This window comes from Corylus avellana, chromosome 4, assembly GCF_965113065.1.
Source record: "Corylus avellana chromosome 4, dhCorAvel1.hap1.2, whole genome shotgun sequence".
Lineage (NCBI taxonomy): Eukaryota > Viridiplantae > Streptophyta > Magnoliopsida > Fagales > Betulaceae > Corylus > Corylus avellana.
The window spans coordinates 23458394-23581508 of NC_142493.1; the positions used below are offsets into that span (position 1 = coordinate 23458394).

A 123115-nucleotide genomic window follows, 5' to 3' on the forward strand; every position below is an offset into this window, starting at 1 on the left:
CTTGTTCTACAGCTTATGCATGGGCTGCATGCATGCATGCAATATGCCTCATAGGTTTTGTAAACCTTGGGGGCCAATATATATATATATATATATATATATATATATATATATATATATATATATTGATGTTTTAGCCAGCCCTATAGCTTTCTAATTTTTCATAATTTTATAAGAAGATGATGATGATCTAGAGTTGAGCTCGTAATTAATATCCTTGATAATTAACATTGTGATTAAGTCGATCTCTAGTACATAATTATATTAATTTGAATACTGTAACTATCAATACAATATTATAATTATATCTATGGTTTACCAATATTAATAGTAATCATTTCATTAGAGATGATTCAAGCCACATTGTCATGCATATATGGTATATGTGATATTCATTATATGAATCGATATGATTATATATATTAAATTTCTAGTGCCAATATGAATAAGTATATCCTGATTTTCAAGAAATCATATTCATTTGAATCGATATATATGATTATGTATATTGAATTTCTAGTGCCAATATCACGAATAAGTACACCAATTTAGATCAAATTTAGTCTATAGATATATGGAATGATCCATATATATATAGTAAGTACTTACTGTTACTTAATTAGTATATATATATACTAATTAAGTAACAGTAAGTACTATATATAGTACTTACTATTACTTAATTAGTAATTAAATCCAAATTCCAAATACTTAATAAATAGAAGTGTGATACAGCCACAACTTAAACTCAACTTTGGCCCAACTTTTAGACCAAATTTTTCTCTCTAGTTTAAGGCCCTCTCTCCTCCACAAGCAGTTTTTTTTTTTTTTTTTTTTAATCATTTTCCTAATAAATAATATAGACTACCAAATTATTGTATAGTACTTTTTATTATGTATATACGTACATTAAACATATATGAGTCGCGCTAATATTTGCGAACGTTAAACAATCGAGCCCAGTTTTATACGGATATGTATATATCGATCGTTTAATAATTGAGTTAACTAGTTTCGTGTCCATGCATGAGCGGATCATTTATATAAGATAGTTGAGCACAAGCAAGCCGATCTAGTAGTTTGGAATTTCCTGTTAAGAAAACTTGTTCTATTGCATGCATGGCCAGCTCATAGGTTTTTGTAAACCTTAATTATCCGTCCCTACAGCTTTTTTAATTTTTCCAAATTTTATTTCTTTTCCTATTCAAACCTTAATTATTTTGTTTATAAGAAGACGATGATGATCTAGGGTTGAGCTCATAATTAATATCTTCGATTTAAATGCTATTCTACTTTTCTTAATTGTTTTTTTTAAAAAAAGAACTTCAATATATATAATAAAAATGTACGACTCACGCTAGTACTCACGCGAGCGTTAAACGAGTGAGCCGAGTTTTCTACGGGTATATATATGTATTGATTGTTCAATAATTAAGTTAATTAGTTTCGTGCCCACGAATTAAATATTTAATTATTTAAATATAGTGAAGTGTCAATGTGACACGTTAGCATTTGGGGACGTGTCAACATGACACGTCACTCCTTCAGCAACGTGTCAACAAAAGGTAACGTGCTAAAGTTACACGTTATCAAAGGGGTGACATGTCACTTTCGCACGTTACCAAATGGTCACGTGTCATTCTAACACGTCATCATTTGGTGACGTGGCGTTTTTGCACGTTACCAAATGGTAACATGCCAAAGTGACATGTCACCCAATGATGACGTGTTAGAATTTGACACATTACAAATAAACTTAATTTCACCTTTTTTTTTTTTTTTTAACGTGCTAATTGTTTTGGATACGTCACTAAATTGACATGTTACTAAAAACGTTAGTAACGTGTCATACACTGACACGTCACCATTTAGTGATGTGGTAAAACCTCGTGCACTGTAGACACATCACTGATTATGGATTTTTTTTGTAGCGATAGATCGTAAATGGGAATCTTTTTTCCGGCAGTCGGGTTTCACGAGAGTTTGAAAATGTGACCTTTATGTGTTTCACGTGGGTGGTTGCTGATTATGGCCAAAAAGATTTCAAAGCAGGGCAGGATGGAAGTATCCACTTGAATTCGGAGGAGGGCGCGTTGGTGATTTCCTTTTTCTTTGCCTTCTTTCCGTCTATATATAATCATAACTAGGGACGACGATGGTGATAGCCATATTCCCTTCTAGAGCCACTTCTAGATCTACTTGTTTCTAAAGATCTCATTGGTGACACAAAGTGCTTTTCGTATTTAATTAAGTAATTACTTGTATGTGGATACAACTTCCCCTAGATGCCATATCTTATTTACTTTTTTTTTCCCACTTTCATTGAATAGAGATGGCACGATCAAGTGCTTTTCATTGATAACACTTCTTTTTTTTCTTTTTCTTTTTTTTTTTTTTTTTTTTCAAAACAAAGATATTAATGAACAACTAAAAACATAAAACACTCAAAATTATTTTTACATGTGTTGATCGGTTGGTATTAACTTATGTTATTTATATTTTTCAAAAATTTTGTATCAGGAAAACCAAGTCCATGATCATGAAGCTGCAAGCCTGCAATGTGTGCAGCGAATTATGTTATAATTAGCATGAATGTGTTTATTGAATATTATTATTATTATTATTTATTTTTTAAAAGGGGAAAACGTATCAATCTCATTCATTAATAACATGAGCATAAAACTCTTATAAACACAGAGCAAAGCTTTGAAACAACCACAGCAAAAGCTACGAGGTTACAAGCGTCAAAGAAGACGTATTACAATCCAGACTCTAAACAAACTCCGCTAACCTATGACTAATCTTCAGATTTTAAATAACATATCTATGTCAGACATACTTAATCCAATGCATAAGTAGCTCTTATTCCTCGGCACTGAGGGGCCAAAACTCATCCTCCTTGACTCGGAAGCCATGATAATGTACACATCCACAACCCAAAGGTTTGGACCAAAGTAAATAACCCGAAGGGCATCAAGTGGTAGATTGAGAGAGGACAGAACCTTATTATAAGCAAAAAACAAAAAACAGATAGAGGGAAAAATATGAATGACAAAAAATACAGGAAAATAAAAACAGGAAATAACACACTAAGCGGATGACAGCAGCCGGAAGAAAAGCCGATCGCACATTCACCGGAAACTGAAAATGGAAGGGGGCATTGGAAGCTCATGGTGGTGGGGGTCGCGAGAAAAGGCCCAACAGTGGACGGTGAGCGGTGAAGCAGGCGCGGAGGAGATCAGCGGCACACTCAAAGGAACATGGAAAAGTTTGAGTGAAAACCTTAAGAGATAACTCTATTTAGGGCTTAGGGGACAATCATGTAGTGCCAACTTAAACCAATGTGTGCACCTTTCTAACCAATTATGATTAAGAATATTGAGAGACACTAAATACAATAACAGCAAGGATCATGAGTGATTCTGATGGTAATTAACATGTATAATAATAGTGACAATTAACAATATCGATGATAAACAACACACTAAGCGGATGACAGCAACTGGAAGAAAAGCCGATCGCGTGTTCGCCGGAAACCAAAAACGGAAGGGGGTGTTGGAAGCTCTCGTGGTGGGGGTTGCGAGAAAAGGCCCAACAGTGGATGGTGAGCGGCGAAGCAGGCACGGAGGAGATCAGCGGCACACTCAAAGGAACATGGAAAAGTTTGAGTGAAAACCTCAAGAGATAACTCTATTTAGGGCTTAGGGGACAATCATGTAGTGCCAACTTAAACCAATGTGTGCACCTTTCTAACCAATTATGATTAAGCATATTGAGAGACACTAAATACAATAACAGCAAGGATCATGAGTGATTCTGATGATAATTAACATGTATAATAATAGTGATAATTAACAATATCGATGATAAACAATGGAACAATAATAATTACAACAACAATAATTGTAGTACTAATAATAATGCTAATAAAAATAATAATAAGTGGTATTGTTTTTATCCTCAACTGCTTTGTGCCATATTAGATCCTCTATTTCAAGGAGAGTGAAATCACAACATAATCATGTGTACCAAACAGACATCGATCATCAATGCATACGCCAAACATTTTTTAAGTGGGATTGTTACATTTTTTAATTATTTAATTAATTATCTCATATTAGGTGCAACTTTTATAGTGAAAAAGATTGAAGTATATATAGTTAGTTACTAGGGAAAAGATTTGGGGATCCTAAACTGAGCTCACTCAAATTAAGATTGAATTCGATCCAGTCAACCCACGTTTATGTACGTCGAGAAAACTTTATATATATATATATAGATGATCGTTAATGGGAATCTTTTTTCGGGCGGTCAGGTTCCACGGAAGTTTGAAAAATGTGATCTTTATGTGTTTCATGTGGTCGCGGATGATCGCCAAAAAGATTTCAAGCAGGGCAAGATGGAAGTGTATATATATATATATATATATATATATATATATATATATATATATATAATATCCACTTGAATTCGAAGGAGGGTGGGTAATTTCCTTCTTTCTTTGCCTTCTTTCCGTCTATATATAATCATAACGAGAGACGACGATGGTTAACTATATATATATATATATATATATATATATATATATATATATATATAACTCTTTACATTGCTGACAGTTCATGCATTAATCCAAAAACTATACATAATCATGTGTACCAAGAAAATGGTACCTCAACTAGATGTGAAGTGAGCTGCATAATTCATGAGTTTTCTAAGATGATGACATATGGATGAAAGAAGTTCATCGACTTGATCTTATGTCATGGTTGATGATAGTTGCAACTACTAATAATTTTTTTTTTTATTTTTATTTTTTAAAAAGTCAGTGAACAGCAACATTATTGAAGACATGCTCATGACATGACATTTTACCTATAAATGTCCGCGTGGCAAGTATTTTAAAATGAAAAGAAATATCTTTTCTCTCTTCCCTGTCGGCATCTAACAAAAAATTTCAAATGGCTGGTTAACACAACCTGGTTAACCAGCCATTTTATTTTATTATTATTATTATTATTTTAAAAAAAGAAGCTTATATCCCACCCCTCTCTCTCTCTCACTCAATTTCTCCAACTCCCTCCCACCCACATCCAGCCGCCACCACCATCCACAACCATTGGCCACACCATCCAGTGGCTACGCTGCCGGCCACCACGAAGCGGAAGCAGCGCCAACCTAAACCAGTTTCTCTTTCTCTCTCTCTCCCAAACTGGCTGGCCACCACAATCCATCGCCCTAGCCATCTCAAAGCAGAATCAGCACGAAAATCTTGATGGGTTTTCTTGTTAGGACCGATTATATGAGATAAAATAGAATGGAAAAGAGATTTTGGAGTAGCTTTCTTGAACCTTTTTGTGGAAACATGGTTGAAATTGGTACATGATAGTGATTGTTAGGGATAAAATCCACTATGGGTCCCACTATCTCTCAACAACCCTCAATTATCTCATAAGATCCTATATTATCTCAACTACCTCTCATTATCTCTCCACTATTTCAAATGATCCCTCAATCATCTAAAGGGAGAAGATTGAGGAAGCAGTTACACAATAAAACCCTATAAAAAGGAGCTCAATGCATCGATACGGGTGATCGATAATTTATTTCTCAAAACATTGCTAGCTACGGCTACATTTAGACCCATATACGACTGCTAACTTAAGCATCGGAAGGTCTACGGGGCCTTTCCTGGAGACCCCTTTGACGCTCTTATTATTTTGTAGGAGCCTAAAGATCGATGATCAGAGGCGCCTCGAAGAATGTGAAGATCACACTAATCGGAGACTGTTAGACCAAAAAAGTGCATCAACAGTTTGGCGCCGTTTGTGGGAAATGACTACGTTCTTGTAAAATCAAAATCCGTTATGGTGGTGATCAAGCATTTGGGTGATACATCAACCAGCCGAAATCAAATTTGCACAGATCTTTAGTTATGGATCTCAGATCCACTTTGGTAGATCTACACTTATCCGGCAGGTCACAGTTCTACATGGATCTCAGTTCTACTCTGGCAGAACTACAATTATCCCAGGTTCACCTTGTTGCGACCTGCGTATGCCCAATCGGTGCTTACTTTCTTAAAATCTGCAAGGTCTTGGATCCATTGTTGTAACCTGCAATCTTGCTGGCAACGAACTAGTTGCCAATCTGCAAAACCCGCGCAACAAGCCTTTAGCTCCACAATGGACCAGTGGTCTCGCCAGAGCGACCCACGGCCCGCTTCAACCTTGCTGCAAGATTGCCCAACTGCGACTCAAGGTCGCCTTTCCCAAGGCTCGCCGGACCTCACTCAAGGTCGCCGGTCCACGCCTTCGGCCCACACGAGTTGCGTGCAGGGCCTCTACGAGTGAACTCTGCGATAAGCGAGCAGCACACCCCAGTTCAGGTTCGGCGAGCAACGAACCCAAGCTCATCGACAATCCACTCATAGTCGTCGACAACCTCAGGTTCTCCACCTCTCCTCTGGGCTTCCTAGCAGCACGCAAAATCGTAGATCGTCGAACCACCTAGATCTTCGGGTTCGTCGATTCTCCTCAAAGCCGACCCAGCGTCAGGCTCCCATGCCGAGCTCTCTTCAGAATCGACTTGGCCTTGGGTTCATTTGGACAACCCAATCTCAGTTGCATGTAGGGCCATCGTGCGTCAATCCTCTTCAACCTCAGGTTCACCGACCCCTCTTCTCGGATTTATAATTATTAATTATATTTTGCTTGGATGCATGCACTTGTTTTCATTTTGTGCAGAAATTCTGAGACACTTCGACAAAAAATTTTCCGGGGAAGAAAAATTTCGAGAGTCCGAGACCGAGAAAAAATTTTCGAAGAAAAATTCAGAGACACTTCGAGAAAATTTTTCTCTGAGGAAGAAAAATACAGAAAGTCCGAGAATGAATTTCCAAAAACACTAAGAAAATTTTTTTTCCAACGAAGAAAAATTCCGAGAGTCCAAGAATGAAATTCCAAGAAAAAAATTTCCGAGGAAGAAAATTTTCGAGAGTCCGAGAATGAAATTCCTAGACAAACTCCAAGAAAAAAATTTCCGAGGAAGAAAAATTCCAAGAGTCCGAGAATGAAATTCCTAGACAAACTACGAGAAATTTTTCAAAGAAAAATTCCAAGAGCCCAAGGATTAAAAGTCTGAGAGCCCGACGATAAAAAATTCGAGGAGCAAACCCAATGAGCAAAATCTGAGGAGCAAAATCCGAGAAGCAAAAAATCCGAGGAGCAAATCCGAGGAAGAAATCCACGTTCATATGCGGTCTCCCGATTGATTCCACATTCAGAGCAGGAAATAAAAGTTCATAAGATGAGGATTTCCCCGCCAGATAAGTCCCTGTGACCTTAATTGATTGAGATGTGAAATATTTGGAATTTATTTTTACATCAATTGTCATGAATATGTATATATATGATTGTTAAATGCTTTTGTCCTTTACTAAAACCAAAGCATAAAAGACTATTCTGAATATATGGCCGAGCCCTATATTCAGAAGGGCTCCGCCTCAGCACAGCGAGCATCTCTTCGCCTCAGCATGGTTGAGCACATCGCTCCGCCTCTTCATAGCCAAGCGCATCGCTCCGCCTTTCCATGGCCAAGAATCGCTCCACCTCTACATAGCCGAGCGCATTGTTCCGCCTCACCATGGCCAAGCATCACTCCGCCACTCCATGACTAGGCATCGCTCTGCCTCTACATAGCCAAGCGTATCGCTCCGCCTCTCCACGGCTAAGCATCACTCCACTTCATCATGGCCGAGTCTCGCTTCGCCTCACCTTGGCCGAGCCTCACTCAGCCTCTACATGGTGAGCATCGTTCCACCTCAGCATGGCCGAGCCTCACTTTGCCTCAGCACGGCGAGCATCACTCTGCCTCACCATGGCCGAGCATCGCTCTGCCTCTCCACGGCCGAGCATCGCTCCGCCTCATCATGGCCGAATCTCGCTCCACCTCACCATGGCCAAGCCTAGTCCGCTTTTGCATGGCAAGCCTCGTTCAGCCTCAGCATGGCCGAGCCTCACTCCTCCTTAGCAAGGCGAGCATCGCTCTCCCTCAGCACGGCGAGCATCACTCCGCCTCAGCATGGCCAAGCATTGCTCTGCCTCTCCACGACCGAGCATCGCTTCGCCTAAGAACGGCGAGCATCGTTCCACCTCAGCATGGCCGCGTCATCGCTCCGCCTTTCCATAGCCGAGCGCATCGCTCAGCCTTTCCATGGCCGAGCATCGCTCCGCCTCTCTATAGCCGAGCGTGTAGCGCCCTGACTTTACTTAATGAAAGGCAAAAGTGAAAATCTCCAATTGCCACTAAGCACTACTATCTACTTCAATATCATCAGAGATTATAAATCTCACTGCGGAATAACTTTATATATATATATATCTGAGCTGATAAAAATTCTTCTATATTAAACAGATTTATACATTGTACTTTACATGATAAGAAAACACACTAATCAAAAGTGCAACAGACGGCACATAGGTAAATGTACACCAAAAGTACCTAGAACATGTCTAACTATAGATACATTTCAAAAGATAGACATTTTATGATATTCTACAACAAACAAAGGAACCAGAAAGCCTTATCCATAATAACCTAGGCAGGCATATGGATCATCTTCACCATCTTCTACATCTGCATCAACATTTATGCAAATGTGGTGTTACCACATTTACATAGGCGGATTAATGAGTCCACGGTCTCAATAAGTATAAGAATTACTGATATTTTCAATATTAGCCATCTTTTTCGAAAATATCTCTAACATGGTGATTATAATAACATTTACGTTTGGTTTTCCAAATAGATTCATTCCGTGTATTCCATAGCTAATAAGATAAGCACTGTAGAGCTATTTTTTAATAAAATCTACTTATCTTCTTTAGACATTTTCTTTACTATGTACATCTTTATATTTATACATATGTGCATTTTACTTGCATCTCATAAAATGAATATGCATATAAATATAAAGAAGTAAAATAACTAAATCACAAAACATATAAATCACATTATTCAATGTATGCAATGCAATCTCTGGCCTTCCCGGCTTTCTAAAGGACTTGAACCTTTCGTTTATGGCTATCAGGAGACACCTTCGGCTCATCGGTTAGCACCTAGCTTTTTATTTTAACCTGGAAGGCTCCTTCGGCTTCCACCATTAACATAAGAACATCTTATAATTTTACATTCAACTCTAGGAAGACAAAATGCTTCTTATTTAACTTGAGAGGCTCCTTCGGCTCTCACCTTTAACATAGGAAAACCTTCTTGCTTCATATTTAATTAATCTCTTATTCTCAATGTTCAACAATATGCAATAACATGTCTCTTAAAATCATCCTTTTGTTCTCATAATCATCTCCTTTCATTTCGCAACTTATTTCAACATATGTAAAAATAATTGAAACATTATAATCATGTTATTCATAAAAATTCAGGCTCATGTAATAATCACACTTCAAAAGCTTTGTAAAAAAAAAAAAAGTTATTCCGCTGCGAGATTTATAATCTCTAATGATATTGAGGTAGATATAATAGTGCTTAGTGGCAATTGGAGGTTTCCACTTTTGCCTTTCATTAAGTAAAGTGCGCATCGCTACGCCTCTCCATGGCGAAGCATCGCTGCACCTCTACATAGCCGAGCGCATCGCTCCGCCTCACCATGGCCGAGCATCGCTCTGCCTCTCCACAGCCAAGCATTGCTCTGCCTCATCATGGTTGAGTCTCGCTCCGCCTCTGCATGGTGAGCCTCGTTCCACCTCAGCATGGCCGAGCCTCACTCTGCCTCTACATGGCAAGCATCACTCCACCTTAGCATGGCAAGCATCACTCCACCTCTCCATATCCGAGCGCATCGCTCCACCTTTCCATGGCCAAGCATCGCTTCGCCTCTACATAACTGAGCGCATCGCTCCAGCTCACCATGGCCAAGCCTCACTCCGTCTCAGCACGGTAAGCATCGCTCCACCTCAGCATAGCAAGCATAGCTCCGCGTCTGCATGGCCGAGCATCGCTCCACCTTTACATAGCCGAGCATTGCTCCACCTCACCATGGCCGAGCATCGCTCTGCCTCATCATGGCCGAGCCTGGCTCCGCCTCACCATGGTTGAGCCTCACTCTGCTTCTGTATGGCGAGCCTTGTTCTACCTCAGCATGGCTGAGCCTCACTCCGCCTTAGCACGACGAGCATCGCTCCGCCTCTCCATAGCCAAGCGCATCACTCTGCCTTTCTATGGTTGAGCATCGCTCCGCCTCTACATAGTTGAGCACATCGCTCCGCCTCACCATGCCCAAACATCGTTCCACCTCACTATGGCCAAGCATAGCTCCGCCTCTCCACGGCCAAGCATCACTCCGCCTCAGCACAGCGAGCATCGCTCCATCTCAGCATGGCCGAGCATCGCTCCGCCTCTATATAGCCGAGCGCAGCGCTTCGCCTCACTATGGCTAAGCATCGCTCCGCCTCTTCACAGCTGAGCATTGCTCCGCTTCAGCATGGTCGAGCCTCACTCTGCCTCAGCATGGCCGATCCTCACTCTGCCTTAGCATGGCAAGCATCGCTCCGCCTCATCATGGCTGAGTCTCTCTCCGCCTCACCATGGCCTAGTCTCACTCCACCTCTGCATGGCGAGCCTCGTTCTGCCTCAACATGGCCGAGCCTCACTCGCCTCAGCACGACGAGCATCTGATGTAGGGGAAGAAGGTGAAAATTAACCCCTACGAACTTCAATCATGAGGATACACATTCGAGGGCAAATTCTGTCCAACCTGGGGAGGATGATGTAGTTCGGAATGCTTGGGAGTATATGAGGGAGACTCAGGCAAATGGAAGCAAGAAGACTACCTGGAAGGAGTTTGGTAGTGCACTTGACGCTCCCTGTTACTGTGATTGAGTGCACCAAGCCCCTAGAAGTGCAATCGAGGACGAACAGTCGCACACGGAGTCATTATTTTATGTTTTCAAGTTTTAATTAGGTTAAGCCGTCTTTATTTCATTTTTTCCTAGGATTGGGGCTTTTGGAGTTACTATTCCGTGTTTTACTAGTAATTGGAGTCTTGGGGCTATAAATACATGCTTATAGCCTCTAGTTTATCAGTTGTTGTTTATTATTGATTTTGTTGAATAAGAATTACTCATAGGTGAGTTTTCTTCATATTTTTTCTTGAAATCATAGATAAACTCTATATTTTTAGAAAAATTGTTAGGTCATTGATAGACTCAAGATCTAGAATTAGTTATCTGTTGCTTTATTGATGTTCTTCGCTGCAGCCCACTAAGTCACGCAGCATCAGTTGGTATCAGAACTTAGTTACTTTCCATGAATGGAGAGGAGTGACCGTTGTGCAGACATGAACGAGGTGCACGTGTGCACCAAGACAGCACGTAAGGAGCAATCAGCAATTCGCTTCCGACACATGATTGGTGGGCCGAACGGTTGTCGTCACCAACCAAGACAACGATTCACGGATGCAGAAGGCAAATCTATCGTTGAACGTTGGCAACACACAGAGGATCAATTCAAGGCAATGAGAGATCAAATTGAAGACCTCACTACCCAATTATCTGACTGGTGTGGTCAACATAGGAACAGATCTAGAAACCCATTTGCGGGGCGTCGAATGGATGGATGTGAGCACCTTGAGCAAGCTCATGCCAATCGGTGGGTGAGAAGATTCAAACTCAATATTTCAGAATTCGACGGGGATTTAGAACCCGAAGAATTTCTGGATTGGGTGTTGGCTGTTGAAGAGGTTTTTGAATTCAAAAGGGTGCCTGATGAACGACAAGTCTCCTTGGTGGTACATACATTCCGGGAAAGAGTTGCTACGTAGTGGCAATAACTGAAGCAAACTAGGGTGCGGCAAGGCAAATTGAAGATCAATAGTTGAGAGAAACTATTGAAATATATGCGAGTCGCTTTCTTGCCCTATAGTTATACCGTGGGCCAAAAGTTACAAAATTAGAGACAAGGGTCTATAGATGCTAAAGCTGTGGCAAGATGATAAAGCTGATATCCATGATGAAACAAAGAACACGTACATCTTCATGTTGGGTAAAACCAGATTGGCGTTGCTACATAGCCCATGGGCGGAGCCAAAACCTTCACAAGGAGATGGTCAATCCTTTGTAGCCAAGCAAGAGTTGAAGGACAAGGAAAACGGCATCAAGGGAGTGGTAATAAGGCCGATAAAGGAGCTATTGGAAAAATTTGTCAACGTGGTCCGAGCAAAATTACCGAAAGCAGTGCCGTCATTGCGAGACATTCAACCTCAATTTAATTTGGTGCCGGGGTTTAATGTTCCTAATCATCCGCACGACATCAAAAGTCCTAAAAAGCTTGAAGAATTGGGGGAACAAGTGGAAAAGGTAAATCTTGCGGATAGTTTTGCACTTTTTAACGACAATTCTACATATCATGTGCCTGATAAGAGCACTGAAGATAAAGTCTTCGATTTTAGTGTTGAGCCAATTGACTATGTTGATTTCATTGGGATAGATGCTATTTATCAAATTATTCTAACCAAAATTGTGATGAGATCTATATGATGGAGAAGGCTTTTCTGTCATAGATTGAAAGGGTCTTTGTGAGTTCTTTGGGGATTCTCATAGCTTGTGGGAAGAGCAAAGCACGAGAGAAGCATGACAAGTCTACACAGAAAAGGGGTGTGTGGGGATTTCATGACAAACATTGAGGTATTCGATGATGAGAAGTGCCACGCTTATTGTGGGATGTTATCTTGTTTTGATCTTGAGGAAGAGCGAGTGGAACGAGTTGATAGGGCATCCGAAGGACCGTGGCAAGAACCGGTCGAATTCGAGGACGAATTCTCTCCAACAGGGGGAGAATGATGTAGGGGGAAGCGAATGGAAATTAATCCCTACAAAATTCAATAATGAGGATGCGAATTCGAGGGTGAATTCTGTCCAACCTGGGTAGGATGATGTAGACTGGAATGCTTAGGAGTATATGAGGAAGACCCGGGCAAATAAAAGCAAGAAGACTACTCGAGAGGAGTTTGGTAGTGCGCTCGACGCTCCATGTTACTGCGATCGAGTGCACCAAGCCCCTGGAAGTGTGATTGAGCGCCCGCGTGCCTGCGATCGAGCGCACGCGGGGACACTTATGCGCAACAAGTCTTTGGTTGTATGATTGATCGCCCTTATGCCTGTGATCGATCGCACACGGAGTCATTATGTTATGTTTCCACGTTTTAATTAGGTTAAGCCGTCTTTATTTTCTTGTTTTGCTAGGATTAGGGCTTTTGGAGTTATTATTCCGTGTTTTATTAGTAATAGGAGTCTTGGGGTTATAAATACATACTTATAGCCTCTAGTTTATCAGTTGTTGTTTATTATTGATTTTGTTGAATAAGTATTACTCATAGGTGAGTTTTTTTTTTTTTTTTTTTTTCTTCATATTTTTCATTGAAATCACAGATAGACTTTATATTTTGAGAAGAATTATTAGGTCATTGATAGACTCAAGATCTAGAATTAGTTATTCGCTACTTTATTGATGTTCTTTGCTGCAGCCCACTAAGTCATGCTGTATCAGCATCTCTCCGCCTCAGCATGGTCGAGCCTCGCTTCGCCTCACCATGGCCGAGCATCACTCCGCCGCACCAAGTCCAAGCTTTGTTGAGCTTCACCGCGCCCCATTGAATCCATGATCACCCTGCCCTTGCTCATCATTGTTGGACCTCCTCGAAAGTTCACATGATCCCGAGATTTCCTAGGAATCTGAATAAAATGATCTCGAGAGTCATGTATCCAGGAATGGGGGGTATCCAATTTGAAGATCATCTTCAAAATTTTGAAGAAACAACTTGGTGAACACGAGGGAAGCAGTCATCCCAACCAGGGTTGGATCGAGAAGCTTTCGAGTAAAGACATTTCGGCCCAAGTGCAATGATGAAGGCCCCAAGCTACACCTTGACTTGTTGCAAAACAAGCAGGACCAGCCCTAAGTAGTCATGGTAGCATACCAGGAGAGAGCAGCTTGGTACTTCAAACAAAAGGTCAAGCATTGAAGTCACCATCGCTACCAAGGACCTAGCCTAGGGAAAACTAGTTCCAAATTCAAAAGGACCGTACAAGGTAGTCGGATGCCGAGGAATTGGAGCACACTATCCCGAGGACACTTTCTCTAGACTCAGCTTAACTTAGAATTAGAAATCCTCCACAAAGGATAAGTCTAAGACTAAACCCTTAGTGAAAGGCACCCGAGGCGATCTCCTGAGAATAACTCGATGAGTCTTAACTAAGGCATTTTACTAAGGAAACGTTCGGGACACAACGTCAAAGTGCTTTCCAAACTTAATCCATTACGAACATAAAATCCTCCACGAGGGAATGTTCAAGGGTTAAAGCCATCTCGAATATAGAATCCTTCATGTAGGAATTTTCAATGGTCAGACCAAATTATAGAACTTAGAACGAAAACTCCTGCAGGAGGTTCTTAGGAATTCTATGAGGTTAAGCAGTTGGCTAAAAAGCACTCTGCCATTCAATCACAAGTAACTTGTATGTTATTTTTAAGATTGTTAAAGGGCAAGCCTCAGGAGGTCTAGAGATCCCTGAGTATCTATACTTGCCCGACGAAGTTAGGTTCTTGGTACAGGTAATCAAAACTGACTATTGTTTTCCACAAATATTAAACTTATGCTATTTTCTAAAGTTGCAAGTGAAAAATAGATTTTAAAAACAATCTTTCATGGCAAGGAAATTAAATAACTAATAGTTTGGTAAAGATTCTTTTCATTAAGAGTTCAAGAACTATTTACAAATAGTCAACGTATAAAGATTTTTCACAAATCTTTAGCTTCGAAAGGGCCAGCTTCAGGAGATCCAGGGCTTCAGTCGCAAGTACATATAAGATTCTCAATGCCTGACTAGCTAGATAAGTCAACCATGGGAATCGGGGGGTAACTGTTGGGGATAAAATCCACTATGGGTCCCACTATCTCTCAACAACCCTCAATTATCTCATAAGATCTTATATTATTTCAACTACCTAACATTATCTCTCCACTATTTCAAATGATCCATCAATCATCTGAAGGGAGAAGATCGATGAAGCAGTTACACAAATAAAACTCTATAAAAGGGAGCTCAAAGCATCGGTACGGGAGATCGATAATTTATTTCTCAATACATTCCTAGCTACGGCTACATTTAGACCCATATACGACTGCTAACTTAAGCATTGGAGGGTCTACGGGGCTTTCCCCGGAAACCCCTTTGACGCTCTTATTATTTTGTAGGAGTGTGAAGATTGATGATCAGAGACGCCTAGAAGAATGCAAAAATCACACCAATCAAAGATTGTTAGACCAAAAAAGTGCATCAATGTTGTGCCATATACTACCTAAATTAATAGATAATATTTAGTATTCGCAAGTGCACAAGATCAAATCAATAGTATAGTACAGCAAGTACGAGATCGATCCCATGGATATTGTGATTTTATTTAGAATTAATTAAAATATCAAAGTTGTCACAAAATTGATATTGATATGTTGAAAAGAAATAAAGATAAATAAAAGGTAGGGCTTTGATATCCACCACTAATCATGCTCAAATAATATAACAATATGCCAATGCTCTAATCATATTATGAATACCTAATGTTTGCCAACTTAAGGGCATGAGTGTATACTTCTTAAGCTATAGATTTTCCTAAGCAACGAGTTAAGCATGTATGTATACTCTAACTTTTCTTTCTTTCTTAAAGGATTTAGCATGGGTGTATACTAAGTTGTTCTTTAAGAAAGCATAAATCTATGGAAATCGATAAACACACGAAACCTAGGGGATCGGTATATACTCTCGGTTTTCCATGTTGATTAACCTAAGAACCCGGTGTGGAATTCTTTTGTTATTCTTATTAAACTCAGGACTCGATCATCCAAATTGATTTAATCAACAAATTCATACCACATGTATATGTTGATCAAGCAAACACATATGAGGAATTCAATAAAATAGGAATTAATCAAGTTAAGCATCATAATATGATTATCACAAAGGCGTCAATATTGAAATATTAAATAAACATAATTAGGGCTTCAATCTAGTTCTACTGAAGAGTTTAGTTACACATAATTAAAATAAAGGGAAAAGAAAGAACTGAAAACCGCTCCTAGAAGTAGCCTCCAAATTTCTCTCTCCAAAATTGTGTCTAATGATGTCATTTCTAAGAGGCTTAGAGGTCTATTTATAGACTTAGGAATACTCTAGAAAATCTAGAAATTCAAGTAAAATCGTAGGGTTTAGTCCTAGTGCAACTAGGACTAGAAAAACCCTAATATGGAAAGCAATATAAGTCTAACCTCAGCTTCTGGAATTCTCCAGCGCACGAGTGTGCTCGATCACAACCCGTGTGCACTCGATCGCACTGCTGTGATCGATCGTGTATCTTCTGCGCTCGATCACAGGTGCGATCGAGTCTTCTCTTGTGCGTACGAGCACAAGCCTTGCTCTTCACAGCTAGACCTCTCTGGAAGTGCGCTCAATCGCACTACCAGAATGTTTTTTCTTGTTTCAAATCTTCTAGTTTTTTTTCAATTTTGTCCTTTAAGCCCGATACTTCCAAGAATGCTTTCTTTTCTTCCAAAAACCTATAAAACAAAGAAAATACGAAAATGAAATAAAATAGCATAAACTAACAAAACTAAGGAATTAACAAATATAAGCTAATGGCTAAAATATGAATATTTTGTCACTTATCAATCAACAATGATAAAGTTATTTGAAAGCAATATGGTTTCCTGCAGAGTCCTAAAAGACAGCCCAAGTTAGCAACCTCCCCCAAATATAACCTCCTCCTACATTTCAACACTCTTATTACACTACTACTATCTGCATTTGCTAGTTGAAGGAAACCTAAACTTGATTGTTTGTTCTGAATATTCCTGAGGAGGAAGCAAAGTTCAGAGTTTGCGGTTAACTAAGATGACGTGATCGTGAAAATCAGAAATAAAAAAATGTTATTTAGTAGATTGTCATACAATTAAGATGACGTGGTAGTGAAAATTAACCCATAATTTTATTTATTTTTTACAAGCCCTTAGCTTGTTGTTCAAATGCTGATTTTTGCTACCATGTTAGTATAGCAGCCGCATAACAGTTTAAAAAATAAATAAAACAAAAATAGTAAGATTTTAATAATTCCTTTGTGTTGAGCATGAATGATCATAAAGCATTTTAAGTCCAACCTAGTTGGGCTTAAAGTCCATTATATTACTTGGTTAATGTTAATTCAATGATTCTAGCTAGACTTCTAGTCATTTAACTCTTGCAAACTAATAAAACCAAGCCATGGCATGATTCGTTGACGTCGTGTTGAACTTTAGGAAACAATATTTGAGAGATACATAGGAGCTAGAGTTGTTCTTGACATTAGACGTATACGTGCTTATATGTGTGCACAATTAATCTGGACAGACTGGACATTAAATTAACTTGGATTATGTATTGTGGGGGCTTGAAAAGCATTTGAAGTTTTGGCAGGTGTTAATTGGAGTATATATATATAAACCGTGCAATTAATGCACAATGCATATATATTGGCATGCTAGCTAGAAGAAACAAATGGTCAAAAGCACGCCGTTATTTACTTTAGCAACATTGGACAAGAAAGAGAATCAAGGGTTGTCTCCAAAGTGCAAAAGGACTTGAAAGTCCGGATCATTTGTTATTGCACTAATATTGCTTTAACGGTAGTTTCATTTAGAACACATGTACCTGTGTGCATGCATGTGAATGTGTATTTATTCGTGAGCAATCTTCACTTTTACAATGTTCCATTGTTGGCCAGCAACCGTGCTGCTGCATTTCAACAGTTGGTTAAGCTTAACAAAGCTCTTGCTGATGCTGAAATAACAATTTCACTGAAATCTCAGTGGGAAAAGGTACATGTAAATGTATATTTATGATCAGTTGTACTTGATGTCCTAATTTCTTCATGAAACAGTAATATTTTGATGCATCTCTAGGGATATTTCGGGAAAGGATGCATATTAGAGGCCATGGAACAATACGATGATGTATGTCTTAAAGTTATTTTTTTCTTTATTACAATGACGCTTCTAGGGAAGAGCACATGATTTTGGTATTTTGCTGCTGATGTTTCCTATTCACATATTGCAGGCATTAGCTGCCTTCCAAACAGCTTTGCAATACAATCCACAAAGTTCTGAAGTATCAAGAAAGATCAAGAGGGTTTCCCAGTTGGCGAGAGACAAAAAGAGAGCTCAAGAAGTGGAGAACAAGAGATTGAAGGTTGATGTGGGAAAGAACTTGGATACATTGAAATCAGAAATGGTGAGTGTAGTTTGCAAATATATATTCCACATCTTCATGTATTTTCACTTGTTTTCTGTCATTCCGCAATTAGTCATGTGATACAGTACATGACTTGCTCTCTTTCTCTACAATAAAATTTTTATTACTAATATAAAAATGGTGATATATTCTAATTTTTTTTGTTTGCTTTGATCTTCATGTTCTGCTTTACCATCTTTCCTTCAATTCCCTCTTTTAAAGCAGTTATATTTATTCTCTAAGCTGTATGACGCAGGTAAGAATTTACTACTCACGTGGGGTTTTATTATCAGCTACTTATGTGGAGATTGTCAGAGGACCACCTAGGGTAGGATTTGTGTTCGGTATTCCCAAATAAGGAGGATTAAATTGGTCTTTCTCTTTGCAGTCTGAAAAGTACGGATCTGAAGAATGCTGGAAAGACATTTTTTCTTTTCTTGTTGAGACAATGGAGACAGCTGTAAAATCATGGCATGAAAGTTCGAAAGTGGATCCAAGAGTCCACTTCCTTCTTGATAGGGAAAAGACCCAGACGACTGATAAATACGCCCCAAATGTGAATATTGATAAGGTAGTAGACGTATGTGAATGCTTGTTTTGCATGTATAATTTTGCTTGTTGAGTATGATTTTCTCCTCATTTATTTGGTTTTTGTGATCCCCTTAAATGTTCGTGGGGTCTAATGCGTACACTCAACTAAATTGAAACCAAAAAGACTATTTCACATGATGCATTTCAGTTTACACTATATATAATATGGCCGACAGTTCTAAGTAAAATGACTGTTGAAAGATCAGGCAGGTAGTTTTGAACTTGCCGGAAAGCCCAAATTACAAAGTTGCTGTCGTGAGCTAGCTCTTTTTTATTTACCATTATCTGAATTTAATAAAGACTAATACCTTACTCAGTTGCCTAGGGGAAACAAAGGAAAACAAAAAAAAGAGAAGGCATATTCAAGCTAGAAGTTGAAAGTGCAGTTGACAACCGGTATCAAAACACTTCTTTACATGTCTGGAAAGGTCAAGGATCAAGAAAGTGGAAACATGGGCAACATGATGGTTTCTTTGTTCAATTTGAGTCACCATCGCTGCGAAAGCTATGGTTTATTCCTAGCTCCAATGAAATGGGACAAACATTGTGCAGGTTTCTCTCTCTCTGTTTCTCGAGCATTCAATGTAATCCATTAAAAGTGTTGTTGATAATTGGATATAGGTTAAAGCAACGTACTTTAGTTTGCTAAATTCAGTTTAAGCGATTGGAAAATATTTCAATGGTAGTTCCCTTGAATGTGTCATGGCCAACACTTGTTCTAGACAAGCACTATTTCTTCAGTTTTTTTTTTTTTTTTTTTTTTTTTTTTTTAAAGTAATCGACATATATCATTAAAATTATACTACCAGTTATCAATTTGAGGAACGTGTATTACTGTTTGGTGTTAATGATTTGATTGAACAGTCCGGACCTGCTGGTCCTTCACATGGAATGCTCTTACCTCTACCTTGGTGAAATTTGATAGTTTTTTAACCCACTTGTGGAGCTCTTTTCACTGATCCCTATCATCCCCTCAACTTCAATGGACTAATGACTCCTTTTGCTTTTAGGAACGGAAAATTAAGAAAGTGAAAAAGAGTTTTTATAATGGTGGTCGTGCTCCCAAAAGATTGCTACTTTCTGATTTCAAGTTTAATGATTCTTCATAGTGATGGAGATCGGCTTCTTTTTGAGTCTCAGGATATCAGCTGCTGCTTACAAGGAAACAGGGCACTGTGCTTGTCCTGTTCTTCTTTTGTTTTCATAATCATTCAATGATATTTCATATAGAACTTTGTGGTCAAATTATTCAATGTCTAATTAAGTAACATTGACACACTCCTTTTTGGACATTTTTCTCTTGTTGAAACATATGAATGCTTAATTTCAGTTCCTTTTTCAATTTGCAGGGATCCAGAGGTTCTCGACATCAGTGCCCATGAAGTGCTTCCACGCCTGTTCAAGGAAACGCTTTCCAATTCTTAGTAGTCTTTGTTATCTTGGCTGGAGTTTCCATTATAGAAATTTGGGTCATCTGCCAAAGTTGGAGGGCTATGAGTTTAAAAGAAATACACAACTTTGAGGTGGTAAATGCTTGCCAGCGCTCGCTTTTCTTTGTCATACCATGTGTGTATTCCAGTTTTAAACCCTCTCTGAAAATTCTGCAAGATTTTTTGAGTGCTTTGGTTTTGCAGATACTTTTTGTTATATGAATGCTTTTCCTATACTTTGGTGACAAGGAGGGCTTTGGCTCTTGAACTAAGTGGGTCATTTCTGATGCTGATACCATATTACTAACAGTGCTTGCAAGCTTTTGGTCTTCATTCTTTCATTTATTCCTTCACAACTCGATATTATAAACCAGGTGTTTGAGCTTTAGTTGATAAAATTGAATTTGGAATCACTAAGAATATGTTCGGGATTACATTAAGGAGTTGAAAAAGTGCTTATAGTACATAAAAAATTGCACTGGACAAAAACGATCCATTCCCTCAATAGGCATGAGGGTTGTTCGGCCATCTTCAGATATGCTCAAAAGAGGTGGCCGAATCACCCATAAAGTTACAGGAGTGGTTTGACCACCCCCATTTAATTAGGACATTAATAGATTGTTAATTTTTCTAATTTTTTTGGTTATACTAGAGAGTGAATCATTTTTTTAAATTCAAAAAACCATTTGTTGAAACTCCAAACCACATAACCTAAAATGCATTTATCCCTTATCAAAATCAAAATGCCTGAGAGAACACTTACAAGGATGGTTTTGAGGTTGTGTTAAATGATACAAGGCCTATGAGTTTCAAAGGCAAACCATGATAAATAGTCAACATATACGGACAAAAGCAAATACTTCAAAGAAAAACAGAAACAAAAGCAAACCATCTCGACAATTTGCAAGGTTGCGGGGACATAAATTTGCTACAAATTGATTTGTAACTAATTTATACAAACACACCTAATAAAATAATATGTGTCCCTTAACATGTGAGAAATACATGTTTTTTTTTAAAACATGTGCTTCTCACATGTTTTGTTAATAATTTTAGGACACATGTCACGTTATTAAATGTGTTTGTATAAATTAACTATGAACTAATTTGTAGTAAATTTCTGTTCCTTTGCGTGTATGCTATATGAATATCTCATGCTTCATGGTTGTGCTACTTGAACTCCGGTGGGTGAAGGTTGCCTTTGTAGTCTTGGTTTGTTCTCTAAGTTTTCCTATTGGCCGGGTGATGGTTGCCTTTGTAGTCGTGGTTTGTTCTCTAAGTTTTCCTATTGGGGAAGCTTCACAAAATTTCTTCTGAACTTTGACGTGTTTTAAAATGACCTATTTAATGTTCAAGAACTCTAAATTTTGGGTATTGAATTTTCAATTTTTTACAATATCCTCCATCCGTTATAATATTCCATTAAATCTTGTCAAAATTTTCAAAATACCCTAATCTTATTTATAACCAAAAAAAAAAAAAAATGGCACAAATTCAGGTGTAGGTATTTTTGCAAATTCAATTAAATCTTGACCAACGCCTGAATCTTTGCAATTTTTTAACAATGAAAAAACATTGATATTTTGAAAATTTTGACAAGAATATTTAATGAAAAATCCTAATGGAAGAGAAACATTGCAAAAAATTAAAAATTCTATATCCTAAATTAAGAGTTTTCGAACATTAAGTAGAAGTTGTGTGAAGTTTCGCTTTCCTATTTCCATTTTGCTAAACCTGTAGGTACTTGTAAAATAGTTTTGTAGATTTATATTCATATAGGCCCTTTATAGTTTATATATCTCTATCCAATAAAAAAGAAAAATGTGCATGCCTGTTAACAGGTCAACCATGGAGAGAAGATTTAAGTAGCAAGTTAATTCCAGGAACACTTCCTTTTCAAATTGGCTTTTATTTTTTTATTTTTTTCAGTTCTTTTCTTTCTATTAAAAGCCGAAATTCTAATGCATTACTGTTGTTTGATGCCTCTGCTCGTGAGCCCCACACGTGTGAAAAAGTAGCTAGTAAAACTTCATTATAGATGGATGGAGACATTACATAGAGAAGGCTCCATCCCCTCCCCCATCACCATCAAACCACTATATAATTGCTAATTGCCACAGCAATTCTATGAGGATTACAATATTCATATTTCAGTTTCATGTACATTAATAATACATCAAAATTTATAATTAAGCACCCCAAAAATATACTTACCCTCTCTTAATTAATCCCACTCTGCCTAGCTCAGCCAAATTAGGTAAATTTTGCTTCTTCATTGGCGGATAATCTACTAATTAATTAACTATCAACATTTTGATTAATTGCTCGGTTGATATGATTATAGCAGCTTAGACAATATTGTTATCCTGTGGCTGTAATTCAATAGCAGCCGGATTCTGCTTATGTGTGTGTAGCATGAAGTTGCATGCTGCCACAGCCTCTCCTACCGTCAGATAAATCCATTCTTGACCAATCTTTTCGATGAATTTGGAGTTGTCTAGCTTCTTTATCACCTCACTTCTTGGGTTGGCCAGCACGAGCTATATATATATATATACATGTACATCAATTAATGATCAACTATATAAATTAAGGTAATTTTTATGAAATAAATAAAATAAACTTTATGGGAGGATCGAATTGAAATTAAAGTGTCGACTATATACCTTGAGACCCTTTCGATCGGCATTCTTCTTAACCTCTTCAAGCATGCTGATCCCACTGGTATCAATGCTTCCAACAGCTGTGACATGATCAATTAATGAGATCGATATATTTTAGTTTGCCTTTAATTATTAATTAGTTTAAGTGTGATTGATTAATGCTTACCACTCATATCTATTATAACATAATGTAAGCTGGCTTCTCCTGTAGATTTTAATTTGTCTTCCTCCTCGTAGATCCATCTTGAGACTCTGAGATTAACACGTTGATCAATTAATCAAGGTTAATATTTTTTTTTCATGCCAACACTTAAACATTTAAACTGTGCGTTTATATTATATATATGGATGTAATTAATTTACGTACCTTTCCCTCAAGTAATTTGCATTGGCAAAGTAGATGGGGGCGTCAATTTGGAGAATGAGAACCCCAGGAACATTGTTAGCAATTGGGTATTGATCAATGCTTCGGTAAACCATGGAGTTGGGAATATTGCCTAAGAGAAATGTCCGTGGCCTTGCCACAAATAGTAGAACCCTTAGCAAAGATAATGTAACCTGCATTTGCACATAAAAATTAAACCCTATAAACAACCCAAAAAAAAATAATAATAATTAATTAATTTAATCAATTATTTACCGCGATGATTAAGCCAATCTCAACACTGCCGAAGACGACACCAACGTAAGCAGCCATGCAAACCATGCAATCAAACTTGTCGACCTTCCAGAGGTGGATGGCAGCTTCATAGTCAATAAGGCCGAGCATGGCAGCGATGATTATGGCGGAGAGCACCACAAGGGGTGTGTAGTGGAACAACGGTGTGAGGAATAACAATGTGATCATCACCGCCGTTGCCATCACTATGTTCGACACTGCTGACTTGCACCCCGCATTGAAATTCACCGCAGTTCGCGAAAATGGTCCTGCAGTCATCACATGTATTAATTATTAATTAACGAGTCAAATCTATCAACCCTAAACTGTTAATTTTATGTTGGATTCGCAGATCGTGTAAGAAATTGTTAACCTTAAGTTAATGTCAAGTGTTGAGTTTAAGTCATGTCAATGCATGAATATAAGACTATACATAACAACTTTAACCCAAATCATTTAATTCAACCGGTTAAATTTCTTAATCCTAACCTACTAATTTCGTATCGAGTTTATAGAAACTAGCCCAATGCGAACGAACCCAAGGTTAGATTTGGGTTAGATAACGTTGTTATCATGTACAACAATGATGAATAATATAGAATTGAAAAAAGAGAAATTACGAGAGAGTCGAGACAGAGATTTACGTGGTTCAGCAATGTGCCTACGTCCACAGACAATGTGACTGTATTTTACTATTTATGATTTAGGGCTACACATTATAACACATATATATAGAAAAATCCTAAACCCTAATGGTATGGACGTATTTTAGAAATTTTCAAAATCCCCGTACCGTACCACGGAGCGTTGCCCCGCACCCCCACAACCTAATCATTACCCCCGCAAACTTATAATATGAGCAATTAATTCCAACAGATAAGATAGGGTTTGACCTGTCCCATGCCCTAGTATAGCCCTAGGAATTATTATGGAGTTGGAAAGACGTATACCTGCTGTCAAGTAGCATGAAGTGCAAGAGCCAGCAATATTCATCATCCCAAAAGCGATCATCTCTTTGTTGCCATCAATGTGATAGTTTTTAAAAATGGCGAAACTTCTCCCCACTGCTACTCCTTCCTGTTTCACACCCACCAAGGCGTTTTAGAAGACCGTCCAATACTCTTATCTCTCTTTAATTAGTTGGAAATGCACTAACACTTTCACTTTATTGTCAAAAAGTAAAGATCAATTGCCTTATTAATCCCACATGATGGATATATATACCAATAGTCACACGGCAAGATTAAGTTTTTGGTCATGTTAATATTAATTAATTAATTAATTAATTAACAATAAAAGTCAATTAAAGTATGATTATTTTACAGAAAGTGGATGTGCATGCAAGGAATTAATGAGGTAGGCAGGAGGACTTACAGCGAGGCCTATGACACCAGTTATGATCCCCGTTTTAATGGCTGCCATCAGAAACGGTGACCCAAAAGCCAACTCAGATACGGAAAGTGGATTTAAGCCTTTCTTCAGGTGCCCAATCTGGAGGAACAAACAAGAAGAAGTACTGATTATTGTTTATGCTACACCCTGTGATCAATAATTCTTCTCAACATGTACACCTTTAATAATATGTATATATGATATTATATGCCAAGGAGATTTGTATGTCGTAGTCCGATCGATCGAGCTACTTTACATATGGTACGTACAAGTTACAACCACATTAACATATAGAAAATTATATTTGGTCATAGTGGGGGTTTTACTTGCTGGATGGCACACGCTAGCTAGCTAGTGGGTGGGGTGTACCATGGCTGATCATCAAAGTAGTGAGAAAGAAGAGAGAGAGACGGAGAAAGCTCACCACTTGAACGCCATGTTTTTCAGCGTGGGTTAGAAAAATGAGGAGGCTTCCCAAAATAACAGAAGTCAGTGGCGCCATCGCATTTATCCAAAAGAAGGCCGTCTTTTTCTTGCCCTGGTAGTCATCACCGCGATAATCACACAAAATTAGTAACTAAACAAACAAGAAAGAAGAAGCAAACATGAATTAATTTGATCTCAGGAGAAAGAGAGACAGAGAGATAACGTTATAATTAAAAGAAATTAAAATATGTAGTGTGTAATATTTTTCTTTTGGATTATTAAGTTGAATACAAATATGTCGCAAGTAGTACTTAATATGTAGATTAATATTGTACTATTCGTGGACTCCCAAAGTGATTTTTTCCCTAACAAATTAGTATAAGAGTGCTAATTAAATGAGGGTCTTGGTGTGGATGACTCTTGGAGTAAACTTGCTTTTGGTGGGTTGCAACTCTTGTACGTGTTGCATTCTTAGATTTGTAAAGATGTCACACATAAGGGGGAGATTTGTAAATGCACTTATAAGTGTTGAGTCCCTCATTGAGAAAAAAATAAGTGAATAGTTGATAAACATAAGTAGAACAAAAATTACTAGCTTAAACTTTTGAGTTGAATTGAAGTAATCTCCAAACATGTATATAAGTGACCTATTAGTGCACTCCCTGAACCTTTCTCTCCCAGTCTCCCTATAGACTCATATATATATATATATATATATATATATATATATATATATATATATATATATATATATATATGAGTCTATTGAATAGGATTTCGGAGGTTTCTTACAATTTATGCTTCCTAAAAGCAAGATACAATTAAGTGCCTTTACTTAGAAGTGAAATAATTCCTAAACTTCAGTGCGGTAATTAAGTTTGATTGGCTCATTGTTACATACATTTAAAGAGAGCAATGGGACCTTTAATGGTATTCTCTAAATCAAGTATTTCTCCTAGCAACCCAAGATGTGCCTGCTTGAGCTGCAACACACTTTTCAAATGCCCCTTTACTCTCACTATGAAGGACACTTGGAGACTAATGGTTGCCTTGTCTTTGTTAACAACGTACGTCATTGGTCTTTTACCATTTTTCCTTTTTTCCCACGATTAGTTTTACCATTTGAATTTATCTTGTAATTATCTAGCTAGTTTTGATGTGGCAAATCTAACTAAATATTCTTAAATCAACTTTTGTTAAATAAAAGCAATTTAAAAGTTAATTGAGACTACTATGTCACTATATAATAGCCTTTGTATCAAAGAAAAACCCTTTTCACCAGTAATGTGATTATTGTTGTTGGTGCGGTTGTGGTGTTATAGATGTTGTAATATTATTTTTGACAGCAACTGGCGGTGGGTAAATGACGTGAAAGTTTTGCTACTAATATGTTTAATTATTTCAAACATTTTTGACCGTACCAAAATCAGATGGAGGACTAAATTCAAAAAAGAATGTAAATGCATGCGACAACTACTAGCTAGATATTATTAATTACTTACAAAGTATCTTGTGATGAGGAGGAAGAAAAGGAAACAACACCCTAATACTCCACTTTCCCATCTCCACTGCAATAACCATCATTACATTCATCAAACTTTCAACAAAGAAAAAGGTAAGAAAAATAGTATTAAAAAATGATCCATACGGAAAAAACGAAAAACAAAAAGTTAATTAATTATATATTACCTGGTGCATTTGGGTAAATATAGAGCGCATGACCGACACAAGATCAGTCTCGTGAGTGAAATGAACAAGCCCAAGGATCCCCTTAAGCTGCTGAAGACAGACAACGGTGGCTGCTCCACCCATGAAACCCACTATCGTCGCATGTGAAAGAAAGTCCACGACAAATCCAAGTCTGCAATTTAAAATAAATATCAACAATATTATCTAAACATTTTTAGATATATATGCCCTAAAATTAAGCAGCGTGCAGACCGACCTTAACAAACCGAGAGAAGCTTGAAAGACTCCGGCGAAGAAGGTGGACGTGAGAGCCAACTGAAGATAAAGTGTAGGGTTCTGATTAGGGTTAACTTCCTTCCCAAGCATAGAAGATATGAGAAGCGACGCAACAGCCACAGTGCCCACTGCCAAATCTTTTGAGCTCCCCAGCATGGCATACACCAACGGTGGCACAAAGCTGGAATCTACATTTTTCACCACCAAAAAAAAAAAAAAAAACATTCATAATAATTAATAATTAACCATTATATATATTTATTTAAGGTTGAGTTGAGACATATATATATATATATATATATATATATATATATGCATGCATGCACTTACATAATCCGATAATGGGGGGCAAGTTGGCAAGATTTGCGTAACTGATCCCTTGAGGGACTGCCAGACTGGCAATAGTGATTCCGGCAATAACGTCGGATTTGAAGAAGTCAAAAGTGTAGCGAGGCGCCCATTCGAGGATTGGCACGAAGTATTGCAGGGCTAGCACAAACTTCCTCGACAGAGGCTGGTTCTTGAACTGCCGGAAAGGGTCGTCGGGAAAGAAAGTCTCTTTCAGAGACGTCTCTAAGGACTTTGCCAGCGGTTTTGATGGAGGAATGGCTACGCGGTGCGGGCATTCATACTCCATGTTACCCATTTGAAGAAAGTCTGCAAATGCAGAGAGAGAGAGAGAGAGAGAAGGTTGGGGAATGGCAGACACTGGTATGAAGGTCGGGGTATTTAAGGCGGTGATGAGGGACCGGGGGGGATGGGGTTATCTTTGAAGTGCTTTGGTGGACCCACACGTGGGACTAATTAACACGTGGAATAATTCGACAACACATTGACCTCCGACCAGCGCCAGCGCGTATCGTTTTGCATGTTGTAGGCAATTACTAGTAGCCGAGTAATACCCATTAGTACCCACCCACCTTGACCAATACCATATTTGACGTGGTGGATTTCTATTGGATGGAGGAATGGATGATCCGAGCCAATGAAGGTTGGCCGGTATATGTGCCGGCCTAGCTAGGTAGTTTAGGGAAAATATCCTAATAGGCTAGGCCATACTTTTTGGTGGTTAATTAGTGTTTAAATTAAAATCAGGATCTAATTAATTAAGGGTCATATTATAAGGGTGGGAAATGAGAATCTCATTTTCTCGAATCTCAGCCCTTAGATGAATCTAAGGATTTAAAATATTTCAATCTCAAAATTCAAACACAAACACAACCATACAGGATTTTATACCAAATTTAAATTTAAAAAAAAATGAAAAAAAAAAACAAGGGACGGCTCCGCCTAGAGCCGCCCATCTAGGGGTGGCGCGCGCCCACCCCATGGCTTAGGGATGGGCGCGTGGCCACTCCCATGGCCAAGGGGTGGCCTCGCGCCAACCCAGAAGGCCATGGCAACCCCCAAATCTGCTGGGGATGGCTGCACGGCCACCCCATGGGCTTCTAGGGGTGGCATGAGGCCACCCCTTGGCCATGGGGTGGCCGCGCGCCACCCCCAGATCTGCTAGGGGTGGTTGCACGGCCCCCCCCCCCCTGGGCTTCTAGGGGTGGCGCGAGGCCACCCCTTGGCCATGGGGTGGCCGCACGCCACCCCCAGATCTGCTGGGGATGGCCGCATGGCCACCCCATGGCCTTTTTGGGGTGGCGCAAGGCCACCCCTTGGCCATGGGGTGGCCGCACAGCCACTCCCATGGCCTAGGGGTGGCCTCATGCCACCCCCAGCCACCCATGGGATGGCCGCCGGCGGCGGCGAGCTACCCTATGGGGTAGCTTCTCCTCCAATTATTTTAAAAAAAAAAAAAAACAAATAAATAAATGTTTTTATTATTTATAATCAGGTGTGTTTGGTTTATTTTTGAGTTTTGTACTCCTAGATGTTTTAGACCCTTAGATGCTTTAGATGGCTAAGATCTCAAAAAATGAGATTCTCCAATTACTCACAATTGGAGGGGATCCTAATCCTTAGTACCCACCCACCTTGACCAATACCATATTTGACGTGGTGGATTTCTATTGGATGGAGGAATGGATGATCCGAGCCAATGAAGGCTGGCCGGTATATATGCCGGCCTAGCTAGGTAGGGTAGGGAAAATATCCTAATAGGCTAGGCCATACTTTTTGGTGGTTAGTTAGTGTTTAAATTAAAATCAGGATCTAATTAATTAAGGGTCATATTATATGGCTCCCAACTTCTAATAAAAAGTGGGATGATTTTTCACAAAATTATATATGTAGAGTTTGTACCAAACAATACCTACCCATGTAGCTAGGTTGACATTTCATGGAATGATTGAGATATATAGTGGAAATAGCTAGCCTAATCGATCTCCCATCTCTTGCAAAACAAGAAAAAAAAAAATTAGATTATATTGCTGTTAAAATATAATAAAATGGGTGTTTCAAATAATTATGAAATATGTTTCATATCTATGTGATTAAAGATTTACATCTTTCATGTCAATCCTAAATTTTGAAGAGTAGAGAGAAAAGTTTGCCCTACATTTTTAGATACAAAGAAATCAATTAATTTATAAGGAATCATCTTCACCTTAATAATAAATTGGGTGATGCAGAAGGAAGCTAGCCGTTTCAAATGCAAACATTAGCGAAAATATGACTGTTTTCTAACCGTTGGAAGGAATTAATTAAGATGCTATTTAATTGGACTATTAGATGTGTCCAATCACCATAAATAATTAAATATATATGACCCCTTTTGTCTTATTCATAGACAGCACAATAGGTTATCTCTATTCTCCTACAATTTTTCTTTTGTTCTATTCTCTCCACAGAAGTGTTTTATTGGGATTAGGATTCAGCAATTGGGTGCATATATATATATATATGCCCAAATTGCTTTAGGCAGCTTTCGTTCTACTCTCTTTGTCCACGTACAGTATCATATGATTGTTATTGTTCAATGACTTAAATATAAAATAAATAAATAAAATAAAACTGAGGGTATATATTGTGGATGGATTAGAGTAGCAGAGATCATTGGATTTGGAGAGGTGATGACTTTTTAACTGTCATGTGGCCGTTTGACCAATAAGTTGACATGTGGTCCAAATCACTGTTGTTCCATCGCTCTCTTTCACGCTTTTCTTGGATTGCCCTTTATGTTTTGTTTTTTTTTAAAAAAAAAAAATGTAGAAGTGATCTATATATATATATGATATCGGTCTTATACACTGTATTTTCATATTCAGTGTTTCTATCTTGATAAAGATTTGGTGTGATTTCGATCGCCTTGCAATCTTAATGGTGAGAAGGACCCATGCAAACCACTTATTTGACTGTTTGTCAAAGTTTCTTTGCAGAAATAGATTAATATATATATATATATATATCAAAGTTTGACGATCTTTTTTGAAATGTGGTGCATGATTTATTTATACCAATAATTTTTGTAGTTTCTAGCAAAGTATATATATATGACTTTTTAAAGGAAATTCCAATTTTTTTTTTTTAATGGAAAATATTTCATACTCATTTATTATTAAAAAGTCGCAAGTAAGAGCTCTTACAAACAGAGCAAAAAACTCTGAAGCAAATTATAGCCGAAACTAAAGTTATAGTCATCAACCAATCAGGTCAAACAAAGGCAATAACATCCGCTAACCCATGACTATTCATCAGGTTTAAGATGCACCAAACAGACACCATTTAATACATAAGCCAAACATGTTTTAAGTGGGATTGTTACATTTTTTTTAATTATTTAATTAATTATCTCATATTAGGTGCAACTTTTATAGTGAAAAAGATTGAAGTATATAGTTACTAGGGAAAAGATTTGGGGATCCTAAACTGATCAGCTCACTCAAATTAAGATTGAATTCGATCCAGTCAACCCCTATGCTCACTGATCCCCTAAAATAAAAAATGTGTGAGAGAAGAAAAAAAAAAGAAAAAACCAAAAAAAAAAGACACTTTACACGTTTATGTCGAGAAAACTATATATATATAGATGATCGTTAATGGGAATCTTTTTTCGGGCAGTCAGGTTCTACGGAAGTTTGAAAAATGTGACCTTTATGTGTTTCATGTGGTTGCGGATGATCGCCAAAAAGATTTCAAGCAGGGCAAGATGGAAGTGTGTGTATATATATCCACTTGAATTCGAAGGAGGGTGGGTAATTTCCTTCTTTCTTTGCCTTCTTTCCGTCTATATATAATCATAACGAGAGACGACGATGGTGATAGCCATATTCCCTTCCTCTAGAGCCACTTCTTCCAAATCCAAAGTGCCTTTTCTTATTTAATTAAGTAATTAATTAATTATATGTGGATACAACTTCCCCTAGATAGCAGATCTTAAATACTTTTTTCCCACTTTCATTGAATAGAGATGGCACGAAGTGCTTTTCATTGATAACACTTTTTCTTTTTCCCTTTTTTTTCTTTTTTTTTTTTTTTCAAAACAAAGATATTAATGAACAACCAAAAACACAAAACACTACTTACAAAAAAAAAAAAAAAACACTCACACAACGCTTAAATAAATAAGAAAAATAATCAAAGATGCCATATATATGTTGACCATGCAATATTCTCTTACAATATAATAGAGCTTCTATCACCTCAACAGTCGACTCAACTCAACGACAAGAAATTAAACGTCATGTATGATGTCTAATATTGGACTTTAAGGTGTTTTTTTTTTCTTTCTTTCTAGTTGTGGGCTAACTTGGTATTAACTTATGTTCTTTGAATCTTTTAGAAGTTTTGTATCGATCAGGAAAACCAAGTCCATGATCATGAAGCTAATTAATTAAGCCGTATCCTTTACTCTTGAAAAAGTAGCTGCAAGCCTGCAATGTGTGGAGAGAATTATATTATAAGCATGAATGTTTTTATTGAAATTAATTAGGAGATAATCCTATTTAGGGCTTAGGGGAGAATCATGTGGTGTCAACTTAAACCAATGTTATTCTTGTGCACCTTTCTGGCCAATTATGATTAAGCATATTAAGAGACACTAAATACAATAACAGCAAGGATCATGAGTGATTCTGAAGATAATTAACATGTATAATAATAGTGATAATTAACAATAATGATGATAAACAATGGAACAATAATAACTTCAACAACAATAATTGTAGTACTAATAATAATACTAATAAAAGTAATAATAAGTGGTATTGTTTTTATCCTCAACTGCATGTGCCATATTAGATCCTCTATTTCAAGGAAAGTGAAATCACAACATGATATATATATATATATATATATATATATATATATATATATATATATATATATAAACTCTTTACATTGCTGACAGTTCATGCATTAATCCAAAAACTATACATAATCATGTGTACCAAGAAAATGGTACCCCAACTAAATGTGAAGTGGCTGCATAATTCATGAGTTTTCTAAGATGATGACATATGGATGACAGAAGTTCATCGACTTGATCGTATGTCATGGTTGATGATAGTTGTAACTATTAATAATTTTTTTTTAAAAAAAAAAAAAAAAAAGTCAGAGAACAGCAACATTATTGAAGACATGCTCATGACATGATTGAATATATGAGATAAAATAGAATGGAAAAGAGAATTTGGAGCAGCTTTCTTGAACCTTTTTGTTGAAACATTGTTGAAATTTGTACATGATAGTGATAAAGTTATTTTAAAAGCAATATGGTTTCGTGCAGAGTCCTAAAAGACAGCCCGAGTTAGCAACCTCCCCCAAATATAACCTCCTCCTACATTTCAACACTCTGATTACACTACTGCAATCTTTCTAGGATGGAGAATCTTCGCGATTGTGTTACCTGCATTTGCTAGTTGAAGGAAACCTAAACTTTATTGTCTGTCGTGAATATTCATGAGGCAAAAGCAAAGTTCAGAGTTTGCAGCTATCTAGGATGACCTGAAAAAAAAAAAAAAAAAAAAAAAAAAAAAAAAGTTATTTAGTAGATTGTCATATAATTAGAATGGTGTGGTAGTAAAACTCAGTCTATAATTTCTCTTTTTTACAAGCCCTTAACTTGTTGTTTAAAAGCTAATTTTCACTGTCACGTTATCTCAGTTGTATAGTAGCCGCATAACAGTTTAAAATAGAAATAAAACAAAAATAGTAAGATTTTTATAATTCATTTGAGTTGAGCATGAATGATGATAAAGCATTTTATGTCCAACCTACTTGGGCTTAAAGTCAATTATATTACTTGCTTAATGTTAATTCAATGATTCTAGACGATTCTAGTCATTTAACTTTTGCAAACTAATAAAACCAAGCCATGGTATGATTCGTTGACATCATATTGAACTTTAGGAAACAATATTTGAGAGATACATATATAGGAGCTAGAGTTGTCCTTGACATCACATGTTGATGCTAGAGAAATTTGAGAAAATTATTATTTTAATTATGCATGTGTGTTTTAGTTTTTCTTCTTCAATAAGGATTAGGGTTTTCTTTTCCTATTAGAATTTATTTTCCCTTTCCTATTATGATTTGTTTTCCTTTTCCAATTTGGTTTACCTTTCATTTTCCTTGTTAATTTAGGAGGTACTAAGCTTATATAAAGGTATCTAGTCTTTGTTTATTTTCAACTTCAGTTTATACTATCAATTAAATTTAAGTTTTTCTGAATTATTTCTCTGTTTGCTTATTTGGGGCACTTATGAATTTTTTTTCCCTATTTATTATTTTCTCTCTTCCTGAATTTCCTTTTCTATCTTCAAATCTTAGTTTCTGCTACTTTTATATGCTATTAGAACAATAGTTTTGCCCTGCGTCAGTTCGTAACAGAGCTTAATGTCTTCTTGGGAAGAATTTTTTCATTAGTTTTTCATGACTAGTGGTCATGGTCAACGTGGACAGGTTTCGAAGGAGGAAGTCCCTTACAATGAATGCAGTATACAAGACGTGATAATTGAAGATTTGCAGAGGCAGGTTGCTGAGTTAACCCAGCGTCTAGCGGCGCAAAACTTGGAAATGTATTGCGATATTGACGGTCGCAATTCAAACTTCAATTTCGAGAACCCGTTTCACAAGTTTGTTCTGGTTCGAGAACAGTGTATTCGGGATGAGTGGCATGAAGACTTAGGCTTTAGAGTTGAGTTTCCAAAAATTTATGGTACTCTCACATCCTTAACTATTGTTAACAAGTTTCAAGCACATCTACCAAATCCATCTCATGTGAAGGAGGAAGATAAATTTATTAAGGAAGATTTTTCTGTAGATTGGGTCTCTCCACCAATCTATAACATCTATCCTGACAAATAGGATTTATTGAAGGAGATAAGTTTTGTGGTTAATATTGAAAATTTTATTAAAGAAAATAATAACTATGACGTGTTTGATGAAAGCCTTAAATTTGAAGGGTTTAATTTGGAGGTTGAAGAAATCGGTTTAGTGAATTTTCTTGGGGTAGACAATATTTTATCAAATTCTCTTGATGATGGTGGTTTTGATCAGTTTTACTTAGTAGATGAGAATATTATGTTTAAAACAGAAGAGATCGTCGATCCCTTTTGGGAGATCTTCATGGCACGTGAAAGAGAGAAAATAAGTAAAGTGCGTGTAAAGATTGCATTATCTCAACTTGTTAGAAAGAATTTTCAAGATGATACTCACATTCTTGTGGTAATTAAGGAAGTGTTATTTATATCGGGATATTACATTATTTTACTTTTAAAGAGAAAGGGATGGAAGGGATTGATTAGTCATCCGAATGATCAAGGCAAGAACCATCATACGGATTATCTCCAACCCGGCAAAGATGACTTGAATTCGAGGACGAATTCTTTTCAAACCCAGGGAGACTGAAGTAGGAGAAATTTGAAAAAATTGTTATTTTAATTATGCATGTGTGTTTTAGTTTTCCTTTTTCAATAAGGATTGAGGTTGTCTTTTCCTATTAGGATTTGTTTTCCTTTTTCAATTTGGTTTGCCTTTCATTTTCCTTGTTAATTTAGGAGGTACCAGCCTATATAAAGGTATCTATTTCTGCCTGGCGTCACATGTACGTGCTTATATGTGTGCAGAATCGATCTGGACATTAATTAATTTAAGTTGGATTATATCTTGTGGGGGCTTGAAAAACATTTGAAGTTTTGGCAGGTGTACGTTAATTGGAGTGTATATATATATAAACCGTGCCATTAATGCCAAATGCATATATATTGGCCGGACACAGCTGCTAGCTGGATGACAAAAGCACGCCGTTATTTACTTAATTTAGCATTGGACACAAAAGAGAATCAAGGGTTGTCTCCAAAGTGTAAAAGGAGTTGAAAGCTGGTTCATTTGATCAGTAGCTTTTGTGTTTTGTCTACCCAGCATGCAATTTGCTTTCACAGCCTAATGCTTTACTTTTTGTGATTGGACATTGAAGATTTGGTAAGTGTTCTTCAGGCTGCACCCCCACTGGAACAATAATTGTAGTATTTAGCCATACAGTGATAATTAGTGTCGATTATTAAGTTGACAGATCATGTGGAAGAAAATCTCTAATAAATTGTGGGAAGCACTGTTTTTCGACGATAAAATGGTAACCAAGGGGCCTATGGAATTATGAGCCCTTTGAATAACTTTATATTTGAAGGAACTTATCAATCCATGCGCAGGAATCCTGGCCTTTTGATGTGGAACCCTGAATTAAAGAGAGCCATGAGAATGAATGATTCAGGTGCATGCACATTGCACCCGCCAGTAGTGGCATGGGAAATCATCACAGTAGTTTTTCTTCGACCCTTTGAGAATCCTTCAAAGGGGCTCACAGATTGAATTGTACCATGAATGAAATTTTGCGGCCTCCTGAGGGTCGTATGTAGAACAATGCAAGGTGTTATATATATTTTTCATGGGTATTACAAGGCCCCATTTGTAACCCATGCGTATGACATGCAGGCAAGCTGGCCAATGCACTAGGAGAAGTCTTCAACTTTAACACCCTAAAATATACATCAAGTACAACAAGCCTCCACAACATGATCATCTTCAGCTCTAGTCTTATAAGCTTGCCTATTTTGTTCGATTCGATTTCTGAATGATGTGTCACAATTCTATCGCCTTATGCCTCGATCTATTTACTAAGACAATAGATCACATGAGATTGCGACACATGATCATTTGAGAATTCTTAGCACTTTTTAATATTTTTTTTAACTCAATCTCCAAATGTGGACTTTGGAGTATGGGGTGCGTGTGAATAATGACAAGATGTCAAATAATTGTAAATAATAGATGTAGATCAGTTCTGCCAAGCTAGCTAGCTTACACAAGAACATAATAATATATATATATTGTAATATATATGTTGGAAAAGCAAGGCAAAGAGGAATAAAGTGGCAAAAAGAAGAGGTATGTGGAGCAAACTACAAGATGGTAAAGGGAAAAGAAGTGAAGGACACCAATAGGCAAAGGGCATGCGAAAACTCACATGCTGCTGCAATCCCTTTCTCTGATCACTGTCAACTGCCGGCCATCCACTCAACTCTTCACTTGCTTCACCCTTGGAAAATCAGATATTGCTCATAGTTGCTGTTGCAAGTCAGCCCTCTCATGTGCAAGATTCGCTTCAATCCAAAATCGATTAGCATTAAGTACAAGTGATGCTCCAAAAGCTGCTGCACTTTAAAATGTGGTTTAGAGATCTCATAATCCTTGGCCACATGTTCTGCAGTCGTCACAAAATTAAAAAAGATTACTATTATTTTTCCCATTATAGTGACTGCACAACTTGATGGGATCTAATCAATGATCAAAGAGATCATTTTCTTGTATATATATATTTTTTATTTTTTATTATTGCGAAAACACTGGCCTCAAGGATTGGATCACTGTCTTTTCATTTTTCACTAATTAATAATTACAGAGAACATCAAGAAAATCTTATCCACCGCATATATATATGCTTGCAAGCTCTTTCTAAATCCAACCACTGACACAAATTAGGTCAAAACAAGCCATCAATAGAAGTCTAAAAATTCGGTTCAGGAAGTTAATTATTTTAGGCCTTTCAATCGACCTTGCAACTGATGCCATAGGGGAAAGAACCAAGAGTTCAATTGACCCTCGATCAATTGAACTTGTGATCTTTTAATAAAGGGCAATTTTGTAATTGTCTTTCTAGTTGTGACCCTACTTCTATTTAAGCTCAATAAGGACAGCTTGGTCGACCATTAGATTTTTTTTTTTTTTTTTTTTCATTTTATCAATAAGAAACACTCAAAGCTAGAAAGAGTTCTCTTCAGTTTTTCTACAAATTAATTTCTTGAGTTTTTTAAGATTTGCGGAAGGGTTTTGAGTTATTGTGTTTGCAGATTCTGCTTCCCACTAGGTCGTCACACTACATCATATAGTTAGTGCTAGCCACATTAATACCAGTCTCATATGAGTTTAAATCTTCAATATTAAAGTGAAAATGAATGCTTCAACTGCATTCTCTTATTTCATAAAATATAAGGGCTTCAACATTGAAAAGAGGTCGAGCAATAATAAGGAAGGAAAAGGAGATGAAAAAGGAAAGTTGGCAATGCAGGGTGACCATACATATATATGGTGGAGCCTTTCTAATTATTGAAGGAGAAGTGGACTTTCAACGAGAAGGAATCTCATATCACTATATCTCAAGGGAGGTCTTCTTTCTCTTCCTTTTGATTGGTTTCCACAAAAGAAGAGAATGAAAAAGGGCCACCTTCAATATGTTTCAGAAGATTGGAATCTCTCACTCTTGGACTCATGAATAGCTCTTGATATATATCAAGAATGTGTGTGTGTCTCTCTCTTTCTCTCTCTCTCTCTCTCTCTATCTCTAAGGAAAATCGCTAAATTCCTCACTAAGTTAACGTTTTATTTCTTTTTAAATGCTAATATATATTTATATCAAAAACCCAATCTAAACAACTAATTGGTCAGTAGCAAAAAGTATGTATTTAGCTAGAGCAACTATTATTATAATATATAATAAGGATAGAAATCCTTTATCATAAATGAAGCTTGGATTAATTCATTACCCTAAATGAACGGATTGGATTACATTTGAATAAATTGAAATCATTAAAGAAATAAGAGCAATATGTAGGTTTTAAAGTTTTTCTCTAATAGTACTGGACTTAGGTGTTTAAAATCGAATCACTTGTATATCAATTTTTTATTTATGTTTCGCTTTTTCTTTTCTTTTTCTTTTTTGCATATTTATATTTCATTATGAGTTTTTCCGGCTATGACATGGTAATCATTGAAATATGACATTTTAAATTGGAGAATTGAAAAAGAAATTCATTCTATAGATATATAGTAGTCGATGTTTTCAAGCTGATCTAGATTTCAAATTAAGGGAAAAGTAATCTTGATTAAAAAAAAAAAAAAAAAAAGGAGAAGAAGTAGAAGAAGGAGGAGGGAAAAGTAAAGGAAGGAAGATTTTATCCCATATATATACCACCGACCAATATCGTTGATTTAATCCAACCAAATACTAAAAATAAAAAAATAAAAAATAAAAAGGGGGGGGGAAGCATGAAATGGACACATGTCACAAGCAAGGGAACGATGAGAGTCCAATCAAAGCGATCTTCATCAGGCTAAAGCTGCCAGTTACTCCCACGCCCACCGCCACTGGGGATCTGGGGTTGACTTTTTTAATCATGGGCCGGCTGCTGGGCAGGCAGGCATCCACGATGACCACGTGGAAATGGAATGCCACCCAACTTCGCCTTTTTATACGTATTACATTTCTATTTTATAATTATTTCATAGTGTCAATGTAGCAATTTTTTTTTTTTTTTTTTTAAGGGAAGGCATTCCATACTTATTTATTAATGAAAATATCGCAAGTAAAAGCTCTTATAAATAGAGCAAAAAATTTTGAAATAAATTATAGCCGAAGTTACGAAGTTATAAACATCAAAGATATATACATTATAAATCTAACATTCAAGATCTATCAATGACATCAACATCCGCTAACTCATGATTAGTCTCCCATTTTAACAACAAATCTGTTCCAAACAGACTTAATCCAATGCATAGGTAACTCTTATTCCTCGGTCCTGAGAGCAGAAAACCCTCATGCCGAAACTTATCCTCCGCAACCCGATAGCTAGGATACCGTTCACATCCACAACCCAAGAATCTGGACCAAAAACGAATAGCCCACAGATCATCAAGCGGGCAGATCAAGAGAGGGGACAGACCTTATTACAAGCAACAGAAACATGAACAAAAAACCACAAGAAAATAGAAAAAACAAGTAGAAAACGAACAGGAAAAAACTGAAAAAGAAATACAAGGAAATAAGAGATAAAAGCCAAAAAACCACAAAAACATAAAGCGACGCTGGAAGAAAATAGGCCTTAGCGCGAGGCTGCCGAAAAGCGACGCAAGGAGGCGATGGACACAAACGGAGCTGAAGAGCCAGTGGGAAGAGCGCGAGTCGATGTGGGTCTGACGGGGGACGGTAGATCGGGCTTAGACCAATCTGATCTAAGAGCCAAGGTAGAACCGAAAAATGACTCGAAGGATCTGAACTCAGGGGCCGTAGGAGAGGGGCTAAAACAAAAAACGGGACGAAGGAGGGGAAAAAGGCGGAAAGAAAGGGGAAAAAAACATTGCACAAGGAGTTATGGAGCATCAGGTAAATAGTCTAACTCATAAGGTGAAAAGGGGGAGACGAGAAAGCAAAAGATGAGGGGATCGAGGAGAGGGAGATCAAAGGTTCTCCTCCTCCTCCTCCTGTGTGGCGCTCTCTGCTGTAGCAATTTTAATTAACTTATGACTTTGTTTTATACAAGATCTAATTTAATGATTAATTGTATCTATAACGTCAGCATTGTGAATTAAATAATCATATTATAAAAATGTGTAATGTAAATTACTATTCTTGTTGTTACTAATTTAGAACTTCATCCAACTAAGAAAATCCAACTATCAACAAGAAATAGCTAAGTTGAAGTTTGATCAAGTACTAGCAGTTTTGTCCACATTTTCTTTTATTTCCGGATCAAGAATGGTCTTCCCTTGTAACATTTTTCTCCAATCAATTAGAAAAAAAAAAAAAAAAAAGTATAATTGTTTTGTTTCATAACTTTTTTCATTCTCTCTTTTGTTTTATGTTTTAAAAATAAAAAGGTAAAGTCCACATACTCCCTTCAAACTATTACCCAATTGACAATGTCCCCCCCAAAACTATCACTTGTGATAATGTCCACCCCCCCGCCCCCCCCCCCCAAACTACTAAAATATTATCAATGTTCCCACCCCCCCAATAACAAAACTACCCTTAGAAAAATAAATACTAAAACTTAAAAAGAAAATATAAAATCCAAGGGGGGCCAAATTTTTAAAAAATAATAATAATTTTTATAAGAAAAAAATTAAAAAAATTCAATTTTTTTTTTTAATATAAAAATTGAAAATTTTCTTTTCTATTTTTTTTTAATTTTTGTTTTATAATTTTTTTTAAATAGAAATTTACGTTTTAAAAACAAAATAAAATAAAAAAATCGTTTAAAAAATAAAAAATTTCGTTTTTTAAAACATAATTTAAAAAACAATCGTTTTTTAAATAAAAATATTTCCGTTTTAAAAAAAAAAAAAAAAAAAAATTTAAAAATCTTTTTTTTTTTAAATTGTTTTTTTTTTTAATTAAAATTTTCGTTTAATTTTTTTACTATTTTATTTTCAAATTTATAAGGGTATTTTGGTCTTATTGAGAAATCTATAGACGCATTTTTGTCTTTTTGTTAGCCTTAAGGAGACATTGACAATATTTTGATAGTTTCGAATGGGGAAAATGCTAGGTATTCTTCTAGTATTCTCCTGGTATCCTCCCAACTCTGATGTGGCTTTTAAAATTATCGTTGAATTTGAGATTATCATTATTGACTTTTAATCTATTAGTGATTTTAATAGCCACATCAAAGTTAGGAAGACACCATGAGAACATTAAAAGAATACCTAGCATTTCTCTTTGGAAGGGAGGACATTGTGACAATTAAAAGTTTGAGGGATACATTGTCAATTGTGTGGTAGTTTGAGGGGGATATGTGGACTTTTTCCAAAATAAAAATACTATCAAACAATCCAAAAAATAAACCATTTACAAAATACTCAAAAATATTTTTAGTTTATGTCACATTAAATTTTTTTTAAAACAAAATAAAAAATGCCCTTCAAAAAAAATTAACAAATTAGCCAATTTCAGTTGTTTTTCTTTTTCAAATTTAAAGAGCTACTTTTAAAAGGAACCAAATAGAAAACTCTTTATATATTTATTTACTTTATATATATATATATATATATATATATATATATATATATTTTAATTAGTTTTAGAATATGTTGTAGCAAGATCTAGATTGGAAGAAAAAGAAGTGTTGCATTAAAGTGGGGAGAGAGTGAGAGATTAAATAGAATAATGCTATTTAGTAAATTCTCTACTATCTCTACACAACTATTATGATGATGTATGTGCAGTAAAAACTAGCATTTGAATCAATGAGGGCTTATAAATTTAACTGAAAGTGGTGTCTAGATAACCTATTTAGAGTTTGTTTGAGATTGCATTTGAGAAATAGAGTTTTTAAGTCAAAAAAAAGTTTTTCGGCAAAAGTTTCATTTTTAAACTTTTGTCAAAAGTGTTTTTTTGACCCTTAAAAGGACTTTTAATTTTTTTACCGGGTACTTTTTTCTTCAAATTGGCTTTTTGAGTATTAAAAACACTTTTAGGCTCCTCAAACTCAATTCCAAATAGGCCCTTAGAGAGCCAATTGTGAATGGATCCCTCGCAATCCCTTTTTTTCTTTTTTCTTTTTTCTGTTTGTTTATTTGACTAGAAAAATAAATAAATAACAAATTAGCGTTATGGTGAGTACATAATCAAATTAGTCACTGGCCCACGTGTTAAGTTGCATGCTGATCCAAATATGTGGTTTGGATTTTGGTAAAGACGAGCTGGGCCCTTAAAGCCCATTGACAGAAAGCCCAGTACCTGTTTGGCCCTTTCAAATGGGCCTTTGAAAAATGGGCTGTCTTGTTAGATCGTGTTTTTAGGAAATGGGAAGGGCCCAATAAGTAGGTTAGTAACAAAGGTTCCATATCCGTTGTGTCCTTGTATCTTAGAATCCAAATGTGGGCAATCTCAACGGTGAGATTCCAATGGAAATCAATTAGGCCCGTAAATCAACCGAACTGTCTTTAAGTAACTCAAACTCTATAAATTTGACTCGAGTTGGATTTATTTATTAAATGAATTGAGTTTAAACAAAAATTTATGTTCATTTATTAAATAAACCAAACTGGTATAAACTCGGTTCGACTCGTAAAATTTTATTTTATTTTATTGTTTTCTATAGTATTGTTTTTATCTTTGTAGTTAGAGCATCTTAAATGTTTAAATAGATAGAAGAAAAAATGCCTTTCTAAAGTGATGGAAATAGCTTGAATTCTAGTTATGATTGTAAATCTTGATGTAGATATAGGTGTATATATAGTTGTGTGTGTATATATGGATTGTTTAAATATACATATAATGCTATATATGACTTATTACAAATATAAAGCTAGTGAAGTTAATTGTTATGATTTTATTAATAAAATTTATTTATTTTATACTTTGTTATTGATATCAGGTGACAATAGAGACAATATAGGTAAATGTTTCCCTTTCGTTGAAGAATCAAATGCTGTTTATGCAATTTGACCACAGAATGGCGGTGGGCAGGTCACACTAAGGACTTGTTTAGGTGTGCGTTTGAGAAGCTTAAAAGTATGTTTAATATTCAAAAAGTCTGTTTGAAAAAAAAAAAAAAAAAAAAAAAGTACTCGTTTAGTAAAAAAAATTGAAAGCCCTTTTAAAAGTCCAAAAAGCCTAAAAATTACAAAAACACACTTTTGGCAAAAGTTAAATAATGAAGCTTTTGCCAAAAAACACTTTTTGACTTAAAAGCTTTATTTCTCAAATGCAATCTCAAACAGACTTTAAGGGCCTGTTTGGGTGTGCGTTTGAGGGGCCTAAAAGTGAGTATAACACTCAAAAAGTCCATTTAAAGAAGAAAAAAAAAAAAAAAAAAAAAAAGAGTACCCATTTGGTAAAAAAAATTGAAAGTGCTTTTAAGGGTCCAAAAAGCCTAAAAGCCCTAAAAAAAACGTTTTTTTTTACTTAAAAGTACTATTTCTCTAACACAACCTCGAACATGCTTTAAACCATGTGAAGCTCTTGAATCTTTGCAGTAAAGAACAACATCTCTGGTTGAATATCTTGTTGAAAGAGAAAAACAATGTTACAGAAAATCACACTTTTCATAAATTTCTATAGACAGATCAAATTGTGTTCCTCATGAAGTTATCTTCACACTTTTCCGGCAGGAATACATTCAGCCAAAATATGCAGAAACACCGAGAGCAAAAGGAAAAAAGATTCTACAAAAAGATGACTTAGAATACGGCACTTCATTTGAAATTTGAATAACACCTGAATTCAGAAACTACGAAAAAAATTGTCATAAATCTTAGCAGCTTCTATGTCAAACACTTTACCATCTTTAGTAATTCCCTCTTGAAGCTTCCGATGTCTGTTTAGCATCTGCATGTTCCTTCTGGTGGAGCCATATACAAGTTTCAGTCATTATAGTGGTGAGAGATGCAATGCTAATACCTATTTCCATGAGGCTGCAGTCACAACAAAGTATGAAACAACTTGATCAGATGTTGACTAAGATTGGCTTCTATCTCTTTCTACAAGTTTAAGCGTTTGGGATATGTGACGATTTAACCAAACAAATATTAATTTTATTTTGGTGAATTATATGTTTACTTCATCCTAAGCGTTATTTTACTTTTATTTTTGGGTGGTTCATGGACAATCTTTATGAGTTCTGGTTGGTTAATTAATACTCACATCATATGAAACAAGGGATCTGCAGTAGTTTGCATTTGTGAGCACTGTACTGGTGGATCCACACTCACTGTCTTTAAGGGAAACTGTAGATTTGTCAAGCTTGATTGACCATGGATAGTGGTAGTTTTGAGCAGTTGAACCCACATGGGAAGATGACCTCTGCATCCGCACAGCCCTTGGGACATTCCTTCCTTCCATTGATGCCCTGCGCCGGCTTGGTTGCCTCTCAAATGAGTCTGGCCTTTGCTTTGGTGCACTCTGTGACCGGACCTTGGCTTTTGAAGATTCTGTATTGGCCATGTAATTTGGGAATAATGGGTAGTCATAGGACAAAGGTTCTGCATAATTTGGCCTCGGAAAAGCGAAAGGAACTCTTGAAGGATCGGGTTTCGACACGGCAGAGAAGTACTGCGGGCTGCTTTGCGCTGTGTCAAAGGAATAGTCCTCAAAATGTCCACTGCAGGCTCTTGGGCTCATGTCTGTTAGAGCTGATGGAGCTGGTGAGGCCTGGTGGTTGTCTGGCTTTGAGTATGCATAATGGGTGGAGAATCTATGCTCTGCTCCTTCATATTGGGAGTGGCTGGAGTAGCTATTTCTGCTCATTAAACTTCCCTTTGATTCACCAAGATCCATCTCCACAATCTTAATGTCCTCCTCCATGCCTTTATCCATTTCCTAGATGCACAAAAACCAGATTGCAGATCAGTGTTGTAGAGAGTGCATAGTTTTCATCAGGTGTGACTGACTTCTTTGCCCCACCTGGCAATTCAAAAAGTTTATATATTTTCCCATCTTTTATTATGTTGTCAAAGAAGTGAAGAATAAAAGAGAAAGGAACATTTTTCTTATCTTTACCAAAAAAAAAAAAAACATACAAGAATGTTTTCATTTCTGCCAAATAAATGAAATTTCATACATTTGTGGAAATTTTTTAATAATATTTGTTGGTGAACAAGTAGAATGTTCCCTTTCTAAATTACTTTGGCTGGATGCAAGGAATTTCCCTTGATAGTAAATAAGATCTTGAAATAGGAAAATACTGCTAGAAAAAAAAAAATGAAACTAACATGATAGTTGTGCCTGAACCGATTGTCTTGTGTCGATTTTCTGTGGGTAGAATTCCTATGATTAGTAGGCTTTGCATCTTCAGCAATCCGGATCCTCTGTGCCAGAGCTCTTGCCTGCACTGTCACCAGTGCCTGCATGCACCGAAGTGTAGCCGTGGCCTGTTTCCTCACCAGGTGACCTCTCACCAACGCCTGCAACTTCACTAGTCCTTTCAATGCTGATAGTGCTTTCCTTGCCTGCAACAACACCAATGAATCCTCTGAGTTTTCAATAGATAAAATGGCTACCCAAGTAAAGATAGGGAATCCCAGAATTCCTTACCAAATAAGCGCGGAACACAGATTGAATTTTTGTGGCAGCAGCCTCTTCAATGGCGCTGGCTCTGCCATTGGCAGCTGCCGTGAGTCGGATCACTGCAGCTGCAGCCTGTGCAGCAGCCACGGCTGCATCAGTTGCTGCAGCCGTCGCTGCAGCCATTGCCATGGCATGCCTTTTCTGCTCATTCTCTGTGTCCAACATGGTCTGTACTGCCGGCGACGAAGTGGCAATTGGTTCTGCAGAATTCAAGTCCTTCGAAGCTGGTGATGTGGCTGAAGATCTTCGAAAACTCCATCTCCTTTTCTCTTTTGGGGTTGTCTGTAGGATTGAAATTGGAGTGCTTGGATTAGTCTCAATGGAAATGGAAGAATTCTGATTACTTTGCAACTTTTCCTTGTCTTTCTTCCCTGTCAGGAAGCTTCTAAGCCACTTTCCAGTCTTCCCCATCTCCTTCAAACCTTTCTAAGCTGCCACTATCTTACAGCTGCAACATATATAGAACTATCGAAGAAAGCAACAAATGATACTGTTAGATCTCCCCTGCCTATAATTGATTAGTAGCTTTCAACAATACAATGGTCCTCCTTATCAATACTGAACATAATTGCTCTTTGTTTGACAACCTAATTGTTACTGTTCTATTGGCCCATCTCAGTTAAACTATCATATAATGTGTCTTTATGTGTTTTAACTGCCTATTACAGTGGATGATTTGGTCTTTGTGGCCTGTTTATTAAGTGAGGCCTGTTTGAGGGGGCAAGAAAGAGGAAGCTCCCAGATGAGCCACTTGCACCCTCCTGGAAGTTAATGGTACTGATCCCTTTTTGTCCTTGCAGGAGCTCATCCTTGTGATATAGTCAGCTAGGGTACTTTGGTCACAATGTGATGTTGGCTAATCTGGGATGGAGAGGATCAGAAGCCATGTGAAAATGGTTCATGAACATGCAGAATCCGTGTAAAATACTCATATCTGGGTGGGGAAGCCGTCCACTTGGGTCCATTTCAGGGACATGGATTTTAGAAATTGGGAGACCTTGTGGGTTTGTGTGGTCCACACACAATTGTGTAGCAGAAGATAAAGATTTATGTTGGGGTTCCTGGGTGTTTGCACGTGCTCCTATCCTATCCTACTAGTTCTTGGAGTCAAGTCCAAGCCTTCCATGATCCAAGCAAGAAGTCATTCTACCCCTCTTTTCATCATTTCCTCTGTCAAAAAGGCTGCACTTTTCTAAAAGCTATTAGATTACTAGATAATTTAGCTACCAAAAACACACATTTTTCAATTTTAATTACTATATTTTCAATACAAACTCCAACAAATTATTTATTTTACCATCTACTTTCTTTAAATATTATTTTTCACGTTGAGAGAGCAGAAAATAGAAAATAAGAAAAAATGTATTCACTGTGCTACAATGAACTTGTATATTTGAAAGTTTACGATAACAAAAACTTTACTGATGGGTCCCAATCAAAGTCACACGATAAAATAGAATTATATTAAGGATAAAACTCCAATTCATGGGGGAGTTGGAACCACATACACAAGACAATAGAAATTCACCATGCTCATAACATAACATAACATAAAGACCCTTAAATACTCTACTACTAGCGGTTACCTAAACCACTACCACTTCTTTCACACTATAACATATCTCACACCACAACATGTAATAGCCCATACTAAATAACCTCCCACTAGTTAAGTAAACTTCTATTAACCCCTATTATAGGACATGTTTGGGATTATGTTTGAGAAATAGAGCTTTTAAGTAAAAAACATTTTTTTAGTAAAAGTTTCATTTTTAAGTTTTTGTCAAATGTGCGTTTTGACATTTTTTAGGTTTTTTGACCTTCAAAAGCACTTTTAAATTTTTTTACCAAACTAGTGTTTTTTTTTTTTTTTCAAACGAACTGTTAAGGTGTTAAACGCACTTTTAAAGTCCCCAAATGCAATCTCAAGTAGGCCGTAACTCCATTAATCAAGCTACGTTCTCTCATTTGCCCACCATGGGTAATTAACTTACGTGGTCTATCATTTACTTTGAAACATGTTGGATGAGTAAAATGGTTCATAATAGCTAAATTTAGCTATATTATAAACTATTTGAAGCATCTGTTGGAGATGCTCTAAAGAGAATGTGAGTAGTTATTCTTTGAGACAAGTAATTTAATGTGATTGACGTTGTTACAGTAAAACGACCCCTCTCAGAAGAAGTGATCGTTTTACTATTGAAATGACCCCTAGTGTTAAAACGACCCCATTACAGAAAATCTCTAAATCATAGTTTTTTTGTAGTGCTTATAGGCAAGGACCATCCATCATACTACCATTATATGTGTTAGGTACATTATTACTTGTAGATCTTATGAGTAGTAGAATTGTTATATATAGGCAAAAGTGGTAGTAGGTCTGGGCTTTCAAAGCATCTTACATGGTATTAGATCCTTTGAGTCTTTATGGCTTAAACAGTGAAAAAAAAAAAAACTATATATATACCAGAATCCATTAAAGCTGTGATTGAAAACAGAACTTCAGAATACAACTGTTGAGCTCAATCTAAGCATTGCTGGTTGAGGAAGAGACTAATATTCCCTTCAGTGATATCTATACCATGTAATATCCCAGAAAATTCCAAGCAGTACTATATTATAATCCCAACAAAGGAAGAGACTAATATTGAATTAAAATGATTTCATTTGATCATATACCTTTCTCTTATTTGCATTACACGAATAAAGACAAATGCTTGCTAAAGTGTATTTTAAATAATATATTCAACTGGAATCATAAAGGAGACTTGAACCTCTTGGATTGGTGGTGGTTAGAATATAAACATTGATCATTGATGGGGTTTGGCTCCATCTATTAGACTACAAGATTGTCAACAGTAGATTCGTGGAAACAATATTTGTGAGTAAAGAATATTACTTAATTAAAAAGAACTAAGCCAATGCAGAATCCATCTTGAACCCAACTAATGACGACTACTACTTACACTTAGGGCTTGTTTGGGTATGCGTTTGAGAGGCCTAAAAGTGCGTTTAACATTCAAAAAGTTACTTTGAAAAAAAAAATACTTATTTGGTAAAAAAAAAATTAAAAGTGCTTTTAAGGGTTTAAAAAGCTAAAAAGTTGCCAAAACGCACTTGTGGCAAAAGCTTAAAAATGAAGCTTTTACCAAAAAGCGTTTTTTTTTTAATTATTAATTATTTAAAAGCTTTATTTATCAAACACAATCCCAAACGTGCTCTTAATGACGAATAATCATTTGAAGTTTCCATTCTAAAATAACATAATGATCATATCCAGGCAACAAATACATCATTCATTTCAAAAACTGCAAATGCATCTGCACACCAGGATTATAAATTGCCCATGTGGGATCGGAGTCAGTTTGGCCTTGTGACTTTGTATTATTTGGAGTAATGATACAACTTACGCCTGGCATCATCACGCTAGGCAAAAAAAAAAAATTTATTTTTTTTTCAAAAAAATTAAAATAATAAAATAAGAGTCATGATTCAGAGCACGCCTGGCGTGCTTCAACAGTGAAGCATGCCAGGCTAAATTTTTATTTTTTTTTTTTCAAAAAAATTAAAATAATAAAATAATAATAAAAAAAAAAAATCACGGTCGGCGTGCTTCACTGTTGAAGCACGCCGGGCGTGCTCTATATCTTTACCCATAAAATAATAATAAAAAAAAATTTTTTGCCTGGCGTGCATCACTGTTAATGCACGTCAGGCGTAAGTTGTATCATTACTCGTTTGGGAGTAGGAATGAATAGGACTCTCTCCTACCTGGCCTAAGTTGAGTTAGTTAGTTAAGTTATTCGAAGTGTTAAAGATTTCAGTTGTCTATCACCATCATTGATCTGTAAAAGTATAATAATGAACTAATATTTCTTGTAATGAAACAATTAGTTGGCAGTCACATGGTATGTTTAAATGCTCCCCCTTTGACCGGATTTAAGGTGTTTGGTTCTGGGAAGCAGTGTTTTGGGATTTGCCCATTTCTTTATTCCACCACTCTAATCAATCATTAATCACCATTTAATGGACATTATCAACATGCAATTCTCAATTCACTTCAATCAATCTGTAAATTACTAAGCAGATTGACTGGGAGTTTTAGGTTGTAGATGTTTATTATTGTTAAAGATTTCTTTTGAGGACAATGGGTGTTAATGGTTCATGGGGGCAACATAAGTTTCCTACTTTCCATGAGAGTTGTTCTACCAGAAGGGGAAAGCATCATGGATGTGATTATCAAGAAGATGACTTGGGTGGGGAAAGCATAGATACCAGTGTTTTCCTCCCCAATTTGATTGTCAATCATGTGCAAAACAGTACTTATCCCTTCAAAGACATTCTGTGGGTGAGAAGCAATAATACAATTATGGCAGATGAATAAGAGTAATTTATTCATGACATTATTGGTTCAAAATATGAGGGGAAAAGGGAGGGGGAAGGGGGTGTAGTACCTAAAAGAAACACTAATTTAATTAATATATGATTAAAAAGTGTATTTAAAGAATATAGATGCATGTGAAAGATTTCTTGATTGGAGGTATAGAATCTGTAGATGCTCCATATATAGTCCTTTCTTTTTGTTTGCACTTGCATCTCTTTCTTCCATGTGCAATGTGGCTAATTAATTCATCAGAATTTGGTTTTCTTGTCTCTAAACAAGGTTTTTACGTGCCAATATCACTTTTTTGTCAGCTTTTGTCGGCAAGGGCTGAGCCTCATACCCATCCCACAAATCTCAAAGTAAAAATAATGGGTGGACAATCCAAACAAGAGCCTTAAAACAACGGGAAATCAGCACTTTCAATAATGAGTGTCAACGGGAAATCAGCTTTAAAGTGCGTTTTGATTATTTTTTTGGCTTTTTGGACCCTTAAAAGTACTTTCAATTTTTTTACCAAACGGATACTTTTTTCTTCAAACGGACTTTTTGAGTATTAAACGCATTTTTAAGCCCATCAAACGCACACTCAAACAGATCCTAAGATGCCTGAAGGGCTTAGACGGTAGAAACCGCATACACTTTCTCAAGTCCAACTGAGTTATAGCTTGATCTAATTTCATCAAAACATCAATAAAAATAAGATGTTTTACACTAATTACCTGAAGACAGTGGTAAAATAGGTGGACAATGTCAACATCTTCCACCCTTTGCAAATTTGCACCACCGGTGCTGTTGGATCATGTCGGATTTGCTCTCCAATTGTTTCAACCTGCAAGTTCCCAAGGGCAACAACCATCATTAATTACTCGGAAGTTGAAACATCTTTGTAGTCATTTGAATCAACCGACAACTAATGTCCTTAAATTGGCATTTGAAATATGGGTTGAAGCTTTCATTTTCATTTACTGAATGCCATAAACAATCCAACCATATACCAAGAATATTCTATTTACATCATCAGCCCAATTATAAATCGTTGACCAATTTGCCAGTGAATTCCAGTAAATCCCTTTAAAAACCTTTGACAAAATCATCGTGTACAAAGCCGTGCCATAATTTAAGTCGGTAGCTACGATTGGTCCAATTGTAACTCCTAGCCCAATCAACCTGTCATCAAAGTAGTTGGGCTAGGAGTTTCCAAAAAAGCCCATTTGAAGGTATCAATTGAATGGGCCGTAGTTCTCTAATTGCCAAGCCCAATCCTTGTCACAGTACTCGGTTGAGTGGGCTATGGTTCTCTCTTCATCAAGGAAAGGGCTCTCGTTAAACAAATGTCCAAGCCCTCATGTCCTCCCTTATGAATTGTAGTTTTAGGGTTCGTTTGGATTCGAAGTTTTAATTAAAATGTAGGATTTAAAATATAAATTTTTTTAAAAATGTAAATAAGCGTTTAAAAAAATTGCAGTTTGACTTTTAAAATCGCAGTTTAATCTTTAAAATTATGTGTTTTCAACAAAAGCACTACATTGCATATATTAAGTTTTCATATCCCAATTTTTTTAAAACGAAATTCTAAATGATCTATTTTTTTCGATTTAATTTAAAATTACACACTTATCTATAAAATTGCAATATCAAACGCTACGTGTTAGTCCATATCATGTGCGGCACCAAAATGAACTCAAATTACGCCAACTTTTACTCCAATGCATCATGCATGCCCTATTTAAAGCCTAAGGGTATGGGCTTTCTGTTCGTGAGACAGCGATTGGGAGACTTACTTGCTTTCAAATCTGACTTTGCTGCCTAAGCATTTTATGCCCATTTATTAGCTGCTCTAGCTATCACTTGTCTATTTATTTGACTTATTTATATCCTTCAAATATATATATAATTTCAAAAGAAGAAATCACATTTCCAAATGATTTTTCTTTAGCTAGAAATAGGATTCTTTTATAAATAATATTTTAAAAAAAAAAAAAACTATCAAAATATTGACCATGAAGTGGAGTTAAGAACCTATTTTGAAGTCTCCAATGAGTAGTTCAATTAGCTGTGAATTATGTCTAGTGAAGCGGTGGTCATTAGTTCAGATTCTCCTTTCTCATTCTCTTGTGTGGACATGTCAAAAAAATAAATAAATAAATAAAAACTTTTTTGATTTGTTTTCTCTAAATATGTCTAAGTGAATAGTAGAATTATTATTTAATAATACTGTCAAAAAAATAAAATAAGCGATATAATATATTAAATTCAGCTTAGTAAAAGGGAGCCAAATCCTAACTTCCAACAACCCACTTCACCATGTAGCTCAGCCACGTTAGCTTCCCACACGGCCACCCCCAACTGTAGAAGCTTCCGACTTAAATATCCCCTTTCTTTTCAAACTCTTTACGCGTAGATCATTAAATACAATACAAAGGCGTAATTTTTATTGTGTTTTTTTAACTGGGTGTTCTTTCTCTGTCCGAGTCTCTGGCTGTGAGTGATTGTGTATTTGCCTCTGTGGCTGTGTCCGTTTGAGAGATGGCTTGGAATAGTAGTGTCATTGCCTTTCTTGCACTTCTGCTTGTTCTGCAACCTCGGATTGCTCTAAGCGACCTTTTGTCCCCTCTGCTCTCTCCTGTCTTTGGTTTGTTGCCGACCTTGTACTCTTTCTTTCTCCTCAATTTCTTTACCATTTCTCTTTGGCCTCTGGGTCATAATTAGGCTCAGTATTTTGTGTGTTTGAGATATCTACTCTGTGGGATTTTAACAACTGGGTTTTCGTAGATTTTCATATTTGTATTACTTTGGGTTAGGAATTTGATCATCCTGATGATTTTCATATAACTATGCTCTCTTTTTTTTCTTTTTTTCTTTTTGTGCTTTTCTGATGACCAAAGATAATATATGCAAAGAAGTGGAATGTGGAAAAGGAACTTGCAAGGGGTCAAGTAATGGCACTTTCGGGTTTGAATGTGAATGTGAGACTGGGTGGAAGCAGACTCGCTCTGATGATGACGATCACTTAAAGTTTCTCCCTTGCGTGGTTCCCAATTGTAAGGGCTTTTCACTCTCTCCTCTCTTTCTCATGCAAATCCGAGTGGATTATGTGTATTTGAAAGTTTTGCTACAGTATCTTCTTTCAATAACTTGAGCACTATTTCCACTGCGAAGGAATTTGTTTATGAATTGCTTTGTCCTTGTGTTACAATCTAAAGACATAATTTTGTAGCAATGGCTTGTATCTTAGTAGTTTTGGTGGTGTTTGTTGATGGCATCAGAATACTTTTTATGGTTCAATATGATTTAGGATAGTTGAAGAGGTCGTAAAAGTTGGATGAAATTGATTGTATTGGTAGATTTCTCCCACTAAATATTAGTGGACAAGATTTCTTGCGAAGAGTTTATATAAGATGGTAATCCATGTCAATCACACCCTAATCTTCTCATAGATTCGTGTCATGCTGAGATGTCTCGAACTTACTTGGAAGGGAAGAATTCGTAAAGATGTGATGTTGATGTTGGACCCAAGCCGAAGATTAATGTTAATTTTACATGGTTGTGTAATAGGCCAAGATTCTAATATGAATATTTTGATATAGTTTAAGCATAGTTAAATGATTCCATTGATGATGCTGATAGTTTTTGGGTTTTTTTAGGTACCCTTGATACCTCCTGCACAAGTGCCCCCTCACCTGTCCAAGAGAAAGAAAGAAGAGCTAATGCATCAATCTTTGATGGTAATAACTTTATGCCTTTAACCTTGCGTGTTGTCATATTTTCTTTAAACTATTGTCATTACTTGATGCATTTTGTTGTTTTTCTTATAGCCTGCTACTGGGCCAACTGTGGAGGCGGCTTATGCAACAAGACATCAGTTTTCACATACAGTTGTGATTGCACCGAGGGTTATTATAATCTTCTAAATGTTACTGCCTTCCCATGTTTCAAGCAATGTAAGAGCAGAGACCTATAAGTGGCTAAAGAAAATAGCAGTTATTATGGCAAAGGGATATGTTTGAGTGTTCATGGGATAAAATTAAGATTGCTAATAAATTATAAATAGTATGAACATGAGGGAATTCCTGGCTGAGTTTTCCTGTTTGTATTTTAGGTGCGATTGGACTGGATTGTAAGAACCTTGGGATTACACTGTCAAACAAAACTACTGCTGTGACTCCAGCATTAGCTGACGATGGTAAGAACCAAGGTGAGGCTGGAAATTCAGACTCGCATATAAACTGTCTTTTTTTTTTCTTTTTCTTTTTTCTGCTTTTCTCAAGACAAAGAGAAGTAAAATATATGGTAATGTCTTATCTGGAGATTTTTCTGCAATAAACCCCATCCAGCAAGTAACTGCAACCAATGTCTTTATCTAGCCTTAAGCCAAGTAGTCTGTAGCCATTGTTCCTTAGTGCAACAAGTTGCTGAGTATCCACATGTTGCGGGGTTGAGACGCATTAGTAGTGCATCTTATCTTTCCGCTCTATGAGTTTAAACTCTTGATCGTATGCTTTTTGTTCAAACAATCCATGAAGAACGCAGTTTCTTCTTCTTTTTCCACGTCCTTGCAACTAAGAGTACAATTAAGGTAAAAAGTGATGTAGAAGAAACTTATATTAATGAATGCCTGATTATAAAAGCAACCAATAGGGCTGTTCTCCTATTAGGATTTAAGCCCCTTGACCATTAATGCCTAAATGACTTATTTGCTGATCTGAGTCTGTTTTTCTGGTTATAGAGCTTCAATATCTTTTCACTACATCACCATTTAATAACTGGCATACAAATTGAGCTATTTGAGTTCTTGAGATTGATCTTCCTCAGCTTGAACAATTGTTTGGCCTGTTTTCTCTTTTGCAGCAACTTCAATTCTACAGGGCAATTCTCTTTGGTTGATAATCCTGATGATGTCCATGGCTATGGTTTTGTGGAAATAGGATGAATTTTAAGTATATGCACAAGGCTCTGGCCCTGTATTATACTATTGTTTTTGATTTTCCATACGAGGCCTGATGCCTGCTCCAATTAGCCACTGCATTTCTCTGTATACTTTCATGTCTTATAAATAAATTCCCACATGAACTCAGGGAGATTAGTCCATTGAATAGCTATTACTAGGCTCAGGATTTGAGAGAGAAGATTTTTTATGGACCACATTTCATGCTCTTGTCAGCCATTTTCCTTGTTTGTTTAGTAGAACATTATTTGGTGATTTTCTTTAGCTTTATTATTTATGTATGTATATTAGAAAGTGACACTGATAGTGATTTGTTATTTTAGATGTGTCTGGTGTCATTTTCTTACATATTTCTTGTCCATTTTTTTTTCTAAATTTACAATTGAATCTATGAGACCCACATATATTTACATATCTCATGTACCGAGATGGATAAGAAATTGGCAAAAGATAGAAATTAAACATTTATTTTGTTTTTAACTTGTTTCATGATCGACAATATGATATTGAAATAAGATGAAAAACGGTTTATATTTGTAAACGCATACCAAGAAGTAGGGGTGAAAAGTTGGTTGCAGTTAGCACAATTGAATAACCGCTTTCGCTAACCACCTTAGCGGTTATTTAATAACTGTTGGTACCACTAACCACTTTTATATATAGAGGCAGTCAATACCAAAAAGGGGTGAATAAGTGTTTGAAGACAAATTTTGTCAATTAAAAATAAAAGAAAGCAATCTAAACAGTATTAGTCAACATAAATCTAAACTACGTGCAATAAATAAACATATAATATGCAGAGATTTTTGGCATTGGGATTTGTCAAAACAAATGAAAAACCTAACATTTTAGAGAATTGGAATTCATTGGATCTCAAAATGATTTATCTTATAACTTTGTTCATCAAGTTGCCTCATTTCTGGATTCAGCCCAAATATGTTGCTGCGTTTATATTTTTCTGGGCCGATTTTGGCACCTTCATTCATATTTCTGGCCTGTTGGGAAGGTGAGCTGGAATTCACTGTGGGCCATATAACAAAAGCTTTGAAGGGTCTTTTCATAATTTAGGGCTAGCAAAACGGGTCTGCGGGTTGACCCGTTTACGACCCGTTATGACCAATGACCCGTTTAGCTAACGGGTTGACCCCATCAAACCTGACACGACACGATAAGTTCACGGGTCACTCGACACGACCTACTTAACCTGTTTAGCTTTTTTAAAAAAAAATAAAAGTGATGAGTCGGGTTATAAACGGGCCAATTAACCCCGTTTATCAAAATAAACGGGTCATAGTCAGGTCAATTGACCCGTTTATCAAAATAAACTGGTCAATTTACCCGTTTATGACCCAAACCCGCTAAGGGTTTAAAAAAAAAAAAATTTTAATCATGTCTGGGTGACTTGCGACACGACCCGTCAAGAGTAAAATAAACGGGTCGACTCGTTTATGACCCAAACGTTTAGGGTAAACCCAAACTCAATAATTTTGTATCGTATTCGTATCAGGTTATCGGGTCGTACCAAAATTGACAGTCCTACTTTTAATGGCCGAAAATGCTATTTACTGTATTTTGTTTCAAAAATATTACTTGGACACAACTAATTTCTTTATATTTTTGTAATTTGAATCTTTGAGACAAAAGGAATATATATCACTTATATTACTTGTGGCATTTATACTGAGGTTCCATTCATCTATCTTTCGTCCTTATTGAAGATCCAATTTAATGTTTCCGACTGTAAATGTCAGATCGTGTTCTTGTAAGAAAATTTTGTTTTGTTTTGTTTTGGTTGTTTTTTACTAGAAGAAAGAATAATTTGCATACAAATGAGCAAACCAAAATTAACTATCCGGTAAAAGAATACACTCTTTTCTTTCTTTTTTGTACACTCTTTCAAAGTAACAATCAATTTACAATTTCTTTCCAAATTAAAAATTACCTTAAAATTTCTCCAAACTACCAAAAATATATAATATCTCAAACAACAACCCTACCCTTAATAAAAAGAAGGGTATGTTTATATAAATTGGATTTGAGAAATTTTTTTCAATTTAATTTATAAAAATGATACGTCTTTTAACATAATTTTTAAAATAATATAAGAGATGTACATGTTTTTTTACTTCTTTTTTTTTTTTGAGTTTATCATTTTTATTAATAAAAAAAACACATGATTTTATCCGCAAAATGACATAATATTTTTATAAACTGACTAAAAAGGCTATCCTAAAAAAAAAAAAAAAAAAGTGGTGATAAATCGAGGGTCACAAGATCCATTTTTTTTTTATATTAAATTTAAAGGTTTTTTTTTTTCTTATTAAAAGATTTCTAAAGATATTTTTAATATTTTTGCAAGAAAAAATGAACACATTAAAATTATTTGATAGCTTGAGAGAACATAAATGTTATTTTTAATTAAAAATAAAATAAATGGGGTGTTAGTATGAAAAGATATGTGTATATTTTTTTTTTATATATAACATTTATATGTGAAAATCCTTTTCATTCTTAGTTGGTAAAGTTAATTTAATTACTAAAGTTATTTTCGATTTGGCGTCACGTGATGTACAATAAATGACCCAACAAGAAATTCTCTCAATTACTCTACACTCCACACACCCACCGTGCACTCGATCACTCTCTTATCAAAACCCCCCTCTTGAAAAGTCGTACATATTGCTAAGCCTAGCTGTCCCATCTAATTAAAAAAAAAAAATCCCACTCAAATGACGCGCAGCCCCTCTACCCCCCTCAACTCAAGTACGGCGCCTCTCTATCGGCGGCGTACGGCCACCAGAATAGGCCGGAGCCCATCACACAAAAATTCTTCGATTCCCGCGTCTGAATTATTGCAGCCCTTTACCTTCTTCTTGCCTCCTGCTTTCCCATTTCTCGAACTTCGTTTCCCTCAAAAGCTTTCCTTTCTTGTTTCATGTCTTGTCCCAAAATACCCTTCTTTACGCACTACCCTCTCTTCTTTTTCCTTTTTCTTTTTCTTTCACTTTTTTTTATTATTATTATTATTTTTTGAAGTGTCACTTTTAGTATTTAATGTCGCAGTAAATCTTGGAACACAGATCCATGGTCTTTGGAAATTGAAGCTACACAATGGTTGATGGTGTGTCTCACCAAACACCAAGTTAATCATGCTGTACTCTTGCTTGTAATTTATAAAATTGGGTTTTGTTTTTAATTATTCTAAGCAAAACAATTGTAAATTAGTTGGTGAGAGTTCTCAGGTGAGGCCCACGGTGCAGCTCTTATGTGTTAGTTAACATGATTAGCTTATTAATAGTGTTTGATGGGATTAGGTTATTAATAGTGTTTAACATCATTGGCATCATTGAATACCCCCACTCCTATCTTTTTTGCATGCTAATTCCTAAATTGCATGGTGGGAGTGGGAGTGGGAGTGGGAGTGTCACCCACTAAGTATTATTAAGGAACCTCGATCGTTTTACAAATTAATAAGGATAATCATGAGAGGGAAATACTTAATGCTTTATTCCTTATCTTTTTCCCCATTTCACTCCTTTGCCTTACATTCACAGGACACAAACCTAGAAGAGATAATGTCCCGTACTAGATTGTTTGAGAGTAAAAATCAAACAATCAATTTAATTAAAGACAAGGTAGATGAAGGTATGAGACAGAGAGAGAGAGAAAAAAGGATGGAATTATTTTGGCAGTTGATTTGTCATCTCAGTCATTTTACATGAATAATATGAAGGCTAGGTGTTGACTAAATATCAGATGGTGGTGGCTCCATATATGAATTAATGGTGATACTCAAAGATTCCAATGAAATTGAAGTTGAAATTAAGGATTGGGAAATGGTGTGATAGTGGATCAAGTAGGTGTTTGTTTCACCCTCTCTTCAAATAGGAAGACACCGTCTCATCCACATGTACAAAAATATCCTACAAACATATTGTATTTTTCTGTGAAGCAATTTCAGTGCCGGCCCATGCATTTTCATCCTATTTGGATTTATCTCCTTTCTTTTCACCAACCTATTTAATCCTCTACTTGCTTGCTCAGAGATTTACTTCTGTCCCATTAATTCATCATGCCCACTTTGATTCTTTACCTATTCTCATAACTTTAATTAGCTTGTGTTAAACCATGCATAATTAAAACAAGTTGTAACATGTTTGTGTAGGGCAGAACTAGAATTTTAGAAGGAAATAAAACTTTTAGGGGTAAAAATTCATTTTGGGAGTTCCTTTTCCTAAAATACCTAAAGTTTAAAAGAATTTTTTTCAAATTTTGTGTCATTTTTTAATTTTTAGAGGGACCCAAAACCCCTCTCCTTCCAAGGCTAGGGGTGATTCCGCCCCTATTTTTACTTTTGATCACGTGTGGAGATTTCAAGTAAGAAAATTTGCAAAAATTAAAGATAGACATGGGTGACTTGTTGGAGGTATTGACGGCGAACACTCCGATACCTAAGTTAGTAGGATGTTTGAGAAAGAAACTAAAGAACAAAAGAATGAGAGAGAAAAGTATGCATACCTCAAAAATAAGATTTGTCACCGGTGTTACTTATAGGATTGTTGTTTTTATTGCAAGTGGGTTTGATACACTAAGGATCAAAAATTAAGGGTTCGATACGAAATGTTATATATCTACATAAATAAATTTCCTTCATGGAATGCTGCAACAAATCCTTAATTTTTAGAGATAATCCTCCTTTATAGGCCAAGTCTAAATAGGCAATGCCATTAATGATAGGATACTTCTTATTATGAGTTCTTTCCAATATTTTCATTAGTTGGGACCATCGGTCAATGAATTCATGGAGGCTGATCGACGGTCAATTAATCTTCTAGGGATTGATTGACACATAGAAGACATCAGTCGATGAATCCCTTAGGGGGCTAACTAATCATCAAAGGATCAATAGAGGTCTAATCTGTAAGTGGCACCATTTGGCAAGAGGCCATTACTATTCATCCAAAAAAAAATTTAACTCAAAACATTCTTCCTTTTAAAATCACATTAATTATTTTTTATTATTATTTAAATAAAAAAAATCAATAAAAAAAAAATAACTTTTTCATAACAAACATTTTTACTTTTTTTTAATAGCAATCAATTTCTGCTATGGTTCTTATCCAATAAACAATAACGGTCCAACCCTTGGTCCATCCCAACGCCCCCCGGCGCCGGGGGGGGGGGGGGGGGGGGGGGGGGGTGTGTGTGTGTGGAAGGGGGCTACTCTAGTGGATAACTGGTTTCAATGAATATGAGCAAGTCCTTAAGACCTCTAATTAATATATGGTATCAGCATCAAATATGCACCACTAGCTAGGCTAGGGTGTGTGACAAAAAGAGAATATTTAGGCTAGTTTTGTGGGTGTGGGACATAAATAAGGATAGGTTCCAAGTGCTAATAAGCCGAGGCCTGAGTGGTCAGTAGACAGCAGATGAGGAGGATGTGACTTGTTTTTGTGAGGAGTGAAAATAGGTTGATAGGTTCTCCAGAGGTACACGTAGTACTGTCTATCTGAGTCTTAATGATGAAAATGAGATCCTCCTGTCCTACCAAACCATGCACCCACCCTTTAATCCCTTCTTTATCACTCTCAATCTCTCTGTCTCCTCTTATTCATTACTATAATAAGAATAGTTTAGACTGTTTAGTGCACCATTTGTGTGGCTTTAGCCTTTGGTTGATGCCTCCCAAATCCCAATCATGGAAACCATCATCTTGCTATAAAAAGAGGTGACCCAAATACATGAATGAAACCTAGCATTTTTTGTGGAGGTGTACTCATCCAAGTGCCACGTAAGAGCAACAGGCCACCTCAGCCTAATTCAGTCTACATGGCTATTGAAGGAGAGTAAATGTGCTTACCAAAGTACATCACAAATTAATGGGATGGATTGGAATCATATCTGAGGAAGGAGGGATTAAATAGCTTACCCATAGAAAAGGAGAGGATTGAATAGGGGATTAAACCTCCCACCAACCCTCCATGGTCTTGGCTCTTGAGGTGATACATGAGCCACTTATAGTTGTTTCTGAGAATGCTATTTTTTTACTAACTATCTGTATGGAGGAGAATGACATTGTATTAATGTCCCTACTATTTTTTAAGATGATGAAACCAACATGACAATATGCACACGTCCGCATCCTTGCTTTCAATTAATCAACTTAACCCGTTTGTTACTTTCGGCTAAAACAAATGCCCATAAGATTTAGTTTTGCATGTCGTATGAGAAATTTGATCATCTTCAATTTATTTGAACTAGAAATGAGCCTGTTTCGATAATTTTGTCCTTATTTTTTAAGGAACTGGCTCTTCTCCAATCCTACCACCAAATACTATTGCCACTATCTCGATCCTAATTCCCTAAGCTCCGCTGATGGAGGCTTTACCACATAAATGATCAATTGTTGTAATATTTGAGATCATCTTGAAATACAAACCTTAATTAGGCCAAGGTTAGCCATGTTAATGCTTGAGCTTGGTTCACGAGTAATGCAAACACCACCACAATTAAGCGAGTTTCCGTCTCCATTCTTAAATCCGATCGCCGTCGCCGGTTTGATGGCAAAGTAAGGCACGCAACTCTAGCATACAAATGGATCTCTTAGGGAGGAGCTTTTCTGTCCGAGCGTAAATATTTTCATTGCAAAGTGACACACCTTATAATATTTGAGTTTAAAGAAGAGATATTTTAAAAGAAATTATGTAAAAATGGGGTAAAGAAAGTCTGAATATATAGATCATTGCGCTCCTTGGCTTCACATTATTTAAACATGTACTCTCCATATACGCATATGCTGATTTAGCTTACACGAAGCTCCATGAACTTCTTTTGAATCTGGACAGTTTTTTGTATTTTTATATACTTTAAATTGTTTGAAAACAGTACAACTGTTGGCATTTTGATGAACAAAAGTACAGACATTCTCCACTGATTCAAGCAGTCCCACTATCCACAAAGCCTCATGTATTTGACCACTGCATCTTCTCCACTTGAAAGACCAACGTACTATATATATATATATATATATATATATATATTATTGACTCAAGCTGAAGTTAATTATATCTAGAAAATAATAAAGCTTGTAGGGATAATATGTGAAATTGAAATAGCAAATTATTGGCGAAATGATCGTCTAAGACATTTCTATATATTTGTTAAATTATCAATTATCTTATAGGAAAAGAAGGATTTTAGGTTGCTTTTATTGATGTAGAGGATATATTTTATGTATTATTTGAAACTTGTTGTGGTGCGACAAAAACGTGAAAGTAATTTTGAGTATTTTGTGAGAATCTTGTGTTCTAGGTTGTTACATTCTCCGAGCATTCACATTCTCAAGAATATAATGCTTATGAATCTCGATTCCCAAGAATGTGATTATCCGCACGTTTGAAAAATTATTAGGAATTTGATAGGATTTTCGGGAATATGAGATTTTTATGTTTGGTTTACTACTTTTAGGCTTCTTATAGGAAATATTTATTGATTCCAAAAAATCTTTATTTCTTTATCAAACAGATCCATTTTTGCTTGTCATAACTTTTTAAGCTTATTAACGCAATTCTAAACAGATTCAGCTCGAACTCAAAATCTTAGTCACTGGCCATTTCAAAAACGTAAATCAATAAAAAAATAATATATTTTATCATTTAATTAATATTTTTATAATATTAAAACATCGCAATTCACAACTTAAAGTCCGACCGTATTTGATCAATCCTTTAAATTTATTATTTCTTTTTGAATTATAATTCCACATCACTTGTAAATTTCCAATAAAAATACATCTCAATTTCATATAACTTTTAGTGGCATTTATTCGAGAAAAATCATCCATCCTTCCCTTTTCTTTTTTTCTTTTTCAAAAATCATTAATGTAAAAGAAAGAGAAGATTAAAATTAAAAAAAAAAGAAAAAAGCCTGGTGTCTTAAAGCTTTTGGTCTGAGAAAAAGAGAGAGTTAATAAGAAACCGAAAGAGGGGGATGATGACGTAGCCAGGCACGCCTCCACGCGCACATGAGCAGAGAACCAGAGGTCCTTGCCCTTGGGTTCCGAGACCGAGCAGCAAAAACCGATTCTATCCACTGAGAGATCTTTCTCTGGCTGGAGCTTTGTCAGGACACCCCTATCTTTGTCGGCCTAAAACATGGCCAACATCTGAAGCCTTTGAGGTAGAATCAGTTTAACACGCTCTGTATACTTGCTGCATCCGAGTCACTGCCATCTTTTGTCTTACCTGGCGGCCATGTGGAGGCTGCTTCGTGGGCCACCCCACCTGACGTGGACATTTTCATGTTTGATTGGGAGATATGCTCCTGCTCCTTCTCTTATCCTCCAGTCCTACTCCTACATTTTTGTTTGGTCCAAGTGATTGAGATTAAATAATATTTAAATATTATTGCTATTTTTTTTTAAGCAAATAATTCAAAAGTTCAAAGTATAAACAAATACTCAATAGTCCATTCTTTTTCTTTTATATATATATATATTAAAAAAAAAAAATCTCTCTCAAAAAAACTATAAAAAGTATCCTACAACAAGCTCTCTACTACTTCCCTAAGCATTGAAATTGCTACCGTGCTTCTTAATGCACTGGAAAGAGCTTTCGTATAACTTTTTTATTCATATTTTAACAAAAATATTTATCTCTCATCTTTTTACCTTTCATTGTGAATTATGTTAGAATTTTGTAAAAAATGTGAGTATGGATAAGGAACTTGTTAAAGGCATGTTTGGTATGAAAAATTATTATTTTATTGCAAGGTTAGGACTTTCGGTGTGGAATATGCTTAATCTTAGAGTATGATTTGTAGTGACGTTAAGTTAAGATGTCCGAAATTGAAGATGAGCATTCAAGGTAAGTAAATCCTTTTGTAATTATTGAACGTTTTTATTATAGCATATGTTTATCAAACTAATTATTCCTTAAACACATTTTTTTAACGAATGATTATGTTATGCGCTTAATGTTTCCAATAAATGTTTATGGCATTGAGACATATTTTATTATTAAAGGAATTATGATAATTGAATATATATTATGGATCCTCATGTACGAATAGCGGGCATACGAGTATACATGCTTGGCCATATGGTCCAGAGATTTTTGTTTATTATTACTTGGCTTTTGATCCAATTGTTTTATAGGTGACCAGTACAACCATGCATGATTAAGTGATGGTCACATAGACGACATTCTTTGTGGTGTGGATCACCTTAGGTTAAATCTAGTAAGGTGACTAGGGATGACGGTATGTTTGCTTCATCGAGGCACCAATGTAGTACTACAGGTCCCTTAGGACAAAGCAAACCTTATCGAAAAAGGGCTAAGGGCTCGAATATGTCATATGCAAGAAAGTTATGGATTATGTAATAATTGTATATAAGATTCATACTAGCATGATTTTTGCATCAAAATAATATGTGAATTGTCCCTGAGAGGAGATCTATCTATAAAACAGGAAGGAGTAGTCAAAAGGTCGTCGGTCCGAAGTCTAGAGGCACTTCAATGCTCAAGTTAGTAAACCCTAGCTGAGAAAGAATAAAGCTAGTTAAGGAGGGATAAGATAGTCTCCCTAGGCATGGTAGTGATGGATATATGGTTAATTTGTGGGTTCTTTATTTATTTTATTTTTTAAGTAGTTTCGTTTTTTGGATACTTGAGGATATATACAAGCAGACATGTGAAGGAATATAACAGTTGGTTCAAATGTCGCCCTTATGTCTCCATCAATTTCACACATGCATCAGGACAATAATTTCAAAGGGATATAGCATAGAGAAGATGGATTAGGCCCAAAATTAAGTAGAATGATTAAGTCAACAATTCAAGATTTTGAATGAACTATAATCCTGACCCTATAATTTTACATTGGATTAATGTCAGATTTACGGGTCATATTAAAATTTATCAGCTTTTATGTTACATATTAGATTTGGATAGTGTTGAAACAATTGTACGTACAATACTATAGTATCAAAAATTGTGAATACTTGTCAAACATAGTTAACATATTGATATAATAATATCAATAATATCAGTGACTTCTTCATCAGTCAAGTGTCAAGCTCACTTAGAGAATTCTGAGCCAAAGTCTTCGGGGAAGGGTCGCCAGAGGTGTGACATGCAATTGACATGATGATGGGCTGCAGGTGTACCTTGTGATAAATCTCGTTGGACCACAACCCCAAAGATAAACATATATATATATATATATATAATATGGCGTGGCTTAATTAAGTTGGCACTGCTATGGTTAATGTCTCCATTAATTAAGGGGCTAGATTTGCATGGCTTGCACTCGATCCATGGCGGGGACCTTTTCTTGTTGTATCTGATCTCCCTTTTATTATATGAAAGCTATGTTTCAATCATGTTGAACATGGCTGCCTCATTTCAATCTTGTTTACATATCCTTTTCTCCAAATCATATAATAACTCATATCTAACTTCATCAACAACTTCTTTTTTTCTCTCTATTCAAATCAGAAAAAACCGAGAATAGAAAATTACAAAGAACAGTCTTTGCTATTCATTTGTACATAGGGGTCGTAATTTGTGTTTGTGTGTCGAGTTCGAATCGTGTTGAGACATGTATATAAACTATAATCCTCTAATTTTATATTCACTACAAAAAAATATATTTTTTGTCATGGACCGTTAGTCATGTGTTAAGGGTGTTAACACGTTACTAAATGTTAGTGACGTGTCAATGGTAACGTGTTTAACGAGTTAAAAAATTGATCGTAACTACTATAAATATAATAACGTGTCATATTTTGACACTTTACCATTTAGTAACATGTTAGTTTTCACACGTTATCAAAATAGTGGTAACGTGTTAAGTTTAACATGTTACAAAAAATTTGTAACGTGTCATCATTGACATATTACAAAATTTTTATAACGTATTAAACTTAACACGTCACCTTAAAGTGACGTGTGAAATTCACGTCACTAAATAGTGACGTGTCACAGTCAACCCGTCACCATTTGTGATAGATTTATTTATTTTTCCTCTCATTTTCTCTGGTCGTTATACTAGAAGAAAAGAGCTAGAGTGTACTACGCACAGGAGAAGAAAAGAGAAAGAGGGGGGGGGGAAAGAGAAAGGAGGAAGAAGAAGGGGGGAAGGGCTACACGCGTATGCGCATGCCCGAGGCCATTTAGTAATATGCCACATGTGGCACGTTACTAATTTTGTAACGAGCACATATGGCACGTTACTAATTTGGTAATGTACGACAATGGCACGACTATATCGTTGAATAGTAAGTCGAGTTATTGGTATTGCGATTGAGCGCATGCTAAGTCCCTGTTATTGTGATCGAGCGCAAGCGGTGGGGATAAAACTTTTGGTAACATGTTAAATTAACACGTTACAAAATTGTAATATGTCAAGTTAACATGTTACAATTTAGTAACATGTCAACTTGACACGTTATCAAAATTTTAACGTGTCAACTTGACACGTTAACAAATTATATGTGTCAAAATGACATGTTACTTTTTAATAACGTGTCAGTTGCACACGTTACAAAAAGATGACGTGTTAAATTGACATGTCATCTTTTGGTAACGTGGCAGTTTTAACACGTCACCAAACAGTAACGTGTGGGAATTGACACGTTATTAAGGATTTTAGTAACGTGTTAGAAACTAACACGTCACAATATGGTGACGTGGCAATAAGTAGTGAACAGTTGTCACGCCATTAAACGCCCATATTTTTATAAATTGACATGTCATCTTTTGGTAACATGGCAGTTTTAACACGTCACCAAACAGTTACATGTGGGAACTGACATGTTATTAAGGATTTTAATTTAGTAACGTGTTGGAAACTAACATGTCACAATATGGTGACGTGGCAATAAGTATTGAACAGTTGCCACGTCACTAAACGCCTATATTTTTATATTGATTAGATTCGCGTCTGATTCGTGGATCATGTCAAAAATTATTTATCAGATACATTGAATATGCAGACGTCCGTCCACGGCCATACATGTGGAAATTGTGGCTTCAAATAATTTGTCTCATCATTCACTCACTCATTCATTCATGGCTTACCTCCATCGCAGGTTCTTTCATGGCCATACCTTGAGATGGCCCGTCCTATTTAATGTTCCAAGTGGATGGATCCAGTTCGGACCCCTGCTTCGGCTCCGTGTAGGGTCCAACCCCTCCAAATGCCAGCTTTCTGGGTATTCCTTCCCCTTCAAGTTTTTGTCTTCATTTCTTTCTCCAAAGGAATAATAGACCTTCCACCTGTCTTTCTCCCTCTCAGATCTCTCTTATTTATTTTTTATTTTTTTTCAACTCTTGTGGTAGGCTTTGAATCAGTGTTCTAAATTTTGTTATATATATATATATATATATATATATATATATATATATATATTGAGTAATACTATATACTTCACTCTCATTTCGCCATCATTCTAGTGAATTTAGTTCATCAGCTCTTGAAAATTTAAGACTAATGGGTATTGTCACGTAGTCAAATGAGATAGGAGTAGGATGAAGATGTATGACCTATTTGGGTGTGCGTTGAGAGGTTTAAAAATGTATTTAATACTCAAAAAGTCCATTTAAAGAAAAAAAGTAATTATTTGGTAAAAAAAATTAAAAGCGTTTTTAGAAGTTCAAAAAGTCTAAAATTACCAAAAACACACCAAAAAGCGTCTTTTTAACTTAAATACTATATTTTCCAAACACAATATCAAACATATTCGTAATATGTAGCACATTCACATGAAGCTAGCCAACTTTGTAACAAAAATTAGCCAAAAAAATAGCCCCATTCGACTAGCTACTTTGACCTACCGTGCTAAGCAAATTTGCTTATTATTATAGCTTAACAATACATGAAAAAAAATTTTTTGATTCTCGCTCCTCTAAATAAAATAATGAAAGTGAATAATTACAATGTAAAGCTTAAGTGCTTTAAAAAAGTGAGTAGCAAGAATTAAAAAAAAAAAAATGCAATTAATTCTTCAGTTAAACATTATTGAGTCGAATGTAAATGCTCCGAATTATCCAAATATTCTTTACCCGCTACCAAACTCGTGCGTCTAAATCTTTCTATTTAACCTATTTTAGACTATATTTACATTTTAACATACGAATTCTTACATTGTTTTCAAAACTTTTCCAAGTTTGGTAAAAGAAAAACCATTGATTTGATTTGATTTTTTTTTTTTTTTTGGTTATATAATGAGATTTATAAACCTTTTTCGTTAATGTATCTCATTTCTTTGTTGATTATTATGTATAAGAATCTTTAATATTTAGTTTTCAAATATATAAGATGGTATGAATCTATTCTTGACCTTATATATATATATAAGCTAGAAAGGAATTATGAACTTATTCATCCCTTCCTTGACACGGAGTGAAGATCTTCAGAATCGTACGGAGTTTCTGAAAATAAAATCAAATTCTAACCGACGGATTTTATTTGTAGTACGTGGAAGGAAGTATTGAGTGGTATCAACTACCAACTATATATCAATGCACCCTCCATAAGGAATTACTTATTCCCTTTTATTTATGAGGGTCAACAACCCACTTGTAATTTTATAGTTTGTAAAATTCCAAATAAAGGGCTAGATGCAAATCTTTTAATTGGAAAACAAATGTTAATAATGGTTTCCCATATTTTAAATAATTTTTTTTATGTCAATTATTTTAAAAAATTAAAATAATAATTACAACACGTAAAATATTAAATAAGTATGAAAAGTAATATTAATTTTGCTCAAAAGTTTTGATGATTATGCACTCCAACTCTCCATTTGGTAATTCAAATCATCATTATATTCCCAATACAAAACCTTATCTGCATTATGTAATGGTGGCTCGGGCTTTAATTCCAGAAAGAACAAAGCGAAAGGAAACTGATAATTCTTTATAATTTAAAAGTCACATTACAATTGAAAAGATACTAAAAAAATACTAGAAGAACACTTAACATTTATATATATATATATATATATATGAATGAGTGTTTCCTAATACAGCTATTTTTTCACATAAAATTATATGAAAATTGCTTTATTTATTATTTTTTGGAGTGTTTTTTCCTCTTTAGTGAAAAAAAGGGTTATCTTAGTCCTAACAAAAATGAAATTTGCAGCGCAATTCTTAAGTCGTGGACCACACCAACCACTCACACCACGAAAAGTGTCACTCACGGACCACCCCCCCCACCCCCCACCCCCCACACACACAACAACATTTAAATTATCAAAAGGCACTAAGAATCTCATCCCGAAGCGCGTGTATGGAACTCTACAGCGCTTGTAATTTTTGTACGAGGAGTCAATAAAACACACAAACACGAGACCTAATATTGACCCATTTTTACTTTTAATTATTTTGATTTTCAATTATTTGTTTTTAATAATTAAATCCTAAAAGCCCTTAAATAGACTGACATTTCGGCCGCTTTTGTCTCACTCGCTTCTATAAAGCGCCAATCCTTACCTTCACCTCAAGAAATTCTCTTAACCTACGCACCCTTGTACACACACCACAGGCTCTCTCATGGACAAGGCTGTACCCGAGCCGTGGAGACCGGACCCGGTCCAGTCATCGATGTTCCGGCCGCCCGAGACCCCGCGGGAGCCCATGGAGTTTCTGTCCCGGTCATGGAGCGTGTCGGCTCTGGAGGTCTCGAAGGCTCTGGCCCCTCCACATATGGTGGCCTTGTCAAAGACCTCCAGTGGTGTTGTTAATGGCGGAGCTATAATGGAGGACTTGGCGGCGGAGTTGGAGGAGAATGCTACGGTTTCTGGGAACCCTTTTTCGTTTGCTTCTTCCGAGACCTCGCAGATGGTCATGGACAGGATCATGTCACAGTCGGTGAGTAGTGCTGTTGGTGTGTGGAAACGGAGAGGAGATGACCAGGGTCCAGGACCAACCTAGGGCGTGTGTGGACAAATATTGGGATTTTTGGGGTTTGTTGGGGTTGATCGAAACTTTGGTTTTAGCTGGCTTTTCTCTTTTTGTTTTTTGTTCTCTTTCACTTAAAGAGTTTATCTTACTCTGGCTTTTCCTTAAAAAAATTTGACTAGTTTTTCTTGTTTTGTTTTCTATTTGTTGTTTTTTCTGGTGTTTTGTTTCTGGGTTTTGATTCTTGTCTCCAACTCGGTAAAATTCATGAAAACTAGTTCCAAAAATTTTGGGTGGCTTTCTATTTCGCATATGTATCTCAAAATTTTGCTTCTCCCTGTGTGTGTGCAAACAAGAAATCTACACATGCTTTCCTTTTATTTGCCACCTTCGCCTATGCTGTTCTTGAATTTGTGTTGCTTCATCTTGTCAATTAAAATTTGGTAGACAAAAGCCAACATAGCTCTGATACATTTATGTTTTATTTCTTACTTCAATTGTCCATTTTTGGGTCCAACTCTCTCTCAAGCACAAAACCACAAGGATCCTTTTTTAATCACTTTCTTTAATTTATTTAGTCAAATACTAACACGCCACGGTCTCTGTCTTTGCAGCAGGAGGTATCCCCACGCACCTCAGGCAGGCTCTCACACAGCAGTGGCCCTCTCAACGGCTCCTTAACCGACAGCCCACCTGTTTCCCCCTCTGAAATGGACGACAACAAGGTTTCCCTCTCTCTCTCTCTCTCTTTCTCTCTCCGGCGACCACCCACACGGTCACCGGAATCTCTCTCTCTCTCACACGCACACCCACACATGGAGACACAAACATACATACAAATACAAGTCGTACTCGTACATGTTATGCTCTTTCTGTTGCTAAAAAGCACGAACAGTGGGGTTTCCTTTACAAAGCTGAGCAGTCGCAGAGGCAGAGCAAACATATCCCAGGCTTTCTCTGTAACCAACGTCCTTTAATCGCACCCAGAGAGAGACTCGACTTCTGGTTTCTCTCTCTTTAATGCAAAAGTTAATAATAGCACCGCACCCATGGAATTTCAATTCACGTACTGTTATTGCAAATTCAACAACCATAACTATGACCAAATTACCCATTAGTCCAAACACTTAAATCAATTTTGCCTTGGAAGAAGGAAAAGCTCCCCCCAAAGTGCATAAACTTGCAGAGAACAGGGTGGGTTTGTACTTGTGACTCCAATTTGTTCACATATTGCCCCCTTATTTACCTTGTAATTTACCTCAACTGCCACTGAATAATTGTTCCCCTCTGCTTCTTTGTACCCATTGAATGAATTTGTTTGGAGAGATATTAAATTAAATAGTAAGTACAGCGTGCATGTCACACCCAAATCTGTCCTCTTTACCCTTTTGTAACAAACACGCCTGGATGCCCCGGCCTTATATCTCGTCCCACTCCGGTGCATTGATGTCTCCTGGACCCCAAAAACGTATGAAGATTCTCTTATATTCCTTGAGAGTGATTAGAAGGTTAAATGTTGAGTTATTAAATTAAATATGATAATTAATTTTTTTAGAATTTGATTTATATGTATCTCAAAAAATTTAATTGAAATGCAATTTCTGTGTAACAAACAATATCTCATCTTCTAATGCAGTTTTGCCGCTCAAACAACCCACAAAACACCCAGTTTCGTACTTCAGCCACACCGGGCGGCGGCTTTGGCAGTACCGCCCAAACGGGCGGCGGGGGCAAGACCGTGGGGAGGTGGCTGAAGGACCGGAGGGAAAAGAAGAAAGAGGAGACGAGGGCCCTTAACGCCCAGCTCCATGCCGCTGTTTCCGTGGCCGGGGTGGCTTCTGCTGTGGCCGCGATTGCTGCTGCCACGGCCGCCTCTTCTGGGTCTCGCAAGGACGAGCAAATGGCCAAGACTGACATGGCGGTGGCATCCGCCGCGACATTGGTGGCCGCCCAATGCGTGGAGGCGGCAGAGGCGATGGGGGCCGAGCGCGAGCACCTAGCGGCGGTGGTGAGCTCCGCCGTCAATGTCAGGTCGGCTGGGGATATAATGACATTAACAGCCGCGGCGGCGACAGGTGATAATACTAAGTAAATTTCTGTTAATTCTATTGCAGGGGCAGTTTTGGAATAGAGTAGTAATTTTTAATTTGTTATTGACGAAATTGTCCCTCAGCTCTACGTGGGGCGGCCACGTTGAAGGCAAGGACATTGAAGGAAGTGTGGAACATAGCGGCCGTTATACCGGTGGAGAAAGGGATGGGGGTTAGTGGTAACGGCAGTAACGGTAGTTCCAACAGTAGTTACAGTGGTGAGCTTGTTCCTGAAGAGAATTTCCTGGGCATCTGTAGTAGGGAATTGCTTTCTAGAGGCTGTGAGCTCCTCAAGCGCACCCGCAAAGGTAATAATTTCTATTCACTTTCATATATATTATTTCAAATTATAAGCAGGCAGGTAATTTCTTTGTTTATCTGGGAAAATTATTGCTTTTTTACTGGAAGCAGAGTACTGTTACATATATCTTTACTAATAATCTAAGTTAAGTGTTGGAGATTATATATTTCTTTTTAGCTGTACAAATTTGGATATGCTCACAAATTTAGCTGTACAAATTGTTTATGCAGGTGATCTTCATTGGAAAATTGTCTCTGTTTACATAAACAGAACGAACCAGGTAGTCTTTCTATGCTAAAATATCCAATCACTTAATAATTTTTGAATCAATTAGACTTTTGGTTATGAGTGTGAAACGATGGGTAAAAAGGTTTCAGGGTGAAAGTTATGAAAGACTGAGCATGATGAAATAAATGGCTCTTTCTCTCTTTATTGTCTTGCTTCTTTGGAATCTTTTAATCTTTGAAACTTCTTTTTGTGCAGGTTATGTTGAAGATGAAGAGCAGGCATGTCGCTGGGACCATCACGAAAAAGAAAAAGAGTAAGGAATTGCTTTGTCTTTCTCTAATAATTTGAACAGAATTGGAGGTGGGTCTTCTTCTATTTGGGGATTTGTGAAAGCAATTGGGCACTAAAGGGAGAAAAAGATCAAAAGGATTCAACTTTAATTGCATCTCTTTTGAATTTACAGATGTGGTGTTGGAGGTGATTAAAGATATGCCAGCATGGCCCGGCCGCCACTTGCTGGAAGGGGGTGAGCACCGCCGATACTTTGGGTTGAAGACGGTGCTGCGCGGAGTGGTAGAATTCGAGTGCAGGAACCAGAGAGAATATGATATATGGACTCAAGGTGTCTCAAGGCTCATCTCCATTGCTGCTGAAAAGAATACCAAGCATAGAGTTTGAAATTGTGGCTCTTCACATGCTTGCTTGGAGGAAATTTTGGCCAATGGCAATGTTGGGACTAGGATTTATGGCCCTATGAACATAATAGGTATCATCTTAAAGCTTGGTGGGGGCTGGTGTTTTTTGGGTTCCTAATGTAAAAAGGAGAAATGAAAAAGATTAGTTATTATCCAGATGGGTCACTTTAGTGTTGGGGGGAATATTTATGGAGCTTTTCTTTTTGTTTCTGAATGGAAAAAGTAAAGTTGAATTAAAATCAAAGTAACACCATGTGATCCTAGTCTTTGTTGTTTGATTGTTGATATATAAAAGAAAAGAAAAGAAAAAGAAAAGCAGTATCTTGGACTGGGACAGTCAAAAAGAGAAGGAAGGAAGGGATCCAAGCTGATTTTTAGAAGAAGATAAGGACATGTGGGGGATTCTATGTGTTGTAGGTTTTTGGCTTGTTCCTTGATTGTTTTTGGCACTTTGTTTATAAGAGACTTTTAAGGATTCTGCTGTGCTGGAACCATGATTGTCTTCTTCTGTAATCTTCCACTTTATATAATAATTCTGATTGGATTAAGTGAATCAAGGTTTGTGACAATAATATTCTATTAGAATGACACCTGCACTGTCGGAGAATGTTTGATATTAAAAATATGTTTATGTTAAAGATCAGCACTTCCAAACCCAAACCTAGAGAATAGTATGTAATTAGATTCATTAATGGTGTCCCAAAAACGGACCATTAACGAGCCAAGCTTTTTTAAGGGTCGTACAAGACGGTAATAATAAATGGCAAAGGGGCACGGTGAGGGGGAATGAATGCAGACCACCAAAATCTCAAATCTCGACAACAATTCAATTCATTTAGATAAAGTATTTGGGGATAAAAATTGATTTCATTTTGATATTATTTTTTCAAACATACATAACAAAAAGCTTATTTCTCTCTAAATTTGCCTAAGAATTGGTTGTATTTAACTTTTAAGCTTCAGTATGAATGAATGTAGAAAGGGGCAGCAGCGGTGGAATAATTGGATGTGTAGGCCAATCAAACTGAGGGTAGGCCCACCAGCAAATGTGTGGTTTATTGAGGCCTCTTTGGTGCAACTAGGGCTTTCTCCTAACGGAGTTTAGGCCATCTTCTACAATAGTCAATAGCCTCACGTTTAATATTAAACCTTCAATATATTATATCATTAATATCTTCTTTTTTATTTATTTATTTGTAAGTATGAAGGAAATATATGATTAAGAATTAATCATGTATTTGAGTTGTTGCTCATGATAGATTTGGGTATAAAATTATTTTTATTATAATAGGGCCAGGACAAAGTTTTTTTTTTTTTTTTTTTATATATATATATATATATATATATATATATATATATATATATATTGGGGCCAAGCTTAATCATTTTTTTTTTCCAAATATATGGATTTTTCTATTTATATATTATTTTTAATTATTTTAGAAAATATGTCACCAACTTATGGGATGATAATACATCATTTGAGAACCAACTTTTTAAAAAACAATTTAAAAAGTATAACATTTCTCATTTTCAAGGCATAACGAATACCGACCCTCCCCTCCCCCGATAGGATGAATGTCCTCAATGCCTCTTGTTTTGGGTGAAGAGTAAAAGAATTCTTTAGAATGACGTATTGCATTTGCTTCCATGAAAATTCACAGGGGCATTTGTCTTCTATTTATAATAAAATAAAGAATACAACCTTTCACACTCTTAATATTACTACAACTCTATTTACTTATTTAGAGGTAGTTTTTAGATGGGGTGATTAGTTAAATTCCATTTTATAGTAATCGATATAATATCACTGTCTCTCTTCATTGTAGATTTGAGTTTTGAGAAGTAGGAGGATCTGCCTTTGCAGCTCAATGGGATTTGTTCCAATTTGGTGCACACCTTTAAGCCCAAACTCATCTTGCACTCTATATTTTGGGCCAAAACTGAACCCTCAAGAAGAATTGGGCCATTTTCCACTTCCCTACACTTCCAAGTTCAAAGATCTAACCCTCATAGGCTGGCTGAGGCTATAAATACCACACAATCAACTTATCCAGAAAGTAGACTTTGAAGCTTCATACATTTTACAGGGTGATTAAGCTTTGAAGCTTCAAAAAGGGCCATGACTTCTGCTTCTGCAACTGATACCACAAGAAATGTTTTTGATGTTGGCAAGTATGAAACACTGCTTCGAACAGTTGAAACTGGGACTTGCGCCACAAAGTCTAAACTTCCTTTCCCACCTCCAAAGCCGCTTCTGATTGCCATGCCATCTGATGCAGGTGAATTCCCAATTCTTGTCTTCCTCCATGGTTACTTTCTCTACAACTCTTTTTATTCTCAGCTTATCCAACACATCGCTTCTCATGGATTCATTGTCATCGCCCCTCAGGCAAGTCTCCCTCTCTCCCTCTCTCTCTCAGATATGCACAATTTATCTTATCCAAATGCTTTATATATATATATATATATATATATATATATATATATATATGTTGACACACTTGTTCAATCCAATGGAAAAGAATTGGATCTAAGAAGGCAAAACATGTGAATTATTGTGCTTTCATTTTCACTAGACAAATAATTAATGGAAGCTCAATTGTTTCTACCATGTGGCATGTTTTGAGTGTAAATAGTGGAACTCAAAATACCAGAGAGGCTCTCACTCAATCTATTCGAGCTACCTATGCTGGCATCAAATTGCCGTTTTTGTCTTCATTCTTAATTTGAAATCCATGCTGCGGATAATTCTCCTTTCTTTACTTGCTAGAAACGTTTGCCTTGAGTTACTTCCTCCAGTTGCTCACATGATACACCCTTGTTTGCTTTCTCTCTTGGTTTTTTTTTTTTTTTTTTTTTTTTTTTTTTAACTGAAAACCTTATTGGCAATGTTTGCCAATCATTCTTCTTCCGTTTTGATTCTTTACCAGGACTTTCCAATCCATTTGAATCACATTCACATGTCATGTCTCACATACTACAATTGTATATAAGTTCTTGGACACCATTTCAATTCCTTACAAGCCGGTTTTTAAAGATGAGTTATACCTAAGATTTGTATCTCGTCAAATATAGGATTTAATGCAGTTCGTCGAGTATGGGAATCGAGCAGGTTAACGGAGTGAACGACTTATAGATTTGCCATTTATTCCTGAGATTCTTCTAGCCACTCATGTTACTTAACCAGTGCCCTTATGCCTTGATGTAATCCTCATTGTGCTGTGTCTATTTCAAATGAGAATGAGCTGATCAACTATTTGAGCAGATTGCAGTTTGACTAAATCCGAAAAAAAGAAACCCAAAAATATAGTGGAAATTATTGTTAATGACACATTTCTGCTTTGCATTGAACAGTTATACACCGTGGCTGGACCAGATGCAACTGATGACATTAAGTCCACTGTGGCCACAACAAATTGGTTATCAGAAGGACTCCATTACTTGCTTCCACCACATGTGCAGCCAAATATAACAAAGCTAGGACTCGCCGGCCATAGCCGTGGCGGCAAGGCTGCCTTTGCGGTTGCTCTTGGAAAAGCAGCAACTTCTCTAAAGTTCTCTGCTTTAATAGGCATTGACCCAGTTGATGGAATGGACAAAGGGAAACAAACCCCTCCTCCAGTACTCACCTATGTTCCTCATTCATTTGAGCTTGATATGGCTGCAATGGTGATTGGTACGGAATTGGGTGAAATGAAAAAGAATCCTCTGTTTCCTGCTCCTGCTCCAAAGGGAGTTAACCATGAGGATTTCTTTAATGAATGTCAAAAACCAGCTTGTCATTTTCTTGTGAAGGATTTTGGTCATGTTGATATGTTAGATGATGATACCAAGGGGATTAGAGGGAAAGCTACATACTGTTTGTGTAAGAATGGGAAGTCTAGGGAACCCATGAGGAGGTTTGTTGGAGGAATTGTTGTTGCATTCATGAAAGCTTATCTGCTTGGTGATAACACTGACTTGTTGGCTATAAGAGATGGGCCTGAGACTGCACCAGTGGAGCTCAAAACTATTGAATTTCTAGTTTGAACTTTAATTGAAGAAGGCTGCTACAAGAAGAATAGCTATATAGTTGCTGGCAGAAATTCATACTTACAATAAAACTACTATTTACTTTTACAAATTCTATGATGAATTTACCACTCTTTGAAGATGATGAATTTGACCCTCTTAAATTGTTATTATTTTTGTAATGTCCTTTCTAAAGTTCAATTTCTCTCAATTTAATGTATTGAACTTTGAATTTTTTTTTTTTTTTTTTTTTTTTTTTTTTTTTTTTTTCCAATTTTTAAGTACCCAGAAGCAAGAGCTAGCTAGTCTTTTACTTGAGCAAGCCCATAGATGAGGGACAGGATCCCCTTTTAATTTGGGATCCACCTCTTATCCCCTTGAAAGGGATTTGAGCAGGGGGGGTTCTTCAGTTTGGAACAAAAAATCCTTTTCTTATGATCTCTCAATTATTATCCACTAGCCTTTTTTTTTTTTTTTTTTTTTCAAGAAATCTTCTTAAGAAATAGTAATAAAAAAGCGACCAAAGAAGAAGAGAGAAAGTGAAAGAGAAAATAATAAACTATTTTTTGTTGTGTGAACAAAACTTATTTACTGTTCACACTAGAAGAAAAAATTTAGGAAAATTTTCATTTATTTTTCTTGAATTCTCACCATTTTTACAATTTATCTTATAAAGTTTAAAACCTCTCAATTTAATGTATCGAACTTTGAATTTTTTTTTCAATGTTCCAAATTTTCCGTTAAATTCCAACAAAATTTTCAAAATATCCTCATTTGTTTTAAGAAAAAAGAAAGAAAAAAATTGTAAAGGTTAAGGTGTTGGTCCCAAGTTAATGGTATTTGCAAAAATACTCATACTTCAATCTTTGAAAAAAAAATTAGAGTATTTTGAAAATTTTGTTGGGATTTAACGAAAAATTCTAACGGATACGAGACATTAAAAAAAATTAAAAGTTCAATACACTAAATTGAGAGGTTTTTGAACTTTATAAGAGAAATTATTACAAAAATGGTGACCGTTCAAGAAAAGTTAGAGAAGTTTTCCTTAAATTTTTTCTTCTAGTGTGAACTACAAAAAAATAGTTTATTATTTTCTCTTTCACTTTTTCTCTTCTCGTTTGGTCTCTTTTTTATTACTATTTTTTAAGAAGATTTCTTGAAAGAAAAAAATAATTAAATTAAAAAAAAAAAATTAAAAAAGGCTAGTGGATAATAATTGAGAGATTATAAGGAAAGGATTTTTTGTTCCAAACTGTAGAACCCTCTGTTCCAAAAAAAAAAAAAAAAAAAAAAAAAAAGAAAAGAAAAAGAAAAAACTGCTCAAATCCCTCTCAAGGGATAAGAGGGGAGGATCCCAAATGAAAAGGGATCCTGTCCCTCATCTGTAGGCTTGCTCAAGTAAAAGACTAGCTAGCTCTTGCTTTTGGGTACGTAAAGCTGTTGGATCAGAATTAGTGGTTTACAAAAGCTTTTTTTAAAAAAAAAAGAAAAGAAAAGAAAAGAAAAAGAAAACAGAAATTATTTGTAGATTGCTTAATTAATATCTTTAAGAGTGATTTTACTTTTTCGGAATTTTATGAAGCTTTGACGGATTTTGAGTTAAATATTACAAATAAAGTTCACAAGTTCCTATATGAGAAAATGGTGTCTAATGATATGTTAATTAGTAGATGCTAATTAGTAGGTATATTTCTGCCTGGGGAAATATGAGTTATTAGTTCTAACAATAGGTTTGAGAAAATTTCCTCCAACTCAGTCCTAGCACAAAATGTATTTTAGTTAGTCTAACAAATCTGTTAGTTTTTAAGTTGGCTAATTCGGTGTTTAAAAGTGTAATTTCTTTTTGGTTGAAGCTTCATTTGCAAGAACGTTCGCTAGCATCTAAACGGTTGCATTACATAATAAAACCCTAGAGCTTTGTTCGCTGGACCATCTGAATGTGATGTGTTACATAGTAAGACCCAAGAGATTTGTTCGTTGCATGTTCGCAAGTCCGTCTGAACAAGTGATGCCACATCTGAACGAAAGTCAATTCTGTTCGAACATAAGTATGTTGTTGCCGCTTTATGTTTTCCATCTTCAGCTTGAACTTCTATAAAACTTTAATTCTGTTCGAACGAGATTGTCAACTGTCCAAACACTACCGCAAATTTTCCATAATAAGATTTTCATTTCAGTAAAGAAACCTAAGTCTCAATTACCTATATATAGGACTCTATGTAGCCTGATTTTGCTAAGCAATTGAGAGGTCAAATTTTATATTGTGCCAAAAGAGGATTATCAATATTCAAAGTTTCAAAACTATTTTTTCTTAGAGTGTTGATGTGTTTGAGAAGCCGTTTTGTTAATCAACGATAAGAAGTCTATCGGAAGATCTGATAAAGGATAATCACTTTAAGAAGATTGTCAAGCTAGAAGACAAGCGGAAAGCTTGTTGATCTTACAGAGTCTAGGAGTTGCAAGGAGTTGTAAGTGTTCTTGTGTCTGTAATCTGAATTTTCTATTAGCAATTTACTGGATTTGACTGTCTCGATGAGGCTTTACTTTTAAAGAGTTTTCTAAAATGTTTCATTCGTCACCAAAATATATTTGTCTACGTGATTTATTGTTTTACAAATTTTGATGATTGATTGTTGCTTGCTTCTTAATTTTAATTCCGCATTATTTTTTTAAAACACAAATTCATCCCCTTTAGGTGTATTTGGAGTTTAGTTTATATTTTCAAAATCTAACAAAAGTGAAAAAAGAGATAATATTAATTGAATAATTTGAATTTAACTAAACAAACATTTTAACAAAATTTTAAAAGAGCTGGAATTTATCAATGTACTTGTCTACACAAAAATAGAAAATAAATAAATAAAAACAAAAAGGTAAAAAAGATGAAAAGATCACACATTTCTATTCTTTCTTTTCAATTCTTTTTGGCCCTAGTTTGGAGAGTTATTGTATGTAGGTTATAATTGCATATCAAAGGTTCGAAGAATATAGGTCGTGGAGAAGTGAAAGATTGACAAGAGCACTCCCCGAGCAGTCTAAATAACATGAGTCATGACTCATGAGAGCTCGTGGGAAGTGAAAGATTGACAAGAGCACTCTCCCTCCCTCCCTCACTGGCAGCACCAACAACACTGTCAAATCAAATATCACTTCATAATTAAAATCATCTCTTTTTTTCTTTTTCTTTCTCTGATTATCATAAGTGATGAAGAGTGTCAACTGTCATGTGTGGGGGAATGGGCAAACTGACTCTACCTTCAGGTTTAAAATATACACACATTTCTGGACCATCGGCCCATCCTTCTCATCTCTTGGTTCAACTTGCCCCCACCTAATTCAGAATTTCACACTTTTTTAATTATTATATAAATTATTATTACTAATATAGAAATTATTATAAATAAAAATGTCAGGCCTCGTGAAGGAGCAGCTTATCAGACTATCAGTTACTACAACATCTATGGCATTTTTCGTGGGTGTCGGGGGAATTGGAATTTTGAGATAATTCTCTCTTTGATTTTCTTTTTACCCTCATTTAATACCAAAAAAACACACTGCTACGGCTAAGTTTTCAGCCTCAAAGTCTGCAGCAGGAGCTCATACCCCTTATGGGGGCATATAGGGTGTGAACTACTATATATACTCATAGTTTGGCCAATTTTCAATAATTTTTAGGTTTATTCACAGTGTTTAATTGTATTGAAGAAGTGTTTGTTGGCCAATCCCACTCATATTTTTTTGTTTTTCTTTTGGCTTGACCTGACCACACTAAAATTATCAAGATTGATTTGTCGCTTCATACGTCATTTTTCAGCCATGCATTTTATATTTACAATAAGTCTCCTTCGAAGAACAGCTAACTAACATCTTTACGAAATCTCATTCATTGGGACAGTTCAGTAATCGTATTTTCAAACTTAAGTTGATTTCATCATCTAAAGTTTAAAGGGGGTGTCACTATGTATAGTATGTTATCATTAGTTACCTTATTACCATATTTGTAATACAATATTTTCATACTATTCTCAACATACTATGGTAATTAATATTTACTATCATGTTAGTTGTTGGCCTCATTCAACTATAAATAAATATAGATGTTGACACATAAAAATACAAGCTTTCTTTTCTACAATTCTATTTTATTTATGTTGTACTTTTTCTTCAATAATTTTTCCCCTCCCATTGCAAGTATATATATGATCACCAAAAGAAAATGTGAGGCTAGTAATAACTACTAAGTGCATTATTGGTTTACACAAGTTACCACAACAAGCCACTTGTTGACAAACGTAGGAACTATTCTTTCTCAAACTAGGAAAATAGAGCTCGCTTGGGTTAGCTTGAAAGTAATGCTATAAGTCTTTCTATAATCTTTTTAGAGTTATTTTAAATGTGATGTGGCTTTTAAAATTACACATAGATCAAAATTTAATACATCACATCTCAAATTTAACGGTAATTTTAAAAGCCACATTATATTTGAGAGGATCATAAGATGACTCTAAAAAGACTTATAACATTACTCTTAGCTAAAGGCTTTGGAACGAACCTGCTTGCACTGATTACAGGTGTCTTCTTCTAGACTTTCCTTGGCTTAGCCCTAAGGCAAAGGAAAAGGATTGTCTCCAGTATCCTAAGGCAAACACAGTTTCTGGAAAAAAATCTTAAAAATATCTTGTTATATGCATATATACGGGTGAAGTAAAACAGCACACGACGTGCCACGCGCGCCTGTGCAATTTTTTTTTTTTAATTATAAAAAAAAAAAAAAAAAAAAAAAAAAAAAAATTTGCACAGGCGTGCGTTGCACGCTGTGTGCTGTGTATCACGTCTCGCATATATACACACACGAGTTTATTGTGTTTATCTCGATAGGAATCTAAATTCTGACTAGCATGAATGCAATAAGGTAATAATTGAATGTAATTGTAACGAAATGTGCATATGATGATTAATTTAGCCGGTTGCTATCTTTTTTCACTTTGGTTAACTCATCTACAAAATTATCTAATTAAGTTGAGAAGAAGATAAACGGAAGAGATTAATTGTGTCTATTAATCTATCGAGGCATGACTATAGTAATATCTATTTGCTAGAAGCCGCACAAGAATGACCTAGAGTTTATACGGTGAAAACTACAAACGCTTTTTAAAATTTGACTGATTCATAATCTGACTCAGTTTCACTCGAACATAAATGAAAACTAAAATAATTTACACTAAATAGACATAAAAAAATTTCATTATCATAGTGTGTACCTAACCATTTTAAAAACTAATATCTCTCACTGCTCATCTCTCTCTCTCTCTCTATATATATATATATATATATATATAAAGATTAAGATAATGTTACGCATGAATGGCGTAAGCTAAGAGTACCATCCTCGTCAGAACGAACAAAGTAATTACGGGCAAGCGAGGAGGGCATATTTGGAAACAAACAATAACGAGAGACTTTTGAGGTACGCTACGTAGGAGAAAAAAATGGATTTCCGTAGAGAAATGAATGCTGTCGACTGTCGTATCTCTCATCAGCAGCGAGAGCGATCGAGGGATCGGAGAGATCGTATAGAAAGAAAGAAAAAAAGAAAAAAAGAAAAAAAAAAAAGAAAAGGAAAAGACAGGTGGGGGCATAGGGAAAACCAGCCAACAGATTGCAGAACAACAACAACGAAACAAACAAATGTCATGTCCTTTGTTTTTCTCCTTTGATGCTCTTTCTCAATAGTTGTCAATGGGGCATAATATTTACATATTACATATTACAAATAAATAATAGAAATGGATAGATCGCGGTAATTGTCTTTTAACATATATATCTATCCTCTGGATTCACACCATTTCCCCCATTCCTCCCTTCTCTGCGTGCATTGCCCCCAGCAAAGATTATCCATCATTTATCACTTTGCACTATTTAGAATGCAGTAGGATATCGTGCAATAATGTTGCAGTACATGGACCATACTAAGAAATACTGAGGATTATTTCCTCACCCACTTAAAATAGCATACAAATAAGATTGAAACATTGTACTTTTGCACTCTCTTCATTAATTACTTTCTCCTCTAACAACATATATCTTAACTAATTACACGTTTAACTTCCATTTTTGAACTATCATATATAATTAAAGTAACACATGAGAAAGGAGAGGGAGGAGGGAGGAGGGAGGAGAGAGATCGATCCCTCTCCTCTCGATAATATCACCTAAATTCTTACATTCCCAACGTTCTCAGCAACAATAATTATAATTATAATATAAAAGCCTAGAAAAGAAGCACGCATGAGAGGAGAGCAATCTAGCTAGTTAAATTATTACTTGAAGAAGAAGAAGAAAAAAGAAAGAAAGAAAAAAAAAAAAACTGATATATCTACTTGTTTCTTTCTCTTCATCTGTGTTTGTTTTGTTTCTTTCAAGGCATAAAGAGCTTCTTCCCGCACTGGCACCGCCAAGCTTCAGGGTAGTACTCAAGGGGGGTGGTGAGGCCAGGGTGGATCGGCACGTGCACAGGATTACAAGGCGAGCATCTACCGCACTTGGATCGGCACGAGGGTGGCGACGACCCGAGACCAAGCGGCGTCCTCCGGGTCAACCCGAATATTGCTCTTGATTCTGCTTCTTCACTCTTCTCTCTCAACTCTCGCTGCTGCTGACTACTAGTACTACCTGGGAAACAAACAATAATAATGAGAAAGAGTACTGGATATTGATGAAAAGGGTTTGGTGGGTTTTGTGTGCTTACCGAGGTGGGAGAGAGAGATGGCTGTGGCAGTGGCGAATAAGAGAAATATTGTTAGGGCGGTGAGAGTTTGTATAAGAGTGTGACGGCGGCGGCGGTGGCGCAGTACGCCCATCGCCGAGCAGTTAGCGACAAAAGCCTGATGAGTGATATTGAGCACCAATAAATATGGCTCAGGAGTGAAAAAGATATTGCATTTGAAGGAGAGCGACGCTGCTATTATTATTATTATTGCACTTCTTGCGTGTGAGCGTGTGACTGTGTGTTTGTGTGGGTGTGGGTGCTTAAGTCCAAGTCAAAGACACCTACCAAAAGAGAAGAGAAAGAAAGAGAGAGAGAGTTTTGTTTTATTGCTTGGCGAAAGGGTGGGGTGGGAGTGGACCTACTATGCCCTGAATGATTTGATGGCCATGGCTATGGGGATGGAATGCAGCAGGCCATGCAAGCTGGCTAGTTACCAAAATGCCATTTAGTTTCGAGATGTGAGAACTTTATGCTATTTGAATGATAATGAGAATTTGGTGGTAGAAGGAGAACGAGGGGGAAAAAAAGAGAGAAGAAAAACACATTTGTAGTAGGCTCCATAGGATATGTGTTTGAATATCTGTCGTTCCAACATTGTCCTGTGACTCTTATGGTTAATTTTCTTCTTCATATGATATGGTACACTTGGTTTGCACCCGCTAGGCCCGGACCAACATATACCCGTTTTGTGGGATGATTAGCCCTTGACCCACCAATCCATTTGGGCAATTGCATAGAGAATACAGTAGGAGTGTGCAACACCCAATCCGCTCTCTTACCTAAAAAATGGGAGCCCACGATGCAGTCGGCAAACTTTTTAGAAAGCCCACGACGGAAAGGTACGAGAACACAACTCTTCTCCGTTTGATGGAGCAGTTTGGCTTTAAATGTTGCTTGTCCTGCAACATATCGAGATAGGTTATGAAAACACCTCTTGCTATAACCGATGAACCATCCTTACCAATTTTCATATTTTAACTACCCACTTTTCTAAAACACTTACATTCAGCTCCTCAAATTAGGAATCAACTTTCACTATTTCATATTCCTTCTCCTACATTCATATGTTTAAAAATTTGTGTCATATTTTTTACAATTTGTTTTTCTTCCTATCCAAGCAATTTGGAGATTTTGTTTGCGAAATCGAACAACCGTTGTTGTGGCTTGTAGGCAATGGGGAAAATTGGTAACTAAGTTGGGGATAACTGGATTTAAAAGGTTTGCTGCTTCAACTTTAATATGTGATCCGGCGATTTTTTCATGTAATCAACTTCTAGTCCTAGTAATTTTTTTGATCTTTCTTATCTTTTTTTGTTTTTAAATTAGGTACTGTTTATATTTGTTTGCTTGCCGAGAAAATGCATTGAATTGAAGTGGTAGTATTAAGGTGAGCTAGCTTACTACTTCGAGTTTGTGTCTTATTAGAGTTTCAAATGTCAAGTCCTGTTGACCCAATGGTACTATCATTGTCACATTGTAAAAGGTTAAAAAAAATAATATTGTTAAAGATTATCAGGAGGATAGTTTACAAAAATAAAAAATAAAAAATAAAAAAGAAGAAAAAGAACTAGTAGGCTGTAGGCCGTTGGTGCTAGGAAATAGAGAAATGATGGAAAGGGAAAGCGGGACAAAAGTGTAATAGTACCAAAAGTAGGGGGGTTTTCAGGTAGATGGTATCAACACTCGTGCGGGTTTGGTTCGTGTGGGAGAAATAGAGGGAGCTGTCTTGTACGGGACCAACATCTGAGTCAAGCTCAAACCCAATCCCACCATTATTGCTGCTCTCTAACGTGGGTGTGTACGATTCCCTTATGTTGAATACCACCATGTCCCACACCCACAGCTTCACATTGTTATTTGGATCCTCTTCTTGTTTTTTTTTTATTCCAGGGTATATATATATATATATTAGGAGTAATTATTTTTTACCCTCATTAATTACAGTGTTTTTACATTTTTCTTCTATAAATTATTAATTATAACATTTAACCTCATTAAATTACTATCTTATAATAAAAAGTTCAATTCCGTCCGTCAAAGAGATTAAAATTGACGATCAACGATTATGTGCAAGTTATATGTCAAATTGACGAACAACGATCATGTATAAATTATGTATTTTTTCTTTTCTTAAATTTTTTTTTTTTTTTTAAAAAAAAGGACTATTTTATCTTTTTATATATATTGTGCTAATCATTTCCTTTGAAAGTTGAAACGGAGGAAATCCATTCAGTAAAATTAAAGTATAGGAGGGTTCCATTAAATGAGGCCCGTACGATCTTTCCTGTAAGTGAGGGCCTGGATTGATGGGTTTTGGGTTTGGTAGCATTTAAGGCAGTCACTGTTTTTTTCTTCTTTTTTTGGGTAATTTCTTTGAAATTTGAGGCAAACACACGTACCTACTCCGAAGAGATAATGGTTGTCTGGCTCACTACTGTGGATTCCAACAGTCTGGAGGGAGGTTTCATGTTTGGTTCACGCCAAACCTCCTTTTGGTGTCCAACCAGCCACAAGGACACCAAAATTCAACAGTATACTACTATATCCAAACACTAATTTTAAAGACTACTATATCGGTTTGTTTTTTTTTTTAATTAAATAAGAAAAATAATTACAGATTCATTACTCTTGATTAGAAAGGAAAAGAGACTCAGAGAACAAAAAACCAAAAGAGGGTCGACTCTCCAATAATATTATAATAGACCCAAAATAAAATAAAACAGTACAAAAATATATACAAAGATTAAAAAATAAGTCAAATAAATGACCAAATATTCTTAAAAAGCCACACGAAGCGGTTACATAAGCAAAATGGATACATAAGCTAAATCTATTGTTTTTAGATCAAGCATGTAAGAATCATGCAAACCATTATATTTTATTTTCTGTATAATAATAATAAATTAATTAAAAAAAAAAATAGAGAGAAAGAAATAAAGTCGAAAGCGTGGGTTTCAGACTTCAAAGAATGTAAAGAATTAAAACGTAGGAAGAGAAAAATAACTTTTTTTGGGGGCTTTAATGAGCCGAACAGAGATATAAAAATATAGGAAGAGACAACAAGTTAGGCCCAAGACGGCCGGGCCTGGCCTCAAAGAGACAAGAGCTCCTTCCAAAACCCATTTTTCATGCAAATTTAATTTCCTTTTTTAAAAAAAAGACTGTAAAACTTAATAAAACATACAATCTAAATGTGAACATATTTAAAATTAAAAAGGGTCATAGTCATTAAATATGCATATACTATTCATGTCATGCAAGGGCGAATCTACCTTAAATAGTCAATTATGAGTGTTTCACCCTCCTAAACGGTTAGATTATTTGGCTTTCTACAGTTGTACATGTCTATAATAAACTAAAAAACTTTTGTATTAGAAAGGGAAGTTATTTTTAAAAATTTTATAGACATCTAACTTTTATATATAATCATGACATATAACTTAGATGACATTAATTTTAAGACTTGTCTCCTTTTTATTTTACATAAGCGCGTGTGCACACACATAGATTGACTATATGTATTTATATAATTATTTAGGAAAATTTTCACATACCTCTTCAAACTATTACTCATTGTGTTAATTTTGATTAGCTTCTACAAAAATGTGAATTTGCATTTTTGTAATGTGTTGCCTCCACATGGTTAGGTTATTATTATTGTCGATGGTCTTTATAAGTTTTCACATATTAAGAGATTGAAAATAAATTATCTACAATAACAATAAACAATGGAAAAGCTAATGATGTTGCCATTAGGATTTTACTTTGGAAAAAAAAAAAAAAAATTGTTTGTTGGGGGAGAAATGTTACTTTTTTTTTTTTTTTTTTTTACATTTCCGCACAAGAGGGAAGAAGGGGATTCAAATTAGTGACTTCCACTTCATTAGGCGTGGTCCTAGCTGATTGAGCTATGTCTTTGAGACGGGAGAAATGTTTCATGTGTGCTGTTATGTGCATATAACAAATTGTTGGTACAAAATGAAATTTGTGAGATTGGGCATATTATTGATATGTAGTGTTGAGGAAAACAATTGTGCAATTGTCTTTAAAGAAACATAAATATTGAATTGTGGACATGTCAAAAAAAATATTGAATTTGTGTAATTTTATCAAGAGCCAGAAGCTACTATAAATATTGAATTTGTTCTTAAAGTTTTGCATGAATTGTATGATAAGTATGTGGAAGGATCATAATCCAACAATTATGGAAAATAGTGAATAAGAAAATGCTCGGGAAGGTTCTTCTAGTCGTTGTTACCAATGCTAATGGGAGAAGTGTTAAGGAATAATTCCACATTACATGTGGACAAGATTTTGGGCATACTTATAAGGAATGAGCAATCCTAACTATCTTATTGAACAGGTTTTATGAGATGAGTTAGGTCTATAAATTTTTTTATGGTATCAAAGCCTACCACAGGACGAATGGAACCCACACTATTTACTCCGTGACAAGAAATAATCTCACATTACTTGAAAACATTACCACAGGACGAATGGGGCCCATAAATTTCTTCAAGAAGTGTTAGAAGAACTGGTAGTAGGTTAATGTTTCGGTCTTTCGCAGGAAGTGTTGATAACATTTAGCCTAGTTGAACTGATTTGGATATATATTTGGAGGATGACGTTTTTAAAGTTTTGCATGAGTTGTATGATAAATATGATAATAATAATATTTTTTTTTTTCTCAATCTTCTCTCTCACTCTACTTCAACAAAGCGTTCTCGATTTTCTTGACTAAGCCATGGAATCAAAGTCCTTTCACATTATATGTAATCGAAGCATATGAGGATTTGACTTAGTCGAAGACTCTAAACCAAGCTGCTTTTCATGACAAACCTAAATCCAAATCTTTTCACTTTTTATCTCTACAATTTTTGTTTCACTCTATATACAATTTTTGTTTCACTCTAAGAGAGAGGTGCAGATGAGAGAGAGGGAGGTGCAAAGATCGAAGAGATAGAGAGAGAGGCGCGAATGAGAGAGGGAGGCAAAGAGGAGAGAGAGAGAGCCGCAGCCGCGCAGAGGAAGATGAAAGAAGAAAGCATAAAATGAAAGAAGGAAGAAGAAGCTGCGCATAGGAGAGAGAGAAAAAGAGGAAAGAAGAAAGAAAAAAAATGAAGAAAAAAGAAGAGGCAGCTTGAACAAAGATGGGTTATTGTTTGTGGGTAGTAGGATTTTAAGTTTAGGGTTATTGCGGGGTGGGACCGGGCGAGAAAGGATAGGTACCTAGAATTTTAAAAAAAATGCTATTTACAACCTGTTCCGCTCTGAGCGAGTATCCTAAAATTTGACTTGTATTCACTTTTTTAGCGAGGAAAATAGAGCGAAGTGGGGCGGGTGGGTCGGATATTGCGGATGTGTCGGGTATTTGACCACTCCTAAATGTTAGTGTTGAAAATAGTGGAAATGAGAAGATTTGGAAAGATGCGAAGGTAAACGCTAGAAGCTAAAGGAGGTCTGATGGGTCATTGACTGTCCGTAATGACCGACCCGCGTGCATGAATTGATGCACATCACATACAAGTCCCCACTTTTCACACACAATTTGCATCAACAACAAGAAGTGCCCCACAAGTGGGGATTTGAAGAAATCCCAACGATTTAATTAATTATATTTATATATAAATTATATTCTAATGGTGGGTGGGGGGGGGAAGGAAGCCTCGTTGACAAAGGTAAGATATTTTTCACCACTTTTCCCCAAAACAAAATACCAAGCATTCACTTCAACTGGATTAAGGTTTTGTGAAATAAATAATTAAAGACCCTCACTGCTTAGTCCATAATAATTGAGACAGCTACACTACGTGGCAGCCTAGGGTGCATCCTAGCTTCTAAAAAGCCCCTAGCAAAGAGGAGAGACGCCGCGCCCTCTCTCTCTCTCTGTCTCTCTCTCTCTCAAACCCCCCTTCCGCCCCCCCCCCCCCACCCCCCAACACACACTCACTTACTCTCTCTCTCTCACTCGCCCTTTCTTTCTTTCGCTCTCTCACAACACAATTACACACTATCTCCCACTTTTCCCAACACATTAACCCCCACACCGAGCCGAAAATTACAGGGGCTGTGCGCCCGGCGAGATCCTCGCCGCAATCCGAGGCCATGAACGCCGCCACGACGTCGTTCCGGTCCATTCTCGACAAACCCCTCAGCCAGCTCACCGAGGAAGACATTTCCCAGCTCACCCGCGAAGACTGCCGCAAATACCTCAAAGATAAAGGTTCTTCTTTTCCACCTTTGCCCCTCCTCTCCCTCTCTATTTTCTGCTACCCCCTCCCTCTCTCTCATTCTCTCTCTCTTTCTCTCTATATATGTGTGCGCATATATATTTTATATGTATGATTTAAGTAATATTTTTTCTTTTTTAAAGAAAGGGAATGACACGTGTCCGTACAGGAATGCGAAGGCCTTCCTGGAACAAATCGCAGGCGATCCAGCAAGTGATTTCCCTCAAGGCTCTGCTGGAGCCGAGCGACGACGATTCCGGCGCCGGAGCTCTGCGCAGGGCCGTCGTTTCGCAGCCGCGCGTGAGTCTCACTCGCTCTTACCCTCCCCCCCCTCCCCTGTTTGGTTCCCGAGAAAAATCTTTGGAAAAAAGTTTCTTACTTTGACCGAAATCCTCCCTCGCTTTTTATAATAGTAGCTAAGATTTTCTCAACTACCAAGTAGAGCTTTTTGTTGTATAGTTTAACAATGTGAGTAAATGCTGATAACACGTTTTGTGAATCATTAATTATATGTGTAGATGACTTCGAATTCGGTAGATTCCGTTAAGGAACCGAGTCCTGATGTCCAGGTTTCGGTTTCGGTATCGGCGGAGGAAAAAAGGGACACGCCGATATCGGCTCCTTCGGGGGATCGACCGGCCGAGATAGAGAACAATGCGATCAGTCCGAGGTCTGGTCTTCAACGCTATGTATTTGGTTTACGGTTAATGTGCTCTGATTAGCTCATTGGAGCTTTTACTAGGAAGTTGTTGAATGGTGTTAATTTAGGATCTAAGTTTGATTGTTCAATGTGGTTGTGAGTTTATGTTTTTTTTTTTCGTTGTTTCACGTTTTTTTTGGTGTAACCGGAAAATGCATGTCGACAGAATGGTAACCGAACTTTGAATGATACTTTGAGGTGTGTTTTTTTTTTTTTTTTTTTTTTTTGAATAAAAACGTTTGAGGTGTTTTGACTTAACAAGATGTGCATGATAAAGTTTCAACAACAGCCACTCCGGTGGTTGTTGGTTGAGTTTCTCGATAAAGAAGACCAAGTCAAGGGTTGTGGACTTGGTGTCGAGTGTATCCTAACCTACATTGATAACAAATAGAATATATTTGAACTTTTTTCAAACGCTGTTTAGAGGGAAATATAACTTGGAAGGTGATCTGAAGCGATGGTAGATATAGAAAGCAACTCTATATTGGTTAAATCTGTTTTTGTGCTCAATAAGAAGGGAAGAAAGTGGAGGAGATTTAGAAGCACGAGCTTGTAAGCATGCTTAGCTGCTGAATGGGTGTGACAGGATCATTGAATGAGCCAAATTCCTAATAATAGAACCAGTTTCAGCAGACTCTTTTCTTTTTTTCTTTTTCTTTTTTCAAATTGTATTCATTAGTTATTATACACTTGATACTCTTCTATTCCCTTAGCAGCATGCATCCCTAGTTTGCAATGAAATGGACATTTTTGTGTGTATCCCTCCCTATGTAGACCATAGTGATATAAAACTGTCATCTGTTGATTAGTCGTTGATTGTATCGAGCAAGCCATAGCATGAAGAGGGACTTAACCAACAGTCAAACTGTGTGGATTTTTTTTTTTTTCCGTAACCTTTTTCAGTTAGTTGACAAAAAACCTTTGCAACATGGAAGCTGCTTTAAATTTGAATTCAACTCTTCCAGGTTTAATTTTAGTGAACCATCCATATTAGTGCAATATCTCACCCCATTGTCAATTCCTTATCTGAAAACCACATTTTGGCCTTAGTTGTTTATATTTCTGCTAGAAAATGGTTTATAATCAGCAAAAACTAGTTTTGAATTGCTTATAATGACTGAATTCCTTTATTCATATTCTCTTTTATGGTCAAGAATGGGGTTGGGTTTCACAGTATGATAAGGGCTTTTCCACACCCTGGAGCTTGAATACTTAACTTTGTCATATATTTCTTTCTTTTCTTTCTCTGCTTCCATGTTCTCCTCTTCTGTTGCAAATTGCGAAGATCTCTATTCGCCAAATAGTATTTTAGCAGGTGAAATTGTAGGAAAGAATGGATGCTTTTTTCTTCTAGTGCTTTCAAGACAAGTAAAAGCAATAGTTTTTTTTTTTTTTTTTTTTTTAATTTAAAATTTTGAGTTAATGGCAGTTTAAAGTCATCTAATGATTAGCTGGGAGGATGTGAAAGCACAAAACCAGAAATCACCTTGTTTTGCACTTGATGAATGACATCTAATTGTGAATGCTGCTTTTCACTTTGAGAGTGTGTATTTTTCTTGATTACATAACTATGATGTTATAAGCATATATAAAGTTTTAGGAAAATTGCAAAATTAGTTCCTATGGTTTACTTGATTTGCAATTAGCTCTCTGTAGTATCAAAATGAACTTAGAGGTTCTTGAGGTATGCCAAAAAATTAATTTAATCCCTACAGTCAAAGTATGTCCACTAATTTAACAAATTCCATTAATATGACATTAACTTAAATATGACATGTATTATAATTTTATTGACTTTGACATGTCACACTATTGTAATCCATTAAGTCAATGGACGGAATTTGTTTGTAGAGAGTTTGGCATAACTCAAGGACCTTGGAGTTCATTTTAATACCACATGGAGCTAATTGGAAATCAGGTAAACCACGTGGACTGATTTTGCTTTTTCCCAAAGTTTTATATAACAAGCACAAATTCTATGACTGCTTTCTGTAAAAGAGTGGCATAACCTGTGTATAGTTTTCATTACTTATCAAAAAAAAAAAAAAAAAAAACCTGTGTATAGTTTAGAGAAATAGGCACTAATTTACATATACTATGGGTGGCGGAATTCGGGCTACATTTCATCCTAGTTAAATAGCCAATTTTTCTGCTGGTGATTTTTAGTAAGTATTAGAAAAGAACTATTTGAAAATGTGGCCACAGGAGCCCGTGTGCAACAAATGGGTCAGTGGGACAAATGACGATTTTCTACTGTGGCAAGGTGAATGTGTACGATGGAGTGCCACCTGAGAAGGTAATAGACCTTCCTCTTTGCTTGGATACCTGGAGGTAACTCCAGTCATCTGTTGGTCTTCCATTACAACCATATCTGGATTTGCAGGCACGGGCAATCATGCACCTTGCAGCAAGTCCAGTTCAGTTGCCTCAGGATGATACTCTAGGTAGAGCTGCATCTCTTTGGTCCGTTCCATGCCATTTACAGGCAGCGTGTGAAAAAGATCGCGTTATTCCTACTAGTCCCGCAATCGCACATATCATGCAAGCAGGTAACTTTTGGGAACAGTATGCTAGTTGACTGTTTGAATGCTATAATGTTGGAAGGCTATGGATTATCTTATCTCAGTATTGCTTCAGCTGTACTTGAAACCATGCTAAGCTGTATTTGGTGAATGGAGAAGTAGATCCTGCAAACGGTCTAGGCATCTCCCTCTCTCATATTTGGAAATGGAGGACATAACTAACTTCTTTTTTCCCTTGCTTTTGCATAATTTGTATACTCCAAAGTGAAAATGACTCAATTGTCTGAAGTTATTTTCAATGATATAGGCTAGCTGTGCTTGTCTTGTTCATTGATTAGTTTCATACTATGCATTGCTCCAATGCAAATTGAACCTAAAATGGGTCAATTTAGAGTTTGTAGATCAATTTCCTGGATCTTCTTTTCAAAAGTTCCGAACAATGCCTAAAGTTCATTGAGTTTTGCATGCATTAATAATGAGTCAATTTGGAAAGGCTGACAGAGTGGATATATGTCATTGGATTTTAACATTATAATAGTTCAAACTCTTTCGCAATTGACAATATTGAAATACTTGTCCTAAAAAGGGTAACTTTGAGATATTGGTTGCTAGGTAACTGGTGAATTTGATTTGATTTTACAGAGAAGATGACAGAATATTCTGAGCAGTATAGGGAGAAAGGGAACACTTCTCGTGACCCTGGTAAGAAACTTCAGTTTGCTTTCAATTTTATAGCGTGCTTAATTTGCATATAATTTTCATGGCTCTCAGTTAGGGAGAAAAGATAATAGATGTTGGTAGTTTTACATAAAGAAATGGTTATTGCAGTAATATTAAGGCGGCCAAGGATATATATATATATATATACACACACACACACACTCAGCCCATGTGTGTTCAAATGGAGTATATCCAAAAAGCAAAACTTGGGTGCTTTTGTAAAGTGTTGATCGGCCATTATGGTAGTGTAAAGAGTATTTCCTCAACCGAGACCCAATCTTTATAGGAATAGATGTTAGAGTTTTTCTCTAGACCTTGTCCAGACCCCATAGGCCGAGTTAGAATCCTAATTGCTGCTTGAGTGGGCATTGCCACCAAATTGTGGTGAAGGACGATTGTCTTACTGAAACCAATATCCTCCTCTAATGAGCTTCACGAGTGCGTTGCGGGTCTATTGGGCCACAGGGCCAATTGTGAGACTCTGTAGCCCCTTTTAGTAGAGTAGAGTGGTCCTGTTTTTGGTATTAAACTAAAAAGCATTTATAGAGCATTTCAAAGTTCTTTTCATGTTTTTGAAAAGAATAAGCAAGATAAAGCAATAAAATCACGTTCTTGTGACACTCATTTGCGTCAAATATATTTGAATGACATGACAAGTTACACAACATGCTCGCGCACACGCACATATGTATATATAAGATGAGCATTAGCACTTTAGTTTTCTGCCACCTAAGCATTGTAGGCACCACACTTAAACTACCCTCACAGCTACTTAAACTGTTAGCACTAATGCCGTGATGACCTCCATCTCTTCCATCATTGTGTTCACAATTACCTCACCTTTGTTCATGCCATACCCCTTACATTCATCCTGCTTTTCATTGTATATTGTTAGAATATGAATTAAATGATTAAATTTACTATTTTTTATCAGCTTGTGTTTTTTGGACAATTAGTAATTTAACGTGGTATTAGAGTAGAAATCCTAAGTTCGAACTCTCTATAGTTCACCCTCAATTTATTGAATATTTCATGTGATTGGGCTCACTTATCAAGAGAGAATTTTAGCTCACACGTGAGGGAGAGTGTTAGAATATTAATTAAATGATTGAATTCACAATTTTCTATTGGTTTAAACTTTTAAGACAACTGGTGATTTAACATATACCATGGTGCTTCCATTTGAAATATTCTGTTTACATCTAACGCTTGAATAATTTGTAAAGACCTAAGCACGTCACTTTGACAGATACATTTAAAAGGATCTTGAACTTTGCCTTAATGAGACCTCTTTGTATGCTATGGCTACTGTGCTTAATAGTATATGGGACTTATCAGTTGTTTATTTGCCCTCTAAACTTTTGGTGGTCTTTCATAAGATGTAGAGGGTCAGGCGAACAGAAAAGTCTCACTGCAGAGATATCTCGAAAAACGGAAAGACAGGTAACTAGTCTGAATAAAGAATCTGTCACTCCATGACATTAATAACCTTGTATCATTCTGGGATTCTTTTCGAGCCTTCGGTCTCATCGCATATCGTTTTCTTTCTTTCCGTACTTATGTTCCTTTAAGGGGAAGATTAAAGAGCAAGAAAAGTACGGGATTGATTACATCGAGCTTGGAAACTTATTTGAACCATCAAGTAAGGACGCATACCCCAAATGGGAAATCAAGCCGGAGTAACACGAGCTCTCCACCCCAGCATGGCCTGCCGCAAGCCATGAGTAGCTCTGTCGACAATCAGCTAAAGAGTGCTGGTCTTGCCGTTGATCTCAATGACAAAGGTAAGCTACATAGTTCTTTCTCTGCTTGACCGGGTATAAGACTAATAACCATCTGGAAGTGTTGATCAAAATAAAATCTGTTACTTATGAACTGATTGTCCTTCATTTATGAGTAATACATTCGCTGCACTGCAGATGTCCAAGAATGCTGAGTTGGAACCACTTTCTAGGTCAGATGGAGTTGGCAATTAAATAGAGAGCTCTACTTCTTTTGATAACCACTATGCCAAATATGAAAGAAGGGAAAGAGGCAACCAACTTGATAGCCTCCTACGGGCCTGCCTTTTGCATGATTTTGGGCTGGCTCTGCAAACAGTGAAGTTTTTACTGTCTATTTCTGGAGACACGGCTTGGAGAATCCTCTTTTATAAATGGTATGAGTTTACTCACCTGATCAATTTTGTAATATCAAGAATCATTTAGCCATCCTTAGGAATTTCTCTTTTTCGAGAGTAAGATTTGGTAGTTGAGATTAGAGCCGAAAGCAGCTATTTTCTGTTCATCATGTAAAGGTATGCTATCTTTTGCTATGCTAATGGCTTATTCTACAAGTTGAAGTAGTTGTATTCTTTTTCTGATGATTAGGGTTACAGAAAGTAGTAGTGACCATGGCGGTCCTAATAGGGGTGTTATTACTAGGAGGTGCTGATGGTAGTGATAGTTTTGAATCCTACCATTTTTTTTTGGTTTTTGTTATGGGTTATTGACACGTCTTCCTCAAGAGGTGTTATATCATTGTTTCCAAAATTTTGAGAAAAACTTGAGTAATCATTGTCATACGACTGCCATATAATTTGATTATATAGTAAAACACTTATAAAAAAAAATAAAAAAAATTCAAAGGTTAATTTTTACTGCCACATTATCCTAACTGTATGTCTACCTTATAGCAGTTTACTAAATAATATTACTTAACTTTTTTAGTGTTCTCAAATTTTGCCCTGTTCTGGGAAATTATTCATCCTCAAAGTGAAAAAAACCAAAACCAAGAAAAAACCGATTTTAATGACCCTTATATGCTGTCTGGCTGTGGGGTCTCGTTGCCAATTTGCCCATTATTGCATTTGAAAAGTCATTTTGGGCCATGGCATTTAAAATGTTGAATGTGGAATGTGATAGAAAAAGCGTATTTTTATCGCCATGGGAATTGAAAAGGTGTATGGGACCACCATCATTTTTGAAAGCGTATCAACCAAGCGCTAGTAAGCAATTTTATTTTATTTTTTCTTTATTGTCTTTCAAGGTAATTTTAAGTGATTAAAAAAACACTAGAGTGAGGGTTCGAATACCACAATGAAAATTCACAAACCTAATTAGTATTAGCAGTCTTCAGTCTTATTGATGTTTTAATGAGGTTAGGTCAGGCTTTAGTTTAATTGAAGTTTAAGGAGCATTTGCGGTTTTTACTATTTAGACTTTCTTTGTGCAAATTTCAATAAGTAAGTTCTACTTTGGTCAGCTACGTAGAGTACTATGGTCAGTTAGGTAGAATAGCTACTATGGTCACTACTGATGCCTTTTTGAATTAAATTTATTTATTTTTTTAAAAATCCTGTTTAGTTCAAAAGTAAAGTTTACTTTCATGTTTAGTTAGAAATTAAAGTTCACATAAGCATTATAAAATTAAATTAGAAAAATAAAATAAAATTGAAGCACAAATTCATGGTATTTGTTCCTACTTTTTTTTTTTCCTCCTAAGGGAGAGCTGGGATCCATTGAAATCTCGCATGTTACGATTTAAGCAATTTGGTAAATATTTACTTGCCTCTTCCGCTCATCTAGAATCTCGAACATCTCAAATTCTTGATTCTACGAAACATAGTCTAACATTATAAACAATACATCGAAAGCCTAATCCATGCATGTAAAAACTCTAATAAAGAGTTAGACACACTAAACCATTATTAAAATCCTAATTATCCATTGTGGACACTGTAGAACATTTGGTAAACAATAATCGAACGTCTGACTAGATGCCATGTAATATTCAATAGGTACCTGAATGCATGAGAAACTCTAAACTACTACCTATCATGTATCAAACCATAATTACATCTTCTAACAACTTAATAAAAATGTGTTAAACCATACCAACATGATAAATCTTGAAAAATAAGAGTAAGCTCATAAGTCAGAACTTTTTGGAGAATCATTGACTTTTAATAGAGAAAAATTATAAACTCATCATGTCATACTTAATAGTCTAAGAGTTTTCCTTTGATTTTTCTTAAGTTTAGGGCACAAAATTACTTTTTACTTCCATAAGAAAATATATTTCACAATAGCTTCCTTTACCTTTTCCTATACCATTAAAATATTATTTATTTACAAAATACCAGTTCCCTATCTACCCTCACTTTTTTTTTTTAACAAAATTTCAATGCAATCTCCAATTAAAGACAAAAGATAAAATATAAGAGAGGAAAGAGACATGTTTATATTAAAATAATGTATATGAAACCACTTTTGGTTCCTTACACACATGGAATAAGGAATTAGGATTCTAGTTATATTGGAAAGGTATTTTTGTTCCTTAAAAAAGTAAAAAAACAAAAATACTAAATATTATCTGGTTCAAATTAACGGAAGAGAATCCTATTCCCCTGCACATTGGGAAATACAAAATTTTGTTATGGGCCTAAATAATTAAGGAAAAAAGATAAACAAGACTCCCCCACAAGTCTCAATTTCAGTTCTTCTGGGCCCATTAACGCAATGGCTTGGGGCAACATGGGAAGACAACATGTGGATAACATTTATCTGTCAACATAAGGACAGCCTCAAGTTCTTCTGGACTGGACCGGGTTGCTTTTGATTCATTTGGGATTATTAATGGTACCATTTTTTTTTGTATTGTTTTTTTTTTATTTTTTTTATTTTTTGTGAACAGTCTCTTTTGTTTGGGTTTGTTGTGATTAGGAATAGGCAGATTAACCGTTTATCGCCTACCAATTGTTTATCGATTACCACCGAATCGTCACCGATCGACTTTCGACAGTTGGTAGGTGGAATAAAAACATTATTTCAACATCGGTTTGATAGGCGGTAGATATTTTTTTTATTGGTCAACCGACAATTAATTGACTTAGCCCATTTTTTAAGTGAATTTTGAATTTTATCTGATAACTTTCCTTATTGTATGTTGTCCAGCTAATTTGTAATTGTCATTTCGATTCATGTTACATGAATTTACTTTTCCTTTTAATTTATAAAACATATTTTTTATTAATTTTGTAGTTAATTAAATATAAGGAGTAAGATTTTGTGATTGTTTTGAAATTTTCTTTTAACATAAAGAAGAAAATAGTATAAAGGGCATCTATTGTCAGAATATTAACGAGTAAGGGTCAACATCTTCGGCGGGGTGCCTGAGCAGAAAAAACGACTGGAGATTGGAGAGCTTAGGCCAGACGATAAATGCCAAGAACGATAAGATTTTTGCTAAAGCCTAAAGGCACATACAATCCACAAATATAACCAGAGACAGTTGAGCAGTACACGTGGCAGACAATGTGACGAGAATCAAGAAAATCTAAAACCGGAAAGTTCGAGAATAACAACATTATAAAAATCGAAAGCCGCTGGTAGCACTCTCAAACAAACACAGTGTTCACCATTTCTAAAAGGTTTACCGAGTCACCCATGGCAATCGAGGTGAGTTCTACTTTACTTCTTTCTTCCTCCGAGTTTGGTAATTAGCAGTATTTCCTTATTAATGAATATCTTAATCTGGGCATTATGTTATCTTAATCAATTATTATGTATCGTTAAATGTCATGTTTTGTACTCCTAATAATTTACCGAAAAAGCAGGCATGGTTCATGGACGAGAGCGAAGAAGATCCTAGGCTACCTCACCATCGCAATCCCAAAGAGTTCGTTTCATTGGACCACTTGGCTGGTCAGACCTCCTTCTCTCTTCTTCTTCTTCTTCTTCTTCTTCTTTTTCTTTCTCTTTGTTTATGATTTTTAATTTTTATATATTTATTTATCTATTGTTGATGGGAATTGGTTATTATGCAGACTTGGGAGTGTTGTACTGGCACTTGAACCCAGAAAACTACGAGAACGATGAGGAATTGCAGAGAATCAGAGAAGCAAGAGGATACAATTACATGGTACTACACACTAATTCTTATCGTATTTTTCTTTTTTTCTGTTTCTAATTATTGAGACATTTGAAGACGTAAAATAGTTGTTTTGAATTAAATTAATGTACTATTTACTCTCCTAATTTTATATATTTATTATGTAACTCTTATGATTCTCATAAGTTACATATTGATTATGTATCTCTCCTAATTCTTATAGGTTACGTATTGATTATGTATTTATTATATTATTGGCCCTATTCAACTATAAATAAGATATTTTATTGCGCAATTTCAATCAAGTGAAAGAAAGATGTAACCCAAAAAAAGGCTTGAAGTGTGGATAGTATAATATAATTTAGGGAATGGGGATACATTAAAAAAGAAAAAAAAATGCTACTATTAAGTCCCACCAATTAAAGGCAAATGATTATTTTATGGCTGTATGTTTATCTGTATACCCTGATAAGTGCAGGCTAGGAATTATAAATTCAAAAAGGGGAATATAAAAATAAGTGTAACAATGTGGATTAGTTGTCAATGCAATTTTTTTTTTTTTTTTTTTTTTTGGGAGGGTGGTGATGCAGCGTGGTAGACATCATTCCTTTCAACAAATTTTAGTGTGTGAATGGAAGGACTTACCTCCTTCTATGGATCCTCAATGAGGATAGATGTCATAGATAAGTAGAGAGGTCAAATCTACTGAAAAATCTTCTTGAACAAATTCATCTTCTTCTTCCACATGAGATGGATTTGAGGCTTGCTAACAATAGTGAAGATAGCGTGTAGCTGATCTAGTGCATCAAGCCTTACCTCCCTCTCCCTCCATTGACATTGTGCCTCTCCAATGATACACTCGTCATCCTTGTCTATAAAATGTGGATTTGGTTGACGGTGATGCTTGTTAACACCACCTTTGGCGGCAAATTGTTCAGTTAGCGCTTCAATTTGATCTCCAAACTGCTCAAATTGACCACCAAATCAAACAAGCTACTTCTTCAAGCGTTGCAAACGTGTCGTCAATTGCTCATCCCGTGTTGTGTCCTTGCACTCATACACGTCTCCATGGCTTGCATGTTTGTTTCCTCCTCCATGTGGTCCTCTATACGTTATGGTAGGAAAAAAAAACTTGGCTATGATGCCAACTGATGCCACATACTGTAGTGGGTTGCAAAATTAACAAACACAAAACTCACAACTCTTCTTCTATATCAAGGAAATGAGGCAAAATAGGAGAAAACTCAACATTTTAATGTTTCTTATTGAAAGCTGATGAAAAATAAACATAAACTGTGGCCAAGGCCGTCCTAAGTGAGTTTATACAGAAAAAAAAAAAAAAAGAAAGTCAAAAACCTACTGAAAGACAAAAGAAAGCTGACTTGTTGCAATTTCGTTCAATTCGAACAAGATTTGACAGAGACATTGACCGATTATCTCGGGAACATCTCGTTAGAATGGTAAGTCTTGTTTGAACAAGACATACGATGCTACACTTTGACCAAGTTCTCTGAACCAAATTGGTGATCTTCCATTGACAGCTCAATTTGACCCAACAAATGATGAAATTGTAAAAAATCTTCACGAAATATGATCTTTTAGCCCCTTTGAATAAGCTTTCCAATGCCACAAAGATTGTCTCCATTGGATGTCTACATCACAAGATATGGACGTTTTACTCAACTGGTCTGCACTGGGGGCTATATATAAGAAAAACTAACAGATTTTCTTCCATTATCTATTGTATTTAAAAGGCTTTGCCTGCCAGTAGGTTTTAATTAAGGGTGGCCTACTTCAGCATCCATCTTTTATTAGTGTGGGAGAAGAAAAAATAACTGTGAGACATTTTAGCACGAAAGAAGAAAAAGTAGATGTGGAAATATCATTTCACTTGATTAGTTAGATGATTGTGTTGAATGAGTAATGGAAGTAAGCCATGCCTGTTTGTTGAACGCTTGTAATGTGTTTGTAGGTTTCTATCAGCCTATATGGGGCTCTGATGTAAAAGTTTTTACCGATTAAAAAACATTTCCTTTGGTTAATTAATTAACCTGATCATTTTGCTTGTAAACGTGTTGAAGGATTTGCTTGATTTATGCCCAGCGAAAGTGCAAAACTATGAAGAGAAGCTGAAGAACTTCTACACAGAGCACATACATGCTGATGAGGAGATACGTTATTGTTTGGAAGGAAGCGGGTACTTTGATGTTCGAGACAAGGGTGACCGTTGGATTCGCATTTGGATCAAGGCCGGTGATCTGATCATATTGCCAGCTGGAATCTACCATCGGTTCACTCTCGACACCAACAACTACACCAAGGTAACAAAGTTCCTCAAAATATTATGTAATACTCCACGATTATGTTATTTTGCAGCCTGTGGTCTTGTCTTGTAGACATGAACTACAGCATCTGCATTTTGATAACGATGACTTAACCACGAGCCTATATTATGGATCAGGATTATTTATATTTTCAAGGATTAACTTTATGTGGGTGTTAATTTTTAAAATCATAACCATTATCAAATTGACCTACAATATTTAATAAGGCTCTTTTTGGTTGGTTGATTATTTGGCGTTATGCGCAGTTGATGAGGTTGTTTTTGGGAGAGCCAGTGTGGACTGCATATAATCGGCCACAGGAGGATCACCCAGCAAGAAAAGAGTACATCAAGAGTCTGACTGAAGAAGTGGGAGTGCCATTGGAAGCTCACTAAGTGTACTGCATGTCTATCTACTTAAAGGAAGATTATGGTGCCATATAATATAAAGCTCTTTTGTGTTCCTGAGTATTTGCAGGTGTAACCATAATGTATGTGTACTTATATTTTAGTAGTACTTGTATTTTGGTACTAGAGGTCTTTTCTGCACTATCTAATAATTGAGTTATGCAGTTGGCAATACAGATTGAACTCTATTAAACAAATTAGCAATGAATATTTATGTATATATACATGTAACTTGCCCATTATTTCTGGGTTTGTCTTTTGATTTTGTTCTTATTATATTTGTTTTGAAGTATATCAATCCTCAATTGAGTCTAATCATGTAATATTGAGGAAAGATATTTTGTAAGTACCTGATACATGTTACTTGCAGGGTATTGTTGTGAGTGATCAAACCAACTGAATGAGAAATACCATTGAACTGTTCAGAATATATTAAAGATGCTACATAGTCTCCCCTATGAGGAAACCCTAGAGGTGAAGGTTTCTTTTGCCGTAAGGCACGTTGGTCTCTTAGGATACGTTTGGTACATGGTGTAGCTATTCCATTAGAAAAAAAATGAATAACTTTTATTAAAAATGGAAAAAAGGTGGAATATGGTTGATTTTTACTAGTTACATTATGTAGTTTTATAGAAGTTTACTAAATAGCATTACTCATTTATAAATGCATAAATACTTGGGGCCTTACATTAATGGTCCTTTCTAAATTTTTTTCTTCTTCTTTAATTTCTTTGTGTTAAAACAAAAACTGTGCATTGTCTCTTAGGTCCGCAACTATGGAGTCACTTTCTACGAGGCAAATAATTTAGGTTTTCTAAAAAAGGAATGATACATCTTCAACTTGGGGACCAACTTTTTTCTTATTTTTTAATTTTAAAAAATAACAAATTAAAAAAATTTATGAAGCAATAATTTTTATTTTAGTCATTCTTTTATTTGTTATTTTTTTTAAAAAATAAAAATACATATTTTTTAAAATTAAAAAATAAAGAAAAAGTTTCTAAAGCAAAATACAGTTTTTTTATTTTATTTTTAAAAATACCAAAAAAAGAATAATCAAAATAAAAATTATTGCTTCAGAAAATTTTTTTTTTAATATTTTTTTTGTTATTTTTTAAATTAAAAAATAAGGCAAAAGTTGGCCCTAAATTAGACAAAATAGTTAGGCCTTTAACATTTTTTTAAAAAAAATAATATCTACTTAGGACTAAAAAAACACTATAAAAACGCTAGGTGAGCACCTAACGTTTTCCAATAATCTATGCAACCCATTACAAAGGAGAAGAGAGCCAGCAAACCCATATGGGCGTCAAATTGGTGTGGTTTCAAATGGACGGGGTCTGTAAAATTTGGATGTATTTGTATAAAAATGCCATTACTGAATCCTAATGGTCCAATTTCTTCAATGAAGATAAGCCAATTCCATGTGGGGCTAATTTCAATGGACAATATTGGCCCCTATGGCTAATAATATATTTTTGGTGTTACAATTTTTGTTTTTATTTTTTTGACATAATAAATAGGAAAATGGAGGAATGATATTCGAACCGGTGACCTTGGCTTCATGAGATGTAATTCTTAGCCATTTGAGCATATCCGAGACATTTTCAGTATTTCAATTGGTTACGAATTTTTGAAACCCATTCCAACGGAATAATGCTACAAGTCTTTCTTGAGTCACTCTAAGAACGACGTGACTATTAAAATTACCATTGAACTTGTGATTGATTCTTATTGAATTTTGATCAAATAGTAATTTTAATAGCCATGTCAAGAAAAACAAAAAAAAAAACTTCTAAAATTACTCATTCTGGTCGCCTGACCTTTCATGGCAACATAAACGAAATGCAACCATTTGACTAAATGTATATAAAGTTAATTTGCACACATAAAATTAGAAAAAATAGTGGGCGTGAGGCGTGACTCTTGCAAACCATCTAAACATATTCGTTGACCTAGTTTTTAGACACTCGAAATGACCGTAATACCCTCACAATTACAAGTCTTTATTGAGTCCCTCTAAGAACAACGTGATTATTAAAATTACCATTGAATTTGCGATTGATTCTTATTGAATTTTGATCAAATAGTAATTTTAATAGCCACGTCTAAACATATTCGTTGACCTAGTTTTTAGACACTCGAAATGACCGTAATACCCTCACAATTACAAGTCTTTATTGAGTCCCTCTAAGAACAACGTGATTATTAAAATTACCATTGAATTTGTGATTGATTTTTATTGAATTTTGATCAAATAGTAATTTTAATAGTCACGTCAAGAAAAACAAAAAAAAGACTTTTAAAATTACTCATTCTGGCCACCTAACCTTTCACGGCGACATAAACGGAATGCAACCATTTGACTAAATGTATATAAAGTTAATTTGCACACAGAAAATTAGAAAAAATAGTGGGCGTGAGGCGTGACTCTTGCAAACCATCTAAACATATTTGTTGACTTAGTTTTTAGGCACTCGAAATGACTGTAATACCCTCATAATTACAAGTCTTTCTTGACTCCCTCTATGAACGACGTGATTATTAAAATTACTATTGAACTTCTGATTAATTCTTATTGAATTTTAATCAAATAATAATTTTAATAGCCACGTTAAGAAAAACATTACTCATTTCGGCCGCCTAACCTTTCACAGGGAAATAAACGAAATGCAACCATTTGACTAAATACATATAAAGTTAATTTGTACACAGAAAATTAAAAAAAATAGTGGGCGTGAGGCGTGACTCTTGCAAACCATCTAAACATATTCGTTGACTTAGTTTTGAGGCACTCGAAATGACCGTAATACCCTCACAATTCAATGAACCTGGACAAAGCACTATCCTCACCATCCGTGTCTAAGGGAAGGGCAGTTTTATCTTTTCGACTCCCTCCCGGGCCCCCTAGAGGATTTATAAGTGGCTTCTGGGTTTTCTCACGCACTCATTCTCGCGTAGCCTCAAAGCTTTGATTTCTCAAGAGTTCGACAGCCAAGGATTGGAACGATGGGTGCCCCAGAAAAGGTATGCCCATCAATCATATGTTTCTGTTTGTTTCCTTGGAAAATATTCAAATTTTCTCGAGAAAATTTTTTCTTGGTAGTATATTCTTAATTACTCTATTAGGATTGAAAGTGATCTAGAACTGTTTGAATTGCCTGCATGCTGATTTAACATTGATGTGTTTTACATGCTTTGCTCGATTGTGGGGTGGTTTCAATTGAACAGCTTGGATGAGTTTTTTTGAGTGGTGGATTGGAGAGTATAAGTTCTGATTGGATTAACTTCTGATGGTACACGCATGATAAGTTTCTTATAAGAAATTTAAACGGATTAATAGGCTGGAATACTGAAACAAAAATCATATTGCTTTGGAGGCGAGCTTGTTGTGTTCTGGACTGGTTTTCAGCTATTTTGTTGAATTTATATGCTTGTCTGTGAACCCTGTTGATATTTTTCGGACGGCTGGATTGCAACGGGGCTACTGCAAAATAAGGAGCCGGTCTTTGGTCTCCGGGGACTGGGGACAATCTGATGCTTAAATTAATAGGTATTTGAAAGAATAACTGAATAGGAAAAGAGAGAATTTTTAGGAGAGAGAGCATGTTGCCTGAGTTTTAGAGAGAGTGACTCTTTTAACGTGAGAGGCTCCTGAAAATGGTTTATGGATGGGTGCTTGAGTGGGCCTTAGGCATATTTATAGCACCAACAAACTTAAATAAGGCGTGAGAGCATTTCTAGTGAGCTCTTCAAATTTGGCTCTTGTCTAAAAATTTGAGAAAACTCACAAAAAGAGTTATTTAACAAGTTTTCTACTTTATTTTAAATTTAACCTTTGCCAATAAAGCTCTCCAAATATCAACAGCCAAAAAGTAAAAGTTATTTAGATTTTTAAGCTTATATATATATATATTCATTTCTCTTCTCTCTCTCTCATCTACCAAGAACAAAGAAAGAATTAAAAAAGAATATCAAACTAAAGTAGAGAAATATATAGATAGTTTGATGTTTAGTTCATTTTAAAAGGAGCCCTCCAAATTAGAAAAAAAATTAGTTTTTCTCTTGAAATTTAACTTTTGTTTGAAGAGCTCAATAGGAATGCTTTGAGTTGGTCAAATATGACTTGTGCTGGTTGAGTTTGGAAGGTTATTTGGATCTGAAGCCTTTTTCGAAGTATTACAAAACATTTTGCTTTCCCATATGTATATCATAATCAGGAGGACTGCCTGCCAGTTGCCACAGTTGTTGCAACTGCTCAATAAGCGTGGCTGTGGCCAATGATCCCAGGCCATGTGCCAAAGTGGGACCCACCAGTTCATGCTCTACACTATGCATGCATGGATTCATCAGCCATGTTGAGCTTGCTTTTATTGGTGCTAGTTGTAATTTTCATGGCTCGCATTTCTCTTGTATTAGAGATGGGGAAGATGACATACTTGGGTTTTTTAGATTTGACATTCACATATGGATTCTATGTTATGATGAGATATGAAAGTAAAATGAGCATGGGAACTACCTCTTGCCCAAGTACAGTGGACCAGGACAACAGGATGGTTTGGCTTTGATATATCAACACTCCATGTGATATCTAAAATCTTCACATGTGAAATTGGCAAAACAAAGAGAACCTCCCTTTAACCTGAATTTTGGAGTACTCGTTGTTTAACAGGCTAAATCTATATGATCATTGTCGTCACTGGATGGCTGTTCAAAATTAAGATCGTAGGTCCTTACTCCTGAATTTCTTGTTCAAGGTATCAGCAGTTAGGGTATTCTATATTTTTTTGTACTCCAAATCCACTTTGACATATTTCTATGAACATTTAGTTTTTTATTTTAAAGTTAAGGTCTGCCTTCAAATAACTGTCAAGTTCTCACTACGTATCATTTAGGTGCATTGTTTTGCCCTTTTTCCCTTTTTTTTTTTTTTTTTTTTTTTTTTGTTGGTTCCAGAAGTGGTGTTGACTTGCAAAAAACTTTGGTTTTACACTGTGTATTTGTTTTCCTAATAGCATAATTATCTGCTGCAATTGCTTCTATAAGTTTTTGTGCATGGTCTCTCTGTTGAGGATAGGCCTCTAAAAGGTTGATGCCTCTAATCATTGATTCCACTTCTTTCTTGACACTAGCTCTGGTCTCCAGCCTTGTTGACAACTACTCAAGTGTTTGCTTTTAGATGAGGGAGGGGACCCGATTAATCAGATAAGCTTTAAGAATCTGCAATGGTTGTTATTTACTTTTGACTTTTTGTTTTGAAAGAATGACAGAACGAGGTCTGATGAGGAAAGGTGTGTTCTGGGTTGTTTGATGCTGATTGAGATTGGCAGTGACGCATGCAGAAAGAAGTTCATGGAAATTAAGTTCATAGACTGATGAAATCTAGACTTCTGATTTACATTGTGTGGCATGGTTGGATATTTATAGACTTCTAGTCATGTCTAAGTATAGTCTTAGTTTTTTATTAATTTCAGGTCATAAGCTCCCGGGTTTTGTTTCATTAGAAATTTCTTTAACTTTGGGAGTCAAGATTAATCTCATAATTTCCAGTATCCCATTATTACTAGTTTCTTGATTGCCTTCTCTTTATTTAGGGAAGGTATGACTACGTTTATCAGGAAAGGGATTCCTGGCAGCTTACAAAAGCCTATGTAATCTGCCATTTCATATGGCAATCAATCTAGAAAATTTGCAGCAGTTTTTCTGAAGCTTCTCAAGGGTGTGATTACCTTCTTTTCCTAGGTGTGATTCCATAGAAAACCTAGGTGTGGTTCTGTAGCATTTTTCCCCTTTTCTTCTACTTCCTTTTTTTCTTTAACCATTTGAAACTAAAGCTGCTTTGCTCCCTGAGGCAAACCAGGCCTGGACCATTTGAATTAAACCTGCAAAAACTTTGATTCCATGAAAATAATTCGTATTGTAGTAGGATCAAAACCATGCCTAGACCTTTATGACATCACATCACATCACACCACAACTAATGCTAATACAGTGCGTTAATTCAAAGATCCTGCATCAGATTAGGAATAGAGCAATTTGTCATGCGTCAGATTGTTTTGCATAGATATTTCAACTTGATTCCTAATGATTCAATCATGTAAAACCCTATGGGTTGAATTCATTGCTTCACACTCCCTTATAAAAAGGTCTTTTCCAGTCATGGGTTGTATTCTCAAACTTTCAATATATACAGGATCCTAGAGAGGAAGTCCTTCAAGCATGGTACATGGATGACAGTGATGCAGACCAGAGACTGCCCCATCACAAGGAACCAAAGGAGTTTGTATCCTTAGATCAACTTGCTGGTGAGCATCTTTAGAGAACATTAAATTTGTTAGATCAATAAATGTTTGGGTTTCTGACTTCATGTGAGCCATTTTGTTCACTTACAGAACTCGGAGTACTCAGTTGGCGACTGGATGCTGATAACTATGAAGCTGATGAGGAGTTAAAGAAGATTCGTGAAGACCGTGGTTATTCCTACTTGGTTTGTCTGAAAACTTGTGTTTGTTAATTTGTTGAGTTTGCCGCACTTACATACATTTTTATGTTTCTATTATCAAAAGGTCTAGTAAGACAAGATTGTTCTTTGACTAACTTATGGTTAGCTACATGCTTTGTCACGCTAGCTTATCAAGTAAAAATAATAATAGTCAACCCTTGTATTTGTTAGTTCAACATTGTAAAACATCACATACATATAAGATTGGGCCCCATAGCCAATGCACTATCGTTCAAATGGAACCTCCTCTCCCTATAAGAATAGGGTGGGATGGCATTAGATGTGTATGTAACTTAGGTTAGTAAAAAGAATCTGTTGGACTCTATTGGTTAAAATTTGCTTGATTCATTCTTACATTTAAAAGCTCATGATTAAGTCTTGCTATTTAAAAAGTTGCAAATTGAAATGAGTCTCTCTTGGCACTTGCACCATAATTTTAATCAGAGACACTGTTCTTCAGGACTTCTGTGAGGTCTGCCCAGAAAAGCTGCCTAATTATGAAGAGAAGATCAAAAACTTTTTTGAGGAACATCTTCACACAGATGAGGAGATCCGCTACTGTGTGGCAGGAAGTGGTAGGATTAATTGTCTTTATTTTGTTTTATCGTAAAAAATCAGGTTGTTGACTGTTTGCTTTTTGGTGAAGGTTATTTTGATGTCAGGGACCGTAATGACAAGTGGATTCGTGTTTGGGTAAAGAAGGGGGGAATGATTGTTTTGCCCGCTGGAATTTATCACCGCTTTACTCTGGATACAGACAACTATATCAAGGTATTGATGTGATACATACATGATCATAAAAGTAGCTTGCATCCATGCTGACGAAGAAACAATTTGAAACATCCCCAGTCCACAACCATTGAGCACACTCCATCCAGATTTTTACCTTTTCTACTGATACACCTCTTGACCACTTTTTAAGTTCTGACTATTCTGATTGTCATCTTTCTCAATGCTGCATTAAGACTTGGGCTATGCAATATTGTTGCCCATGTATCGACATATACGTTGTGAGACATTTGTCTTACATGACATTGACTCCTGTGGAGTTGACTCTTGTTGTCATAACTTCTTATGCTTCCCTTTTTGCTTGCTTTGCAGTATTTTGAAAATTTAGTTTATTAAACTTTGGATATGGATGTATTCTGTTATTACAACTTCCTATTCATATATTCCTATGCTGCACGTCACTTAAGTAGCACAAACATGTGTACTAAATGGATAACGCACACGGGCGGGACATATCTTGGACTTGTTTGAAAAATTAGATTAATTGCCCTTTGGTACTCACGACTCATGAGACATTGGTTTCACATGCCATGGACATGTCCTTGTGGGCTTCTTTTCAATGCCTCACTGCGATTGCAAAGTGCTGTTTAAAAAGGCCCACCAATGTTTCTCATAGTATCTGATATTCTTATGTTATATTATTATACATAAGAGATGTTTCTCATTAATGTATATATTTTTTGTTCAGGCAATGCGGCTATTTGTTGGTGATCCAATTTGGACTCCATTTAATCGTCCCCATGATCATCTCCCTGCAAGGTATGTTTTTGTCTCTTCTCTCTATTGTGGACATCCATGCTTGTCTATTTTGGTCTAGAGGGCATTCAGAAAGCTTCCTTCTTTCATGCAGGAAGGAGTATCTTAAAGGTTTTGTGGAGAATGAAGTTGGTGATAGTGCTGTTGATGCTGCCGCCTGAAATCTTCAGCTGCTTCTAAAACTGATCTCAAACAAAAATGTCTTGGCTTAAATAAAAACACCAATGTTTGTATGGTCTGGTATGCACGTGTGGTTCCCTTACTTGCCTATATCTCTCACTATGCTACTGTAGACTGCTTACCCACTACACAAACTTATATCTGTAACTGTTGTATGCTGTATATGGATGAAAATTGATAGAACCTTTTATATATTCAATAAGCATAAGTTCCTGGTTGTATTTGTATTGCGTTAATGGCAAGCATACTTGGTGGGAAGGGGCGAGTGAGATAGACATAAAGCATTTTTGTGGAGGATTTCTACTGCCTTCGGGAGGGTTCCCTATTAGGCTGCGGCTGGTTCAGTAGGGGAGAGAAACGTCGAAGAAGTGACATGTTTTATGCTTTGCAGATCTCGAGCAAAAGTAATTTGCTCTTAAAATAGGTGTCATGTCATTGATTACGATTCCTTAAGACCCCAAATAAAAAATATATATATTATGCTTCTTATTATTTTATTATTTGTCGATTATTATGTAGTGCATGGTTTATTGAGAGAAGGGGGGCCCAAAAGGTGCGCAACTGGCCCTTCAGGTCATTCAGAGGCTATGCTTTGTAATTATGATTTACAATGCAATCACATTGCAGATTTGCAGGGCACTAGCAATTGGCCCTACAATATTTTAATGGGATTAAGGGAAGGGTGTAGAACCTAAAAGAATAGGCCCGACAAAACCATATTTCAATACTTTTTTGCCTTACCAGTGTAGAATATCCTCTTACCAATTCCCTAAACCCTAGGGAAAAAAAATAATAATAATTTTTTGACCTACAAGATCTGAATTAAGAGAAACTTGAATCCAAATGGGAGAAGGTATTCATCTGGCGACAATTGCTTAATCATGATCATGTTGATAAGATATTGAGGTGAAATTGAAAATAGTCTAAACCCACTGAACTTGTAATGTGTTTAATGTTTGATTTGTCTAGTTGTGACTTATGATTTCCCACTGAATAATTAGGTTCCCCAATGGGTGTAATTAAATCAAAAGTCCGAACCAAAGAATCTCAAAGACGCCCACAACAAACAAAAGTGAAAAGTCGAAAAATGCAAAAATGCAAAAAGATGCTAATCAAGCTTGGGTGAGATCTACAACATTTACCATTCTACCACGTTTAATCCCTTTGTTAAGCACGTTAGAATTACTCAGCCACGTTTTGTTGAATGATTTGTTCATTGGCCTCCAATAAAAATGGACCCCAACTCCATTAATATTATATATACTTTTTATTTTTTTTTTGGATAAAAGTAGCTTATCTTATTTCACTCTCAAACAAAAATAATCACAATAGGCTCCGATCAAAATACTCCGAATCACAGAGTTCACGAATACATTCAGGATAATCAAAAATCCACACTCTATCCATGGACTGCATCGTTGCCATCCGTGCCAATAGGCGTGCTGCTTGGTTCGTGTCTCGCTGGATATAATCCATCTTCCACTGTGTGAAATACGTAAGAGCCATGTGTAGATCATCAGTGAGGTGTCCTCGCCTGCTCTAGTCTGGTGCATTAGAGTTCACAGCCTCAACAATCACCTTAGCATGCCCTTGTAGATGAATCTTCAAACAGCCCATTTGACGTGCAAGCTGGATCACCATGAGAGCCCCTAACGCCTTAGCTGCAGCTGGTTCAAGCAACCCAACCTGTGTAAGGCTCTTTGCAGCCAGCAACTCGCCCTGATGATTCCGAATAAGAGCTCCGTACCCTTCAGTCCCCGTTCGAGTTCCCAACGCACCATCCCAAGTCACTAAAAACCATCATCTTGGAAGAGGCCTCTGCTGACCCAAAATTGTTTGTAGTTTCGGTTGCCCAGATTGGTAGTCCCCTGGCATTGCCTATTGAAACTCCTGTATGGTAGCATTTGCTTGTCTGATGATGGTATCTGGATGAAAGAAAACTCCTTCATGCAATAAGGCATTTCGTCTTAGCCAAATTCATCGAGCAATAACCACAAATTTCTGGAACTCCTCCTGGTCACACTTTGCCAGCATCCCCTCTACAACTTGTAAGAAGTCCGGGCCATCAAACACACTTTTTTGTAAAATAACACATCCCCCACTCCACACATCTTGTGCAGACGGACATTGCCAAAGAATATGGAAGCCAATTTCCGCTTCAAGGCCACAGATAGGGTAGCTCGGATCGGAGATCACCTTGCAGCGAAATAACGCATCCCGCATAGGTAAAATATCGTGACATGCCTTCCAAAACCATATCTTCTCTACCGGTGGGATCTGTAGCTTCCAGATGCTCTTCCATTCCTTACTCATTTCCTTTTGAGAAGAACACTCAGCCCACTGCATGACTTCCCATTCCTTTTGAATATAATAAGCACTCTTGACAGAAAATACACCCCCTTTAGTGCCCCTCTAGATTTGCTTATCCTTTTGGTTTGTTGCACTGATGGGAAGCGCTTTTATCAGACTGCATTCCTCTTCCGAAAAGAGCTGCCCCAGCAGATTATGTTTCCAAGTATGCCCATCCGCATCAATTAAGTGGCTCACAGTGGCTGTCCGATCAAGCAAAGTGGGGTAAGATTGCACCCTATATGTTGACGGGTTGGGGAGCCAACGATCTACCCATATACGCATTGATTTTCCGTCCCCAATCCCTCCTTAATGAGTGCACATGAGCTTTGAATACTTTGCCACACATATGAGGGTTTCTTCCGTAATGAGGCCTCAAGTATCGTGCAATCCGAATGGTATTTGGCTCTCATTATACGGGCTACTAAGCTGTCCGGCATTGTCCACATCCTCCAAACTTGTTTTGCTAGGAGTGCTTTGTTAAAGCAAGCTAGATCCCGGAAACCCAATCCACCCCGTGCCTTCGAAATCCCCATCCGACTCCAACTCATCCAAGCAATTTTTTTGTCCTTCTCTTTATGTCCCCACCAAAATCTTGTCATAAGAGAATTAATCTCTGAACATAAAGACTTTGGGAGAAGGAATACACTCATACAATACAAGGGCATGCCTTGGATTACCGCCTTCAACAATATTTTTTTCCCAACTTGGGAGAGAAATCGTAATTTCCAATCTTGGAGTCTTTTCCACACCCTCTCCGTTAAGCTTCTAAAAGCTTTCATTCTAGATCGACCACCAACGCCGGTAAACCCAGATATTTGTCATACCTAGTTGTGGTGGGAATTCCTGCAAACTCAATTATCATTGCCTTCTCACTCATAGGAGTATTTCTATTGAAAAAATGGAGGTTTTGTTGCTGTTCATTTTCTGCCTCGATGCCTCCTCATAAGTTTTCAAAATTGCCGACAAATTACTCCATTGTGCAATATTAGTCCTGCAAAATAACAAACTGTCATCGGCAAAAAATAGGTGGCTAATCTTAGGGCCCCTTTCAGAAGTGGGCACCCCAGATAACAGCCCAACCCTATTTGCTGCAGTCACCATAGAGCTCAAAACCTCCGCACAGAGAAGAAACACATAAGGAGAAAGAGGGTCTCCTTGCATGATTCCCCTCGTAGGAGTAATGTGGCCACAAGGTTACCCATTTATCAAAACCGCAAAGTGGGCCGAAGAGACACACATCATCACCAATTGAATCCACTTCTCACCAAAACCCATTCTCCACATCACCGCCTCCAGAAATCTCCATTCCACCCTATCATAAGCCTTGCTTATGTCTAACTTAACTGCCATAAAACCCTTTTTGCCCCATATGCCAGTATGCATGGTATGGAGGGTTTCATAGGCCGCTAAGATGTTATATATACTTTATAAAAAACGAAATCCAACAACCCCACACAGCATTTAAAGGGAGCCAAGAGGTGTTCACAAACAATCGTAATAATTTCAAATTCCCACAACCCTAGATCGCATATGTTTGATCGATCCAATTGCAATTGAAGTGCCGATCGAACCTCTCTGAAATTTGTAAAAAAAATACATATCATTGGTTTGACCAATCCAGCTACGTATGATCACGCATCAATCAAAATCTCCAATTTTTTTATTTTCAACCTTCTGCTCAATCGACATTTTACACCGACTCAACCCTGAACCAAAACTTAAAACACTTTACGACCCAAAACCACATGTTTTAACACAAAAATTTGCCAACATACTAAACGTAACACTTAATGCGATATCTACATACATAATAGCAAACCTACCAAATAAAACCCACTACAGCTGCAATTCTACAAACTTCTAATATTTTAAGACCCTGCTTTTAATATATATATATATATATATATATATATATATAATAATAATAATAATAATAATAATTTCTATAAGGATTTGACACAAATTAAGACCTTTGTGCTTTCTAATAAGAGCATAGCAATTCAGCATGAAGATTTTCACCAAGACTTCATATGCCTTAAAATACAAGATTTTTTGTAATAAACTTTTCCTTGACTGGCTTCCGAAATAATTCTTCATCAATAGTGGGTTCCACCCTTCACAACACCATCACTCCATGGAAATTCCAGAATGTTCTGAAAGCCATTTCCAGTGCCATTAGAGGAAGGAAGCACACCTCGCATCTTTCCAATTGCAGAATTGCTCTGGAACTTTCCAGTATACGAAATTCTTTTTTTTCAAAACAAACAAAAGAAAGATACAAGGGGCTACGAAAGTCGGTATTATTTATTTATATATTTATTACTTTAATAAATTTATTCCATCACACTCTACAACCTTCTTGTCATTTTAGGTATACAAATCTATATAAGCGTGCTGCGTGCCAAACTACTTTCCCAAAGGAGAAAGGAGTGTGAGGATTGAGGATAGAGAAAAATATTCAATCCTATTTAGGCTCTCCTTGCACCATCGCCTTCTCCCAAAAAGTAAAAAGAGAAAAGAACCTACCCCCACCCCACCCTACCCAACAACAACAAAAAAAAAAAAGAGCGGCAAGATATCTATAAATTGAAGATATCCTTCTCACATTGACACCCTTAGTTCTTAGTTCTTCCGAGTTCCTCTCCCTTTCCCGACCTTCACAGCCGTGCGCCGCCCAAGGTCAGTTTTATCATAGTATTGGTGTTTGATTATATTTCTGTTACGTTTGATCTTTCTTTCCCTACCTTGTTTTTTTGTTTGTTTTGTTTTGTTTTGTTTTCTTTAATTTCATTCCCGTAGAACCCATTTGAAGAAACCTTCTATATATTATGAACAGCTAGCTAGCCTACTCTCATTAAAATTAAAGTAGAAGTTTCAACTGCATTCAGCATATATAGCCATCTTATTTGCTCAAAAACCCAAATCAAATCCATATTTCTGTGACCAACCCAGATCACAATTAATCTTCTTTGTGCCTTTTTTTTCCTAACCAGGAATCATAAAGGGAGCAAGTTTGTCTTTTTCGCCGCCGTCTATGGCTATTCATCCTCCTCCTCAGCCAATAGAGGGACTCCATGACGCAGGCCCTCCACCCTTCCTTACCAAAACCTATGACTTCGTCGACGACCCCACAACAAACAATATTGTTTCTTGGAGTACAGGGAGCAACAGCTTCATCGTTTGGGATCCCCAGATCTTTGCAACGAGTCTTCTCCCCAGATACTTTAAGCATAACAATTTCTCTAGCTTTGTCAGGCAGCTCAACACTTATGTAAGCGTTATTTAGACATTTTCATCTTTGTTTGCTTCTCTTCTTTTCCTGTTTAATAGATTTGATTGGCCTCTCTCTTTTTTCTCTTTATTTAATGGGTACGTTACTTAGTGCGGACATTTTGTTTGTACTCTTTCTCTGTAAATAGAATATTGTAAAAGGCTTTGATGTGTGAACTTCCGAATTACCTTAATTTTCTTTTATCAGTTTCTTTTCCTTGTCATCTCTCATAAGTTCTAACTAACAAATTTTAGAGCTTTTATGACTTTTAAGTAGTATTCATCAATGTTACTCTGAGATTGTTTATGAATGTGATCATGAGGAAGGAATTTGATTAATGTTAGGGCTTTAGGAAGGTTGATCCAGAGAGGTGGGAGTTTGCCAATGAAGGGTTTCTTAGAGGAAGGAAGCAGCTTCTGAAGAACATCAGAAGGAAGGCGACTCAACCTCAGGCTTCACAGCAGCCTCTGGACGCTTGTGTTGAGGTTGGTCGGTTTGGATTAGACGGAGAAGTTGATTGGTTGAGGCGTGACAAGCAGGTTCTAATGGCAGAACTGGTGAAGCTTAGACAGGAACAGCAGAATACTAGAACTTACCTTCAATCAGTGGAAGATAGACTTAGAAAGACAGAACGGAAACAGCATCAGATGACGAATTTCTTGGCAAGAGCAATGCAGAATCCCAACTTTTTACAGCAATTAGTTCAGCAGAAGAACAGAAGAAAAGAACTCGAGGCAGCAATAAGTAAGAAGAGAAGGCGACCTATTGATCAAGGTGGAGGAGGAACCTTTGTTGTTAAAGTTGAGCCTCAGGATTCCAGTGGCATGTCCGAGTTTGAAATTTCAGAGCTGAACAGATCACTTGGTATTAACATGCAAAAGAACCCATTGGGAGAACATATAGAGAATGGAGATCAGGAACATGATGAAGGATTCTGGGAAAATTTGTTAAATGAGAATATCGAAAAGAACCCATTGGGAGAACATATAGAGAATGGAGATCAGGAACATGATGAAGGATTCTGGGAAAATTTGTTAAATGAGAATATTGAAGAAGAAATTGTCCTATTGGGTCTTGAACAAGAAGATGATGATGAGGAAGATCATGTGGATGTTGTGGCTGAGCAGCTCGATCACTTGGCCTCTACTTCTAATTAATTAAATAGATGATCAGAAGTGTACTATTTTGCTTCAATTATGATCAGCTGGCTTTGGCTTGGAGAGTACTTGTTATCTGACTGCCTAATTAATCTACTGTTTGTTTTCCTATTTATTTAGGTCTCCTTGGGTTTCTTGGAATGGACAAGCTAGGGAGCGCATGCAATACATGACACTCAACTCTCAAGAATGTACTTCGAAGGGCTAAGCAGAGGGCATTAATGCATGTCATTGCAAACAATATTAATTGCTTGTTTTGTATAATTACTCAACAATTAATTCTATCTCTTTTAGGCGCCCTTCAATGTGATTAATTAATTGTCTCCCATTGATCTTTAATTAGTGGTGTACGTCTAATATTGCCTTTCCCTTTAGTACGTACGTTTGAATTGCTATATTGATTTTTCATTCTTGTTCTCAAAATATATAGAAAACTCCATGCATGAACTCTTTAACAGATTGTAATTGCTTCTTATGCAAGGAATGGGAGTAAATTTAGTCATATGCAGCTGGACTTGATGAGGAGCTAGGATTAGCTCCAAACACTAAAACCCATATGCGGACAACACATTTCAGATCATGCATGCTACACTTTGTCTCTCACTGTTTTCGGTAACACTATATTTTTGCTCTCTACGTTTAATTTTCTGCAGTATAATTTGGCATTTTGTAAGTGTCCTGGAGGTTGTGGATTATAATGATTAAAAGCTTAAAATCTTATTCATTGCTTTTGGCACATTATAAAACCATCGTTCTCGTGAACAAATCTCCTTCTTTTACAATCTAGTGAAACATGAAAGGCTAGCTAGGGTTGCGGCCATGGACATGTCCTTCTGGGCTTGTTTTCAATGCCTCACTCCGATTGCAAAATGCTGTTTAAAAAGGCCCACCAATGTTTCTCATAGTATCTGATATTCTTATGTTATATTATTATACATAAGAGATGTTTCTCATTAATGTATATATTTTTTGTTCAGGCAATGCGGCTATTTGTTGGTGATCCAATTTGGACTCCATTTAATCGTCCTCATGATGATCTCCCTGCAAGGTATGTTTTTGTCTCTTCTCTCTATTGTGGACATCCATGCTTGTCTACTTTGGTCTAGAGGGCATTCAGAAAGCTTCCTTGAGTGTTATGGAGGTTTTATTTCATGCAGGAAGGAGTATCTTAAAGGTTTTGTGGAGAATGAAGTTGGTGATAGTGCTGTTGATGCTGCCGCCTGAAATCTTCAGCTGCTTCTAAAACTGATCTCAAACAAAAATGTCTTGGCTTAAATAAAAACACCAATGTTTGTATGCTCTGGTATGCACGTGTGGTTCCCTTACTTGCCTATATCTCTCACTATTCTACTGTAGATTGCTTACCCACTACATAAACTTATATCTGTACCTGTTGTATGCTGTATATGGATGAAAATTGATAGAACCTTTTATATATTCAATAAGCATAAGTTCCTGGTTGTATTTGTATTGTGTTACTGGAAGCATACTTTGTGGGAAGGGGTGGTGAGATAGCCATAAAGCATTTTTGTGGAGGATTTGTACCGCCTTCGGGAGTGTTCCCTACCAGGCTGCTGCTGCCTGCAGGTTCAGTAGGGGAGAGAAACATCGAAAGAAGTGACATGTTTTTATGCTTTGCAGATCTCGAGCAAAAGTAATTTGCTCTGAAAATAGGTGTCATGTCACTGATTACGATTCCTTCAAGACCCCAAATAAAAAAAAATATATATATATATATATTATGCTGCTTATTATTTTATTATTTTTTGATGCATATCGCAAGCCCCCAGAAGTGCGATCGAGCATACGTGTACCTGCGATTGAGCGCACTTTCAGACACTTGCGCATCAGACCCCTTGTTGTGCGATTGATCGTCCTTGTACCTGCGATCGATCGCACACGGAGTTGCTTATGTTATATTCTGTGTTTCAAATTAGATTAAACCGTCTTTATTTCCTTGTTTTAGTAGTATTAGGGTTTTGGGAGTCAATATTTCGTTATTTTATTAGGTTTAGGGTTTTGAGAGTATTTATGTCATATTTTATTATGTTTAGAGTTGTGGGCTATAAATATATACTTATAGCCTCCAGAGAAAGACAGTTGTTGATTATTATTGATTTTGATTAATGAGAATACTTAGAGTTGAGTTTATTCCTCTTTTCCTTTAAGCTTTAGAAAGTATCTATTGTTTTTAGAAGAATTCTTAGATCATTGATAGAATCAAGATTTAGAATTAGTTATCCGCTGCTTTATTGTTGTTCTTCGCTACAGCTTACTAAATTATGCTGCATCAATTGATATAAGAGTTCAGTTACTTTCCATGAATGGGGAGGAGCAATTACTTTGTAGACATGAACGAGGTGTATGTGCGCACGGAGACAGTACGTAAGGAGCAACCAGCGATTCGTTTAAGGCAAATGAGTGGTGGGCTGAACAATTGTCATCACCAACCAAGACCGCGATTCACGGAGGCGGAAGGCAAATTTATCACCTAACATTGGCAACACACGGAGGATCGATTCAGGGCTATGAGGGATCAAATTGAAGACTTCACTACCGAATTATTCAACTTGTGTGGTTGACATGGGAACGGATCTAGAAACCCGTTTGCGGAGCGCCGAACGTACGGACGTCAACACCTTGCGCAAGCTCATGCCAATCAGCAGGTAAGTAGATTTGAACTCAAAATTTTGAAGTTCGATGGGGATCTAGAACCTGACACATTTTTGAATTGGGTGTTGGCTGTTGAAGAGGTTTTTGAATTCAACGGGGTGCCCGATAAACAACTAGTCTCTTTGGTGGTACATACATTCCGGGGAAGAGTTGGTGCGTGGTGGCAACAACTGAAGAAAACTAGGACGGGGTAAGGCAAATTGAAGATTAATAGTTGGGAGAAACTATTGAAATATATGCAGGTCGCTTTTTTTTCCCCATAGTTATACCATGGGTTAAAAGTCACAAAATTGGAGACAATGGTCTATGGCGGTGACAAAGAAAATTGAAAATTCCTACAAAAAAGAGGTATGTAAGAAAACATGGAGTGAGGCGAAGAGTCCACGATAGGCCAATTGGACCTCTACTTGTCAACCACAAATCCATAAACCGAATCTATATTCTGTGGAGGAAGAAAAAGAATCTGTAGATGAAGCGTTTCAGGAATCCGTATTCATTGATGAAAAGTTTAGACATGAAGATGATGTAGATCCTTTGCAAGGATTTATGGATTGGGATTCCCCACCAACCTATGATGACGATGTCAATGAGAAAGAACCGATTGAAGGATCTTTGGCATCCAACCTAGAGGACGAGTACGAAGATGATGGATTTTCTCCCATGCTTGGCGGCCTCTACCCTGAAAAAGATGACCAAGAGGAAGAATACGAAAAAGATGGGTTTTCTTCCATGTTTATCAATTGGAAGAGGAAGAGCCCACGGGTGACATCGCCAATTATGAAGAGGTTGATGAAGACTTTTCAGGTGAAGTGCCTAATTATAATGATGAATGGGTTGATTATGTTGATTTCCTTGGGGTTGAAAGTATTTTAAATTCTCATAATAATGATTGTGATGAGTTCTATGCGGTTGAGGAGAATTATTTATTCACAAGGGCAATTACGACTAATCCATTCTTGAGTATCTTCATGGCACATGGAAGGAAGAAGGAGCGAACGAAGAACGGCAAATCTGAAGTATTGCCAAATGGTGTATGGGGCTTTCATGACAACCATCAAAGTATTTCGATGATGAGAAGCGTGAAGTTTATTTTGGGATGTTGCCTTTTCGTGATCTTGAGGAAGGGCGAGTGAAATGAGTTGACTGGACATCCGAAAGACCGTGGAAAGAATCGGTCGAATTCGAGTGCGAATTCTTTCCAGCAAGGGGAGAATGATGCAGATCACAGGCTCCCTTGAAGTGCGATCGAGCACACGTGTACCTGCGATCGAGCACACTTCCAGACACTTGCGCACCATGCCCTTGGTTGTGCGATCGATCGCCCTTGTACCTACGTTCGATCGAACACGGAGCTGCTTATATTATATTCTGCGTTTTAAATTATGTTAAGCTGTCTTTATTTCCTTGTTTTAGTAGGATTAGGGTTTTGGGAGTCAATATTTCGTTATTTTATTAGGTTTAGGGTTTTTGGGGTATTTATGTCATAGTTTATTATGTTTAGAGTTGTGGGCTATAAATATATGCTTATAGCCTCCAGAGAAAGACAGTTGTTGATTATTATTGATTGTACCTGCGATCGATTGCACACGGAGCTGCTTATGTTATATTCTGTGTTTTAAATTAAGTTAAGCCGTCTTTATTTCCTTGTTTTAGTAGGATTAGGGTTTTGTGAGTCAATATTTCGTTATTTTATTAGGTTTAGGGTTTTGGGGGTATTTATGTCATATTTTATTATGTTTAGGGTTGTGGGCTATAAATATATGCTTATAGCCTTCATAGAAAGAAAGTTGTTGATTATTATTGATTTTGATTAATGAAAATACTCAGAGTTGAGTTTATTCTTCTTTTCTATTAAACTTTAGAGAATATCTATTGTTTTTAGAAGAATTCTTAGATCATTGATAGAATCAAAATATAGAATTAGTTATCTACTGCTTTATTGCTATTAAACTATAGAGAGTATCTATTGTTTTTAGAAGAATTCTTCAATCATTGATAAAATTAAGATCTAGAATTAGTTATTCGCTGCTTTATTGTTGTTTTTCGCTGTAGCCTACTAAATCACGCTGCACCATTTTTCGATTATTATGTAGTGCATAGTTTATTAAGAGAAGGAGGCCCAAAAGATGCGCAACTGGCCATTCAGGTCATTCAGTGGCTATGCTTTGTAATAATGATTTACAATGCAATCACGTTGCAGATTTGCAGGGCACTAGCAATTGACCCTACAATATTTTAATTGGATTAAGGGAAGGGTGTAGAACCTCAAAGAATATGCCCGACAAAATCATATTTCAGTACTTTTTTGCCTTACCAGTAGAATATCCTAAACCCTAGGAAAAAAAAAAAAAAATCATTTTTTGACCTACAAGATCTGAATTAAGAGAAACTTGAAACCAAATGGGAGAAGGTATGCTCACCAAGATTGTATTCATCTGCCGACAATTGCTTAATTAATCATGATCATGTTGATAAGATATTGAGGTGAAATTGAAAATAGTCTAAACCCACTGAACTTGTAATATGTTTAATGTTTGATTTGTCTAGTTGTGACTTGTGATTTCCCACTGAATAATT

At 36.2% G+C, this 123115-nt stretch overlaps 10 protein-coding genes and 1 pseudogene across 15 annotated transcripts; 8 read left to right on the plus strand and 3 right to left on the minus strand.

The window, feature by feature from the left end:
- Positions 1 to 17761: 17761 nt before the first annotated feature.
- Positions 17762 to 20662, plus strand: LOC132179560 (uncharacterized). Its single transcript, XM_088515655.1, has 7 exons — positions 17762 to 17920; positions 18005 to 18055; positions 18159 to 18332; positions 18721 to 18935; positions 19130 to 19133; positions 19249 to 19475; positions 20273 to 20662. Exons 1-7 carry the CDS (start codon positions 17762 to 17764, stop codon positions 20346 to 20348), a joined length of 906 nt encoding a protein of 301 aa, XP_088371781.1. The 3' UTR covers positions 20349 to 20662.
- A 1714-nt stretch (positions 20663 to 22376) lies between these two features.
- LOC132177714 (sulfate transporter 3.1) lies at positions 22377 to 28139 on the minus strand. The gene is made up of 12 exons (XM_059590150.2): positions 27788 to 28139; positions 27438 to 27645; positions 27182 to 27353; positions 26995 to 27060; positions 25491 to 25604; positions 25049 to 25165; positions 24625 to 24751; positions 23657 to 23943; positions 23384 to 23574; positions 23183 to 23268; positions 23020 to 23096; positions 22377 to 22893 (listed from the first exon to the last, which is right to left on the minus strand). The coding sequence occupies exons 1-12, from the start codon at positions 28101 to 28103 to the stop codon at positions 22702 to 22704; spliced, it is 1953 nt and encodes a 650-aa protein (XP_059446133.2). The 5' UTR covers positions 28104 to 28139; the 3' UTR covers positions 22377 to 22701.
- A 15853-nt stretch (positions 28140 to 43992) lies between these two features.
- IQD19 (IQ-domain 19) lies at positions 43993 to 46262 on the minus strand. Its single transcript, XM_059591891.2, has 4 exons — positions 45717 to 46262; positions 45395 to 45631; positions 44328 to 45002; positions 43993 to 44098 (listed from the first exon to the last, which is right to left on the minus strand). Exons 1-4 carry the CDS (start codon positions 46158 to 46160, stop codon positions 44078 to 44080), a joined length of 1377 nt encoding a protein of 458 aa, XP_059447874.2. The 5' UTR covers positions 46161 to 46262; the 3' UTR covers positions 43993 to 44077.
- Positions 46263 to 52524: 6262 nt separating this feature from the next.
- LOC132178912 (neurogenic locus notch-like protein) lies at positions 52525 to 55348 on the plus strand. Of its 2 annotated transcripts, none has more exons than XM_059591494.2 (6): positions 52525 to 52765; positions 53019 to 53174; positions 53778 to 53858; positions 53949 to 54074; positions 54233 to 54316; positions 54982 to 55348. In XM_059591494.2, the coding sequence occupies exons 1-6, from the start codon at positions 52660 to 52662 to the stop codon at positions 55056 to 55058; spliced, it is 630 nt and encodes a 209-aa protein (XP_059447477.2). In that variant the 5' UTR covers positions 52525 to 52659; the 3' UTR covers positions 55059 to 55348. The 2 variants fall into 2 exon arrangements, with proteins under 2 accessions (XP_059447477.2, XP_059447476.2); XM_059591493.2 differs by having other exon boundaries at positions 52526 to 52765; positions 54233 to 54328.
- A 14236-nt stretch (positions 55349 to 69584) lies between these two features.
- LOC132179368 (VAN3-binding protein) lies at positions 69585 to 73854 on the plus strand. Of its 2 annotated transcripts, none has more exons than XM_059592081.2 (7): positions 69585 to 69957; positions 70605 to 70712; positions 71624 to 72062; positions 72161 to 72385; positions 72609 to 72658; positions 72862 to 72919; positions 73070 to 73854. In XM_059592081.2, the coding sequence occupies exons 1-7, from the start codon at positions 69640 to 69642 to the stop codon at positions 73282 to 73284; spliced, it is 1413 nt and encodes a 470-aa protein (XP_059448064.1). In that variant the 5' UTR covers positions 69585 to 69639; the 3' UTR covers positions 73285 to 73854. The 2 variants fall into 2 exon arrangements, with proteins under 2 accessions (XP_059448064.1, XP_059448062.1); XM_059592079.2 differs by having other exon boundaries at positions 69586 to 69957; positions 70602 to 70712.
- A 1507-nt stretch (positions 73855 to 75361) lies between these two features.
- On the plus strand, positions 75362 to 77460 carry CLH2 (chlorophyllase 2). The gene is made up of 2 exons (XM_059591135.2): positions 75362 to 75693; positions 76659 to 77460. The coding sequence occupies exons 1-2, from the start codon at positions 75424 to 75426 to the stop codon at positions 77331 to 77333; spliced, it is 945 nt and encodes a 314-aa protein (XP_059447118.1). The 5' UTR covers positions 75362 to 75423; the 3' UTR covers positions 77334 to 77460.
- Positions 77461 to 83398: 5938 nt separating this feature from the next.
- CLL2 (EPIDERMAL PATTERNING FACTOR-like protein) lies at positions 83399 to 84273 on the minus strand. Its single transcript, XM_059592264.2, has 2 exons — positions 84064 to 84273; positions 83399 to 83987 (listed from the first exon to the last, which is right to left on the minus strand). Exons 1-2 carry the CDS (start codon positions 84173 to 84175, stop codon positions 83734 to 83736), a joined length of 366 nt encoding a protein of 121 aa, XP_059448247.1. The 5' UTR covers positions 84176 to 84273; the 3' UTR covers positions 83399 to 83733.
- A 5750-nt stretch (positions 84274 to 90023) lies between these two features.
- On the plus strand, positions 90024 to 96600 carry LOC132179045 (protein TIFY 4B). 2 transcript variants are annotated; one of them, XM_088515730.1, is made up of 9 exons: positions 90024 to 90307; positions 90484 to 90614; positions 90833 to 90984; positions 93220 to 93310; positions 93398 to 93563; positions 94179 to 94238; positions 95636 to 95699; positions 95829 to 96040; positions 96176 to 96600. In XM_088515730.1, exons 1-9 carry the CDS (start codon positions 90190 to 90192, stop codon positions 96190 to 96192), a joined length of 1011 nt encoding a protein of 336 aa, XP_088371856.1. In that variant the 5' UTR covers positions 90024 to 90189; the 3' UTR covers positions 96193 to 96600. The 2 variants fall into 2 exon arrangements, with proteins under 2 accessions (XP_088371856.1, XP_088371857.1); XM_088515731.1 differs by having other exon boundaries at positions 95642 to 95699.
- A 2892-nt stretch (positions 96601 to 99492) lies between these two features.
- Positions 99493 to 103103, plus strand: ARD4 (RmlC-like cupins superfamily protein). The gene is made up of 5 exons (XM_059591439.2): positions 99493 to 99694; positions 99853 to 99940; positions 100063 to 100157; positions 102209 to 102448; positions 102718 to 103103. Exons 1-5 carry the CDS (start codon positions 99683 to 99685, stop codon positions 102844 to 102846), a joined length of 564 nt encoding a protein of 187 aa, XP_059447422.1. The 5' UTR covers positions 99493 to 99682; the 3' UTR covers positions 102847 to 103103.
- Positions 103104 to 105734: 2631 nt separating this feature from the next.
- LOC132179891 (acireductone dioxygenase 2) lies at positions 105735 to 119172 on the plus strand. Of its 2 annotated transcripts, none has more exons than XM_088515767.1 (7): positions 105735 to 105885; positions 109052 to 109163; positions 109251 to 109345; positions 109821 to 109935; positions 110007 to 110131; positions 118843 to 118913; positions 119023 to 119172. In XM_088515767.1, the coding sequence occupies exons 1-7, from the start codon at positions 105868 to 105870 to the stop codon at positions 119087 to 119089; spliced, it is 603 nt and encodes a 200-aa protein (XP_088371893.1). In that variant the 5' UTR covers positions 105735 to 105867; the 3' UTR covers positions 119090 to 119172. The 2 variants fall into 2 exon arrangements, with proteins under 2 accessions (XP_088371893.1, XP_059448664.2); XM_059592681.2 differs by lacking the exons at positions 118843 to 118913; positions 119023 to 119172 and adding exons at positions 110838 to 110908; positions 111000 to 111306 and having other exon boundaries at positions 105745 to 105885.
- On the plus strand, positions 116064 to 117865 carry LOC132177115 (heat stress transcription factor A-7a pseudogene; annotated as a pseudogene). Its single transcript, XR_015911848.1, has 3 exons — positions 116064 to 116116; positions 116431 to 116708; positions 117053 to 117865. The product of XR_015911848.1 is annotated as a heat stress transcription factor A-7a pseudogene (transcript).
- Positions 119173 to 123115: the final 3943 nt, after the last annotated feature.

Bases quoted from the DNA above. Each gene is read 5' to 3' on its own strand.
- CLL2 (XM_059592264.2), bottom strand. From the start codon at position 84,175: ATGGGCGTACTGCGCCACCGCCGCCGCCGTCACACTCTTATACAAACT. The intron at 83,988-84,063 runs GTAAGCACACAA...TTTGTTTCCCAG, and splicing joins CATCTCTCTCTCCCACCTCG to GTAGTACTAGTAGTCAGCAG.
- LOC132179891 (XM_088515767.1), top strand. The intron at 109,346-109,820 runs GTTTGTCTGAAA...ACTGTTCTTCAG, and splicing joins ACCGTGGTTATTCCTACTTG to GACTTCTGTGAGGTCTGCCC. The intron at 110,132-118,842 runs GTATTGATGTGA...TTTTTTGTTCAG, and splicing joins ATACAGACAACTATATCAAG to GCAATGCGGCTATTTGTTGG.
- LOC132179368 (XM_059592079.2), top strand. From the start codon at position 69,640: ATGGACAAGGCTGTACCCGAGCCGTGGAGACCGGACCCGGTCCAGTCA. The intron at 69,958-70,601 runs GTGAGTAGTGCT...CTGTCTTTGCAG, and splicing joins ACAGGATCATGTCACAGTCG to CAGGAGGTATCCCCACGCAC. The intron at 70,713-71,623 runs GTTTCCCTCTCT...CTTCTAATGCAG, and splicing joins CTGAAATGGACGACAACAAG to TTTTGCCGCTCAAACAACCC.
- CLH2 (XM_059591135.2), top strand. From the start codon at position 75,424: ATGACTTCTGCTTCTGCAACTGATACCACAAGAAATGTTTTTGATGTT. The intron at 75,694-76,658 runs GCAAGTCTCCCT...TGCATTGAACAG, and splicing joins TCATTGTCATCGCCCCTCAG to TTATACACCGTGGCTGGACC.
- IQD19 (XM_059591891.2), bottom strand. From the start codon at position 46,160: ATGGGGAAGACTGGAAAGTGGCTTAGAAGCTTCCTGACAGGGAAGAAA. The intron at 45,632-45,716 runs GTAAGGAATTCT...GTGTTGTTGCAG, and splicing joins CTGTGTTCCGCGCTTATTTG to GCAAGGAAAGCACTATCAGC. The intron at 44,099-44,327 runs GTGAGTATTAAT...TTGTGACTGCAG, and splicing joins GATCCCTTGTTTCATATGAT to CCTCATGGAAATAGGTATTA.
- LOC132179045 (XM_088515730.1), top strand. From the start codon at position 90,190: ATGAACGCCGCCACGACGTCGTTCCGGTCCATTCTCGACAAACCCCTC. The intron at 90,985-93,219 runs GTCTGGTCTTCA...ATGTGGCCACAG, and splicing joins AACAATGCGATCAGTCCGAG to GAGCCCGTGTGCAACAAATG. The intron at 95,700-95,828 runs GTAACTAGTCTG...TGTTCCTTTAAG, and splicing joins CTCGAAAAACGGAAAGACAG to GGGAAGATTAAAGAGCAAGA.
- LOC132179560 (XM_088515655.1), top strand. From the start codon at position 17,762: ATGCATGTGAATGTGTATTTATTCGTGAGCAATCTTCACTTTTACAAT. The intron at 18,056-18,158 runs GTATGTCTTAAA...CACATATTGCAG, and splicing joins CCATGGAACAATACGATGAT to GCATTAGCTGCCTTCCAAAC. The intron at 19,476-20,272 runs GTTTCTCTCTCT...TTCAATTTGCAG, and splicing joins ATGGGACAAACATTGTGCAG to GGATCCAGAGGTTCTCGACA.
- ARD4 (XM_059591439.2), top strand. The intron at 99,941-100,062 runs GTCAGACCTCCT...GTTATTATGCAG, and splicing joins TTCATTGGACCACTTGGCTG to ACTTGGGAGTGTTGTACTGG. The intron at 100,158-102,208 runs GTACTACACACT...AACGTGTTGAAG, and splicing joins CAAGAGGATACAATTACATG to GATTTGCTTGATTTATGCCC.
- LOC132177714 (XM_059590150.2), bottom strand. From the start codon at position 28,103: ATGGGTAACATGGAGTATGAATGCCCGCACCGCGTAGCCATTCCTCCA. The intron at 25,605-26,994 runs GTAAGTAATTAA...GATGACTACCAG, and splicing joins TCCTCATCACAAGATACTTT to GGCAAGAAAAAGACGGCCTT. The intron at 23,097-23,182 runs GTAAGCATTAAT...ATCATGTCACAG, and splicing joins TGTTATAATAGATATGAGTG to CTGTTGGAAGCATTGATACC.
- LOC132178912 (XM_059591493.2), top strand. From the start codon at position 52,660: ATGGCTTGGAATAGTAGTGTCATTGCCTTTCTTGCACTTCTGCTTGTT. The intron at 52,766-53,018 runs GTTTGTTGCCGA...TGATGACCAAAG, and splicing joins TCTGCTCTCTCCTGTCTTTG to ATAATATATGCAAAGAAGTG. The intron at 53,175-53,777 runs GTAAGGGCTTTT...GGGTTTTTTTAG, and splicing joins CCCTTGCGTGGTTCCCAATT to GTACCCTTGATACCTCCTGC.